At 45.7% G+C, this 121,896-nt stretch overlaps 1 long non-coding RNA gene across 1 annotated transcript; it reads left to right on the top strand.

Moving 5' to 3' along the window:
• The first annotated feature begins 487 nt into the window (after positions 1-487).
• On the top strand, positions 488-58,992 carry LOC142861851 (uncharacterized). The gene is made up of 3 exons (XR_012912961.1): positions 488-709; positions 50,905-51,137; positions 57,977-58,992. It is a non-coding gene; the product is annotated as an uncharacterized LOC142861851 (long non-coding RNA).
• The last annotated feature ends 62,904 nt before the right edge of the window (positions 58,993-121,896 follow it).

Genomic DNA, 121,896 nt, shown 5'->3' with positions numbered 1-121,896 from the left:
AAACATTATATTCTACTCAAAATCCAAACTTCCACCGCGGTGTCGGAGGTTTCTCTCGGGGCTGGGCGTGTCTGCCTCGCCTGCCCTCCCTCGCTGGGCTACTCCCCAGAGGGCGCCCAGTTTTTATGCAAAGTGGCATTGGGAAGGCGGCGGGCCCAGGCCCCCAGACTCACAGTGGCGGGCTGGCGCAGGCCCAGAAGGACACATCTTGAAAACAGAGGGCACTGACGGAGAGCCGGCTCTGAGCTAGGGGCCCTGCGGCTGAAGATCGAATCGGCCACAGGGCTTGCCCTCAGGGCTGCAGAAATCACTCACCGAATAGGTGGCAGGGGAGAAAGCGTAAGCCAGGGAGAGAGGTTCGGAGAGTGGGGCGGGGAGGAGAGCGGCCGCCTGCGCTCGCGGAGGCGCATTGAGCTGAGCCGGGAGCCGGGCGAGTGAGGGTGGAAGGTGCTGTGGGGAGAAGGAGCCAGGGCGCCCGCGCGGTCTCACGAGCAGTGCGGGCCAGGGCTTCGGACTGGCTGACGTGGCTCGAGGGGAACGGCTCGGGAAACTGTTGTGGAGGGAGAGTGAGACCCACATACAGGCATCCTTGGCCAGCAGCTGAGATGTCTGTACCTTATTTTGTGTGCAGCAAAATATGTCAAACTGAAACAATATGCTAATTGAGGCCGTTCAATCCATTGAGTAGAGGAGCGCGTTTCTGAATCAGGTAGGTTCACCTGGGGCGGGGTGTGTCAGAGGAACGGGAGGAGAGAGTTGGGCGGATCAGTGGCGGGAGAAGGTGTGGGTCATGGGCTGGTTCTGGGCAGAGAGAAGATGATGGGCGTGGAGAGAGAGTAGACGGACATGGGGAGTGAGGGAAAGGGAGGCTAAGAAGAGCCCAACATGACAGTTGGGCGGAGGAGTGTGACGCCCAAGAGCCAGAGGGAGCTTTCGGAGAAAACCCCTGTAGGGTGGGTGGGATAGAAACACTGGTTCTCATTTTAAAGGAGGGAGAATTTGGACAGAGAGCAGGTAAGTGTGTGTTTGTGCTTACACAGCACGTGGCAGAACTGACTCTCGAACCCAGATGTTTGGGTTTCAAAGCCTTTGCTCTTTTCCTTATACACAGCACTTACATATGTAGAGAGAGGATTATACAAAGAAGAATTAGCAAAAGGATGAGTAACAGACAGTTATGCTATTGATGAAGGAAACACACCCATCGAGTTCATGTTTGCAGTTATTCTTGGGGGAACCACTGGGCAAATGAAGTCTCCTAATTCAATGCAGGAAGGAATTTCCTGGGCATGTGGATCCATAATCCTATTTAACTTCTGCAAAAGGAGAGACTTAATTAGAGAGCAACTCCGTTAGAAGGCAAACTCAGAGGTAGCGGTTGTGGACAGAAGGGGGCATTCTCCCCAGGATCCCAGGCTGTCATATAGTAAAAGCCATAAAGTCCATAAGCCACGTGGAAATTGCTTTACTCAGAAGCTTCTGGAAGGTCCACATGTCCACGACTAGGACACCAGTACCAGACCTATTGCTCTTGGTATCTGAGGTGGTGAGCGGCTGCTTATGAAGCATCTCTGCATGAGAATTGGGGTGCTGTCATGGCCTACTTTCCACTGGGCAGTGAGGTGGTGGCGTGTTGTTTCTCTCTTCAGCCAGCGAGGAGGAGAGGTGGGAAACCGCAGGCTGCCAGCGTCCTATCTGTTTGTTGTTGCAACTGGCCTCATTAGGTCAGGCGAGCGCTGCCAACATTTATAACCTCGGCTTCCCTAATTAAAGTTCTACTGGGAAGGCTGCTCCCCCCTGCTCCTTCCTCACAGGAATGTGCTCTCGTAACAGAGGCATCTGCCCCCTGGACTAACCTTTCTTGAAGCCAGATAAACAAAGTAATACCAATAAAAATATCCATCTGTGCTCAAAGATAAATAGAGCATTAATATACCAAACTGAGCTCTGGATTCTTTTGGAACCGGCTTTAATGCTATTAGACATCTGTTCCGGCTTGCTTCCCACTCGTTTTCCATTTGCACATTCTTATAAGAACGTGTGACCACAGCCAGTCTTAGGAGAGTGGGGTGCGCCTGGCCCTTTCTCCACGGTCGCCCCAGTAGAGTGTGAGACACAGGTGAAGCCGGCGCCGTCCCTGACAGGTGGCACTCTGCTTGGCTTTCATCATGGATTTCAAGCACTTGGATCTTTTTTAATTTTAATTTTTTCAGTACCAGAATGCCAACTTATTCATTTACAATGGTAGGTAGGTGGAACTGTCATGTAGACCAAAGGTACAAATGTCAGCATGGTTGCTGTAGCCTTTCTCTTCCTGAAGTTAAGATGTATGCATATCCAAGAAATATCCAGAAGCTATTCGTGTACAGGAGAAATCACTATCTCAGGCCTGGAAACATGGGAGGTCCCCATCATGACTGTTTCTCTTAAAAGGAATTGTAGTTGACTGCTCTTTTGCCGTTCAAGAACATCTGAGTGTTCTTTTAAGATTTCAAACACTCTAGAACAATTGTAGGCGATGCACTACCGTGGGAAAATGTTCTCTTAAACACGGGTCTGCTGACCTGGGTTTGTTAGATTTGGTGCTGACTCCAAAGTGACTATGAGCAGGTCGATGGTCTTGGGGGCTGAGTTGGAAATGTGGGAGGGAGCATTTAAAATTGTTCCAAAGATGGGGGGTGCTACAGACTTTTGGTGCTGGAAGACCAACGATGCCCAAGGCCCAGCAGCGCGAGGGAAAGCTTACACAGCCAGCACCTGCCAGTGCCACATGCTGATTATGTGACGTTGAGAAGCAACAACTTTTTCAAATAGTGGAAACATTTCTTCAAACAAAAATCTCACCAGAACTGCAATATATAGAACACATTAATTTATAGAACACATAGGGCTATTATAAGGACTGAGTAGCTTACATTTTTTTTAAGCTATAATCTTATTCTTCTCAACATTTTATAGGAATGTTTTTAAATGTACAGAAGAGTTGAAAGCGTTGTGACCCCCCATATACCCACCCCCCGATTCTGCACTTCCCAGTGCTTTGCCGTTGTCTCACTGCATCTCTCCAGAGGCGCCAAGTCACTTACTTTTAGATTTATGGCAAAGTAAGCTGCAGACGCCGGTGCATCTCAGCCCGACCACTTCAGCAGGCATATACAGCATTACCTAGAGCTCAAGATCTGTTTATAGTTCTATTTTAGATGTCAAATTTATATACAGCGAAGTGACTAGATCTTGATGCGTTCTAAATGTGCAATCCTGTAGCCGAAACCCTTGTCAAGATAGAAAACATTCCCACCACCTGAGCCTTTCTGGCCCTCCCTGCCAGCCACACCCGCGCTCCACCCCTCATCCCCAGCGATCAGCGTGCTCACTTTCCCACCGCACGCGGGTTGTGCGTGTTCCGGAGCCGCGCACGGCAGGACCGCTGAGTGCGCGCGGGTGCCTCACGTCTCTCATGTGGCCGGGGCTTCTGAGACCCGTCCACACTGCTGCCTCTCCGGTACTTCCTGCCTTTCAGGCCGGCGGGAGGCGCCTGGCCCCAGCCTGAAGAGCACTTTGTCTTCGGTGATGCATAATCTGATACTTCCCGCCAGCCACTCTCGTTGTTTCTGGTCGTATTAGCTTTGTCTGAACACCGGCAAACCATCTGTTGGCGGAGTTGGTGCAGTCGCAGCCCAGACAGCCCGGCGCAGCGGCTGTGACCAGGCCGGCCGGGCTGGGCAGGGCGGGCCGGCGGCGAGGCTGCGGCTCCGGCCCAGCAAGAGCGCTGCGCGCTTCCGCTGCCCCAAGCAGAAGCCGGCTGGATCCTGGATTCCCTTCTATTCCTTTTTATTTTCTTTAATTTTGGTAAATAGATGTAACACAAAATTAACATTTCAAGCATTTTAAGTGTGCAGTTCAGCACTATTCAATGCATTCATAACGTCGTGCAGCCGTCACCACCATACATCTCCAGAACTCCTTCTCTTGCAAAACTGAAACTCTGTGCCCCGAAAACACTGACCCCCGTTCCGTCTTCCTCTAGCCCCGGCAACACGCTCGGCCTTCCCTCTGTACGGGTTACTGCTCCACTCTCTTGCAGAAGTGGACTCGCACAGTGCTTGTTCTTTCCTGACTGGCTTATTTTATCTAGTGTAATGTCCTAAGGGTTCATCTTTGTTCTGGTTTGTGCCAGAATCTCTTTCCTTGTGGAAGCGGGCAAATGTCCCACGTGTGGATATACGCGTCGTTCCATCCGCTCTTCCTTCCGTGGGCGTTTGGGTGCTCCCGCCTTCTGCCGTTACGAATGCTGCTATGAACGTGGTGGGCAAGCACCTGTTCGCGTGTCTGCTTCCTGTCCTTTTGGGCACATGCCCAGAAGTGAAATTTCCGGATTATATGGCAATTCTGTTGGTGGGTTTTCGAGGAACGGCTGTGCTGTTTCCCACAGCAGCCACCGTCTCACATCCCCACCAGCAGGCACGAGGGTCCCGATCGCTCCAGGTCCTCACCAACGCTTGTCATTTTCTGTTTTCCTTGGTAAGCACCACACTCGTGGGTGTGAGGTGACACCTTGATGTGGCTTTGACCTGCGTTTCCCCGATGATTGATGACATCGAATTTTTACTTTTTGCAGCCCATGTGGATTTCACGCGGCGAGGTGGGCGTGGCCGGGCGCAGCAGGAAGGCCAGCGCAGGCCATGGAGGGTGGCACGAGTGGCATGGAGCGGCTGAGGAGGTGGCCAGCCCGGCCATGCTGAACTTGCAGCCGGGCGAGCAGTGTGCCTTTGCCTTTGCACGAGGTGACGGCCCCGGGGGTTCTGAGCAGGGAGTAGCAGAATCTGACTTATGTTTTAAAAGGATTTCACTCTGGCTTTCTGACCACACAGTTTTGTGTGTTTTTTTTTTTTTTTATCTTCTTTTTCCCAATGGGGCATCATCTGAGACTAATTATCCACCGAACACACTTAGCAGCAATATTTATTGTCATCATAAAAGCACACAGTGTGGGAAAAGAGATTTACCGTTTACAAAGCGCCTCCACATATATCATCTCCCTCAGTTCTTGGGGCAGTTTCTGCGGCTTCCAGGCTCCTTGGCCGAGCGCCACTTTGGAGCCGTCCCCTCGTCCCGGCTCCTGCAGAGCTGAGAGGGTCTGGGTGTGCCCCTCGGGTGAGACGTTGGCAGAGAACACAGCTCTGGCTCGTTTTGGCATTTTCTTGAAATTAGCCCATCGTTTATCACTAAGCCATGGTTGTCTGTGCAGAAATCACCCAGGAGCACCCCCAGGTTTCTCTTTAAATGCCATTTGTTCCCTGCCCTTTGACACTGTCACTTTTTCTTAGTCATTGTCACTGTATCTTTCCTTATAGAAGACTCCTGAAGACTCTGCTTGCTCCAATGACCCTCAGGAATCTTCCACAGAGTTTTAACAGTTTCTCCTCTGGGAGAAGTGAAATTCATGCAAACCTGTGTGCATTTCCTTCGTTGTGTATTTATTGAGTGCCTGCTGTGTACAGTAAGTATGGTAAACACTGTGGACATAATGAAGAATAAATGGACGTGGTGTTTGGTGCTGTGGATCCAGGGAGGTTAGATGGACCAGGCGTAGGGAGTGTGGGCGTGGGTGGCGCACACCACCCCAGACTCTACACCCATGGGCAATGCGTGTGCTCGCGCGCGCGCACACACACACACACACACACACACACGGGAACATGAGGTGTGATCCCTGCACTCAGCACACACAACTACCTGGGAAGCCTTGGTTTCCTTCAAATGCCTGCTGTAGTCACCTAATCAACACTCCCAGTCCTGGACTGAAGAATGAGACCCTAGACCCTGTTAGCGGGAGTTCTTCTGGGCAAAGGACAGCCGCTTGGGACAAAGGTGCTTTTTTATCTGGCAGAAATAAATAAGCTAAGCTTGAGGTAGGAGTTCAGAGTTCTGATACTTACATTGACCCAAGAATTCGAAGACCTACTATGTTCTTATCGTATGTTCTAAATGCCCCTTCTGTTTGGGTCGCGCCGCAGGGCTGGGTGGCCGGGGCTGGTGGACCTGGCACCTCTGTGACTGGAGTGTGATATCCCAGGCTAGAGACAACTTTTCTTTCTCCCTCCTCTGCAGAGGCTTCAGATTCCTTTAGCAGGGCTGCCAGAGGCATGAGGAAGCTTTGTGGGCTTCCTTGAGCTGTAAGTTGGAGATTCCACTGAGAGTCGAAAGAGTGACTTAAAATCACGGCAGGCTGTAAATAGGGAGCTCATTCGTTCTCAGCGAACACTCCCATGTGCCAGGCACAGTTTGGGTGCGGGGGACGGACGGAGAACTGTGTCCTCTCATGGAGCTGACACCGCCCAGGTAGAGGAGACGGTCAATAACAAAAGAGTAAACAAATAAATAAACAGGTAAAAACCTTTAGAGATTATTAGGAGCCATGAAAAGGGCATGAGGGAGAGTGAGCGGCAGTGCAGATTGGCTCAGATGGGTGCGGGGGCCAGGCTCCGGGACAAGGGTTTGAGTGCAAGCGGCTCACTGGGGAGATCGCGCCAGAAGATGCCAGCGTGCGGGGTGAGACAGGGAGCTGTGCTGCCACACGAGCCACCTCAACTCAGGACCAGCGGGGACGCATGCATCACAGTTGCCCCGGCCGCGGCCAGCGTGCTGTGGGCGGGCTGACGGCCGCACCTGGGGCTGTCCGTTCACCGCGTGTTCAGCTTGACCTGGGTCTGGGCAGAGTGGGCTCCAGTGGTCAGAGAAAGCCTCAGGTGAGTGTTGGATGTTGCCGTCTGGAGTTGGGACATGAACGGATGTGCGTGGGGCATCAGTGGCATTTATTCCTCCAAGGCAACGTCACTGGGTGCAATTCTCCAGACCTGGGACTAATAGCGAGCAGGACGTAGCCATGGAGAGATCTAGGGAGAGCGCATTCTCGACAAAGGGAGCAGCACGTGCGAAGGCCCTTTAGGGACTTGAAAAGAACTTGGAGGCCAGCGCAGCCGGAGCGCTGACCCTGCAGTATCTGCTGGGCAAGTGGGCGAGGCGGGAGGCGGGCAGGGCACATGGTCTACAGCAGAAGCCAAGGTCATTCGAGTGCGATGGGAACAGGAGCCTGCAGAAGCTTCTCAAAGCGGGACCTGCTTTACTTTCTACAGGATCTCTCCCTCGGCTCAAGCTTTAAGTGTTACAGGAAGGGACCGGCAGCTTGGAGTAACGGGGTGGGGGCAGCCTCCCAGAGACAGCCCAGGGCATAGAGAGCAGAGCCCGAGACAATGACAACAGACCCTGCCCAGCGCAGAGCTGTGGGAAGGGCCTCTCTTTTGTAATGCATTCCGCTTTAAAATGAAAACAGCCCAGGCAGGGACCCTGGCCTATTCTGAGGATGGCCAAGCCTTGAAGAAGAAGAACAATTAGATAGTAAAAGGATTGGAAAACGGGGAGTTTCCAGCGGCCATTTCTTTGTGTCACCCGTGATGCGTTCTGACACAGTGTGAAGCCGGGAAAGAGCCGCGGATCGCAGGACCGCTCGGCTCTGCCGGCGGAGCGGCGGCCGCGGTCGCTTGCAGACAACGGGGCGGCTCCTCCAGTCGCAAATTTGGAACCGAAGCATGCAAAACGAGATTACAGCTTAGCATTCACTGCAAGCATTCGGTGAAAAATGAGACTGTCACGCAGGCTGGGGCTCAACCCACAAGGGAAGTGGGCAGAGGAGCCCTGGCAGCCGAGTGTGGGCGGCGGCGGGAAATGCCCGGCTGGAGGCTCAGGGCTTCAAAAGCTTTGGGTGAGAATTTCTTCTTTTCAGCTGTTAATTCCATCCTTCCTTGTGTCTCTGACCCCATGAGATTTCTTCTTCTTCTTCTTTCTTTAGTTTTTTCCTAGCTCACTCTCCATTAGAAATGTGTCACCTGGGTTTCAAAATCAGGCAGCTGAAATGAAGGCCCTTTCAATTCTGGAGTTGAGGGAAGGGGAAGGCATTAGAGAAACGCATTCAAACCATGGCAGTGCCTTAGAATTATGCAAATTTTTTGGAGCCTTTAAAAATCACCCGATCCAAAGCCCCCGCTTGAGAGACAGAAGGCGAAGGCCTGGAGGAGCCAAGTGGCTTCCTTGGGCTCCCACGGCCTGGCTGGCAGAGCCGAGGCGAGAGGCCCCGTCTCCTGCTTTCCTGCCAGCATCTCTGGGGGACACCACACTTACTTTGCTCCTGTATTTGTGGGCAGACTTGAGTTATTGGCAGAGCTCATTCAGAGCCACAGACGGTCGGGGCCTTGGTGGGCTGTGACTCGAGGTGCTTCCCACACGCCGGGCCGAGGAGGGCTCTGGCCGCGCCTTCCTGCGTGCTCGCACGCACGCCACACGCACGGGGTTGGGTCTGGCGCCCTGACGGGGACGTGGCCTCAGGACAGGAGACCGCGCTGAGCAGCGGGAGCGAGAAGAGCAGTGACTGGCGAGCTGGGGATGCGTTTGCAGGGCAGGGAAGTGTGGTGGTTAGGGCTGAGCTTCCAGAACCAGGCCGCCCGGACTTCAGTCCCAGCCCTGCCTGTCATTAGCTGCGAGAGCTAATGACAGTAGCTCTTCCCGTACAGTAGGTGTGAAAATACGCACACCTATGCTAGTTATCTATGCTGTGTAATGCTACTACTACACACACAGAGGCTTAAAACAGCACACGTTCCTCCTCTCGCAGTTTCCGTGGGTCAGCAGTCTGAGCTCAGCCGAGCAGGGGCCTCTGCTGGGCTGAAGTCAAAGTCTCGTCTGAGACTCAGCTGGGCCAGGGGCCACCTCTGAGCTCGCTCAGCTCAGTAGCAGAACGCACTCTCCTGGCCTGTAGGACTGGGGCCTCAGGCTCTGGTCGGCTGTCGGCTGGAGGCCACCCTCAGTTTCCTGCTGTGTGAGTCCCCAGTGTGGCTGCGCATTTTCTCTGCACTGGCCGGGGTGAGGGGAACTCCAGCAAGTCAAACACCGCAGCCTTATGTGATGCGATCACATAATAATACCTGTGTCATTAGGTCACCTTTGATGTATTCTATTGATTAAAAGCAAGTCATAGGTTCTGCTTACACTTGGGGGAGAGTGTGAAGTCACACACAGGTATGGGCACTGAGAGTTGGGATCGTGGGACCGCCTTGAAAGTCTGTCCACCGCCACTCCCCACAGGGCCGTCGTGAGGAACAGTGAGTTGCTACCCACAAAGCTCTGAGAAGGAGGGAGACTCTCGCATAGGAGGCAGGAGACTGTTGGCTGTAGTGGAGATGGTGTTGTCACCACCACCAGGAAAATGTGACCCAAACTTACACGTGCTCTTGAAAAGTTTTCTAACAGTCTTTAGAGTACCTGGGATGATAGAGAATGAATTTAAACAGATACCTGTAATAGCTAACAAATGCAATTAATCCCAGTAACATTCCTTATTCAATTTAATTTTCTTTGCTGGGGCTGCATGGTGAGTGATAAATATACAGGGCTGGAGTTTGAGGGGCTGCACATTTGTAGGTTGTTATAGGGTACACAGATGTTGGCTGTTTCTTTTCTCTTCTTCCGTGAGAATTTCCAAACTATTTTTGATTCAGTACCTCATTGTTTGAAATGTCTTAACAGGTACCTCCAATGTAAGCATCTTTATTTACATTATAAAACAATCAGGAACTAGAAATGACAAAGGTTGAGATAAATAAGAAATAAACAATACTTTCATGTCTTTCTAATCCTGAAGTCTTCAAACCATCACTAGCTCATATTTTAAGGTACTATGCATGAGGTTCATCATGGACAATAGTGGATGTACATTCATTTTTCAAATATGGAGCTTTGGACTTTTTGCCAAATCTGATTAGCCCCTTCTTTTTCTTCCTTTCCTAAAGTGGCTGACAGAGAGATCAAAAAGCAACAGGAGAATAGACAAATTGACTGTTGTTGTTTTGTGTCTATGGTAAGAGTACGGTTCTCAATCCTTGGTATCTTTGCAAGAATCCTTTAAGCCACAGATATATCTTGTAAAGGCTGGTTTAGGTTGAAATAGATTGTGTGGTGACTGCATTAATTTTACTGGTCCCATGTAAGGTGTGACTTGTCTCAGTCACCTTGGCGTAAACCGACGAGGGAGGGCCCCTCTTCCGTCTGCCCCCTCCGTGTGCCGTGGACCCACGTTTCACAAGAGACACGTGCCGTCCGCCACAAGGCTGGAGTGAGGGCGCTCGTGTCAATCTGTATATTGGAAATTAGGAGAGCTTCATTTCCTCTTTTCTTTTTAAAAACAAAAATAGAGATAAATAATTATAGCGTATTGTCCCTGTGCATCAATGCTTCATCTCATAGCCCCTTGGGAGATAAGCAGACAATTTTGAGCCTCCTTTTTTATATCACACTGCAAAAGTTTATTTTTTTCCAGATGGACTTTTGGCTTTGTATAGATGTTTCTGGAAACATCTTCTATCCCTTGTAGGTTGGCTGTGCTTTTTGCATGCTCACATCATGCCTGCAAAAAAACTGCCCCACAGAGCTGCCCGGCGGCCCTGAGCTCCCCCCCTGGAAGTGGTTGCCTTGTAGACAAGTTTGCAAAGTTGGCAACTGTGCCTGGGCCACGAGCTGTGAGGGACCGTCTTGCACAGGCTTCATGGGAGAGTAAAAGTGCTGACAGCATCAGAGCCTGCAGGAGCGCCTCTGTCATCCTTGTAAACGGGGTCGCACAGGCCTGCTTTATCTCTCTGTGCAAAATGCAGATTTAATAGGAAGTGCCCTCAGAATCATTGCTGCTAGGTCGAGGCTCCAAAGGAATTAGGGATAACAGTTTAATAACTGTAGAAAGAGCTTAGGCGCTTGGCTGTGTCGGGTATATCTGAGTTAGCTGCTGAAAAACGAACTTGGGACATTAAACCCTTTTATCACTCAGATAGAGCAATATGGGGAAAATCCGTGCCTTGGCAGGGGATGAGTTTACTGGCTTCTGAAGGGGCTGTGTGTTTGAATGTGATAGGGAAGGGAGCATTTGTCAGAGTGGAAGGTGGATCAAAAGACAAATGAATTCTTTGAGTTAAATAAGAGCTTTAAATTATCCCACTTTGAACTGCTTCAACCATCAGCAAAACGCACTGCACTGAACGGCAGCCTGTCTCTCCAAGGTCTGTGGATGGCACCGTGGTCTCTATCCGTTAATGCTGCATTTTAAAGGCACAGGCAGTGTTAGGGCAGGTGGCCAGGCCTGGGGAGGTAAGATAAATGTCTATTTAGTCGGGCAGCAGAGTCACTTTTGTTAACCTATTCACCCAGAAGCCTGCAGAAAATAAGAGATTTAGACATAGCTGGCTCCCCACATATTATTTAGGTGGGCTAGAAGCCATCCATCCAGCCTGCGGGTGGGTAAATCAGGTTAGCTTAGCCCAGTGCTTTCTAAATTCTGATCTATGGAGTCTCGTCAAGTTTATCTCCTGTAAAGATTGAAAAGTGCCACAGACTCTACCCATTCCTGTGTTCTTGACCTTGCAGTGTGCCCCATAAAGGGGTGGAGACGTTTCTCTACTCTTTGAATCTTCGTTGGGCACGTGACTTGCCTTGGCCAGTGGGACATAAGCAATCAGGAGAAAAGCAAAGGCTTGGAAAGCATTTGTGCACTGGGACTCGCTCCTGATGCTCTGGAAACGCCGCCTCCCCACCGTGAGAATGCCAGGCTCATCTTCAGAACGAGAGGCACGGGCCCAGGCGTCCCTGCGTCTCAGCCGGCCAAACCCTGCAAACAGGCGATGCTCCGACTGCAGGTGCAGGCATGACCCCCACCCCAAGATCTGCAGGAAAACTGGGTGATGTAGCCCAAACTGCCCACTCCTAGAATTAAAACTAAATGTATGGCTATTGTCTTAAGTCAATAGTTTGGGGTGCTGTGTTATGCAACAAAAACTAACTGATGTAACTTTAGGCAGAAAAGGAGAACTAAGGGCAATATTTAGAGCCTCCAAATTTGGTTTAACATAGAGCACCTCTGATTTGTTTACTCTTTCATTTAAGTTCGGGTGTTGGTGGTGGGAGGAAGCCTTTTTCTGGCTTAGTCCATAGCATTCCAGAATACTCCTGTTGCTGGTGAATGAGTCCTGAGCCATCAGTTCTGAAGCTGCTGCCTCTGGCTTTGGAAGTCTGGGAAGAGTTTCTAGTGATGACTGATTTGTCCCTCAGCCAATCCGTTCCTTTGTCATTCAGAGTGCTACACATCTAGACACCTCAGTTCAGCATCAGTTCCTACCAGGGAAAACAGGAGAGATTCCACTGTGGATTTTCTGTAAGCTATTTAAAAGAGTGGACATCCAGCTTTGCTTACTAAAAGGGAATTTTTTCCTTTACATTCCAGTAATTAATTAGCCTCACCATCATATCATGCTGTTGCTAATGCCATAAGACAGGATTTGCACTTAAGTGGAAAGTTGGAGTTAGACTTCTTTTTGGAAGAAGTGAACCAAAAGCAAGGTACAACCTAATGGGTCTGCAGACAATGGATACAGAATTCAGTCTTTGTACAGTTCTTGCTACACAGGCATGTCATCCTTCCATCAGCCTTTTAAGTTGTGACAAGTTACCTATGCATACTGGACAGCAGCACCTTTTTCCCAGCCCCCATCATCCCTCCTTTTCCTAATAGTGTCTTTTTTTCCCTTTGGGTCATTTTCCTTCCTTCTGTTGCAGACAGCGTTAGTGGGGCTGTTGTTCCAGGTGCCCATCCATCACTGGTCAAAGTTAGTGTACGGTCCAAGCTTGGCCAATTAGATATTCTTACCTAAGAATGTGAAAGTTACACAAATCACCCAAAAACAGAATGTGTCTGCGGCTGATCCAAGCTCTTGGGAGAGCTACGAAGAGCCTGTCAATCTGGTTCTTTATCTGTAGGCCCAGAGCTGACCTTGGTCCTGTTCTCTTCAAGGTAGATTTCCTTTAGTTCTGCTTTGTGCCCTCGCAATACATTCCTTTTCCATTTCAGTTAAGCAGAGCTGGGTTTTGCTGGCGGCTGCGGCTAACAGACATGGATTGATGTGCTTTTCTTAGCCAACACCAGCACCTGCAGTAGTGAGAAGAAATCTGGTTCTTTTCTCCACCTGGACAAATGGTCACATGACATTTTTCTGCCCTCTTTCAAGATTGGTGTGGCCATATGATTTTCTCCAGTCATGAAAATTGAGTGGAAGTGCAGCTTCCAGGTGGAATTGGTAAGAGCCGGTGCAAGAGAGGCCTCGCTCTCTTGCTCCTGCCACAGTGGTTATGGGCAGGTGTGACAAGCACAGCCTCCACCAGCCGTGGTCCCCGGGGGATGCTGACGAGCAAAACCCTCTGCTCCCCTCCCTTTACCACACTGGTCACACAGAGCGAGTGAGCAAAGAGCCTTTGGGCCATGAGCCCCTGGCGTTTTGGAAGTGTGTGCTACCACAGTATAGCCCGTCCTGTCAATCGTAACGCATTCTACTTGGGCAAGGCAGCATCCGTGTTAATAAATCATCTTGCAACCTGCCCTCGTATCTCTCTACCTCTTTAACCTGGTCTCCATTCTCTATCAGCCAAGAATGGACAGAGATGTATCTTTGTACTCCTCATTATAGGGCAAGGCAGCCACCGCCAGGAGTGTTTTAAACACAACGTCATTAATTCATTCCATAAACATGTATTGAGTGCCCAATATTGATTTTACTATTGCATTGGGTTCTATGAGAGATACCAAGGAGTAGAACATATAATCTCTTTTTTTTTTTTGAGACAAAATCTTGCTTTGTTGTCCAGGCTAGAGTGCAGTGGTGTCAGCATAGCTCACAGCAACCTCACACTCCTGGGCTCAAGTGATCCTCCTACCTCAGCCCCCCGAGTAGCTGGGACTACATATGCATACCACCACATCTGGCTAATTTTTCTATTTTTTAGTAGAGATGAGGTCTCACTCTTGCTCAGGCTGGCTCCTGACCTCAAGTGATCCTGTCTTGGCCTCCCACAGTGCTAGGAGTATAGGCCACCATCCCGAGCCTAGAACATAGAATCTGAGTGAGCTAATGATCCACTTAGAGAGGTAAAACTAATATGAATTAATGTCAAATAAATGCAACAATAATAGTAGTACTGGGGAGAATTTATAAATGCCTATTGAAGTCATATGGTCAAAAAGCTAAGATTCAAGATAGAAGAGATGATTTTACTGAAAAGAAGCCTTTTCAACAAGGCAGAGATTTGGCTGGGCCTGAAAGTTTGGATTGAAGTAGGCAAAAGGGCCTTCCACAGCACAGAGACACCAAGCAAAGTTACAAACTGAGCAAGAGAAATTGACCTGATTCGTGAGGAAGGAGTGGTAGGAGATCAAACTGGAAATTTACAGCTGCAGTGGAGAGAGCTTAGAGTTAGCTCATAAAATTCCTTGGATGATGTGGGATCAATGCGTTGTCCTGGAAAGTGTGTCGGAAGGGAGTGATAACGGGATAAATACGCGAGTTCAGGAAGTCTAATCTGGCAGGAAGTATCGGGGAGACTGGAGGGAAGGAAAACTAGCTGGGAGGGTATCGTGGTGAATTGGGGGGACACAGTGAGGGTGTAGAATCACCAGGCAGTAGAGAGGATGAGAAGAGAAGAAATGCATAATATAAAATACAGGAAAAAAGAGAGTTCAAGAAAATTTGGTAACTGACATGTTGCAAAAGGAGAACAAAAAGAGTCACCAGGATTCTGAAGTTTTAATTCCAGAGGGTGGGAAGAATGACATTCTCAGAAGAACTGAGGAAGACGACGTCGGGGCTCTGTGGGGCGAGGAGCTGGCGGACTCGGGGAAGTGCGTGCCGTGTTTCCTAACCAGACCATCCTGCCTGCACGAGCTGCTTCCATTTCGGTCCACGGTGGCACCTGTCGCGGGCGCCTGATGAGACCTGCACGCGACCTCCGCGTCGTTCCGCTTTCCTCTCCCTCCACGCCCCGCGGTCGCCATGGCAGCTAATTCTGCCACGGTGAGGAGTCTCCCTCCCTCCCTGCGTCCGTCCTCGGCCAGTACCCCATTTCTGGCCCTCCCCCGGCTGACCTCAGTGAAAACGTCGCCTCCGCAATGTCTCCTGCTCACTCCTCCAGGTGGCGGCTCCTGTGTCCGTGGTGCGGCCGGCGACCACACTGCCCAGGCGGCCTCCCCGCGTGGCGCCGGGGTTTTCCCCTGCGGGAATCGGACTCACTCCTACCTCACGCCTCCCTGGACCCTAAACTCAGAACCAGCTTTAGAGGTGACACACTCAGATGACTTCAGTGGTCAGACAAGTGACATGGGCTGATCCCTTCAGTTTTGTGGTGCGGGGATCAGTGGGGCCGGTGAAAGACTGGAGAAAGTGAGGTCCTGCCTTAAAGGCATTCAAATTCAACTTTGAAAAAGGAGCTGGGCCGGGCGGGGTGGCTCACGCCTGTAATCCTAGCACTCTGGGGGGCCGAGGCGGAGGATCGCTTGAGGTGAGGAGTTCAAGACCAGCCTGAGCAAGAGCAAGACCCCGTCTCTACAAAAAATGAAAAAATTAGGCAGGTGTGGTGCTGCCGCGTGCCTGTAGTCCCAGCTACTTGGGAGGCTGAGGCAGGAGGATCGCCTGAGCCCAGGAGTTTGAGGTTGTTGTGAGCTAGGCTGACACCACTGCACTCCAGCCCAGGTGACAGTGAGATCTTGTCTCAAAAATAAATAAATAAATAAATAAATAAATAAATAAATAAATAAATAAATAAATAAAACAAAACACAATAAAATAAAAAGGCACTGGGTGAAACAACTAATCTTCCTGCCTCTCCCTGTCTCCCACGGCCAGGTGCAAAGCACTAGTGAGCAGCCCCTCGTCTGCCTGGTGTTTCGTGACTGGGGCCTGCACGCTCAGGTAGGTTGTTCAGGCTATTTCTTTAGTTTGGAAGGTTTATCTTCCCTCTCTCTAATCTTTTTTATTTTCACTGGTAGGTTAGTTAGTTGTTTGCATCTTTGTCCTCTCTAGACATGCCTCAAGAAGATGGTAGACTCCCCAAAGCGAAGGAGCAGACACCAATATCTGGCAAAACGCCAGCACACAGTGACCCGGTGTGGAGGTGACTCTCACATGTTTACCTCCACTGACCTTTAGTCAGCTCTGTACCCATCACTTCTCCATTGACGGGTCCTTGACTTCACCCAGAACATCAGCCACACAGAAAACCTCCTGGTTCTTTTCATGTTGAACTCTGTAGCCAGCCACTTCAGGTTTCTTGTTTTCTGGCAGAGATTTCCCCTTTCCTCCCCTGCAGTTGCCCTGTCCACTCTCAGCCTGGACCACCTCCACCATTTGAGTTGCTTGTCCTATTTTCCCCTGTGGCAGAGCAGGAACAGGAGTGTCCGTATCCAGGGGCACCTGGTCCAGCTCCGTCTCCTCCCCAGCCTGGCCGTGACCTCCCTCAGGCAGGACCAGTGCTTCCATCATTAACTAATTTCCCCACGTTGTTTCTCCAAAGTAGTTCTTTCAGACTTCCTTTTTTATTTAAATCCTGCAATCTCTACCCCTTAGCTGATAACGAGTCTCTTGCTTTATAAAGACCAAGACCAGACTTCTTTGCCTCACCACATTTCTTCTTATTTATTTCTTCTTTTGTACATCTTTAAAATCTCAGATGAAAAGAAATCCCTCCTTAGCAGACAAAACAAATCCTGCAACTTCAAACCAACTCCTTGAAGCAGTTGTAAATGCTGAGTTCATTTCAAAGCTAATGACTAATCTCATAAAATGCTATCTTTCTCTGCCATCTAGCCTGTCGACAATACCCTTCTTTTGTTGCTGTCTCGGGCCCTGCCTGGGCTGCAGCTCCCAGTTACCTGGTTAACCTGGATGCTGGATAGATTCTAATCTTGACAAAAACAGAGCCTGTCTCATGTTTACATTTGAAACATTTGGGGTTTTATTTATTGAATGACTGCTCTAATACATGATCGATATCTACATCCTTAGTGAAAGGTTAGTAACTAATTTTCAGAGTTCGATGAACTGTTATTTCAACTTTATTGATTATGTTATTAAATTCCTCTATAATCTTGCCTATTTAATCTCTGTCATTGACTTGAGGTATATTAAATATTCTCAAAATGATCATCATTGTCACTTTCTACTTAGAGTCTTACGGCTTTGATGCTGTATGATGGCACATAGAGGGTTAAACATGTGTCCTCACTCGGAGTTACATTCTTTATCAACAAAACATGACTCTGCCTCACCTAATTGTTGACTTGAATTATACTTTTCCTGAGATTATTATATTCCCTTCTTCCTTTTTGTTTGTATGTTCTTAATGTACCGTTTTCTATACTTTTATTATGAACCTTTCTGGATTTCTTTTCCCTTAGGCTTAAATTTTATGCCCTTCCTTTCTGAGGCATAATTTACATGCAGTAAGAAAACCACCCTTGAGGTACATGGTCCTACAAATTTTGACAAATTCATTTAGTGGCACTACTACCACAATCACGGTATAGAATATTTTCTAAGCAAAGAGTGATATTACCTAATTATAAAGACTACTTCCTGATTAAGAATGATGATTATTCAAATAACAGAGGTTTTTTTATTTCCATGTAAGTTCACAACTAAATTGTCTGGTCTTCTCTCTGTCACATTATGCACCTTCTGTTTCATACACTGTCTTGCTTAGTTCTTTTGCTTTTTTTATCTGCCTCGACTAGCATTGAGGCATTTCCCCCATTTCCCATGTGGCTCACTCTCGTCCCTCCAAGTTATGGAATGTTCCATAGATCTTCTTTTCTGAGTTGGTAGATCATCGTGCCACTTCTCAGAAAGAGGAGGCATGCATTACCTGCAGTCACTTCATTCATTCTCTTCTTTTCTGCCCTAAGTGGAGTGGAGACACTATGGAGAATGAAGCTCCAGAGGTCCGGGGCTGGTAGTGCTGTCCTCTGACCAGCTAGTCCTCTGATGCTTCCAGCAGTTTCCTAGAGGTTAGGTTGGATTCTCTTTGTCATGCCACCATCTTTCTTGAAACTCCTCTATTTGCTTTAGGATGCCCTTAAATTTATAAAGTTTTCTGTGTTGAAATGCTTTTGGCTACCAGTATGAGAAATTCCCATCAACAGTGATGTAAGCAAGTAGGGCTTTGTGTTCTCGCGCAGCAGGAAGGCTGGAGGTATGTGGCTGCGGCGTTGGTTCAGCAGCTCGGTGAAGCCCGGCCCGGCACCTCTGCTCCCCCCCCATCACGAGGTAGTCACCTCAACTTCAGTTCTCACACCCCACATCCACAAGGTTGGTGGGAGGAAGGGCCGGGGAAAGAGGTTTGCCAGGCTCCTTTGTTCCCTCCCATTAGTGGGAAAAGTAAAAGCCTTTCCAGATGTCCTCGACAAGCTTCTTCCATCTCCTTGACCGGGCCGGGATCTCCTGGCCAGTCCTAGCTGCAGAGGGCACTGAACGGGAAGTGCAGCACTTGGCTCACCTCTAGGGCAGAGACGAGCCAGGGTGGAAGGGAAGGGACAGTGACCAGGAGCAGCAATGGACAAATGACAGTGTTTGTTGTTTTCCCTTCTCATGGCATCTCACAGGGATTGTTGCGGTTCTATTGTTTCACTGACATAGAGATATTACATGTATGGTTATAATAAAATACCAAATATGCACAGTGCTGAGACTATCCCAATATGTTAACTGCAATATAGACGATGTAATATTAGATACAGGGTTTGTACGGACCGCAATCATTAGCGAAGATTGCATGTAAACACGGGTTTTAAATTGAGCCACGGAAGGCTTTACAAGTGTACAGCATGATCCCAGCGCTCGTGGCCTTTGCTGTCCACAGGGAGGCAAATCTAACACAGGAGACAATAGTGAGCAGACAACTCACAGAGAAGCCCTACAATCAGAGGGTAAAGGTGAGGTGTTCTAGCAGTTAAGAGGGGAGAGAATTAAGGATTAAGTTGGGACTAGAATCTTCCGGGGAGGGTCCCTGGTAGAGGTGATTTTAGACAGAGGCCTAAGAATTGAGCAGCATTAAGACAAGGAGAAACGGTGGGTCTCTGGGCAGCCGTGTGTGCCGGAAGAAGTCTCAGTTTACACACTCAACTGTGCAGTAAACGCAACTTTATTTTTGTAGAACTCGACTTCGGAAATATGATGCTTATCATGTCAGGAAATTTTCTTGCCATTTCTTGGGGTTACAGTGAAGTTCTGAGGACGTTACAGCCTTGATGTCAGCTGGCTACACAGCATCTGCTGGGATTATTTCTTGTTTTCTCTCGAATGGCCCCTCTGGTCCCAACAGCCATTTTTACAACATCTGTGTCCCTCCCGGTGTATGTGACCCCGTGTACATCACCATTACTAAGGTGTGTCCAGGCAAACTGCAGGCCTGTATAAAACTCGTGTCCCCTGACTCACCGTGCTGTCTTCTCTTCTCTGGGGACTTGCTCCCTCCATGGGGCTCTTCCAGAAAGTGAGGCACAGAATGTGTCTACCTTTTTATCTGGTTTCATGGAGATTTTGCTTCTCCGGCATTTCCTGGAGTACATTTATTTTCCTACACAGTCTGGAATTCAGAATATGGTCAAACATTTGAACAATACAACCAAACAGAAATATTACATGTTTTATAATAAGATGTTTTAATATGATCTACTAAATATCAACTACACAGAGAAGTAGAGAGAACAGTAATGAATGTACTGTCACCCAGTATCTACTCTTAATAATATCCTTCCATTCTTAACAAATAGTTAAGTGTTTACCTTCAGAGGTAAACTGTCTTGAAGCAAAAACTTTTTTTCTTTCTTGTGAAATTTTAGTGAAATTTGGCTTATGTGTCTAGGCACAGAAATCAATTGAACTGGAATGATTTTTAAGAAGGTTAATTTTAGAGAGGTCTACTATTTCCTTTTTCTGGCATGAACCCACTGACTCAAGCTGAGCTTCCTGCTTGTCTACATAGAGGCCCTGTATAGACACAGCTATTCTGCCTCAGTGTCCTGCACTATGAAATGGTTGTAATGAGACTTGGCTCTGAGGCAGACCAGGTAGCATTCCCTGCACCAGGACTCCTCCGAGACCATTATATATAATCACAGAGTGTCACAGGCATGACATGAATGATTATGCAAAACTCTACGCCCAATTTCCAAGTGGCTCCACAATTTGACAAAATGATGTGGCCATTTGTGAAATGCAAGCAAATGGGAGGAAATGGAGGGTATAGAATTTCTGCAGAAGTGACATACTCATCCAACAGCAAGAGCTCTTCCATTTGACAAATCGCACAAAGCACAAATTTTTACCCGAATGAATCAGCCCTATAAAGTACGAGTTTACACCCAGCTGTCATTGGGGTGCATTTTGAATTAGTTTTAACCAGTTGTGGCACAGCCGATGTGGGCTCATTTGGGGTGGGATAAGATTTTGTGCCTATCCCCTACTCTCATGGAAGCAGTTCAAGGTGGGCTAAGGCTGCTCCTGAGCTTCCCAGCAACTGGCCACAAAGTGAACATACATGCCGGGTCACTGTTCATGCTGGGCAGCTGGTATTCCTTGGGCTTGATCCCAGTGGGAAGAGCGTATTTCGATTCCTAGACCCAGACTTACCAGTAATTCTAAGGGAAGAGTCCAGAAGGAAGAGAGAACGTTCAGATTCAGCAATCCTTTACTGGGTCCTCTGGTCTAAGCTGATTCCGTTCATAACACATTCTAAGAAGACGGGCACCCTGGGACGTGCAGGGCAAAGTCAGGAGAACGGTCTTCCCTGCGACAGCCACGCGTAGCAGGAAGGGGAGATCTGGTGGAGCCAAGTCCGGACTGGTAGCTGGGAGCCTGGCGATTAAGCATCTCTGTGACCATGTGATACATTATTGGTCTTCTCTGAGACTTATTCTTCTTATTCATGAAACAAGAACACCAGGTTGGCCAATATGGCCCACATCCTTCTGAGATTGAAACTTTTAGCATTCTGTGGTTCTAGACTATTTAGTGCATTCTCCCCTTTCTCGACACACTGGTGAGGAGTCGCTAGGCAGGATTATTGCTTCTGTATGTAGTGACCTAGATTTAAATTGAAAAAGTAGAGGCAAGAAGCAAAGCCACACAGGAAGGCTTTCTCCTGCCGTTCGCCTGTGGCCTCCTCCTCTTCTTGCATGCCCTGAGTTTGATCTCACAGCTAAAAGTGATACAGAAAATGGCCCCCCAAACTGGGGTCTGGTTGAAGGCCGGGTGTGTTCTTGGCTTCATGTGGGAACGAAATCAAGAGCAAACTGACAGAGAAAGGCAAAAGCAAGTTTTATTGAGATAGAAAGGGGAAAAAAAACAAAAAAAGAAAAGTCACTGCCCCATAGACAGGGCAGTGGCTATCTCTCAGAGCAACAGAAAATGAATGGCACCTTGTGAGTTTCTGGGGCCTCATTTTATACCTTTTATTTAATTTTATGTTAAGTGGAGGGAAGATTATTCATAAAATTCCTGAGAAAAGGCTGGGGAGTCCCCAGAACTGAGGTTTCCTCCTCTTTCTGAACCATGCAGGGTAACTTCCGGGAGTTGCCGTGGACTTGGTAAACCGCCATGGCGCTGTGGGAGTTTCCTTGCTGTGCTAATGCTTTATAACCAGCATAGCATGGGCAGTGAGGTAACCTGAGGTCAGTTTTCATGACCATCTGGGTTTCAGCTGGTTTGGGCTGGTTTCTCAGCTGTCTCCTGTTTTATCAGAGACGGTGGCTGGGGTCAAGGCCTGCTGGTCCCCACCTCAGAAGAGCCGCAGCTCTGAACTCTGCTGTCAGCTCGGTGGTGGCTCTCCAGGAGCAGAGGCTCGCAGAGGTTAAGTGACGTGTCAGAGTTACAGCTACCGAGGGAGGAACTGCAAATCGCAGCACATCTGTGGGAAGATTCCTTTGGGACTCAACCCAGAGCTGTCCCTTCTCTAAGCAAGAAGCAAACCCCTGGGCAATGACTGACAGAGAGCTTCGGGGCGCTAACACCCATCAGTCACCGTGCAGACACGGGCTGCTCCCCCACGGGCCCCTTCCCGTCCTCCACACTCGCCATCTCCATTTCCAGCCCTACCTTTTATAGCATCTGGGGTGACAGGGCCGGGAGAGGGATGAAAAGTCCCCTGCCTTCTGCTTTCTCAGGGTCCAGGGGGAGACTTGGCCACCTAATTAGCACACCCACCCACGGAGGAAACAGGGCTGGAGATCCTTTCCGAGTCCTCTAAACACTTGCGAAGCTCAACTACAGGGAACAACATGCGGTTCTTTTCCGTCGTGACTGGGAGGCTGGTCATTGTGCTCAGTGGTGTGTGGTTTTAATTAATCTTCAGCATTTGAACTTTAGCCAGCCTAACGGGGACTCCCCATCCCGAGTTGGTTATCTGCAGATGGTGGGCTGCTCTCGGACGCTCGCCATGTGCTGAGGGTTTCAGTTGTGTCTCTTTTGTCTTCTACAAATGCCACTCTCGGGGGTGGGGAAGGGTAGGGAAAGCAAGTGTCTTGATAACATCTTCAGAAACCGACTAACGAGCCATCAGAAGGACTAACAGCAAATAAATGCATTTTCCACCCAGTGTCTCTGCGGCAATCCCAAGGAGCACATGACTAGGAAAATGTAATGAAAGCAATTGTAACTCTTTCGGTAGAGAGGTAATTACAGTCTATGGCTGCCTGACTGATGAAAATTACACTGCTTATAATAAATTGCCACACAGCTAAGTCTTTTCTGAAGTCCTTAGTATGATTTGTGTTTGTGCACTTACTTAAAACATCAGGGAACAATTTATAAACATGAGCCTTTTTGGACACTGCCAGGATAGGCATTTACGATTAGAGAGCCTGTTTAAGGTTGCCTGATTTATAGAGGATAGATCATATTTTCCCGACACTCTCATGGTCAATTACAGACCTGCATGGTGCATTTGGTAACTTAAAAGCAAATTTAATCATTCTTCTTCTTCTTTTTTTTATTTGTGAGCACACCAAGTCAGGAAAACATTTTCTCTTAGATTAGGGAAAAAAGATGTTTCAAAGACAACAAACTATTGATGGGGTTGGGGAGGCATGCCGACCCCTGTGTGTCTTCTTCCAATATAAACATGAGGAACTTCCTTTGGAAACAAAGGGTGCTGGGCTGAGTACCTGAGTCGCCAAGCCCTTGTCATAGGAAAGTTCAAGAAAACCAAATGTCTTTAGTGCCGCTGCCTTTCAGACCACAAGAATCCATGAGGTGCATCGCAAAGAGCACTGGGCTAAAAGTCACAGGGCACAGGGCACAGGGCACAGAGCCTAAGCCTGTTTGTGCACTTAAGTAGCCCTGTGACTGTGGGCAAATCCCTAAGTTTTCTGGATTCTGGTTTTCTCATCTTTCAAATGAGGGTTGGACTATTTGGGGTCTCTGTCCCTTTGGGCAAAATGTTAACCATTCTGCCCCGGCTCAGAGGTTCTCAATCCCAGCTACAGACACAAACACCTATTAAACCCACTCAAGCCCCCTCACTCCAGGCGAATTAAATCAGAAGATCTGGGCTGGGTGTTGATGTTCATGTATTTAAAAAAACCCAACAACACTACTCAGGATTTTAATGAGCAGCTGGAGCTGAGAGGTCTGCTCTGTCCCTTTGCAGCTTCTGAAATGGGTGGCGAGCAGCAGGAGAGACAATGCCGCAAGAGCAGAGAGCTCGTCTTTCCTCAGACGTCCCGCCCTTCCTGAAACGAGACCTAGGCCCACTACTGTGTATTCCTGCACTTCTTTCCATGGAACGTTTCGGAAGATAAGCAGGTGGAATAAGTTTGTAGGAGAGGTGGCTGTAAAATTGAACCTGGTTTTCACCGAAGCCATTGGAAGAGCGGTCAGAATTCTACATCTCAGAGGTTCAAGACCCGCCATGCAAACCAGACCGGCCAGGAGCTGAGCCTGGTTGAACCTCCCTTGCTGGGAGCGCAGAGGGGAGGAGACTGGGCTGGTCTGCAGCCTGCTCCCGGGCTTGCAAGAGCCGACGGTGCACATCTTTTCCCAACAGTGTGCTTAGACACATCACCTGGTAGCTTGGACTTGGCCGTGGGAGGAGTATTTACACAACAGAAATTGGCACAGGCTACAAATCAGCCTCTGCCCCGGCCCCCACCTCCCAAGCCGGTTGTTAGACATCTGTCAGAATGACATTGAGTTGAAGCATTGCGATGATCCTCTCCTGCTTTGGCAGCGGCGACCTTCATACACACTACCGGAAGAGAAAGGTGCAGTGTGCATATTTGCGTGCTAGCTTCACCTGCGCTGGCAGGCTGCCGCACAGTGGGAGGCAGCAGCGCTCTGCCTCATGCACGTGGAGCTGTATGGAGTTGCCTGAGAGGGCGGGGTAGCCGGAAAAGAAATTGAAAACACGGTCTTTTCCACAAATGACTTGAGTCTTAATGAGAGCACTAACACTCACGCTGACACATAGAGCAGTGGTTGTCCAAGTGTGGCCCCGGGCCAGCGGCACTAGCATCCCTTGGGAATGTGTTAGAAATGCAAATTCTCAGGCCCCCAGGACCTGCCAAATCAGAAAGCCCAGGAGTGGGGCCCTGCAATCTATTTTAACAAGCTATCCGTGTGATTCTGATGCAAGCTGAAGTTTCTAGAACCTCTGTGCCAAAGAGGTACACAGGCAGCATAAAATGACGCACTGTAAACCTCTGTGGTGGCAGAGATGAGTAGCAGTGGCACAGCTCAGGTGGCCCGCAGGCTGCCGGCCATACCGGAAACCTCTGCAGACCCCTGCCGGGGCCACCAGGGAGAGCACGCACACCTACCAGTGTGCAGGGACGTTCTCCTGCAAGACTCATCGTGACTATGTCTTGAAGGAGTTGACATCACCTGCTGTCGCCTCTTCCTCACCTCCCACTCTTTCCTCAACTCTCTGACATTTTTTACCCCCAAACTCCTCTTCTCAGTGTTGTAAAAACCGTGCTATTGCTACATCTCGAATCCTCACCTCCCTTTCCTTTTCTGCACCGTTTGTCACCGTCGATCATAACCTGCATTTTGAAATACTCTTTTCTTTATTTTTTATTTTTTATTTCAGCATATTATGGGGGTACAAATGTCAAGGTTACGTATATTACCCACACCCCCCTCCCCCCTCCCCCCCTCCCGACACCCGATAAATGTTACTCCTACATGTCCACTTAGGTGTTGGTCCGTTAATACCGATTTGCTGGTGAGTACCTGTGGTGCTGGTTTTTCCATTCTTGAGATACTTCACTTAGCAGAACAGGCTCCAGCTGCATCCGGGAAAATACAAGAGGTGCCACATCACCATTGTTTCTTAGAGCTGAGTAGCACTCCATGGTATACATACACCACATTTATTCACGTCCTTGAGGCTTTCCTGGTTTTCCTGTCCTTTGCGGTCTCCTCTTTTACCGCCCAGGAAGAGGAACCGCAGAGGACTGGGCCTTGGGAGGAGGGCCTCTGGGGGAGGAAGCGGCCACAGTTTCGTGGGCTGCTCTGGCTGAAGGAGCACGAGAGTTAAAGCACATCCTGTCCTCAGGCTTTGATCCTCTGCCCTCTGCTCACATCATACACGTGTGTTGATTTCGCTTACGCCGAAGGCTTCTGTGACCATCTCCATGCAGGGTTGCAGGCCCGGGACCCCGCCTCTCCCGGGTGTCGTTAGCTGACATCCCCCAAGCACCCTGCGCTCAACACAGCCTCCCCCTGGAATCACTTTCTCCTTCAGCGCTCCCACTGCAGGGCGAGGCACCAACACCTGTCTACTCGCCCAAGTTAAAACACTAATCTGCCTTTGCAGGCTATCTTTCTACAACCACAACAGCTCAGTAACGTGTTTGGGGGACAAAATGAAAGCCACTTTCCTCTGAGTTGCTTTCCTTCTTTTGCTTGTAGCTTTTAAATCAGAATCACAAACTCAACACCTTCAATAATCAAGAAAAGAAAAGCATGCAATAGAGAGTAGTGGGGACTATGGTACAATGCAGTGTATATATCTGTCCTTCCACTGACTGACCAAAACATGTAAATTATTAAAAAAAAATTTTTTTTTGAGACAGGGTATTGCTCTGTCACCCCAGCTGTAGTGCAGTGGCCTGATCATAGCTCTGCACCCCAAACTCCTGGGCTCAAGTGATCCTTGTGCCTCAGCCTCTTGAGTAGCTACGATTACAGGTGCATGCCACTCTGCATGGGTTTAAATTTTAAATTTTGCTTCAGCCAAGTACAGTGTACCTGAACTTATCTCTTAGGTCCTGGTCTGTGACCCTCTTTTAAGTGGAGGTTTAAGGTCCCCCTCCATGTGAATTATAAAAAACTGAGCTCATACAATACCTGCTATTTTTGTTAACCATCTGTTAAGGTTATAGCCTTGTGAGTATTTGCCCATGCCATTAAAATCCTATAAAATGATTTAGAATGGGTGGTAGTAGGTATGTGTCATAATTTATTAAATAATTCCTCTCTGGATGGACATTTAGATTCTTGCTAGGTATGTTCCCCTCAAGCTCAGCATGTCTAAAGTGGAAGTCTCCTTACTGGTAAATGTGTCCAGGAGAAGAAGTCTTTGGAATTATTAATAGAAGGGTCAGAGGTTCTGTGTGTTCTTATGAGCCTGACACTTGCTGCTAAAGTGTCCTTAGAAAAGCAACACTGGTCTACATCCCTTCAGGCTACTATGAGAACACCCATTTCCTCTAGAAACACTGGGCATTATCATTTTAAAAAACGTTTTTTAAGTTTTTATTTATTTATTTATTTTTTTGAGACAGGATCTCACTCTGTCACCCGGGGTTGAGTGCTGTGGCATCATCATAGCTCACAGCAACCTCAAACTCCTGGTCTCAAACAATCCTTCTGCCTCAGTCTCCTGAGTAGCTGGGACTACAGGCACGCACCACCATGTCCAGCTAATTTTTCTTTTTTTTTTTTGTAGAGATGGAGGTTTTAAGTAATCCTCCCATCTCGGCCTCCCAGAGCGCTAGGATTATAGGTATGAGCCACCTCACCTGGCCAAAAAATAGATTTTTTAACTTGATAGGCACAGGGCATGTCATTGCTTCCCTTTGTGTCTGAATGCTGGGTACGCTGAACACGTGCCTCGCATTGGGTTGTGGGGAAACAGGCGGAAGACAGGCTGGCTGCGGAGTTTGCCGCCGGGAGTCTCGCCGACGCCACCTGGAAGGGTGAGCCCGCGGGCTGGGCAGCGCGGGCTGGGCTGGGAGCAGGGGTCACCTTCAGAGTTGTGCGGACTCGGCGTAAGGGGCCTACGCTTTGTCACCCTCCTTGGCCAGTCACTGCGTGCAGGCTCACCCACTGGAGGGACACACCTTGGGAGAGGCAACCAATTTGCCGGAGGAAATTTCTGGAGGGCGACTGGGGCGGAGACCCGGGCAGCCTCCGCTCCGGGCAGCCTCCGCTCCCGCACGCCGGGCGCTGGGCTGCCTGCAGCAGCTTTTCACGTTGACGGACACGAGGCCTGGCGTAGGGTTTGCATACATACTCATTGAATAAATAAAAAATTGCTATTTTTTCTTTTGTTCATGGCTTATACCCATTTTTTTGGTCAATGTTTTTTTTTCCTCTCATTTCTTTGCAGAGAGCTGCTTCCATTTTAATGACATTAACCCTTCATCATGCAGTAAAATATGTTCTCCTGTTTACCACCTGCCTTTTGATTTCATTGGTTTCATTTTTGTGATATATAGACCTTTATAATTTTTATATGGTCCAATCTATCCATCTTTTCCTTTTTGCTTGCATGTTCGGTAAATCTTTGCAATCCCTAGATCAGAGAATGCTTACGTGTGTGTGTGTGTGTGTGTGTGTGTGTGTGTGTGTGTGTATACATATAATATGTTCCTTTAGGTTTTATTTCTTATATTTAACTCTTCAACCCATCTGGAAATTATTTTGGCTTAAAGCATGAGGTAGAGATCTAATTTAATTTTCTTCTATGAAGATCCCTGTATATCACTCCCCGGGGTGTGGATTTTATTTGGAGGTTGGTGGGGTTTCCTGCAGACAGCTGAGCAGGGCAGTGAGAGGAGGCTGTCTGACGGGCTTGCAGCCACCAGGCGCCTGCGCGCGTGCACGGGGTTTGGGCCAGTGGACTTTCCTGTCCCTCCATCATACCGTGTAGCGCTCTTTCCGCCTCCCCGGAAGGCTGCTTCGCCTTTTCAATGATTAAAGCAGGATCCGCTGACCCTTCGGGAGCTCATCATAAGGGCCATCAGGAATCTCCTGCAATCCCGCACTCGCCGGGAGCCGGCCGCAGACTCGATGTGTGTAAGGGCTGCCGAGGGTTCGCCTTAAACATCCATGCATCCGCATGCTTTGAGCCCAGGCCTGGCGTTGAGTCAGCTCTGCAGAAAGCCATGTGCCTGGTCCGTATTATCTCAGTCCCCTTCAGAAACGCTTCCACTCTGTTAAGATTTAATGCCATTTCCCTAGCTTTTATCTAAGAGCCGAGGAAGAAATGTCCATTTCGAGAAGCTTTCTGTATCTTTCATTAAAACACATGGCAGCTGGGGCTTGATTTTTCTTTGTTTGAAGAAAATGTTTTACATGTGTTTTAAGATTAAAATTTATCTCAAATTCTTCTTGGGATTTATAACCAACAAACATGCAAATTAATGATTAAAGGGCCTCCGAGAGAACTTTAGAGAGGTGTTTTGAACCTTAGATGAACCCTGTCTCAGTCAGTTCAGGCTGCTATGACAGGATACCATAAATTGGGTGGCTGAAACAACAAACATTTATTTCTCACCATTCTGAAAGCTCAGAAGTTCAAGATCGAGGTGGATCCAAAGTCTAGTGAGGGTGCTCGTCCTGGTTTGTGCATAGCCGCTTTCCTTGTATCCTCACGTGGTGAGAGAAAAATCGCCTCTCCGGCATTTTCTTATAAGGGTATTGATCCCCTCAACGGGGGCTCCAGCCTCCGACCCAATCCGCTACCAAAGGACCGGCCTCGTGACACATCATGTCACAGCGAGGGCAGGGTCAACCTGGGGAAACACCAAAATTCAGCGTGCAACGTGTCCTTGGGCTCCTCCCTGTCCCGGAATTCACCCGCCGGCTCGAGGGCTTTGCCAAATGGGAGGGCAAAGGACCTCCCTCGCCCTTTTTGAAGGCTGATTCCATCTGGACTCTGGTGACATCCCGTGTGATTCCAGAGTCCCCTGAACTATGTGGGCACTTGACATAGTAACAAATTCCTTGTTCGTTCCTTAGAGTCCTTTCTGGGGCTCGAGCTCCCTGGGGGGGAGGCCTGTCCTGTCCCTCGTCTTATCCCCAGTGGCCGACGCCAGGCCTGGGTGTCCAATAAACGGTCGTGGGATTATCAACAGCAAACGGCCCAGGGATGAAGGCTGGGTATGGGGAGTCCAGGGAGGGAAGTTGAGACTGGAATTATAAAGAAAAATTATCAAAGACATGTTCAGGGTTCCTTGGGATCAAATTTGTTTCATAGGCATCTCTTTCTTTTATTCTTCATTCACCCTTTCATTTTATCATTTGGTCCTTCATTCCATCATTCATTTCCTCGTACCTTTTTTTTAAAAATTTATTTACAAAGTAAATACTTTGTGCCTGCCCACTCTGCTAGCTACAGAAGCAGCATACTGGAAATCTCAAGTAAGCAAACAAAGTCTCCTGGGCTGAACCCAGCCCACCACCTATTTTCAGACAGCCCACAAGCTAAGAATTGCTTTTTCCATTTTTAAATAAATGTTTTTTTTAAAAAATTGAAAGAACAATGTTTTGTGACATATGCAGTTTAGACGCAGTCCACATTTCGGTGTACCTGTGTCAAGTTTTGTTGGGACACAGCCATGCTCGTGTGTTTACATGTTGTCTAGCGCTGCGTTCACACTTGGAGGGCAGAATAGAGTTGTATGACGGAGACAGCACGGCCTGTAGGATATCCACTCTCTGGCCTTTATATGAAATCTTTGCTGACCATTGTTCTGTCACATAAAGTGCACACTCAAAACACACAGTGACGTGCACCTGTGGTCCCAGCTATGGAGGTTGAGGTAGGAGGATCGCTTGAGCCCAGGTGTTGGAGGCTGCAGTGAGCTATGATCAGGCCACTGCACTCTAACCTGGGAGACAGAGCGAGACTCCGTCTCTAAAACAAAACAAAACACATGGGGCACACGCCCCTGGTGTTCTGGCTTTGAATGGTGAGGGTGTAATGGTTGGAGCGACTGGCTAGGACCTGTGGCATCTCTAGGAAGGGGTGGGGGTTGGGGGGAGTTCTGTGAATATCAGCAGTCAGGTAATGGGCAGGAATAGGACGGTGGGTAGCTAAGGCGACTCAGGGAAGTAAAAGCTGAGATCTAAAGGGTAGCTGAAGGGTAAACTGCCGTGGAGGCCTAGAAGGGCCTAGGCAAGCACGTTTTCCACCAAGAGCCAGAGAATCAGCCTAATCCAGCGTAGCCAAGGAGGAGCCCCACCTCTTCCCTGCAGCAGAAGCAGTCGCGTTCTGACCCAGGGGTGCCCAACCTTTTTGGTACCAGGGACCAGTTTCATGGACGACAATTGCACGGACAAGGAGTCGTGGGGGTAGTTTGGGGATGATTCAAGTGCATTGCATTTATTGTGCACTTTATTTCTATTATTTTTACATTGGAACATATAATGAAATAATTATACAACTCACTAAATGCCACACTCATCTGACAGGTCGTGATATTGACTATGGGGAGTGGCTGTAAATGCAGACGAAGCTTTGCTGGCTCACCTGCCCGCCACTCCCCTCCCGCTGAGTGGCCTGGTGCCTAACAGGCCATGGACCCGTGCCCGCACCGCGGTCCTGACCCATTTCTCTGGGCAGGAGCAGGCAAGGCTTGCAGCGTGTTAGCAGCGGGAGGGGGAGTCCTAGTGCCAGCTCGTGCTTCAGGGAGGCTGGGCCAGAGTTGGGGGAGAGTGGGAGGATGGAGAACAGGCCTCCTGGCAAGTCCATTCACTGCCAAGATAGTGGGAGGAATTCTTGGAAAGACATGAAAGCTGAAATTTACAGCACAAGGAAATGTATTGGAGCTCTTAACAAGCGCCTCCATGGACTTCTGTCTTTCAATTGTTAAAGTACTTATCTCCTTGGCATCTGAATGCACTAATGCAAACATGAAATATATGTTTCTGGATGGAAAATAAATAATGAGGTGGCAACCGTTTCAACTCTTGATTTCATACAACATTGCTTTATACGGTGGCAACCTGCAATTTGTTAAGGGAAAGTCTTGCCATAAAGGGATCTGACATTCCTTTGAGACTTGAGAAAGTATAAAATCTCATCAATGCTTTTGGGTAGGATATTGATTTTTGTTCCATTTCTCCTTGGCAGATAAAGAAAACCGAGTAAGAGTGTTAATGGAGTAGAAGGCGGAATGTTAAATACAGGTGGCTCTGCACCATTAACCTGGAGGAACTGTCAAGACGCTTCGTTTTCTTATTGGTGGGGTTCGAATATTCTCTTAAATAAGAGGGAGCTGGGACCGACAGCCCTGCAATTTCATAAGGAAGGAAGACTGCTGTTGCATATTTTTATTTGTAAATGGTTTTATTGCTCTTACATAGTCAGAAAAAGGAAAGCATGGCTCCTTGTAGAATCGGGGTTCTGCCAGGGACTTCTTAAACGGCTAGGAATATAAAGGTGGTTGATGTATTTAAACAAATCAGTGCAAACTCTTTTATATAGAAAGCTATGTAAAAGAAGGGAATGGGGTAGAGACATTTTTATTCAAATGGAAAAAATAACCAAAATAACAAAGAAATATATTTAAAGTAGCTTAGTCTGTCTTTTTTCTCTTTCCTGTTGTGATCAAGGAAGGAAAAGGAAGAAGAAAATCCTACAAAAGAGGCCAGGACCTGTCTATTCCATCCCACCCTGCTTCATTCTCTCCACCATCAGAGAAAAAGAAAAAGCAAGACTTTGTGTTCCCCAGAGGATGTGCATTTCACAGTTACGAGTCCGTAAGCCGCAGCAAGCAGAATGTAGAGTTTGTTTCTGTTATTCTCATCTGTCTGCTCTGATCCACTACCCGCTGTCTACAAATGACTCAGTTCAGTCCGCTCTCAGCTTCCAATCCAGTGATTCCTAACGCAATCTGTTCAAAGATTTTCGTCCGACTTTCTTTCCCTCGTCCCTGCTGTTGCTGATTATTAAGCAACAACCTAGCCAGGTGTCCTGTTGGAAGGCCTCTTTTAAGTCTTCCTCCTGTGGGTTTCTCCCCACTTGCACAGGAGGGGCGCATGGGTGGCGCTGGGCGGCTCGCCCCACGGCCGTGTAGGGATTTGGTGTGGAGGCTCGCACGGAAGCGGCTCGCAGCCTCTCAGCAGACAGCCGGAGTGTCCCCGTGCTGTTGTTTCCTTTTACCAGGAGGCCTCTGGGGCCGGTCACAGCCACTCGGCTGCCTTCTGCTTCTCACTGCCTCTCGCGTTCCCAGGCCTACAGAAAAGTCTCGGTCCATTTAGGATCTCTCATACTGTAAGATACCATCTACTTTTTTTCATATATTTATGCTTTTCTTTGTCCCCAGGCTGCCACTTTCAAATGACGGCTGGGAGCCGGCATGGCGGCCTTCCCTCCCGCATGCAGAGTCCCCACACCTGGCGCGGGTCCCCATCCTCACCCGCCCGGACTTGCGCCAGCTCTGTCCTGCTCCCACTGTTCTCTCTTTGCTCTCCCAGCCTCTAAGATCGAAGTTCTCTTTTTTCTAAGGTTGGTGCTATTTGGTTCTCCTCTGTCTATTCTCTAAAGACTTTAGTCTTACAGTCAAGAATAGGTATTTTTTGACCTAGAAATTAGCTTTGACATCTTTGCCGTTGGCAAAGTTTGTTTGCCAGGCGGGTCAGGGGGAGCCAGCAGAGCGGTGGAGGGCAGGACGGGGACTGTCGATGGACACGTCCCACGTCCAGGGACTGCCCTGTGCTGCTGCAACACACTAAGTTTTATAGAAAAGGACAGTTGATGGGGCTGTGTGACATCTAGTTTCTCTCTGACATCCACTTAACAAGACACACGGTATTTCCGAGGGCGCCTACCAACGCAGTCCCGCGGTGGCTGTCCTGTCGCCCTGTGGGGCACACAGAGACCAACTTCCACCTTCCTCGCCACCACCCCATCTAACCCTTGTGTTCGTGTATGTTTCTCTGCCTCAGGATGAAATCCCAGAGAGTTCCCAGAGGTTTTCTGGCTACTTTCTTTGCATAACCATGGTAATATGACCCAGGCCAGCCTGATGTCAGAACTCTGGGCTTTCCTCAGTTCACAAGTTCTCGCCTCCCTGCCGGAGCCTGGCCCGGCGGCTGCTCCCGGTGTCCCCTCCGTCCTGCTCTGCCGTCACTGGCTGGGCCGCAGCGGCAGCTCCGAGCAGAGCGCAGTCTCCAGCAGGTGGTGCGCTTGCCCGGCACCGGCTCGCCGTGGCTGTGTCGCAGCGAGCATTTGGGGTCCTTCTCTTGTGGTAGGTATTATTTTCGGGTTTTATAGAGACCACCCTCCTCATCCCTGTCCCTGTGCTGAGCTCTGCTGCCCAGTTCCACTGACGAAGTGATACCTCATTTACCAGCCATGTGTGACCCCCCCTCTCCCCGAGTTTGCTGGTCCTCCCCTCCACTGGGGCGACTCCACTCCTCTAGGTTTCTTAGGGGGGTCCATGTCAAAATAACTCACGGCTCAGGCCCTTCCAGAAGGTGCTGGCACGGCTCGAGGCCACGCGTGTGCGTTGTTCCTCACGCTCTGCAGCTGCACACCGCTGCTGGCCGGCGCTCCTTGCTGTCCTGGCCTCGCCGCTAGTTCTTTCTCAGGTGTGAGTTAGGTACCCGTCCCCGCATCCCTAAATTCTACGGGGAAATGTCAAGTGTCAGAGTTATTCTCCTGCAAGATATGGATCAAGGGGCAGGAGGAACACTGCACTGCTTTTCCCCTTGGGTAAGAGACAAACCATTGTCTTTTCTAAAGAAATATTTATACTCTAATTTTTCTCCTCAACCAATCTCCGAGCCTCCCATTATTCACCTTGAGGAGGGTAGGGGGCAATTCGGGCACCCTGGCCATGGGGAGGGGCCACCGAGGGCGTGATGGAGGCCACAGCCATGGAGGAGACACATCGAACCGACATGTTAATTTGGGGCCATTGCTTGTGTCGATGGTCTGGCACCTCACTGTAAAATGGGGGGGGTGGAGCGCTCCTGGGGCCTGTGCTCCTTGCCTTGGGGTCTCTGCTAAAACTGAGATAACAGGGGAAATCCTCCCTACCTGTCGGACTGTTGTAAGAAGCCGTTTCTTACACAACCTCCTGTGAGACCTGCCCTTGGTTCCAAGTCTCACTCGACACAGCCAAGGGCCCTCAGGGACACACCCTCACGCAGGCTCTTCTTCTGCCCCGCCGCCCTCCGAGGTCCGCATCCCTGCTCCTGGTGTCGCGCTTCCTACCCTACTGAGGTAGGGGCCAGAGCCTTGCCTTGGGCCTGGCTTGCTGGCAGCTGGGCAAACGTGGCTAGAGAGGCGAACTCTGCTGGACACTGCGCGGAAAGGAAGCACGGCTCTTCTCAGACCTGCCCGCCTCTGCGAGTACCTGGGTGGCTCTCCACGGCCGGGAAGGGCCCCCGAGGAGGGAAGTGATCCCAGGGCCTCCGCGGCCTTCCGCTTCCCTCTGTGGTGTTTCCTCCGCGGGGTCACTGAGCCCCTCTTTGCTCATGATTTGGGTCGCAACAAGAAGCTGAGGAAATAAGGGCTTTTCTTGGAAAGAGCCAAGAGCCTGCATTTTCTCAGGGATGGGGTGTCCTTCCTCTAATGTCTCCCTGCAGCTCCCCGCACACTCGGGCTACCGAGTCCATCGGGCCACCAGAGCAAGCGCCGCGGGAGGCTCGCCGCTCGTGTCTTTTTCTCTTTGTCTTCCCAGGCCAGCGAGGTCAGCTGCGAGGTCAGTGCGCCTTCCTAAAACCGCCTCACTCTTTTCTCTATTCTGTTCTGTGGGTCACTCCCCAATCTCCGCAAAGCAGGAGTCGCAACGCCATAGGGAAGAAGCCTTCCGTGTCAAAGTTACCGACTTTCACACTGCAGCAGCCATGAAAGCGCACACACATCCCACCCCCCACGCACACGCATGCACACACATACACACACGCACATGCGTGCACACACACGCACATGCACGCACACGCGCACACACGCACACGCGCACACACGCACAAGCACACTTATCCACATTCTTGGGCAAATTTTCTCTTATTAAAAGTAGCTGAAACTCCCTGGGGAAATTAACTGTTGTTTTAAAGAAGACACATGTGATTGGCCTTGGCCTGGAGATGGACTCGGCCACAGGGGATGTGGTGTTGGGAGGAGCTTTGCCCTCGGGGAGCGGCGAGGCCCGGCCCTGGCACCCGCCTGGGCGCCGTCTCCCGCTGCCGCCGGGGCCTGCTCGGGGCCGTGCTCACGCTCGCCAGCCGACACGGTGTTTTGATTAAGTCCAAACAAGACGGCTGAATGATTATTGAGGAATTTGGGACTGTCTCCAGGACCACAGTGGGATACTGACCCCCACAGAGCTTCTCTCATCCCTCCATTCGCTCCAAGGCAGCATCTGGTTGGCCAGGAGTGCGCAGCTGGCAGTGCCCGGCCGGGGCAGGGCCTCGGCCGCGGGCGCGGGCAGCAGGGCATCTGCGTGTCGCCGGGCGCAGACGAGGAGAAACAGGCCGGGCGAAAGAGCCTCAGAGAAGCACCAGGCAGGCACGGGACTGGTGGGGAGAGACGCGGGTGTTCGCGCTCTGCCACTTGCTCGCGGAATGACTTCAAGGGCGCGGCCTCAGCCCCTCCGGGCCAGGGCTGTGGCCTGAGAGGCGAGCCCGCTGGGCGTGAGCGGACGCGCGCTCGGTGGCCAGCAGTGCGGGCGGCGCCCGGGCACCCAGGTGGGGTAGACGGGGTGCGTCCGGCAGTGGTGGGGGGTTCTGCACAGCCTGTCCCCGTGCCTCTGGGCGGCCCCGCAGCGCCCGCGGAGGGAGGGCAGCGGCACTGGCGGGAGCCTCTGCCCCGGGAGGGAGCGCGGCCCCAGCCGGATCAGGCGTTTCCACTTGCAAATTGGAATCCAGATTTTTATGTGAAACCTCTCCATTGTAAAAAGCTGGCTTAAATTACTCAAAAACAAACAGAAAATATTACTCAAAAAAAAAACACCAACAACTAAAACCTATCAGTACGTTATATATAATGTTTGGATCCCACTTTATGGATTCTGAACTAGGTTGATCTTTCAAAAGTATGTTTCTGCAGAACAAGATGCTAATCGATGAAATAGGCATAAATAAGTAAATAAAAATGGAAATGGGGCCTGTGTCAAATAAATTTTGGCCACATTGGGTTAAACAGTGCTAAAGAAATATCTTTACAGTGAGGCTTCTGAAAGCCTTCACTCTGCTAGCGCCGCACTCCAGCGTGGCCGGCCCTGGCTACGTGGCTGCGCAGCACCGGAGGGGCGGCTGGTGTGTGCTGAGGTGTGCTGAGTGTAAAGGTGTGAGCGCCATGGTCCACGTCGTGTTGACTGGGCCCAGGGTGCCAGGATATTTGGTTGAACATTATTTGGGGCATGTCTGAGACCATGTTTCTGGATCAGATTAGTGTTTGAATCGGTAGACTGAGCAAAGCAGATGGGTGGGCCTTGTCCAAGCCTCTGAAGGCCTGGATAGAACAAAAGGCTGAGTAAGAAATAGTTTCTTTTCTGTGCCCAAGTGCTGCCAACATGGGCACTGATCTTCGGCCTTGGGACGGGGACTGAGGCTGGGACTGCACCGTAGGCTGTCCCGGTCTCCAGCTTGCCGACTGCAGGTGTTGGGACTTCTCAGCCCCCTGGATCATGTGAGCCAATCCCTCTGTCTGTGTACACATATGTTGATATGTATACAATGCACACATACGTGTGTGTGTATCTCCTATTGATTCTATTCCTCTGAAGAACCCAGAATAATACAGTGGGTTTAGAAGTTTATAAGTAAAAACACTGGATTTTGAAGGTTTAACTTAAAAAAAATATAAAATATATAATCAATAACTTTAATGTTAAAATATGTTAGAATGTTAATATGCTAATATTTCTGATACATTGGGTTTAGTAAAATATTTTATTAAACTTAAAAATGTGGCTCCTCAAAAATTTTAAATTACTAATGGAACTCACATAATTTTGTTGGACAGTGCTAGTCTCATATATCTTGTGATCATACAAAAGGCAGATAGCATATGAACATTTCCAAAATTTATTTGATTTCAGATTCTTTTTGTTCAGGGAGAAACTCATGCAATTGGTGTTCTGTGGAATGTACTTCAGGAAAGTGACCCAACTGTAAGGCGGGACTTTATGATGCTATGAGACAGAGAGGGGCACCTGGCTGGATCTCGCCTTGGACTTTGATTCTCACCAGTGGTCCACACGGCCGACTCCCAGTGACACAGTGCTGGAGGTGCCTCAGTACAGTCCTTGACCAGAGTTCAGACCTTCTCACCTATTCCAAATTTCTTCACCTAATCTCCTTCTCTAATAAAAAAATTAATCACACTTACTGATGATTAATAGATATACTATAAAATGCACCCAATTTGATGAGCTTTGGCAAATGAATGCATCTGCATAACCATAATCCAGACATAGAATATTTACATTACCCTAAAAAGTTCTCTTGAGCCCCTTCCCAGCCAATCCCCACCCTTCAACACTCAGCTTGTGCAACCACCCATCTGCCCTCAGACCCTCTTTCTCAATAACTCTCCCTCCCTCTCTCCCCCCTACCCTGATCATTCCCATCATTTGGATCTAATACAGTCCTTCTATCTCTCTAGAACCCTCCCTTAGGTCTGTTGATCTCAATCTTGAATCTTTGTCTAGCCACTCTAAGTAATGAGCCCAGGAGCCCTGCTGCCTTAGTTTCCTGGAACCCTACCTAGTGTCTGTCTAAGTAGGTTTTCTTTTGAGTCAGGCCCAATTCCTTCCAAAGGGAATCACACAGGTATGGGAAAAACCAAGCAGGTGGTGTAAAACCAGGTAATACGCTTTATTGCATGTGAGCACATGGTGTTTCCAGAGCCTACAATCCTACCTGCTGTGTAGGATTGAACCCCAATTCAAACTGTAGCTCCATTTCCACTGGATAATTGGGATGGGCAAGCTAGGCTCTGCCATAGCGATTGAGGCAGATGAGAGGTGCTGGGGCCATGAAAAAGTGAGTAAAGGAGCCAGGACAGAGGGAAGTTGAGGGAATGGTACAGTGGCTTTTCATAGGCTGTGTGTTAGACTTTCCTTTGGAGCTTTGAAAAGTAGCAGATGATCAGACTGCACTTTAGAGTCTAGCTCACTGGCTTTACATTTTTAAATAATTTCCTGAACTGATTTTAATGTACAACCAATCTTAAGACCCACAAGGTTAGTGGAATTGACCCAACTCACTATCTTGGTGGTTGCCAAGTGAATGAGTCCAGAATTGTCCACAGGGATCTGCTTGGATTTAGAAATTGGGCCAGCACTGGGCGTGTAAGTCCTCAGGTTCCCTGTAGGGACAGCTGGCAGAATTGCAGCCATTGCAGGACAGGTTTGAGCAGTGAGTTCAGTCAGAAATCAGACCAGGACAGCGTCTATCCAACAGCACCTGAGCACCAGTAGTGCCCCCAAACTGCTCCGGGCAGAAACCATTCCATTTCCTCCCGTCTTGGCCACAGGACTAGTGATGAGAAGACCATTGTCTCAGATATTCCTAGGGTAGAGGGCAAGAATACCCCACACAACATTATTGATGCAACAAGAAGAGCAGGGTCAGGAGGAAAGTGCCGGCAGTTCAGAACAGTTCTAGCACACGGTGTGGAGGGGCAGCAGGTGGCCAGGCTAGACGGAGGAGCAGCTGAGGAAGGGTCTTGGTGCCATGCCAATGGCTCCCATTCTCCCCTGGAGAAGAGATAAGTCCTTTACAGACTTTGAACCTGTGACTTGCGGGTGTGCCCGGGCGGCGCGAGAGCCTCTCGACAGCTGTGTGGGAGGGGCGCGGGGAGGCAGGACCGGCATCGGGCCGGGAAGGAGGCCGTTGGCTAGTCTAGTCCTCCTTCTGGTCATTAGTATCCATTTCCTGCCCCGGAGTCTGCTGAGAATAGTCCTCACACCCTAGGATGGTGGGGGCCCAGTGAGAGGACAGGTGCGCTTTGAGCCAGTGAGGCAGCAAGCACACGGGGGCAGGGTCTCGGGTCTGTGGTGGCGACGTCTCGTGGTCGCGGTGCCAGTTGCGGCATGTCTCTGAGCAGGGAGTTCGTTTCAGGACTCTACAAAGCCCTTTAAAACAAAATGCCTGCACTTCTAGCGAGTCTTGTTTCCCACAGAATGGTCCTGTGAGCAGCTGTCCCCGCGCCCAACGGCTCTGCTGCGGCCACCAGCGCCTTTCTTCCTCCTGCCGCATTCATTCCAGGCCTAATTTGAGTCGCATGAGAAAATATGTGATTTTAAAAAGTTAGCTTTGATTTATCATATATCCTCATTATAGAAAAACTTCACCTTTTCGTGAACCCAATCACAGGGCCTGGGCATTGACCCGATTCACTTTCCTCGGCCTCAAGTGTCTGTTGCCTGTTTGTAAACCTCAAATTCCACTCCGGGATTAAGATCTGCCCAGGTTCTGGAGGGATTTACAAAGGGGCATGTTCAACACTTGCTTCTGTAGGTTATGGAACACTTGGCAAATATCCGTTCCTCGTTAGAGTCGCACGTCATGGAGCCGCCCTGGGGTCCAGGTCCGGCCTCGGAAAACTCTCAGTGGAAAGGAGTCGTTCGGGTGAGCGGCGGCCACGAGACAGACCTCTGGCTCTTCCTCCGGCTGGTTTTGTCTGTAAGACAGGCAGGCCCTGCACAGAGGTGTCCCTTCCTCTCGAAGATGACCTGCAATTGGCAATGGCACCTGCCACTTTCTCCATCTCTCTCCTGAGATGCAAGTCATCCCCTCATTTCCCTGAAGTCAGTCATTTGTTTCCTAGAAGAAGCACCTACTGCTTCTCCTCGCTGCTCCACTCCTCCAGGAGGCCTGCCAGCCCTCATTTATTATTCCGATTTATGTAAATGTGGAAGGGTTTTTGCGCCTGAGTCCACACTGATTGGTTCAATGGATGCGCAGGCTCCAGTGGTGGGCTGGGCACTTCCCCACAGGTTCAGAGTGCAGCCCCTGCCAGGGACGGGGAGAGACACCTGCCCGTCTCCTTTGCTTTACAAGGGAGGAGCAGAGGAGACACTGGCTCACCTGTTGCCCTTCATGCTGCCATTCTCAGCTCAGATGGGGCTTTGGCAAAATCCGGGCACAGCTGCTTGTAGGGCAACAACTTCTGCTACAGGGCAGAAGCTATTGGCCTTCAGAGGGACCCCACGACACCCTACCATAGTCTTTGCAGCTGTCTGCACCACTCCGTAGAGGCTCTGAACACCCTCCGAACTTTGTACTTGGCTAAAGCCCTTAGACCCTCGCCCTGGAGGGCCTCACATACCGACTCTCGGTGCCCTGCACTTAGGTTTGGCCACACTTGTGTGGACTCCTTGTCCCCAACTTCTGCTCACTTCCGTGTCTGTTTTGCTCGACTCCCCTAGAGATTCGGTGACTTCCCCGCGTGTCTTATCTCATCCTGAGCTGCGTCCCATGTTGGCTGCTTTAGAGCAATTATGATCAGACTTTTCCTTTGATCTGTGACACAATCCATATTTATAATAAAATGTCTGCAGATTCCCTCTCTGTGACCAGATACAGATATAAAAGCCTCCCAGACTTCGGGGTGCCACAGAATAAAAATGCCCTCAGATGCTCCTTGGAGTCACCTGTATGCTCCCCAGGTTCAGAATTAGGAGGCTCAAGAATCGGTCCAAGAATCTGCCTTTCAAGCAGACTCTGATGCAAGATTTAAGTATTTTATGAATTAAAAAAATATCCCAGTTGATCTAATTCAGCTGGTCCAAGCCCATGTTTTGAGAAATGCTGTCATATTATCTTGAAAGATTATAGTTTAAAAAAATACTCCTGTAGAGGATGGTTGGTTGAGGAACATTGATCTCTGTCCTAAAAGAACGTAGAATCTAATAAAAGATGTTGTGAGATAGAGAGATAGAAATAATCACTTTTTTATTGGGACCCTTATATAGCTAGAACTTTCTGTGTTTATTCCGCCTTTACTCTATTGCTTGGAATAGTTTTGCCTGGGGTTGAGAAGGCTCTGGGAGAGAAGTCACCGAGGACACGCGGAGTTAGTTGAGTACACAAGTTTGACCCAATTATTTTGAGATCTGCTGCACAGCATGGTGACTATAGTTAATAATGATGTAATGTGTATTTCACAGTTATTAAGACAGCAGATTTTAAATGCTCATACCACAAAATAAAAGATGATAAGTATGTGAAGTGATGGACATGTTAATTAGCTGGATTTAATTATTCCATAATATATACAAGTATCAAAACATCCCATGGTACCCCATTAATATATGCAATTATTATTTGTCAATTAAAAATAAAATTAAAACAATAAAATTAAAAAACAAAACAAAACAATAAAAATCAAGGGCTCACCAGGAGGGAAGATGCCATACCCCCAGTGTCTACCACAGTGCCTGACATGTAAAGGGCACTCAACAAATCTTTCTTTTGAATGGGTAAAAGAACAAAGAAGTTCATGAATGAATGAATGAATGAATGCCACAGGTTCCCCACTGGGACAACCTCTCAGCCTAACTTGGCTCTATGCTCCCTCTGTTGTAGGGAGAAGGTGGAATGCAAATAAAATCTGGAAGGTGTTTTCACTAAAACATCGTAAGACATTGCGGGCACAATGGTATTATTTAGCCATTAATGTAATAAATGGGGTGAGAAGCATTCTTCTTTCCTGGGCTGGGAATGCAGAGCAGCTTTGATGTCCAGAGGGTCTGTGTTTCTTTGAATCATAAAGGTGAGCCCACCTGTATGAGCAGGTGTGACGCTCAGAAAGGGATATGTAAGTGCATTGCTCAGTAGCAGGTGGCCTACAGTGGGCGAAGGGGCAAGGTGCCTTCATGACGCCAGCAGGCAGGGATAGACTTAGCCATCCTGAGAGGCAGCTTCACCGTGCACTGGTGTGCAACTTGTCTGAGTCTGGTGAGAAAGAACGTTCATGCACAGGTTGTATGAAGTGGTTTATCACCCACTGACAGGCAGCAGCAAAGAATAGCAGAAACCTGGGATCCATGATGAGCCAGTACCCCGAGGCTCAGGACAGCTGCCTGGGGAGGAGGAGTCTTGTCTGCTTGTGCCCATTTGCACCGCAGGAGGGACTGGAACAGAGCCGGGCTGCTCCGGCCAGCCCCTCCTTATGCCAGGATGTTGCATTCCCAGCACATTTTACAGTTATTCTGGACAGGGAGGAAATGGAGAGAGCAGGATCAGTCTGGGGCCACATGGAGAACTGTCCTGCAGGAACCACATGGTAGATGATACATATGTGAGCTATTTCTGGACATTCCCTGTAACAAATGAAGAGGTGTTGGTACAAAACTAAAGCCATGATTCTTAAACTTTAGCGTATACTGGAGATTCGGTAAAGTGAAGATTTTGAGGCACAGGTCTGGGGTGGGGACAGAGCTCCTGCATTTCTAAGAAGCTCTCAGGTGGTGCGAATGCTGCCAGCCCTTGAACCACCCTGAGAGGCCAGGATCTAGAGAAATTGTAACCAAGGTGATGGTAACAACCAATGAAGTAAAGGTTCTCACTGTTAATGAGGCTCCGTGACTGTGACCATGCTGGCATTGTTTTGGGGAAATCTAGATGATATTCATAAGTGAAAAGTAAATTCTGAGCCAGGAGAATTTATCAAAGCTGGTGTAAACACTCTATCAAAGGTCCCAAAGGGCAGAATTCGTTAGAGAGAGAAGTATCGCGGTGGGGGGATAGTTTTCCGAAGATTTTCGGAAAACCTCTGGGGCAGTGCTCCTCCCTAGAAGGTGGAAATTGTAAAAAGAATAAAGGTAATGCCATTTAGCTATATTTGTCATCCTCAGTCCTTTTATTTCTTAGAATAAGCAATGTTTGGATGAGAGGACGTGTGTTGGTAGTGGTAAGAGCTTAGAGCGGTGGGTATTTGGTACTAGAGAAAAAGGTAAGTGTGCATGTGACTGGTCAGATGACCTCCGAGGGTCTTGCCCATTTCAAACTCTACAATTCATTGATTTACAAAAGGATAAGTTTACAATTGGAACTCTAAATTGAAATTATTTGATGAAATATTTCATGTTGAAAGAGAAAGAGCTTTTTGGTTTAAAGAATAAATGAGTTAGATAATGCTTTGTAAATATTTACTGATTTAATGAAAGAAATATAAGTGATTCTACAATTAAGTGTTGCTATAACAGTAATAATACAAAATTATAGGCTAAATTTGTAAACATGAAATGGCATCATATTCCATGAAAAAAGGTGAGTACTGGAGGAAAGACCAGGGAAACATATATGATTTAAAAAACCCAAAAACACATATATATGTATGACATTTTACTTTCAAATTTTCACTAAGTGAAAGACAAATGTTAGGTATAGATCCTTCCTACCCAGTGGGATTTAGGAAAACTCCTCATCTTCTTCCCCTGAAACAGTGAGTTAGAGAATGTATCTGCCACATGATTATGTCATATTTCAACCAGTAGGTTTTATTAGTACTAAAAACTATTGGCAGCTACCTGATGAAAGCTATGGAAAATCAGTACGAGAGTTTGATACCCTGGGCTTATCATGCATGCCCTGAAGTTAAAGTAATTGTGACAAGACCAAGACCAGGGCCACAGAAGTTGCAAAGTTTTCCTATGAAATAAAAAGGGGAGCTAACCCCTTATTTATCAAAGAGAGTATATATATATATATATATATATATATATATATATATATATATTTATATATTTATATTTATCCACTGGCGTATCCAGTTTGGTATTGAAGATATATTAAAAGCATGGAGCATTTGAAGAATAGTAAAATGAGGCATGGCACTTGCATCTATGACACCTAAAAACTGGGATGGTGTGAGTGGTGTGTTAGAAATGGAAAGTGGCTTCTTCTAGAAACAGTTTTCATGGGTTTAGATGAAAGAAGGTCAAGAGGGCTTTATTAAGTGACAGAAATCAGGGATGCTAGACCTCATGAACACCCCTCACCTGGAGCTGGGATCAGGACACAAGGTGGGCAAACACCTCCCTTGGAATCTCTTATGTCTCTGCGGACTGAGCTCCTGGATGACTGTGTTGAAGATCGTGTCGGCTACCGAGCAGAAAGTGCGGGGCGGAGGAAGGGCAGACCTAAGGGTGCAGTGTGGGAGATCCAGGGCACAGCCACCAGCACGGTGCAAACGGCTCAGCGGTGGCAGCCGATGGCCCTTTGTTTCAAGTCAATGTCTTCTCTGAGGTTGTAAGGGTCACCCTGGAAATTAACCAGAGGAAATCAGAAGCAATTTTATCTGGAGGCCAGGGGTCAAGCTGCTGCCACAAGTTCTTAAGTGTGGTGACAATGGAGGGTCTTCTCACCACTGTGGCAGGACATCGTCCCAAAACAGTGACAAGGAAGCTGAGCTACACCAGGTCTGGCCCCCAGCACAGAGACTGCAGCAAAAAACAAGACACCACAGTGTCACTGCGAGGGAACTTGCCAGGGTGTTGGATTATTGAAGTGGCTCAAGACTGGAACTCAGATTCCAGATCCTGACATTAATAGCATCCAAGTAGACAATGTGGAGAACACCTTGTTTTGGAATATGTACTTCTTGGTGTGTCTCCCATCATTTAAGGGAAACTAAATGCAAACCGATATGGGGCCTATGAAGTGATGCTCTAAGATAAAGGAAACAAAGAGACAGAAGGAAATATTGTTTTAAAAATATTGCTGCAACAAACAGAAGACACTGTTCGCCAGAACGTGCCTGGTACTCTCAAAACTCAAGGAAGCACAGGCAAATGAGATGAAAGATGAATAAGAAGAAGTTTGAGCTGAGAAGGGAACAGATGGAGGTGAAGCAGAAATTAAAAAGAAATTAGATAAGGAAAGAATTTCAGGTAAGTAAGTATGCTCTGATGGAATTTAAGAATTCATTCAAAGTAGAATTTATTCTACAAAAATCAAATCAGGGACGTGGCAGACATATTTGAAAAGTACCCCTGAAAGAGAAGGCATGAGGCTAGATGTGGCTTTAGTTTTGAAATTGGCTGTTAGAAAAATATTTGTTCCAATGCTGTGACTTTAAAAATACATTGTATAGATTTTCTTCTTATTACATAAATGAATACATGTTCATGGTTGAAATTTGAAGAAGGAAATTTTCACTTTCTACTAACATTTTTTATATAACTAGTCTTTTTCCTATGCGTGTAACTAGTTTGACTACTGGATCTTTGCATAGAACACGTCTAGGCACGAGACGGATGGCATGTAATATGTAAGTATACATGCACACACACAGGTATATATGTACACATACATATCCATGTGTTTCTTTCTTTTATAAAGTTTGGATAATAACTAGTATAAAATAAAGCCAAGAAGGATAGTTTCTAAATAATTAAAGACAGTGAAAACCTGTTTCAAGTGGCAAAAAAACCATTTCTGTCTGTGGCCTGCTTATCCCAGCTTTCCCAGGTCGGGGGCAGTTCCGCCCCCGCTGCCTGTCAGGGAGAAGGAGCAGAGCGGTGTCTTCGCGCTCCCCCTCCTGTGTGTCGGCCCCAAGCAAGAGAAGGGGGTTCGTCCCAGCAAGAGCAACAGAGGCTTATTTCTTCTTCTTCTATAGCAGAGGCAGAAGAGGAGGCGCTGGAGTTGGGGCTGCTTGGGTGGAGGGTGCGCGGGAGCTAGCAGAGCTGAGCGTCTCCTGGGCCACGCCAGCTGTCACCCAGGACTGTCACCAGCAGGCAGCCCTGGGCCCACCAGTGTGCCTTCACTTTTACACCTGGCGCCTTCACAGCTGTGTGGTTCCCAACTCACCAGGCTGTCAGTGCTGACGGAACGTCCGCCTCCAGTCCCGAGTCAGCTCTCCCCCCAACTTACTGTGGCTCCTCAAAGCCTCCACTGTCTCATACCTCCGACCCTGCCGCTTCCACCTCATTCTCAGCAAAGCCCTGGCCACGTGCGTCACGGAGGGAACAGGAGCCATCAGGGTCCACGCCGTCCTCCCACCAAGTCTGCAAAGACTCGTCCAGCACTTTGTTGTGATCAGGGAAGGGGCGCCCCCTGTCCCTCTCGTACCCGAGTCCGGTTCCTGCCTCTGTGCTCTGCACTGCGTCTCCTGCCCGGGCCTTTGCCGCCGCTTCGTGACCTTATTTAAACATGCTAAAGGCCTTTGCATCTCTGCAGAAATTATTCTCTGTTGTCTGCCTTACTGTCTCCCAAAGATCTTTTTTGAGAGTTATCTGTAGTTGCTATCTTTCCTTTCTCACGTTTTCTTGTTCTCCTACTGCTGAAACCTGGCTTTATCTCCTATAACGCCACGAAATTGCTCCTGCAAGGGTCGTCCCCAGCCCACTCACAGCTGCTGTTAATGGACGCGTCTGAGCCCTTAGGCAAGGACTGCCCTCTGGGCAGCGCTGTCGGGGTTGACAAGGTTCCCCCTTTTGAAACACTCTATCTTTGCTCTGTGACACTCTGCTTTCCCGGCTTTTCTCCTACTTATCTGCTTGCTTCTTCTCAGTCTCCTTTGCTGTGTGCGCGTGAGTGCTCCTTTCCCGCCCTCAGATACTGGTGTTCTTAAGAGGCCTCCTTCTTTCTCACCCAACTCATTTCTCTCAGATGTTCTTTGACAGTAAGCCATTGGCTGACGACTCACATTCATTTGTTCAACAAATATTTATTGAAATGGGAACAAATAGCTGGAAGGATAAACTAATTCAAATGCTGGGTCACTGAAAAGACCAGCAATGTCTGTGGACTTCCTGTGAGCCTGGCTAGTAGAGATAGTGAGAGGAAAGAGATCTGAGATTAAAAATAAGAAAGGAGATATCATCACACATGCAGAAGAAATTGAAATGTTCATAGAAATTCTACACCCAGCTCCTATGACAGTGCATCTAAAATCCTACAAAAAAGGATGATTTCCTAATAAAATAGAATTCATCAAATTTCACTAAAGAAAGTAGGAAATTTGAATAGGTCAGTTTTTAATAAATGAGATTGAAAAAAGTGCTTGGAGGCATCATAGGAAAAGGCACTAAGAATAAGAGAAGGATGTGCTTTTTACTAATTTACTCTTTTGGCAGGGGAGGGAAGAGGATGAAGGCTAGGAGAAAGTGTAGTATGGTCAAGGAAGATGGCTGTTCAGCATGTGGACTTTCACTTAACCCACCCTAGACTAGGGGTCTATAAACTATGGTCCATTGGCCAAATCCAGCCCACCATTCACTTTTATAAATAAAGTTTTATTGGCACACAGCTACACTTATTTGTTTTAGTATTGTCTATGGCTACTTTTGTGCTACAATTTCAGAACTGAGTAGTTGTGATGGAGACCATATGACCTAAATGTTTGTTCTCTGGACTTGCTGACTCCCGCTCAGGCCTCATCTGTGCCCTCTTCTATGTCTGGTGACGCCAAGTCCAAAGGTTCTGTAGTATATTTTCATGAGAGAATCTGCTTTCCATTTCCTGAAGGGGAAAAGGAAGGACAGTTGCCTAAATCTGTGGAGAAGGGGTGGATATTTAGGAGTTTAATTACCTCTCGTACAAGCTTTTGTGCACATTTCATGGTGGTAGCACTCCCCAACCATCTTTAACTGGATGTGGTGCCCTTGGTTTGTTAGTTTGTCAAAGTCCTTCATAGTGGCGATGAGTGTGCTATTCTGTGAGGATCTTGGTTTGACTGCCCTTGGCTTTTCTGAGTCATTTTTCATTTCTTCATTCAGTCTTTGTCTTCATATATTGTGGTTGGGGTTTAGGGAAGTCTGTTTTACTCAGCTGGGGTTTGTGTTTCTGTTTCTTTTACTGTCTGTTGACTTAAGGTGATATGATTATCTTTAAGTTCAGAAGTATAAATTTCTGAGAAGAGCCAAAAAAAAAAGATAAACATCTCAGAGCACATTGTAAATCCACTATGATAAAAGCAAGTTGTTACTATCATGAACATATTGATCCATTGAAAATGGATCAAGGAAACAAAACAGTGAATACAGTAGAGTATCTCAATATATGAGATCATTTAATGTATGATTTTTGTCAAGACTTTTGGTTGCAGACAACAGCATTCATTCTAGAGAGTTCAGGTGAAAAGAATTTATTAAGAAGAGTTAGGTAGCTCTTAGAAACTGTTTAGGAAGATGAAAGAACAATAATTGGATGTTATGTAGCCAGAAAGAAGGTCCACTGATATGTGAGACTTTTCAAGCAAAAGAGCCATTGCTGCTACTCTTGTCTCTTGGCATTTATAATGTGAGAACTTGAGGAGACCCCTCACAGCAATCTCAGGAGAACAAACTACTTACTCCACTCTGCTTAAGAGTGAACATTCCTGTGAGCAGCCATGCCCCAAGTCACTCTCTGTGCTCTAAGCTTGCCTGACTGTGTCAGTTTGCTGGTCTGCACATCTCACTGTAACTACAGTACAACTGGCTCTGGCAGCCTAGGATGTTTAGCCTTTCAGACTCTATAAAAAGGCCAACTATAAGGGAGTGGCTGCTGAGTAAGCCGGATCACAGTATCATACACAAGGACGATGATAACGTGGCAGAACATCTGAAGGAAAATAGCACTAGACTTCCACACTATTAAAAAATCCAGACAAAATAGGGAGAAAGATGTGTTAAAATTTGAAAATCAATCTACCTGGACTGGAGACCGAAATGGAATAATTTCAACAAGATAATTCTTAGAAATAAATCTTAAGCCACCTTCTTAAGCAAGAGAGAAAGTCCAGAAACTATAGAGGGAAATATATTTGACTATGTAAAAGTGAAAAGTTTTTATTGGAAAAAATGATGACATAAGCCAGTCTGCAGTTTGTTACCAATCCATGTTTAGACAAGTACAGAAACTGAGAATAAGCAATTATAAACTTTTACAGAAATTTGACATTGCTATGATATCCAAGTGTGTGATTTTGTGTTGTATGAAATACTGATTTGCTATGGATTGGAAAATTTAAAGTACTAGGCCTTCACCGGGGAGAATTTGAGAAACACTTCCATAAATAAAGTACATGCACATGTGTGAATCCTGGAAAAACGTTATTTGCAATGCAGCTGACAAAGTATTAAAATCTATGGTATACAAGAATTATGTAAATTGACATGAAAAAATGAAAAATATGGACCAAAGAATAAGCTGATTCAGAGACATGAAATCCAAATGTTCAATAATATCATATGTCATTTGAGCTCATGAGCAGTCGGTGGCATGCTTCCTCTCTTCAGACTTATAACAATTGAAAAGAGCTACAACACATATTCCTAATGCGGATATAGGGAAATTCTTATACATTGCTAGTGGAGCTATGAATTGTTATAGCCCTTTTAGGAAGCAATCTGGCAGTATCCATTAAAATAAAAATAAATTGAACATACTCTTTGATTCAGCAATACTCTTCCTGGGAATCTATCCTATCAAAATAAAAACACCCATAAGTAAGCACAGCTCCTCAAAGATGTTTATTTCAGCCCCATTTGCAGTTGTAAAGAAACCAGAAACAAAGTGAATGCCTGTAATAGGGGAACAGCTGAGTGAATTGTGGTCCATCCACCCCAGGGAGCCTTATGTAGCCATTAAAAGGAATTAATTAGAATTATACCAATTACCTTGGCAGGATTTTTATGAGATATCCTTGACAGAGTAAAACAAGATGCAGAAAATGTTTAATATACTCTCATTTGTTATAAAACAAGAAATGTCAAAATCCTGTATGTGTATGTACTTCATATAAATTGAAATATAATTACAAAAAATAGAGAAAAATTTAAAAACTATATACCAGGTCACTAACAGGGGTTATTGTGAGTATGCTGGTGAGGATGTGGATGAACTTGAGGAGCTAAGAGAGGCAGTATAAAAACAAGTGAGTGTATTATAAATTATATCATACATGATATGGTTCAATTTATGTAAAAGTGTCTATTTTGTACATGTACATAAAACATTTTTAACACAATATTTAAAAAGATGAGTTAGCTTCATATCTATCAACTTGTAGAGATGGTTTCAGTAAAATGACAATAAAATAAAATGTCAATAAGGAAATCAATCAGAAAATCAATAAGGAAAAGGTTAATATAATATCTTGGTAGGCAAATGTTCAAAGGACATATATTGCAATTCAATAATAGATACATAAAAATCACCAATTTCCATATGAAAAATGTTCGACTTGTTTGACAATCAAAGAAATGCAAGTGAAAATGCTACGAGATGTTTTTGTCACATATCCGCTTTTGAGATATTATTAAAATTGGTAAGTGAAAGGCTGTGAATGGTACTTTCAAATATACTTTTAAGGAGAATAAAAATTAAAATAATAATTCTGGGGGAAATATCTGCAATATGCTTCAAACCATGTGCACGTCATTGACATTCATTTCCCTTCTAGAACTTTACCTTATCAATGTAAACGCATGAGTGGGACAAGACTTGTTTTGAAAGGATGGCTGTTAGTGGGGTCAACAAATGGGTGAAATAACAGAATCCCAGTATTGTGTACAGTGGTGAGACATTTGGAGCTACCTAAATGTCCAAGAGAAGGGGATTGGTTAAAGATTGTACCACCATACAACATACCAGTTGTGATGGTAACATGCTCACAGTATGTTGTGATTGAAAAATGAAGCTGAAGCCACAGTATGAATATTTTTTTGCTTTTTAAGTAAAATATTATACATTTTCTATGTAGAAAAATTGAAGAGACAAAAACAAAAATGTTAAAAATAATTTGGGGAGCATGGTGGGCTTATGGATGATATTAATATTTTTTTACCTTGTGTCTTTCTGTGGTTTCCAGGTTTTCTGCACTGAGCAATAGTTTTAATTAGAATGAAAGAGTACGTTATAAAAATGTTAAAAGGCTATAAAGATTACCATCTTCTGGAAGTGCAGCGGAAGGGAGTTAAGCAGGTGGGAGCTGTGTGCTCTGCTCAGGAGGGGAGCTGGCCACCAGGCTCTGTCTGTCCCTCAGCGCCAGCTTGGCACATGAACCCTGAAGTTTTGCTTTCAAAGCTGGAGATATAATCAAAGGTAGGTCATTAGTTAATTGCTACGAGGTTATTTCCGAAGTCCCGAGTGGGCTCTTGTAAATGATTAGTAATATCGTTATTACTTATACAATTGTGGCCAGGCTATTATTGCTCTCTAAGCACTGAATCAGGGTTTTCTCAGCAAATGGCTCTCAACTTGGGATTCCCTAACCTCAGGAGGTCCAGAAGGGTGTAAGGTCTCTGAACTACTTATATACATAAAAGTATCAGGAAATTATGCCTTTATTCTTATAGTGTTGAGACACACTGAGGAAGCCTTATTTTAATAGGTTTTTTTTTTTTTTTGGTGTGTGTGCTTTTAACGTTATATGCAATTCTCAATCGATACCTTGTGAAGAATTGGTAATTAGAATGTTTTTTGATAAACATATACACTGAGAAAGTTGATCTATTACCAAATTAATACAAATTTGGGTTTTAGAAAAGTCTTTCAAACATGGAATTTTTTCCCCTATCGCCAAGATTATTCTTGTATTTGATCTTCAGTCTCAACCACACTATTTAAAATTTCATTTTAACCCCACTTATGGACATGAACTTGTTATGATGTTTCTGAAGGAGAAGGGATAATGAGGAAGAGTCCTCCTAACTTAGCAACCGTTTTCCATTTTCCAAATGGGCAAACCGAGGCACAGAAAGACCAACACAGGTCCTGATTGTTGAGGGAAAGAGCTACTACCAGAATCTATAGTATTGGTTTCCTAGCTTTTCATTTCCCCCTTTGTTCTGGGGTTATTTCCAAGTAACTTATGCATGCAGAAGATGACAAACACTCATGCACATGCACAGAAAATTAGAAAGAGAGGGCAAGAGAAGAGAGAGAGAGATTTCTTTATGCATAGCATTATTGCCTATAATTCTTTCAACACTTCAGTGAGGTTGTTGCTGTAATTAGCCCTTTTTTTTTTAACAGAAGAAGGGCTGAGGTGTGGAGAAAGAAGTTAAGCAAGGTGCTTAATGTCAACTCCCTTAAAGATAGTCAGAGGCAGAGCAAGGATTTGAACTTGGGTAGTCTGAATCAAGGAACTGGTCTTAACCCCTCTGTAACTTTCCATTCCCATCCCTGAAAAAAGAAAAAGTCAACCGGAATCACTGTGAAAAGAGTTCTTTAATAAAAAGGCTAATTCTGGCAACCGGCCCAGAGACGAGATGGGAAATCCATTTAGTTTTACTTCCATGACTGATACATATCTTAAAATTAAGTTTCTTGCTGGAAGGTTTCTAAAATTTTAATTGTAAAGGCTGAGAAATTTAAAACAAAACTAGCAGAAAATTCTGGCCATTGCTGATCATCAAGGGATATCGTATTTTTAGAAAGGATTTTTAGCCAATTTAATACTCAGATTAAATTAATAATTTCTCAGTCCAGCCAGTAGGTGTTTTTAAAAAACATTGTCTGCTCTTGGTATGTTCTGTAAGTGGCTAGGACAAAAAAGAAAGGATGGATTGGAGGGGAAGGCATGCAGATGTGATCACACGCTGGGCCATCGATTGGCTCACATTTCCTAGGGGGCGGGTCCAAGAACATTAAATTAGGTCACATGCATCATGCAGTGGTCTCTCTCCTTTCCTGCTTCCATATATCTGAATTTCCATCGATCTGGGCATTGGACTCTTCTTCATCTCCAGCAATCCTGCCGCCCAGAGACGTGTGGGCTCAATGGCTGGTGCCCCTCAGAAGCTGGTGTTCGGCTTCCTCGTCTCCTCCTCTCAGGGCCCTGCATCTTGCATGCCATACCCTCATTCAGACAGATGATGGTGAGCTATCACTTTGGTCTTAAAGCAGAGGAGAAATCTTTATTCATCTGCTGGGACTACCATAACATAATCAAATACCACAGACCGAGGCACTTACATTGCAGAGATGTAGTTCTGGGTTCTAGAGGCTGGCTGTCCGAGATCAAGGTGTTGGCAGGGTCAGTCCCTCCGAGAGCCATAGCGAAGGGTGTGCTCCAGGCACCTCCCCTCCGCTTGCAGACGGCGTCCTCCCCCGTGTCTCCTTGCGCGTGCTTGTCAGTCAAGATAAATAACATTTTATTGCAGTATTTAAAAAATCAAATTAATTGCAAAAAATCTCTAATAATCAGCATATCAAACTTTAAAATTAAGACAGGATCCATGACACTCCTTCCATTATTTTTAGCGAGGTGTCATTACCTTCTGAGAGCCTCTTTTGGGGGGTTAAAATCTTGTTATCCTTTCAAATGTCTCTTACACAGCACAGTATGTAGGTCTCTCATTACCCTTCTATTCATTCTTTTGACAAATTATGTTTTTGTTGTGTGCCTCCTAAGTGCCATACAGAATAGGAATTAAATATTTGTCAAATTAATAAACAAACAAACATCTAGTTGCAGGTTTATTTTTTAAGACACCCATGGTGACTTTCTACTCTCTAGTACAAAGAAGAAACAATGTCAAACTGGTGGGTGTCAGAGGGCCTGGGCTTGTCTGGTAAAGGGCCCTTAAAATAGGATTTTTACTTATTAATTCAATAAATAATTATTTAGAATCTACTAGTGCAGGACACTACATATATCAGTTAAGCTTTTTAAAATGTTGATAGGCAAAATCATCTAGATACTCAAAGTGTAAATTGTCAGTGTTTTCAAGAGATTAATTTCATGGAGGAAGGCTTGCTGGGTGAATTACTCTAAGAGAAACTGCTTGCTGGATGCATTCCTCTGGCTAGACACTGGCAACAAGCGCAGGAGTAGGCAGAGAGCAGAGTAGGGCCTTTCTTCCTTATTAGCCATGACAAACAAGCGAAACAAACCAAATTGGCAAAAAGTGGTTACTAAGGGCAGTGATGAATATGTAGTGCAGGAAAGATATATTTGGATGCAAAAATTTTAATCCTGCCAAGCCCATATGAAAGCTACAATCTGCTATCAGCTAATCTCTGCTGCATGAAGTTTTAGGGAGGGAAGTAAGCAAATTGCATTCCTTGTTCATAAAACTGGATGACCCTCAAAGGGGAGTATGTAGCAGATGATGTTTTAAGTAATTTCCTGGAGGGTTATGGAGTAAATGGTGAAATAAGAGGTAGAGCTCCAAGCTCCATCTGTGTGGGAAGGGGTGATTCGAGAGAGAACAAAATTGCCCCCTCTCTAGGAATGAAGGATGAAAGAGATGGGATAAGGCAGACAAACAGGCTAAGCCAGACAACGGCAGGAGATTAGGTGCAGTGAAGGGTTCACAAGGAGACCACCCAGCGGGAGTGGACCCATCTCGCCGAAATGACAAATCCGCTAACCCTGATGGAACACCTGTGACAGGTAGGAAACCACCCCAGAATGCTCTGGGGGGATTCAAAAGTGGGAAGACATGGTCTCTGCCCCTGAGACGCTCATAGCAAATAGGGGAGAGAATGGCATTCACGGATCATTTTAGTACAAAACAAAACTCTAGAACACACTGATATAAATATATAGCATGCTATATATGTACTCCTATGACAACAAAATATATGTGTATGATATATATGAAATTTTTAAGTGTTATTAAATATCGGTCTGGGAGCCTTGCACTCATCCTCCTCCTAGCCTGGAAACGGAGCGATTGTCTAGAGCTGGCATCCAGCGCAGAAAGAAATAACGTGAAGAAGCAGATGACGTCCTCAAGAGGCAGTTGGTGTGACTCGCCCACTGTGAGTTTGCGGGCAGCACTGCGCCCAGGCCCATTGCTCACAGGGACACTGTGCAATAGTCACTGACGATGACAGAAATCAGTGAGAAGGCCCTGGGTTCTTGCACCACTGCAACCCCAAGACATCGATTTTGCTGGGCCACAGCCTCCCTGGTGGTCGGTCTTTATCTTTGAATGAACCTCAGAACAGCTGGCGGCCAGTGGCGCTCTGCAGAGACCAGCCCCAGCCTAGCAGCCCTGTCGCTCTGCACCTCTGGCTGCAGCCTGTCCTCAGTCGCCTCGCAGCGTGCGTGCCGGGAGCGCCTTCCCGTAATCACTGGTGGGGCGCGGCGTGCTGGCCTTGCAGCGAGCATCTTGCCTCTCGGCTGCTGCTCCCAAACATCTGTCTTCCACAGCGACACTGACAGGGGAAATGAACTTACCTCTGTGTCCTTAAACTCTCTCTTTGTCAAAACAACAAACACAGCTCAATACACCGGGGGCTTATCTTTTAACCTCTGCTGGCGTGTTGGGCTTTAGCGTTACTGACCTGCGGCTCTGGGCCCCAGGCAAGGGGACAGATCTATTTCTGAGACGCTGTTTGCCCTCCAGTGTCAATATTGGCAAGAGGACGGGATCAGTGGAAGTCTAGCAGGTCAGATTAGTCTTTGGAGGGAAGAGAATCAAAGACCATGTCAACACTAGTTTGACTGCTTTTTAACTTCATGGATGAGTTAATTCAGTTTAAAGGGCTGAACCCACTGGATGTGGCAACCCAGCCTCAGAGCACCTCACTGGCAGGAAACACACGACGTGGCCTTTGAGAGCCACCCATAGGCTTATGGAAGGCGTCATTTGTGCTGCAGTGCACATTGGCTGTCCTGCTTGCAAGTCCTTGTGTCCTGGACGGCCTTAGGTTACTTGTGTATTGTTCTGGGGAAACAGCAGAATTCCTAAGAATAGCCAATAAGGCCCAGCATGGTGCCAGATAGTTTCTATTTTCCCCATAGTTATTCCCCAATAAGTGCTAATTTGCATAAAGAAGTGATGGGGTCTTTGGGGTCTTTCTTGCTCTTTCTTTTAACTATTTCACAACACCTGATTCAAAAAGCATGTGGATTCAGGAACCAAGTTGGCCACTGTGCTTTACAATTGCAATACTTGTTGAAATTAATCATACTTGTACGATGTTCATAAAGCCCTCAGGGATGCGTGACTCCAGACAGCAATCCTCCCAGGGTTAAGAAAATAGATTGTGCAGACACAGGGAAAACCTCCCTTGCTTTTTACAGATGCTCGCCATAGTTTCTAAAAGTAATAGTAATAGTAACATCTTAGAGACTTAGGGGAGAGTTAGGATGATGAAGAGCCATTTGAACAACAACTTGGCAGCAACATGGATGGACCTAGGGCCATTACCCTCAGTGAAATAAGGCAGAACAGAAGCTCAAGCACTGCATGTTCTCAGCCCTAAGTGGGAGCTAGACAGTGGGTACAGATGGACATACGGAGTAGGATAACAGACTGCAAAGGTGGGCGGTGGAGGCGAGATGAGGGATGAAAATGACCTATTGACTTGGGTGATGGGTATGTCAAAAGTCCTGACTTCCCCATTATGCAGTATTTCCATGCAACAAAACTGTACGTATACGCCTGAACTCTACACAAATTTTTAAATAAAGAAAAACAACCAATTTAAGGAACAACAATTGGAGATATTAAAGACATGGCAGTATGCTCTAGATCAGGGGTCCTCAAACTTTTTAAACAGGGGGCCAGTTCACTGTCCCTCAGACTATTGGACTATAGTTTAAAAAAAACTATGAACAAATTCCTTTGCACACTGCACATATCTTATTTTGAAGTAAAAAACCAAATGGGCAAAAACACCCACATGTGGCCTGCGGGCCATAGTTTGAAGACGCCTGCTCTAGATGAACGATGATTATCTGGAGGAGGAGCTAAGAAGGTTCTTTGTTATTCCAATCAGTAAAACTAGGACCAATATTTGAAAGTTACCAGGAAACAGATTTTATTTAGCCTCTCGTAAAGAACTTTTCAGCAAACTCTACTGTTTGGGAAAAGATCATGCTCCCATAAAGAAAAGCAGAGGTCTCCCATCATTGGAAGCATTCATGCTAACGCAAGGCCAAAGGGCAAGAGAGGCCGCGTAGGGGAGAAGGCTGCGCTTCATGGCCCTGAATGCGCTCCCAGCACTTCCGATCCTTGGGTGCCGCGGGGAAAGGGGGAGCAAACACCCGCTGTCCTCCAGTGGCGTTCACGTCCCCCTGGGGCTGTCCAGGATCCATGGAAAGGCAACAAGTCAAATGTGGCTGTCTCCCAGGAATTTCTCTTATCCCAACAACTCTTTTAGACCAGGAGATGGACACTAATAAACTCATGCAGGGAATTAAAATTATCCTCTTTTAATGCTATTTGAAGTCAAACCTTTGGAGCCTTCTTTCTTCTCCACACTTCTCTCCCTTTCTTTGTTTAAAAGAATTGTGTCAGCAGCTGTCTCCCTCTGTAATTACCCCTGTCACTGCTGCTCAGGTTGGTTTTACTAACTGGCAAGCAAATCTCCCAGAGAAAATGGATGATGGGCAGTTCTAAAGGGGAGCGTGGAGACTTTTCATCTCGGAGCTACACACTCCTCAGACAGGGCTGACGTTGCCCGTAATGTTGCCTTGAGATGAGAGGCTACCCACTCAAAGGGAATCCTCTGAACGCGAGCTCCATGGCGCCCCGTATCGCTTCAAAGTGCTGATTTGCCTGATAGTGAGAAGTCCCTGCCAGATAAAGGCTCGGTTATTGTTAATTGATGACTTGAAGACGTACCAGTCGGTTTTGTTGGATCAACAGCCAGGTTGGTTACGGGACAGACTTTCGCAGGGCTTAATGGTGTGGCATTCTCAGCAGCCAAGGATGATGCCCCCTGCGGAGTGTGCAGTTCTTGTAGTGAGTTAATTTGAGAGGGGGGATGATTTTCATCATAATTAAATGAAGCAATGGGGAGTTCAAAAGACATTTCTGTGCCAGCCTACAAAGATGCACATTGAGGCGCTAAGTCAGATGTCATGCTTTTAGGAGACTGCGTCCTCATGGCATCAGATCTGAGTGAGAAGCAAAGAATCACATCATTCAACGCTCTTCAGCATGACTGATTTTTTCCTTTTATCCTTGTCACTGCAGGCATAGCTATGGAAATGGACTCAGGATCCTGCAATGAGGTGGTGGGAAACCCAGGACGACTTGATCCTTCACGCAAGCAGGAGAACTAAGTATTCTGAGCAACACTCTTCCCTTCGGGGTTATTGTGCATTTCAGTTCACTCAGTATCAGATTCTGCTCCATCATATATCGTCTTATAATACACCTCTTTGTATTTCTTCACGTAGTAGGCCTCAATAACTAAGGACCTTTTCTATGGGGCGGAAAAAGCCAATTATCTACTTATCTTCCACTTGTGTTCAGCAGGTTACCTGGAAATGACTATTGGCTACTGAACCCTGGAATGTACATGTAAATTGAATAGTGTATGTGGCTCATATTAATTTAGCATAACAAATCTGATGACATTGGAGGTTAGGTTAAAAACGAAGTCCAGAGCCTCCTCCCAACTCTGCAATGCAGGTGTGGTTGATGGCAGCAATGGTTCCATGTGCTTGGGGCCAGCTCTCCCCTTCACAGCCTTCCCTTACTTCTGGAATAGCTCAGTGTAGCTTTGAAGACATCATCATAGCTGCCTACCTAGTTGAATTTAACAAACATTGATCCAGTACCTATTATGTGCCAGACTCTGGCTAGGAAGATAAAGATAAGGAAAACATCTGGGGAAGCTATATGTATAACTACAGTGTGTGAGACATGCCATGTTACAAAGCATAAGCTATGATGGGTACACAGGAGAAAATATCGAATTAGGAACAGTGGGGGTCAGTGAAAGCAATTTAGAGGAAATAAACACTGGTGCATGTGGAAGAACCATTTCTTAGGATTAAAAAATCATGGAAAGGCAGGTGAAAGCTTATCTTTGGATTTCAGCTTCTCAATCTATAACATTATATGTATTATTTAGGATTCTTTTGGGGGCTAATGGCAGAAAACTAACTAAAATTGCTATAAGTTAGAAAAAAATGATTGACATTACAAAAAGTGCAAGATACAGATTTCAGACATGACTAGATCCATAGGCTAATTAATCAGCTTATTTTTTCCTTGCTATTGAGTTGTTTGATTTGCTTATATATTTTGAATATTAATCCCTTATCAGTACTTATCTACTTTTAATTAGTGTGGATAAAAGAAAATAAAAGAATAAAAAAAATTTTAAAGAAAATAAATAATTAAAAAAAATCCCTTATCAGATGTATGGTTTGCAAATATTTTCTCCCTTTCCATAGGTTGTCTCTACATTCTGTTGATTGTTTCTGTTGCTGTACAGAAGTTTTTTGGTTTGATGCAATCCCATTTGTCTATTTTTACTATTGTTGCCCGTGCTTTTGGGTCATATCCAAAAAAATCATTGCCCATACCAGTGTCACACAGCTTTCCCCTTATGTTTTCTTTTAGTAGTTTTACAGTCAATTCTTTCATATAAGTCTTTAATTTATTTTGAGTTTATTTTTATATTTGGTGTGAGATAAGGGTCTAATCTTGTTCCTCTGCATGGGTGTATCCAGTTTTCCTCTGTGGGCTCATTAGCCTTTTCACTTCTCAGCTGTGCTATTTTTCTTGTTGGCTTTATGCAGGAAGGCCCTTTAGATATGAGAGTAAGGAGACCACCAGTAGCTCCTGGTTTACAGCCTATCTTTTAGGGGAAGGGTACCTCTTCTTCTAAAATCAAGCTAAAGTGCTGGAATGGTACCTGGTTTGGCTGGTTTAAGTGTCCACCATGCCTACGTTGATTACTGTGCCCAGGGAGATAGACAGCTCTGCCCGGCAGGTCTTGGTCATGTGTCCACCCAAATGACACAGACCAAGAATGGGTAGTGGGGGTTTCCTAAAGAAAATCATAGTGGGATGGTTGGCAGGTAAAATCAACAGATATCCATAGTTCTTTTCCTTTCCTGATTCTGTGAGAAATTTCCTTCCATTCTGTCTGAGGCTCTTAGGATAGGGTCGTCCAATAGAGTAAATAAAAATACAAAGCATCCAGATAAATTTGAATTTCTGATAGAGTAATTTTTTAGTGTATGTCCTATAATTGTTATTTATCAGAAATTTAAATTTAATAAAGCATCTTATATTTTATCTAGAAATTTTATAGTACCTCTCAGAAGAAACCACTGACATACTAATAGAATCTGTTAATAGCTTAAAATATTTTCTCAATGTGTATTTTCTTGTAAACAGGGTTTAAAACTTTTATCGAAGCAGTCGTTATCAACGTTGTCTGTATATTAATCTCCCAAGGATCTTTAAAAATACCAATAACCAGGGCTCAGTCTGACTGCACTGAATCAGAATATCTGAGACTGGAGTTTAGACTGTTTCAAGGCTCCCTAGGAAATTCCAGTATTGAAACGGCCAGGATGAAAAAGCAGGGCACAAAAGTGTGAATTATTTGAAGATCATTTCTGCATTGAAAAACAAAGGAAAACACGTCTGGAAAGTCTTTCCTAGTTTTTCTAACATCAAATCAGCAGTCAGTCATCTACTTTGCCTTCTACAAGATGGTTTCTGGTCCACAGAACACACTAATAAATTTGGTAAAAAGAAGTCACTCCTGACATGATTCTTCAATGGAGGAGGCAAACATAGCCTGAGTGTAATTTCTACAAATAAATGCCAATAGAGAGTCTTTCCTGAAAGGGTGAAATGTGGAGTGATGGTTAAATTGTTATCTAGCCTGAATTTACTAAATTTTAGTTATATATTTTCTGCATGTGTTAGCTATGCAGTTCCAACACTTTCTGCTAAGCCTTTTAATCATGAGAGATTTGCAAGTTATCTATAGATGATGCTTAGAAGGGCCTTAGTAAATGACATCTTCAGTTGACATGAAAATAGAGTGGTCTTGAGATGGTCACTGTGTTAACTCTGTCTCTTTCCTTCTGCTCCTCTGCTTTCCTCATTTTCTTAGATCATGTTGGGTCTGTGACAATGGCTGCTGCTGCTTTGGCTTTAACTACATTTACATATATAGATTGTCTCCAATTTTACATATCAGGTCCTGAGTTATAATTCAGACATGAGCTGTATCAGAATCACCTGTAAAGCTTAATACACAGACATATAAAACAGCCACATGGACCCACAGACATACACACACACCCTAGTACCATCCTCAGTAATTCGAGTTACTTGATGCAGTCGGTTGGGTGTAAAGCCTGTATAGGTCATTGAAAATACCTCCCCAGGTCCTCCTCCTGCACATTTAGCTTTGAAGACAAGTAGGCTAATTTATAATGCTAATCAATCTACGTTGGGTAAGGTTAATGTTAATGAAAGTTACCATTGGTTGATCACATATGATGCATGAAGAAAACCTTTATAACATACATCATCTCCAATCCTCTGTGTTCCCAATGAGATTTTATTTCCATTTGACAAATGGAAAAACTGAGTAATTGATGTTAGCTTTAAAATCACACAGCTTATAAATTTGGAAAGGAGAGTTTTATTTCTTATAAAGGGTTATAGCCTGCAAGGTGATCACGCGGCGAAGCAGAGACATGAGGGCACTCAGTGCACAGCCTCCACAAACCAGCCAGAGCCAGTCCGTGGTCCATGGTCTCTTCTCAGGAGCTACTGATCTCAGTCTCCTGTCCAGTCACAGGTGCAGTTACAGCTTATGGAACAGGGGACAGTCAGCATCTGGCAGTAGATGAGCGGCAATTGTTTTAATATTGCTTATCTGGAGACTAGTGCTTGTTAAGCTACCAAAGAAGAAGAAAAACCTTGTGGCAGTTAGAACATAGGTTATTCTTTAAGTGTAGGATGTGTGACTCAACTCTAGGTCTTGTTTATAATTTGGTATCTTATTACAACAAAGAGTCCATTTTATCAGTCTTATGATCTCTATTTTAACATTAATGGTAGTCAGTTTTGTATCTAAATCACCTAATGGGAGGGGGTATAATGAGGTGTGTCTGACCTCCCATCCCATCGTGGCTTGGAACTCAGTTTTCTAAGGTTTCTCTGGGGTCTCCCTTGGCCAACAGGGGTTCCATTCAGTTGGTTGGGGGACTTAGGATTTTTAGTTTACACTGAGTACTGTCAAGATCGCCTAGCTTATACATGGTAAAGCTGGGATTCATATCCATATCTTGATATATGTCCAATGCCTGTGCTGCTATGCATGGCACTTAATTGTCCTTATGGCCACAAAGATAGCACAGGGGCCTAAGTGCAGTGGGTCACATATCTGAAACCTTTATTCCTGGTCACGATATTCAGCTCCTTTGTTTCTTAGGTTCTCTCATTTGATGTACACATCTTATCAGGCAGAACAGCCCATAAACCATGTGAAAGAATATTCAATGTCTTACTGTGACTCCCAGAACCAATCACAGTGACCTGTTTTCTGAAGATAGTGAAGAAATGTTCCCTAATAATGAAGTCAGGAGGACCTGATTTCTGAAGAGATAATGAAGATGGGAATCTTCCCTTCCCACCTTCCCTTGCATGGCTTTTTGAAGAGGTGAACTCTTCTGGGTAAAGACAGCACTTCTTATACTATCCATCTGATCCTCTCCAAAGGCTCATTTCCTTCTGAGACAGTGGACTTTCTTTCTTATCCACGACTATCTTAGTCCATTCAGGCTGCTATATAGCGCATGATGGAAAGGGCCAGTGAGCCCCTAGACTCCTTTATAAGAGCACTGATTCCATGATGGGGACCCTACCCTCATGACCTAATCCTCTCCCAGAGATCCCACCTCTTAATACCATCACTTAGAGGTTAAGATTTAAACACATGAATTGTAGAGGTGTGGGGGGTGCCAACAATCAGACTATAGAAATAATTTACCCAGAAGAGTAAGGCACAGTCACACAGGAAGAACAAATAGATAACATGATAAACAGGAGTATTTTGCAAAAAGAGAACTTTTGATCTGCTGACTTAGCATCCTGTGTCCTTCTATATAAACACCAGTCCCATGAGGGGCTTAACAACAAGATTGTGAGGTTGGGATATTTTCCTAATGAAAAAAAATTATTCTGAACTCTCCAAAGAGTTAATGATTTCTGTAACTGGAGTTTTCTGCACTATTGTGTGTACTATTAGCGAAGCTCTGTTTAAGTATTGTAATAGTTTCATAATGTACTTCCAGCTGCCTGCTACCCCACGTGGCTGGTTATTCAAAACAAATCTTTGGTAAATATGATATTTTTCTCACATTCCTCATCTCTTCCTGCTGGTCACTCATGCCTGTTTCCCCTTCTCCCTTTGCCATGCTAAACAAAGGATGAAAACATATTAATGTGCATGAAGGTGGTGGCCCACAGAGATGCCCTCAGCAGTTGAAAAGCAGAGGCAGTCCATGTGTTTGAGGTCCAGTGGCTCAGGGTCCACCGTCAGCCCCTCAGCTGTCAACACTGAAGTCAGTGTTCCCAATTCTGTCTCTGATGGCCGTAACCTAGAAGTCAGTCCCTCTCATCAGCAGTCAATGAGAATGATTTACTGGTGCGACTGCAGGTCCCCAGGGAGCAATTCTCATGGCTCAGCTGGCTGTCAAGATTTATCTTGCAGACATCATCTAGTTAGAGTCTCTGAGCTGAGTCAACCAGTGGAAACTCAACTAATTTTTCTGCCATTCAAATCACAAAATTGCAGCTTTGAGGGAGCTTATAGATCTTCTCATCCTGTGGTTTTTACCCTGGGCTTCAGGGATATGTTGGGTCAGCAGAAGTACTTCGGAGGGTAACGCAGAGTGAGGGGTCACAGAGCGGATCTGGATCCTGACAGCCTACTACCGCGTCCGACAGAGTGGCTGGGCTTTCTCATGTCTTTTATACTTAGGCTCCATATAAGATTTTGCTTAATTCAATAGGGGAAATTTATTCTGATTTTTGGTCTGGAAAGTGTGGGTTATCTTTTCCCAGTAGCAGCCTAATTTTCATTCAAGGAATTAGCTCTTGCCCTGCTATGTATTTTCTTGGTGGAACTATAAATCCAGGTGTCTACTCTGCAATGGAAGATAAAAGGGGTCTCTGGAGCTCCTCCTCCCAGATCTGCCAGCTGTCTGACCTGGTACAAGTAGTGAAAAGGTCACCTGTCCTAAGCTTGGCCAAACATATGCTGGAATTTGGAACAGTGAACAAACAAGGAACACAAAGGTAAAAGCCAGGTCGGGTTTCATCTCTCCCAGCATCATTGCCCAGGTTTGCTCTATGATGGGTCTCTCTGTAGCTGCTGCTGCCACGCTCCTTGCAGTGCCTGGCTGGACTCCTTAGTATTTCTTAAACTAGTTCCTTAGCTTTTAAGACAATTCTATGACATTTTGTATCCATATGAAATTAACTTCTTTTTTCTTACACACAAAACATTCCAATTTATAGAAACATCCATATTTTTATAGGGTAAGAAGTTGAATCTGCAACAGGGAGTATACCTGGCTCAGAAGTCCTCTTGCACTAAATCAGAACTAAGCCTAGAACTCAAATCCAGCTTCCTGGCTACATTCTTGCTCCATCACCAGGGAAATCCTCAAATGCCTGCAGTGGTTGACAGGCAGCAAAATGAGCCTCCAGCTCCCATTTTTTCTGAAATTATGTGGCCTTCTCAATTCTTTATTTTACTACTTTTGATTGGGGAAAGGCACAGAAAAATATTTCTTTACTATAAAAACATTAACGGTGCAAAGACAATAATAATGGGCAGTGATAACTCACCTCAGTGGCAGGCACACAGTGTGGGGCAGGGGAGACTGTCTCTATCTGAAAGCATCTGGCTCTGTTCAGCTCGGCTTGTCGTTGCCTTGAAACAGTTTGGTCCCAGTGTTGCCAGAAATATCTAATATCTATTGTTTTTTTAAAAATAAGCTGGACTTGTAACTTTTTATGTAAAATATTCTAATTTTGTTTCATGGTGGCTTAAATTGTTTAAAACTACTTTGAAGGCCAAGCAGCACATCTCTGCGTTGGATTCAGCCCACGGACCACTGGCTTGTATGACTACTTCTTTCTTACCTCATTCTGTCTTCCTTTTCCCCATAACTATACACTCCTACCTCCTATGTGACGCTGGATGTCTCATTCCCATCCTGGAAAACTTCTGAAATTATGTGTTGAGTCCTGAAATACTTTTCAACAACAAAAAAATGCAAGCTTGATTTATTTTCAATTTGGCTGTCCTTATATTCTCAGGGTGAAGGAAAAGGTTTAATTAGAAAAGTCATTAATTAGAGTGTTTAGTTTTCCTATAGGGACGAAATGGGTATCTGTGGAGCAATTCTGTCACACAGATCATTATCTAGAAAGGTCAGACATGAAGAAATATTGATTTCAGGTGTTTAGGATAATTACCCTGCGGCACTGTATGGAAAAACTCACTACAATGTGTGTTTTCAGATCTATGACCAAATGAAATAACATATTTGAAAGCAGTATATAATATAATATAGAATTGTGCAGCAAAAAAGTGGTTTGTTTATCATGAGCAAAAATGAGGATGGAAGATTTATTTTTAAAGAATATGAAACATGCTGCAGATATCTCCCACAATAAGAGTCTAGACCAGGAGGTGGCAAACTCCAGCCAGGCCAAATCCTGCACATTGCTGGCTTTTGTAAATAAAGTTTTATTGGAAACTTGACCATGACCATGACCATTTGTTTCCGTAATGTCTATGACTACTTTTGTGCTACAATGGCACAGTTGAGTAGTTGCAGAGAACACATGGTTTGCAAAGTCTTAGATCTTTGCTACTGGTCCTTTATGACAAAGTTTGCCAAACCTCGGTGCAGACCTACGAGAATGTTAGGTTTTGTTTTAGACATGAAGAACAAAGATATAGCTGGGTGCAGTGACTCACACCTGTAATCCCAGCTGAGGCTGAGGTGGGAAAGATCCCTGAGCCCAGGAGTTTGAGAGACCAGCCTGGGCAGCACAGGGAGAGCATGTCTCACCAAAACAAACAACAACAACAACAACGACAAAGAAAGGAAGGAAAAAAAAAAAGAATAAAGATGTGTCGAGAGTCTGAATAGCTTGGACAAAGGTGTAGGATAGAGAAGGGAGAAGTGTAGGATTCAGACTCTATTTTGAATGCTCCCACGAAAGAGATTGCTGGCGGGCTGCGAGAGGGTGTGAGGGGAAGAGAGGGCATGAGATAAAAAGAGGCAGGAGGAGTGAGGGAAGGGTCACAGCGTGGGGCAGAGCACCTCAACCTCTTGGACCCTGGAAGGATCCTTGACGTCCCCACGTTGAACTTCATCTAGGTGGCTACTGCACTGCTTTGAGATCAGAACTACATTTGAGTTGCTGTGTCCCCGGGGGTGGGAGAGATTAGTATTAAAGGATGGGGCTGGCTGTGGGTGAGTAGGGAGGCCTCATTTTACAGGGGAAAAATGCAAGAATTTAGTAGTTGAACACACGTCACCCCTCCACAGGCACGCAGTCCACAGCGGGACTTTGCTTTGAAGGTAGAGGTTCCCACGTGGTCCCACAGGGCACACTGTTTTTTCTTGGCCGAAGGCACTGCAGTTTCTGAAAGAGGTACAAACTGTTCTGAAAACATCTAGAAGAACTTTCATAGTATGTGTGACAAATACTGCTGATGGTACCATGTCCCTTATTTGTTTCTTCCTTTATTATTTTTACTGGGAACACAGGCGCCTGAGTCAAAGATCATATTTCCCGGCCTCCCTTGCAGTTCGATACGGCTGTGAGCACGATCAAGTTCTAGCCAATGGGATAGGGTGGAAATGGTGTTTGCAGTTTCTGGAGAGGGTCTCTCAAGGTTTGGTCTCTACTTCTCTTTCTAGCTTCCTCCTTCCTGCTGGATGGAAAGGATGTTTGCAGATTTGCTCCAGCAGCCATCTTGTGCCTTGAGGTAGGTAATCTTGAGAACAGAAGCCACAAATGGTGGAGCTGGGCAAATTAAGAAGCCGGTGACCCTGACATGCTAGAGCACCATGCCAGCTCTGGGCACACTGACACCGTAGTTTCACTGTCCTCAAACCAAGTTGCATTAGGTTTTTATATATCGCACAGCTGAGCTAATTTTACTTAATATAGTATATACTCTGAAAAGGGATTAATCCTGATATGTTGATCTAGTGCAGCAGTTGAGAGTTTAAGTGATTTTTCCCAAGTTACCTCACTTGGGGACCTGTGGCCCTTGGAAGATCCTTCTTTCATTCCTACTATTGGTAATGTGCCTATTCTCTCTCTCTCTCTCTCTGTCTCTCTGTCTCTCTCTCTCTTTTCTCTGCTTTCTAAGTCTTGCTAGAAGTACTGATCTTTTTAAAGAAACAGTTTTTAGTTTATTGATTTTCTCTATTTTTTTTCTGTTTTCAGTTCCTTCTTTTAGTGTACATTGTGCCTGTTTTGTTTTCTTTCCCCCTATTTCTTGAGGAAGCTTTGATGATAGATTACATTTAATTCTACAAATTTTCCTCTAAAGACTGCATTAGCTGTATGCTGTAAACTTTGTCCTTTTGTATTTTAATATCATTTGGTTCAAAATATTTTCTAATTTTCCTTGAAGTTTCCTCTATGATGCATTGATTATTTGGAAGTGTGTTGTTTAAGTTCCAAGTATTTGGAGATTTTCCTTTTACATTTCTGTTATTCATGTCCAGGGTAATTCCATTGTGATCATAGAAAATATTTGGTATGGTTCAATTCTGTTACATTTCTTAAGGTTTGTTTTATGAATCCAGGTGTGGTCTGTATTGGAGAATGTTCCAAGTGCACTTGAAAAAAATGTGTATTCAGCTGTTGTTGGGTGGAGTGCTTTATAAATGTCAGTTAAATACAGCTAGTTGATGGTGTTATTCAGTTCTTCTATAGCTCAGTGATATTTTTTATCTATCAATTTTATCAATTACTTAAGAGAGGAGTATTGCAATCCCAAGCTATATTGTGGAGTTGCCTGTTTCTCTCGATTCTATCAGTTTTTGCTTCATATATTTTGAATCTCTGCTGATACATGTAGTAATGTACATATTTATGATTGCGTGTCTTTTGGTTAATTGGCCCTTTTATCATTATATAATATAATTCTTCATTCCTAGTAATTTTCTTTGTTCTGAAGTATACATAGCCTGCTACTGCCACTACAACTTTGTTTTATTCAGTGTTTACATAGTATTCCTTTTTCTGCATTTGCTTGTATTATTGTATTTGGATTGAGCACCTTTAGACAGTATAAAGTTGGATCATATTTTTAGTCTCTTTTAATTGATGTATTTAATGCATTTATATTTAAAGAAAATACTGTCATATTTGGATCTTAGTCTGCCATTTAATTACATTTTCTGTTTGTTCTTTTTATTTTTATTCCTTTGTTCCACTTTTCTGCGCTATTTTGGGTTACTTGAATTTTTAGTATTCTATTTGAATTTATCTATTGCTATCCATATTTTTTTTACCATATCTCTTAGTATAATTTTTAATGGTGTCTATAGTGATTATAATATGCATATATATTTTTTTCTCAGTTTACTGAGAAATATATTTAGGTCTCATCATTCTTTCCTTTATATCTTGTAGAAGTCTTATGTATTAAATATAAATACATTGAAAACCTATCAGACAATGTTTTAATTTTTAGTTTACGTCATCAATTACATTTTAAAGAATTCAAGGGAAGGATAATCTATTGTATTTATACATATATTTGTCATTTCTGTTGCTCTTCCTTTATTTCTAATATTCTAAGTATCCTTCTGGTATCATTTCCTAAAAAGAGCAGATTTGCTGAAAATAAATTCTCTTAGTTTTCTTCATCTAAGAATACCTTAATTTTATTTATAGTACTAAAGGATATTTTCACTGAATGTAGAACTCTCGGTTGACGGTTCTTAGCCTTCAGAACTTTAAAAATATATTATTATGCTCTTCATTGTTTCTGATGAGAAATCTAGTTGGTCGAGTCATTGCTAACATACACGTTGCACTTTATTTCATTTGGCTCGGGCTGCTCTCAACGGCTTTCGCTTTGTGTTTAGTTTTCAGCGTTTTTAAGGTGATGTGTCTGGGCACGAACTTTTGGATTTATTCTGTTTGAGGCTTTTTTTTCCCCTTTACTTATTATTATTTTTTTATTTCGGCATGTTATGGGGGTATACATTTTAAGGTTTCAAGAAATGCCCTTCCCCCCTCCCCCCACAAGTCTGAGCTTCCAGCGTGACCATCCCCCAGATGGTGCACATCTCACTCATTATGTATGCATACGCCCGCCCCCTCCCCCTCCCACCTGCCCAATACCCCATCTATATCTGTGAAGAATGCTGATACCCTATTACTGTAGTTCCTATGTGTCCACTTAGGTGCTGCTCAGTTAATACCAGTTTGCAGGTAAGTATATGTGGTGCTTGTTTTTCCATTCTTGGGATACTTCACTTAGTAGTATGGGTTCCAGCTCTAACCAGGAAAATATAAGATGTGCTATATCACCGTTGTTTCTTAGAGCTGAATAGTACTCCATGGTATACATATACCACATTTTATTAATCCATTCTTGGATTGATGGGCACTTGGGCTGTTTCCACAGCCTTGCAATTATGAATTATGCTGCTATAAACATTCGAGTGCAGGTGTCTTTTATGTAGAGTGTCATTGGATCTTTTGGGTAGATGCCTAGCAATGGGATTGCTGGATCAAATGGTAGATCCACTTCTATTGCTTTAAGGAATCTCCATATTGCTTTCCACAGAGGTTGAACTGGTTTGCAGTCCCTCCAGCAGTGTAGGAGTGTTCCACTCTCTCTGCATCCACACCAGCATTTATTGTTTGGAGACTTTTTGATAAAAGCCATTCTCACTGGAGTTAAGTGATATCTCTTTGTGGTTTTGATTTGCATTTCCCTAATGATGTTGAGCATTTTTCATATGTTTGTTGGCCATTCTTCTTTCTTCTTTAGAAAAGTTTCTGTTCAAGTCCTTTGCCCACTTTTTAATAGGGTTATTTGATTTGTTCTTGCTGATTTTCGTGAGTTCTAAGTATATTCTAGTTATCAGCCCCTTATCAGATGTGTAGGATGCAAAAATTTTCTCCTATTCTGTAGGTTGTCTGTTTACTTTCATGACTATTTCTTTGGCTGTGCAGAAGCTTTTTAGTTTGATCATGTCCCATTGATTTATTTTTGTTGCTGCTGTGATTGCCTTTGGGGACTTCTTCATAAACTCTTTGCCTAGGCCGATGTCTAGGAGAGTGTTTCCAACATTTTCCTCTAGAATTTTAATAGTTTCATACCTTAGGTTTAAGTCTGTTATCCAGCATGAGTTGATTTTTCTGAGAGATGAAAGGTGTGGGTCCTGCTTTAGCCTTCTACAAGTGGCTATCCAGTTTTCCCAGTACCATTTATTGAAAAGGGATTCTTTTCCCCGGCGTATGTTTTTGTCCGCTTTGTCAAAGATTCGATGGCTATATGAGGATGGTTTTATATCAGGATTCTCAGATCTGTTCCACTGGTCAATATTCCTATTTTTGTGCCAATACCAGATTGATTTAATTACTACAGCTTTGTAGTATAGTTTGATATCTGGTATATTAATACCTCCCATTTTGTTTTTGTTGCCTAGAATCGCTTTTGATATTCGGGGTCTTCTTTGGTTCCATACGAAGCGTGAAATTATTTTTTCTATATCTGTGAAGAATGCTGATGGGATTTTAATAGGTATTGCATTGAATCTGTAGATCAGTTTGGGTAGTATAGACATTTTAATGATGTTGAGTCTGGCAATCCATGAGCATGGTATGGATTTCCATCTGTTTACATCCTCTGCTATTTCCTTCCTCAGTGTTTCATAGTTCGCCCTATAGAGGTCTTTTGAAAGTTTTTGAGCTTCTTGAATCTGTAGGATTATATCTTTTGCCAAATTTGAGAAGTGTTAACCATTATTTCTTTAAGTAACTTTTTCTGCAATGTATTCTTTCCGTTTTCTTCTTGGAATTCTGATGGCACAAAATGTGAGACCTTTTAGTACTATCCTACAGTTACATAATATCATTCAGTATTCATTTTTGAACTTCTTTTCCTTCTCTGCTGTTTAGATTGGACATTTTCTATTGATTTATCTTCAAGTTCACTGACTCTTACCACTGTCATTTCTACTCTGCTATCCCATTCAGTGAGTTTTAAAATTTTACTTATTGCATTTTTCAGTTTGAAACTTACATTTCGTTTTTCTGTGTATCTCCTATTGCTTTGCTAATACTTTCTATCTTTCCATTTATTCCAAGAGTGTTTATCCTTACTTTTTGGAGCCTTTTTGAAATGGCTGCTATATAGTCTTTGTGAGATAATTCCAATATCTGTGTTTCTCAGCATTTTCTTCTGTTGACTGTCATTTTCTTTCTGAACTGAGATTTTCCTGGTTTTTCATATGTGTTTTGTACTACATTTTGACTCTTTTGAATATTATCTGATGAAACTTTGGGTTTTATGTAAATCTTATGGAGAATGTTAATATATTTGTTTTAGCAAGCAATTGATCAGATGAGTTCAGGCTGAAGTTTTCATCAGCCTCGTATGGGTTGGGGTTTCAATGTTGGTTACATTTTCAATGTCTTGCAAGTGTTACTTGGATTTGGTCACACGTGGGCTCTAGCCTACAGCCAATTTGGGACTTGGATGCTAATGTGGCCACTATTCTTTGGTATGTATGCCGTGTAGGCTCAAACTCACATGTACAATTTGTGGGTGAGCTTGGAAATCCATAAACACTTGTATGAGGTACAGGTCCATTTTCCAAGTTCCTTATTCTCTGTCTGTGGTTACCCTTGTACTTTCAGCTGTCCTGAGGCTCTCTCTTTTTGATTCCATGTCCAGAAATATGGGGCTTCGTTCACCTTGCTCTGCCACATACTTTCTGTGACTGTGCCTGACAAGCCATGTGGTGGAAGAACAGAGAGAGGAAAACAGCAGTGAGAAATAGATCCGCCCTGCTGGAACCACATCTCTGATCAGAAAGGAAAGTTCAGAGTTCTAGTCTTCTGTGGGTTCCACAACTGTTGCCACCACTGCAGGCACTATAGGGTTGCCTGGGGTCTTGCAGGCAATGAGGAGAATTAAAAAGATAAGACATAAATGAAAATATAGTTTACAAAAGGATTTCCCCCACCCACTCTGTCTGAGTATTAGAATACTTCATTCCTGCTCCTTGATACAGAACACGAGGGCGTCCCCTGGAACTCTTTCTGCATGGGTGCCTATTGGTTTCAAGCTTCCTTGATTCTATATTGGGAGATACCAGGAGAGAAAAGATTGTAACCCATCCCCTCCCCAGTTCAGGGGCACTTCACATTCTAGTCTTTTCTTCCAGTTTGCCTGATACTATTTATTTTTCAGGGGCCCCAAACAGCTACTCAGTGCATTCTGCCCAAGAGTTACAGCTGCACGCAGCGGAAAGTCGGCGTGGATGTGCTTACTCTGCATTTCCTAAAGCTGAAGCCATCTCTGCATGGCAATCACTACCAAGTCTCTTCCCTCCACCAGGTGCAGTTTTAAGCCCGGCATAATTTGCAGCTCATTCTACCTGTTGCATACTATCACATGCCAAAATACGATAGCCTGGCCAAAGGCTGCGTTGTAGAGTAAAGGACAAATTTCAGAGGTCAGAAGACAGTTGACCCCATCTCATACTGAGGGGTTACAAACAGGGTGTAGGAAAACAGCGATTATTCCCCACATGCAAAGTAGCTTCTTTTTTTTTGTATTTCAGCATATTATGGGGTACAAACGTTAAAGTGACATACATTGCCCTCATCTCCCCTCCCCCCTCGAGTCAGCGCTTCCCGCGTGTCCATCTCCCCGACGTGCGCACCGCTCGCTGCGCAGGCACGTGCCCGCGCCCTCCTGCCCCTGCCATCTGCCCGCACCCCACAAGTGTTTTTTTTTTTTTCCTTAACATTTTGGTTACAGTTTATATCGTTGCCTCTCTCCCTAGCAAGGGTTAGAGGTATGCCCTTCCAGGGCTTAATTCATCCTGCCCTGGTGTTTGTACTCAGGATTTAGAAAAATTTTAACGTTCGTTTCGGCCATCATTTATGTCATAGTCTGGTCATGTATTTGAGGTCGGTGGGGATAGGCTGGGCTCTGCTGCGTTCCGGTCCATTTGGGGCTCGGCTCTTCTAGGGAGGACCCTGGTTTTTATTGTCCTTTTGCCCTTCCTTTCTGTTCTCTAATGTCACTAGCTCAGATGGCCAGGGCATCCATTCGCTTCCGCATTTCACGAACAGTAATACAAGGGCCAGAGGTTTCCTGAGTTCTCACAGAGAATTGTCACAAAGCCGGGTTCTGTCTCATTATTTATCACATTGCCTGGAGTGGAGCTGTGGCAGATGTTTAAAATCTTGGCAAGTATACAGTGTGAGGAAACAGATAATTAAAAACGCAGATCTCCAAGCACAAGAAGAGGCATTATGCAGAGTAAAAGCATAAATATAATTTCCTTAGCAAAACATACTGAGAGAATTTTCTTTCTTTTCTTTTTTTTTTTTTTTTATTTTTGAGACAGAGTCTCCCTCTGTTGCCCAGGCTAGAGTGCCATGGCGTCATGCTAGCTCACAGCAACCTCAAACTCCTGGGCTCAAGCGATCCTCCTGCCTCGGCCTCCCAAGTAGCTGGGACTACAGGCATGCGCCACCATGCCCAGCTAATTTTTTCTATTTTTAGTAGAGGTGGGGTCTTGCTCTTGCTTGGGCTGGTCTCGAACTTCTGAGCTCAAGCGATCCTCCCACCTCGGCCTCCCAGAGTGCTAGGACCACAGGCGTGATCCACTGCACCCGGCCAAGAGATAATTTTCTAGACTATTCTTTTTCTGCATTGTTATTTATGTCTCAGTCCACTGCAGTCTGGTATCTGTCCTCCTTACGCTGCTAAAATTGTTCTTATCAGGGCCACCAATGACCGGTTCTGACCAAGTTCCATGGATATTTCCTAGAGATTAACTGGTTGTGTGTGTGTGTGTGTGTGTGTGTGTGTGTGTGTGTTTAATAGTATTTAACACTATTGTTCTCTTCATGAAACTCTCTCCTCCCTTGGCTTCTGAAGTAGTACAAAATACTGGCTGTACTTCTACTTTTGGGCATTCCTTTCCGTGTTTCCGATAACAACTCAATCCTTGAACAGTCATGCTTCCGAGGATTCTGCCACCTGCCACCTCCCCTCTACCACTTTTAGTCTCTTTGCTGCCCTGACTTCAGAACAGCCTCATTTCCCCTGATGTCATTGACTGTCGCCACTATATTGGTGACTTCCCCAGCGACTATCTCCATCTCAGTCTTTCAACGGACATTCCATTTGGGTACCCGCCAAGCACCTCAGACACAGCACTTCTAAAACAAATAGTCATAGCCACTTACCTCCTGCCCCAGGCATTGCTCACTGCACAATATTAATTGTTTCAGTGAATGGTACCAACACCTGCCCAATTACTGAAGTGAGAAACAGGAGAGTTACTCTCTACAGGATTGAAATCATCTCCTAATATCTGCCTCTGTTTCAAACTCCTTTGGCCGTTTACATTCAGAGGGATGCAACGTGCACATGTGAGCAAACATTTTTTAGTTGCTCTTCATTTCCATTGAGATAACATTCCAAATTCTTCCTAACCATGTATTCATCCAAAGTTGGGATGGGTGGGAGAGGAGCTGGTGGAGCGAGTGTCCAAGCTACTAGACTGGTGCAGAGCTGACCCAGTGAACCCAAGGGCCAAGGATCTCCATTCGAGAGAGATTTAATTTAATTAGATTATATTAAATCAAAGTAGATAATGAGGCAAAAAACTGATCTCATTATTACTGGCGTTGTCTCTGGTTTATATGCACCCCCTGTGGTGGTGTGTGTACCCGCATGTGTGCGTGTGCCATAGACCCCTTTAAAACACGTTGTGTTGGGGCCAAGGGAAATTATCCTCTTTGCCCTCTGAAGGTTTGCTGAAAATACTGAAAAAAAGCAGATTAACAGGAGAAAAGGCATACAAATGTTGTTAACGTGTACACAGGAGCCTTTAAAATAAATACCCAAAGATACAGAAGAAATTGCCCATTTTTATGCTTAGGTTCAACAAAGTATGGACAGACATATAGAAATATGATTGAACGAAAAGGGTATGGCCTACTGCTCATAGACTGAGTGGGGAACCCAGTGAGGCCCGTCTGTCTAGATTCTCCGTGGTCTCTCTGAGTGATTCTCCTTGGTCTCTCTGAGTGGCATCCTTCCTTCTGGATGTGGGGCAGGACCCTCTCTGGAGGGGGGGGTCTCATGACCTGCAGTCAAATAAAGTGAGTAAGATAATTTCTTTATGGCCAGTTTCTACGCAGAAAGGCCAAGGGAAAGTTAGAGTAATATTTTTAGAGTTCATGGCTGGCTTTGGGGATCTGGTTTCTATGACCCACCTTAGGGAGAAGGGATTCTAATTTTTATGGCTAGCCTCAGGGGAGAATGGGACTGGGAGACAGCAGAGCAGGAGAAAGTCAGAGGAAAACTTCTGCTCTGAGGCTGCTTCTGAGGCCTTCATTTTGGGCACTGTTCTCCGAGTCCCAGCAGGTGCAGGAGGCCATTCTAAAGCCGCCCCCGGCCCCGTGTGCAAGCGGCCTCTCGCCACTGCCCGCCGCAGCTCCTCAGCCGGCAGCCGCTGTCCCACCACACTGAGCCATCTGACCTTCCCCACACGAGCCTGCGTCCCAGCTCTCTCCACAGCCCTTCGCGCATGCGGTTTCCTCGGCTAGAATGCGTCCCTGCCCTCCCCCACCGCGGTCAAGCCTGGACTCGGCCTGGCTGGCTCTTCACTCGAGCTTGCACTCTCTGGAAACCATCCGCTGGTGCCGCCACGCCTGCCTCCGCGAGGCCGCACCCTGCGCCTCTTCTCCCATCACCTGGGACTGCAGTTCTTGGGAACCTGATTGACTCCATTTGCACCTGGAACTACGTAACAGTCTCCCGGTCCCTCTTGTCAGAGATTATCTTTATCTGTTCCGCACAGAGAGACACAGCGTACACGATGAGGTGCTCCGACAGGAGAAACAGAAACTTCCAAAAAGAAGCCATCCACGTAGCAATTTCCAACAACAACAATATCTTACGGGAGTCCAGCATGATAAGCTTATCATTTTCTTCCTCTTACAGTTATTGCACTGAAACCTAACAATCGCCCCTGACAAAGGCATCAGTGCCATTTTACAGGTGGTGAAACGGGCAGTGGCGACGAGTCAGTGCGGGCAGGCGCGCCCGTCTGGGTTTGGACCGCGGCGCCCCTGTGTTTCCGAGGTGTCCGGGAGCGAGTGTGGTGGGGACAGAGAGAGCCTCGCCCCACACTCTGCCCGCCGGCCGCCCGCGGTGCAGAGGCCTCGCTAGCACCCTGCGCTCTGGCGCTGCTGCCTTGTTTCCGGCAAGTCCTCCTGGAACCCCTTCCTCGGTGAAAGTGGCGGAGGGAGTGAACCCTCCTGAAAGGAGTTAATTGCCTTTACTTCTAATTACCTTCTTTTTTCCAAGGGCAATGGGTTAATTACGAGACATGAACCACATGTCAGCTCCCTGGGTGAAAGGCACGCTCCCTCTAACACGATCACGCTGTGTTAATGACACGGACACTCCCAGAACGCTGCTCAGATAATGGCCCGTGAGCAGGTTGCTCTACAGAAACGTTCATGGAGCTTAGAGCATTACACCCCCCCCCCCCCATTGCATAGTGAAGACATTTTTTCAGACTGTAAAATTACTTAGCCAAAAAAATTGATAATTAAAAATCTATACTTAACCAGCTCAAAATTATACTTAAAATGCCCCAGAAGTAGCAATTTAAAGAGTTAGAAAATACCACCCAGCTCTATGTGTCTCCAGTACCAAATAAAACTGTTCGTGTTTACTCTGCAGGGTGGACTGCGGCTTTGTAAGGGCCGGTTTCTTAGCAGCAGTAAAGGGAGCTCCACTTTGGCTTCAGGTCAGTGGGCACAAGATTCCTGTCCAAAGATTCAGTTTGCCAGAAGCGGCCAATTCAGTGACTTAGGACACCAAATATATGAGGATCTGAGACCCCCACATTCAAAGTCTGGGGTAAAGACAGCAGGCCCTAAGCTCTGACTTCCAATCACGTGCTAAGCACTGATAATGAGAGGCGCATTCATTCAGGCACACTCACTTTCCCGGGACAGAGAAGGAGTGCCTCTCACACTGGAGCCTCCTCGGAGTCCCCTGGAGGGCTTATCAAGGCACAGATGGCCAGGCCCACCCTCGAGCTACAGAGGCAAAGGGTTGCGGTGGGGCCCAGCTATTTGCATTTCTAGCAGGTTCCAAGGTGTTGCTGGTGCTGCTGGTGTCAGAACAACATGCTGGAAACTACTGAGTTAAGTTTGATGAGGCCAGTTGATGCCAAAGACACAGTCGGGGCTGCTCACCCTAAAGAGGCCCCTCCTTCATCTGGAGGTCTCCTGTCTCCCCCCCCTCCTGTGCCCAGATTTCCATCTTTATTTCTTGCCCAATTTCAGCCTTCTTTTTTCACCACTGTGTATCATATTGTCCGTCTTCAATGTGGGCGTTTGGACTGTAGCAACAGAAAAGAGAACTTAAACTGGCTTAGGAAGTTATTAAATGGATTTGTGTTTAATAAACACAGTTTACTGGCTCATAAAGAGGACGTCCAGTGTAGGGCAGGCTGCAGTGACGCTTGATGATGTTACCGAGGACTCATGTGATTAACTTTTGTTTCTGTTTTGCAAGCCAGAGCTTTGGCTTCATGCTAAGACTGGTTCCTCTTGTGGTTTTAGGATGGCTGCCGATAGCAATCAAGTTTACAAGTTGTTTGCTCATATCCCCTGGGAGAGAAAGTAACTTCCTAGGGCTTCCTTCAGAATAAAAAGAAGTTTTCCAAAAGCCCCTGGCGAGCCTTTCATGGTGTCTCCTTGTCCAGAATTAGTCACGGGTTCAAGCCTGAAGCAGCCACAGACTAGGAGGATGGGTTACCTTCCGCCCTCAGGCCCGCACCTGGAGCCGAAGTGGCGGCACAGCCCCTGCAACCTGTGGCGGCACGATGCCTGAGTGGGATGGCACTCTCTCCGGAAGAGAGACGGGACAGCGGTGCTGGGTGGCAGCCGGACACGATGCCCGAGTGGGATGACACTCTCTCGGGAAGAGAGACGGGACAGCGGTGCTGGGTGGCAGCCGGACACGATGCCCGAGTGGGATGGCACTCTCTCGGGAAGAGAGACGGGACAGCGGTGCTGGGTGGCAGCCGAACACGATGCCCAAGTGGGAGGACACTCTCTCGGGAAGAGAGACAGGACAGCGGTGCTGGGTGGCAGCCGGACACGATGCCCGAGTGGGATGGCACTCTCTCAGGAAGAGAGACAGGACAGCGGTGCTGGGTGGCAGCCAGACACGATGCCCGAGTGGGATGGCACTCTCGGGAAGAGAGACGGGACAGCGGTGCTGGGTGGCAGCCAACAGTGTCCACTGCGCTTTCTAGGCAGTTATGAAAAACCACCTAGGCAGATGGTTTTAGAAAACTAGAAAGCCATGGGAAAATATTTTGGATATTTTTAAGATATGAAGTTTTCTCGGATAAGATTTTGCAGAGTTCATAGAATGACAGGAAAAGGTAAGGCGGTGTGGTAGGCCTGGATTTGAAACTCAGATCTTCACTGAGTGAAGCCTTAACCTCCCTCTCTGAGCTTCAGTTGCCTCAAAAAAAGTGAGGATAATACATAGATTCCAGGGCTGTCAGGAGTGGGAAGAATGAGTGCAGAGGAACTGCTTGAAATAGGGGCTCAATCCGTTGTAACCGTCACCATTTGTAATAATACGTGTGTGTGTGCATGCTTGTGTGTGTGTGTGTGTGCACGTGCCTGTGTGTGTGTGTGCATATGCGTGTGTGTGCGTGCATGCTTGTGTGTGTGTGTGCACGTGCCTGGGTGTGTGTGTGCATGCTTGTATATGTGTGTATGTGTGTGTGCACATGCCTGTGTATGTGCACGCCTGTGTGTGCGTGAGCACCTGTGTGTGTGTATGTGTGTGTGTGTGCATGCTTGTATATGTGTGTATGTGTGTGTGCACATGCCTGTGTGCTTGTGTGTGTGTGTGCACACACGTGCCTGGGTGTGTGTGCGTGCACGCATGTGTGTGTGTGCATGTGCCTATGTGTGTGCATGCTTGTGTGTGTCTGCACGTGCCTGTGTGTGCACGCGCCTGTGTGTGTGTGCATGCCTGTATATGTGTGTATGTGTGTGTGCACATGCCTGTGTGTGTGCACGTGCCTGTGTGTGCACGCCTGTGTGTGCGTGAGCACCTGTGTGTGTGTGTGTGTGTGTGTGTGTGTGCACGTGCTGAGAACTAGTACAGCATTTGGGAAAGTTTGGATGATCTGCATTTAGGGGAACAGCAAAGATCAGGGAAATTTTAACCTGTTAAGCTTGATATTGATTTCTGGCAATATTCTGTATTTAACTATGTAACATGTAGAAAATTAAAGAATTCAGTGATGAGCAGACAGCAATAAGCTTCCCCTAAGAAAGGGTCAAGCAAATGGACTTTGTTTCCTTTTGGATATAATTACCAACTTGGTCCGTGTGAAGGCCATGCCCCCCAGGGTATGGTGTGTTTACCATTGGTGGCACATGGGCTGCTCATTGATGTCACTCACTGGAAACTGCCAGACACTGTGTTCTCTATCAAGGCAATTTCCTCATCCCTGGATGGCGGTAGGCGCGCCCTCTGCCCATTCTTCTCTGCTGTTGGCCGTACACCTCTGGACCTTTGACCCTGCAGCTCACCACTGGGGCTCTCCACCTGCCAGTTCACCTCTGCCTTTAGCCTTCCTATTCTTTTCTGTTCTCTCTCTCTCTCTCTCTCTTTTTTTTTTAACAGACAGGGTCTTGCTGTGTTGCCCAGGCTGGAGTCAAATTCCTGGGCTCAAGTGATCCTCCTGCCTTGACCTCCCAGGTAGCTTGGACTACAGGTGTGCACCACTGTGCCAGCTCTCCTTCCTACTCTTCATGTTCCAAGTACCCCTCCTAGGCCCCTGTCTCTGCCATGGCCTTCCCCTCAGCTCTATTTTCCTTGAACTAGCGCCCTGCATAATCTCAGCTCCTAGGTCAGTTTCTTCTTCAACCTCTCCAATTGCTCAGTAACCCTCCTGCCCCAGCGTCCATCCTTCCCTCAGTGCCCAGGGCTTCGTTCTCAAAGCAGCTTCACCGATCTGTGTGATATTCTCAGGCTCCTCATCCCCAGATTACACAGCCAGCTGGCCTGCCCGCTTCCTCCCTTTTCTCCAGGCTGGCTGCCCTGTAGCCTGGCCCACCCTCTTCCCTGAGCTATTTCTCTAAATCCCTTGGGACCCTCAAACTCCCTCCTCTCTCCCTGTTCTGCAATTCTAGGATTTGTCCTCCAACCCAGCGTGAACGGACTATCTCCGTCCCTTCCTGCCTTTGGCACTTTTTTGCCTGTCTTATCCATTGGTTTCCTTTAAAAAATATCTCTATGCATGTAAAAAAAACTGAGGCAATTTAAAGAAAACTATTAGATGGCTAATAGTACAAGTGGTATGTGGCCTTGGCACAGAATGTGAAGTTGACCAAAGTTGGGAGCAGGGCTATAAATATAAAATTACAAAGTATCCAGAGAAGTTGTTTCAGAAGGATGATAAAGTAGTAGCTGGAGGACAAAACTGTTAGGTAAAGTCTCAGCCTGTTAAAGGCTCTGGGTCAGTCTCAAAGGAGGCACTTGGTGTTGTGTCTAAAAGACTCAGTTTTTAATCCCATTATCCATGGTATAAAATGTTTAATGACTGGCTCTCAAAAAAAAAAAAAAAAAAGCCCCGGTCTGCAGCATTTGCTAACGTCCTAGCGTGAACGCCCTCACATTGGTGGGAGCCAAGCGAAGACTCTCCCGCACTGTGTGGGCTGGGAGGAGAGTGTGCGGCCGCCTCTCACTGGCAGGCCAGTTAGGACACACCACTGCCTGTCCTGGTCACCACTGAACTTCTGAGGCCCTCGCTTTCCTCCTTTGAGGAAAGGCAATAATCATATTTATTTCATACACTTGTTAGAGGGCTTGAACCACATAACAGGAGCTCAGTCCTTGCTCAGCGTGGTTCGCCTCTCTTATTACAGAAATGCCCTGGGAGCCAATGGGTCATTTGCAGGCTGTGAAGACGCTTCGTAGGACCTGGCAAACATTAGACAAACTGTCCCTCTCGGTGAAAAGAGGTTGAGGAAAACGGCCCGCACCGAAGCGAGCTCTGCCGGTGCCGGGGGGAGCTCAGGGCTCTGGCTCCAAGCTCCCGTCCCACCGGGGTCAGGGCGAGGGCCTACAGTCACAGCACCAACCCTGTGCCTCTTCCCGGTGCCCTGTTTGCTCTGGGGTCACGGCCTTCTCTGTTTTTTGTTCTTTTTTCTTTAGCTTATCCATTAAAGTTTCCTTATAAAAACATCATGATATATGTATGTAAGAAATTGAGACAACGTAAAGAAAACTATTAAACAGTTAATAGCACAGGTGCTATGCCGGCTTGGCACATGCAAGTTATAAAGTCCCTAGTTCATAACTGCTGTTCTTCAGATGGCCGAAGTATCGGGAAGGCCAAAGAGAGGCGGTGGAGAAAAAACGAAGCAGACGGGGAGCTTGCTCGCTGTGAACCCAGGGCAGGGCTGCGCGCAGACCGGCGGGGAGGCAGGCCGCGGCCACCGCAGCCCCGCCAGAGCGGGATGGGACATGGAACTTGAAGGACACGTGAGCCTTCGTATGCTGTTAGGCAAGCGGGTGACAGAGGAGAAACAAGGCGGCCATTGTTTCTCAGCTCTGAAACGGGAGGGACGCGACTTCCGGGAACGTGGGGCTAGAGTTCTGCTCAGCCACACGAGGGGCGAGCAGAGCCTTCTCTTCCCTCCGATCAGCGGGAGAGCCGCGCCAGGCCCGAGGGTTCAGGGCGACCTTGCTTTGTCGTGGGAACCTCTACCTCCTGATCCCACGCAGGGACTTCGGCAGAAGAGATCACCGAGCCTCCACTATGCCCCGATCAACGCTCAGTGTCACTATGCTGGTGTTATCTTGTACGACCTGGTGAACATGAGACAAACTGTCCTGATTGAACCGGTTTGACAGCTCGGGAGTGGAAACTTTGCCCAGATGGGAGAGATAATGCTCAGAATCAAGTTTATAACTTATTAAACATCATAAATGAATCTGCAGAAGTCATTGTCTCCTGGGGTTTTTACTAAGATGAAATAAATCCTAAACCCAAAGATGTGACTGTTTATTCATATGCAAAATGTGGGCAACACTGTCTGTTTATACAGGGATACTGTGAAGACTGCGTAAGATAATAGATGTCCTCACCCTGAACATTATCCACATCGAGAGTAGAATCTGCTCCCCATCAGTTCTAGTTGTCACCCTCACAGTAAGAAACAGGCAAGAAACTGGAATGACGTGGGACGTCCCAGGGCCACAAGGCTGGTCATAATAAGACTGAAGATGGAGCTAAAATGTGAGGGCCCCTGAATGACAGGTGACAGATTTGGGCTATTTTTCATACTTCAGTCCTTTGGATAACACCTTCACAATTCTGTCAGTGCGGATTCCCTGTAATATCATCTATTTGACAATGTAAACAGAACAACCTTTTAAATGCTACACTATCAATATACAAACTTTCCAGTTGCTTCACATCTTCAACACTTGGTGTCATCTGTCTTTCTTTTGCAGGGGCCAAGGGAACACTTCTTCTTTGCCCTCTGAGGTTCAACGAAAATCAACGGACAGAAGGCAGATTGATAAGAGAAAAGGCATACGGAATTTATTAACATGCGCATGTGTGCATGGGGCTCACGCAAAACATAAAAGTCTCAAAGGAAAAGCCATATTGTTGAAGTTTATCCATCTTGAGATTACAGAAAGAACACAGGCTTGGAGCAGCGGCCAGGGGAAAGAGGGGAGGCCTGGCTGGCAAAGGCATCTAGTTATGCAGGTGAAACTTCGCAGGGAACAAGTTTCTCTCAGACCCCAAAGATGTCAGACTGTCCCTGTCCCAGGAGGCAGTCTTTCCCACACCCAGACGGAGGTGTAGGGACAGGCGGAGAAAGCCTGGCTGCTAATGTTGCCAATGCAGATTCCCTCTGCTGCAGATTTCCCATGCAAGTCTCCTCCATGAAGGTTGCCGGGCTGCTCTTGTCTGCGAGCCTCTGCAGAACGCTCTTGAAATATGCCAATACTGTACTCAGGGGTGAAATACTTTTGGTTTCTCTTTTTTTTTTTTTTTTTTTTTTGAGACAGAGTCTCGCTTTCTTGCCTAGGCTAGAGTGAGTGCCGTGGCGTCAGCCTAGCTCACAGCAACCTCAGACTCCTGGGCTCAAGCAATCCTCCTGCCTCAGCCTCCCGAGTAGCTGGGACTACAGGCACGAGCCACCATGCCCGGCTGATTTTTATATTATATATATTAGTTGGCCAATTAAAGTCTTTCTATTTTTATGGTAGAGACGGGGTCTCGCTCAGGCTGGTTTTGAACTCCTGACCTTGAGCAATCCGCCCGCCTCGGCCTCCCAGAGTGCTAGGATTACAGGCGTGAGCCACCGCGCCCGGCCAGGTTTCTCTTTTTATTTCCTTCCTACTTTTGGTTTCTCTTTTTATTTCCTTTTTATTTCCTTCTTTTATTTCCTCTTTTATTTCCTTCTTTCTTTCCCTCTCTTCCTCTCTTTCTTTATTTTCTCTCTCTCTCCACCTAAAAGGAAGAGGCTGAGATGCAAAATATAATTTAAAGTGTTTACTTGAACCAGAATGAGGACAGCTGGTAGGAAGACTTGGACCCAGGTAACCTTGGCTCTGAGCTCCACCCAGCCTTTGCTATTAGCAAGTTTTTGCAGGCAAAGGGGAAGAGGGAGTGGGCGTATAGAGTGGTTTGTCAGGAATCCTCACTGGTTTACAGACAAAACATTGATTAGTGACTGGCTATCCACTGCTGAGCTGTGGGCCGTGGGTCTTCGTGTGCGGTGCTGCACTGTTAGGTTAATCTATAGCTGCCTGTGGCAACAGCAAGCAGTTTCAAGAGATGAATACACGGCTCAAAGGGTGGGGGGGTAGGGTGCGGCTGTTGTCTCATTTTAATGTCTCTCTGGGCCTCAAGACAGGACTCATATTCCTCAGATAAAAGTTCTTTTCTCACTTTCTTTCTTTGACAAATAAAAATTATATATATTTATCATGTTTAATATGTTGTTTTGAAATACATATACATTGTGGAATGGCTAAATTGAGCTAATTAGCATATGCATTACCTCCTATACTTGTTTTTTGATGGTGAAAACAATTATTAAAATCTACTCTTTTAGCAATTTTTATGAATATAATACATTGTTGTTAACTATAGTCACCTTGTTGTATAATAGATCTCTTGAACTTATTTCTCCTTTATATCCTTCTAACATCTCCCCAAACTCCTTTTTTTTTTAGTAAAGAAATTTTAGTAAGGAAAAAACTGTCCTTTTTTAGTAAAAAAAAAATCTTTAATAGTTTTATTAAGACATAATTCACATACCATACAAGTCACCTATGTAAAGTATATTATTCAATTTTTTTAGGATATTCACAGAATTATGCAACCATCTAATTTAAAATCTAATTTTAGAATGATTTCATCACCACAGAAAGAAACTTTTTATCCCTTAGCAGTCGTTACCTGTTTCCCACCAATCTCCCATACCTAGGCAAGCACTAATCTGTTTTCTGTCTCTATAAATTTTTCTATTCTGGACCGTTCATGTAAATAGAATTATACAATATACAGTATTTTGTAACCAGTTTCCTTCAATTAACATACTGTTTTTAGGTTTGTCTATGTTGTGCCATTCCTTTTTATTGATAAATCAAAAATTCTACCGTATGGATATACCAAATTTATTTATCAGTTGATGGGCATTTGAATTATTTCCACTTACTGATTATTATGTATGATGTTGCTATAAATATTTCTGTGGACATATGTTTCCATTTCTCTTCGGTGTGTACTCAGGAGAAGAATTGCTGAATCATATCTTAAACCTATATTTAACTTTTTGAGACACTGCCAATTTTTTCTCCAAAGCACCTGCACCTTTTCATAATTTTAGCAGGGGTGGATGAAGTTTCCAATATGTTCACATCCTTGTCAGCACAAGGATGTCCTTATTATTGTTTGTCTTTTTTATTTCAGCCTTCAGAGTGGGTGTGAAGTGGCATCTTATTATGATTTTCCTTTGTGTTTCCCTAGTGACTAAAGACGTTGAGCAAGTTTTTCTTTTGCTTATTGGACATTTCTCTGGAGAAATTTCTTTGGAGAAATTTCTATTCAAAGCTTTTGCCTATTTTTTAATTGAGTTGTCTTTTGATTATTGAATTGTGTTTTTTATATATTCTAGTTACAAGTCCCTTATCAGATATATGATTTGCAAATATTATCTCTTATTTGGTAAGCTTTTTCCTTTCTTGCTAGTGCCATTTGCAGCACAAAAGTGTTAGATTTCGATGTAGCCCAATGTATCTAGTTTTTCTCTTGTCATTTGTACTGTTGCTGTTGTATCTAAGAGTGAAGAAATTAATTTACAAAGAAAACTTTGAAAACAATCTAACTACTACAATCACGGTAAATAAAAAGTAACGATAAAGATAAATGCAACACAAGTATTTATGAAAATATGTAGCTAGCTATTAGTTCAGTTGTTTTACGGTGTAACTCTCGAGGCATGGGAGACAATCCTGGAGAAAGAGTGGATCCACTGCAATGCATGAAGCAGCCCAGGCCACCTGTACACCCCTAGGGACAGTCAGGAGCCGCCCCAGCCAACCTGTGGCGAGAGCATGGCCATTTGAGCACTTCCCTCTCCTGACGCCCAACCTGATCACAAAAGTCCTCGTAGCTGCTCACGGGGACGCATTCTTTTCCCGAGAGAGGGTCCTATGGTGTCTTGGAATTCCTGAATCGGCCATGCCGTCGTGATCAAAGCGTACAGCTTTTGAGTAGCCCTCTCTGTTCCTTTGCTTTTCTCCTCACCGTCGATAGCAACATCATATTTCGGCCCAACATTTCTCAAGGACAAAAGCATATCCCAGATAAAAGTGTATTTATTAGCTCACATTCTCTCCCTAAGATGGACAGCATATGTCTTTGATTCCTTTTGTTCATTTGAAATATGAAAATTATTCAACAGAATCCTGAATTAGTTTCGACGTTCTGGGGCAGATGAGCAAAAGGGAGACATACGACATGAACACGCTGTTTTCTGATAAGAGGTAACAGACGGGGTCACATGCAAAGACGAGCACCAGCTTGAGATGGGAGCAAGACTGATTTGTCTGCAGGGTCCTGAACAGGAGGTTTTCCTCCACCAACCTGCTCTTCCACCAGGCGGTCCTGTTTCAGTTCCAGATGTCTCCGCCCTTCCCATTGCCCGGTAAAAGTCTTGGAGTCACCCGTGTCTCCTTTCTCTCTCTCATATCCCATGTCCAATCCATCAAGAAATGCTGCTGGGTTTCTCTTCTTAGTCTCCCCAGAATCTGACCTCACCCGCTCTCCTCCGCGGTGACGCCAGGCGGCATCGTCTTTCTCCCCGGCGGCGGCGCCGGGACTTCCCACTTCTCCTGCGCGTCCGCCTTCGCAGAGGAGTCAGAACTCTCGCCTCTTCCCCACCTCCTCCAGTGGCTTCCCATCTCACAGTAAAGACACTCCTAATGCAGGTGGCATGCCCGCCCCCCGCGCCGCCCGTCACACCCTGGCAACACCTCTCCCTGTCGCTTGCTCCGCTCCTGCTGCTCTTACCCTCTTGGTGTTTTTTGAACAATTCAGAAGTGTTCCCATTTCAGGGCCATTGCCTGTGCTGCCTCCTCTGCCTGGAATACTCTTCGCTGCACTTACCCCTTCCTCCTACTCACACGCCACCTCAAATCAGAGAGGTCGTCCCCGACCGCCCTATACAGAAATAACACCCCCCACTCCATTACCATACACACCACTTTTTCTTCCTATCACTCATTGCCACCAGGCCTTTGTCTGTTTACTTCATGCCTGTTCCCCTCATCAGAGAATAAGCTCCCCGAGGCAAGCACGTCTGTGCATTCACTGCTGCACCTCTCGGGTCTGTAGCATGACCTGGCGCTCAGTAAATATTTGTTGAATGAATGAACAAATTATAGTAGTGGATAGAGAACGCTGACGCTGCAGCCAGGCCACCCTGGCTTGAATCTTAGTTTAGCGCTATAAGCTGGTGAATTTCAGCAAGTTGCTTATCTGTTTTGTGCCTCAACAGTCTCTCCGGTGTAATGGGCTTAAGAATTGAGCCTATATCATACGATTGTTGTGAGCATTAAAAGAGACAATATAGGCAAAGTGTTTAGAGACAATATAGGCAATAGTGACAAGTGGATAGCAAGTCTCAATAAAGATTAGTTATTGCTATTATTGAATAATAGTAATAAAGTCCATAATTATATGCCAACCCCTCTGTGAAGTAGAAGTAGAACTAGAGATGCAGATAACGTAAGCAACTTTTAAAGAATCCATCACCTAGTAAATAGGGGTAAGAAACAAGGGAGAAAGTCCAGGATTCAAAGCCAGCTCGTGTGGCTTCACTGTGCCATGAACAGGGCTACATTTGGGGCTTTGGATTTGTGAAGACACAAACATATTGTAAAGCAGGGTGTTGTCCTTGCTGATGTCATTACCGCAAGAGGTCAAGGCTACGTGGGGCTGGAACCTGGAACCTGAAGCATGTGAGCTAGCATTTCCCAAAGTCTCTTCCGCAGAACACGAAGCCCAATAGCGTGCTCCAAGTACAACATGGTCAAGGAGGCTTTGAGGGTGCAGAGCGCTCCGTCCCTCCGTGTGTATCCTCAGTGCGTGTCATCGCAGTAAAGGCTTTGTGAAACCCTGCCATGAAGAATTCTGGATAACTCTCTCACATCTTCTCCTCAAAACATATTTATCTATAGAACACTTGGTATACCTATGTCTGCAGACAAACAGGTTCTGCAGAATGTCTGGAAAAACACCAATATGACTAAACCTGTCCAGACCACATGCTGCTCCCGGTGCGGTTGGTCAGGCTGTGAAAGCCGATACCTGGAGGAGGAAACAATCACCCCATTGGCACAGCCGATTGGAGACCAACCCGAGAGCGGCAGGCCAGGGGCTATGCAGTCCTGAATGGTCTAGAACGTGTTGGCTGGAGGCCCGGGCAGGTGGCAGCACGTAGCAGACAGCGTCCAGGAGCGACCAGAGGCAGCGCGTGAGTGTTGCCCGCAGAGCTCAGCAACTGGGAATCTGGCAGGAAGCCATGTGCCAAAGTTCAAGGAGGGGATGAGAATCTCAGGGGCCTAGTACCCGGCAAGGGAACTTCAAATTTAAGCTTGTGGTTCAAGGACAGAAGCATTAAAGCAAACAGTGACTTCATCTCCAAGGGCTGAGAATACCATTCAGAAGTTCAGAAAGATGCAAAAATTTATAATGTAGAAGAAAATAAAAATGTAAAGACTGTCCCCAACTCCTTATGCTAAAAGGAAGATAAAGGCCTCAGGCACCTGTGAAGGACTGGCCCCGCAAGTCAGTCATGAAAGGAATTCCTTGCTGGCTTCCCATAAGCAAGGACATGCACACTGTAACTTTAGGTCTGCTGGCTAGGTCTAGCTCCTAAACTAAAGTCTGTTCAATTCCACAGCAACAATGAATTACAAGTTTATCTTCCCAGGTGCAGAACAGAGACAAGACAGGATCAGACATTCTTCCAACTACCCAGGGACACCTACATAATTGATGCTTCCTTCACTCCCTTTTCCTTTTCTAACATTTGCCTTATCTTATGTAAAATGTAGAATTTCCCAAGTCTCACAGGAATGTAACCATTTAGTCTGACTACCCAGCCCTGGCCTTTTTTTTCTCCATAGTCCCCTTAAATGCCCAAACTTCCAAATTCTCCTTCAGAGAAACAGTCACAGATTTGTCTGCAGTTTGTGACTTTCCCAGGCACATGTATCCTCAACTTGGGCTTGATAAACCTCCATTTATGAGAAATCTTTGCTTCAGTCCCTTATTGGGTTGTCAAGATCAGGCTAGCAGAAGTAGGAGGTGTCAGAGGCTTGGTGTCCAAAAGCAAAGCCAGTGTAGTCATGCCATGAAGGGGAGAGGATCAAATATGATTCACTAAGTCCTCTCTGCCTTGGACGTCATGGTCACCGATATCACGCTGAGCCCACAGGTGAGGGCTGAGGGGCCCTGGCCTGGGGACATAGGGCCCAGGAGGCAGGGCAGTCATTGCAGAGTGGAAAGTGAACACATCCATTAGACACATCCAGAGAGCAGGTGGCTAAAGCCCCACAGTTATTGCTCCTTATTGCGTCCTAGGGCTTCTGATCCCCAGCGAGAGCTGTCTGTGCCACGCCAGATTGCATCTTACGCTGGCTGCCGTCCCAGGATGCACTTTGCAGCCTCGGGGCTGGATTTTCAGGCTCCCACCCTCTGGAGGGGTAATCAACCTCCCATTTGGGCTGTTCCGCACCATTTCCTAACGACAGACTCCCCCCTCCACCCCCAGAGCACTGAGGAATTCTGGCAGTGTAAGAGTGCTACCATATAGATTTGGTTGATGTCCAAGTTAAGGTTTTAAGTAAGAGAACTTGTCATAAAATTAGCTTGGATGACTGTTAGGACTCCAAAGCCCACAAAAATTACTCTGCCTAGTAAAGTTTTAAGGATGATGTTTGCCAACCTCTGGGCATATTTATGATTTTCTCCTCTCAATTCATGACTAGTAAGCCAAAACTTTTTTCTCTCCTCAGTCTCTGCTGGGCCTAGATAGAGCTGTGTCATCCTGACATGCTCTAAGATATCTAGTTAGGGGATGTGGCGGGTATTTTTTAAAGCTTTATATTCCATACACTTATCTAGGATGCAGAGCAGAGCACAGCACAAGGCAGAGGCCCGGAAAATTGCTGTGGCAGCAGAGAAAGGAGAGAACAACTCCACTCACAGTGCTCCTCGCGGAGGTCTCTGCAGAGGAGGAGATGTTTGAACTCCGGCCTTGGAAAGATAAAGAAGAGCATGTTGTTGATTTACTTGTTGACTTGTTGACCTGGGGAATCTTGGAGTTAAAAAGGGGTTTTTCTTGCTTTCAGCTTTAATATTTTGACACCAAGTTGGTGATCACTTACACAAGAATGAGAGCTATTGAGAAATCGATTGCTATTTGATCCCTCACCTGACCTCCCCCTGGTCTCATTAAGGGGGAGGGAAAGAAAGTAGTTAATAGTTCCCTTTCTCTTCTTAGTTTTGAGCTTCCTTGACCAAAGGCAATCACAGGTGTTGTGTTTTGTTTTTGTTTGTTATGTGGGGGAAGAGCAGGAAGCCTCTGGGTGGGTTTATAAATGTTGATGGACATTGGCAGAATCGAGCCTGATTGGGGGAAGAGTCCGGAGGCTGGGACATTGAAGAGGAAGAATTACCTGCCCAGAGGAGTAGTAGAGACTGGGATCCCACTTGAGAACGGCAGCCCACGGGTAGCAGGACCTCGCGTGTGGATGGCCCAGGGGCGCACTGGGCGCCCGGGGGAGGGCAGAAGCCAGGGCAGCCGACTGGGAGGCGCAGGGACGCTAGGTAGTGAGGGAGCGCTGGCCCTCGGGCACCAGAGACCAGGACACCCTGAGGACGGGATTGTTGATCATTCATGGACCTATGCACGCCCAGCAGAGGGGCGGGCGAAGAGAAACCTCAGTTGTTACTGATAGTGAACTCCAAGTTGGTGTGTGAGGGCTTTGAGCCAGATTTTCATTTGATTTATACAAATTAAGAAATATGACTTTTTTAACCTTGAGTGTCATGGAAGAAATCATGACTATCATATTTCAAAACCTGCAGCAGTACATTAGAATGCTATATCTAACTTTCAAGCTATTCGCTGGAAGCAGCTTCAGTTTTTATATCCTTCTTGTAGTCATTAAGAGTAGTGTCTTTTGAATCACCAAGGCCCGAGTTTGATGGATGCTTGCATTTCTTATAAGGTGTATAAACAAAATTCCCTTAACGGTTTGAGTCTTGGGTACCTTGTTTGGCATAGGGCTATGGTGAGGTTAATTGGATAGTACAATTCTATAAAGCACTGAGCTCATTATCTGGCACTTAGCATGCGCTCACCGCGTGGCAAATCTTATGATGATGATTTTTGTGGTGCTGAGGCTGGCACTGCGAGTGTGGTCACCCGGCTCTGCCAGCGCCGAGGTGGGAATTAGGGGAAATCCCCTCTTGTCGGAGTGGCCCCTCATCCCGACTTTTCTACACATTACCCGTTCAAATGACAAATGCCTGGGCCCCGTGCTCAGGACGGAAGGGGAGGTCTTGTTTATGCGTATAATTGGCTGTAAAAGGAAGCAATGAAGTAAGAATTCTCTTTTATTGGTAAGTTTGTGAAAATTACACATAACATATTATGTATAATCTCCTCAGTTCTCCTCTGACTGAGGATATTAGACAAAAATATGAAATATTTGGAGCTAGAATAGTGATGGGGGGGAGTTCTGAAAAACTATTTTAGAGCCAATGAGTACAACTTTTGAGAAGAGGGAAAAGGGGGAAGGAAATTCCATGGAGAAATAGAGAAAACCGAGTTCCCAAATTGAACAAGAAGGTCAGAAGTCGGGAGAGAGAATGCAGGTGTCTAGCAATCATTTCATACGTCTACGACTGAGTGGGAGAATGGAGCAAGACACTCAGATGGGGCAGCTGCATGGGCCGTTTCCGCTTCAGAGTTCTTTGAGGGGGCGCCTCGCCTCTGCTTCTCTCTCTCTAAACCCAGAAAGCCGCGGCCCCGACCTGTCACTGGGGGCAGAGCTGGGGGGCTCGCAGAGGAGCGATGCTGCTGCCATCAGTGGAGGAGAGATGCAGAGCCTTGGTCTCAGGTCAAAGGTAGTTCCTTTTCTGATAGGATTTATTCCCTGCTCCGGGAGGACGATGAATTCAGGACTGGACTCTGTTCTAGGTAGCCCTTTTGCAAACGTTCAGAGAGTATCCATAAAGCACTGCTTCTCAAACTTTAATGTGCATTTGAATCTTCTGGTGTTTGAAAACGCAGTGTACTAATAGAAAATATGAGGTATAGAAAGGCCAACAGGCTAGGAGACAGCAGTCACTGGAAAGAGTTTATAAGTCACAGTTCCCAGGAGGAGGGGGCATGCTAGGCTGTGGGGGCCACCAGGGACGCACTGGGGCCAGTGGCGGGCAAAGGGGGAAGGGCAGTGGTGGGCAAAGCTTTCATTGTGGTTTTTGCAGAAAGGAACTGGCGCGGCAGGTACGCAGGCTCGGGATGGGCTGCTGTGAATGATTTCCGTGGGCTCTGGGGCGGAGGGGCTCTGATACCTGGCCCTGGGGTGGTCAGGGCAGGGGTATCGGCCCCGAGGGTGAGAGCCCCACCCATAAAGGAGGACTGGGTGGTTTGTTTTCACAAAATGCACTCTGGGCGAGATGTTTACTATCTCTAGCAACTGGCTAAGCCTGGCAAGGGCAATTCCTTCAGCAAGACTCTGGCTGTCAAAGTATCAGAACACGGAAAATAAAATTTGTGGTCAACACACCTGGGATCTTATTAAAACAGACTCCCGGGCCCTGCCACCATTCGCCTCATCAGGCCTGAGACAAAGCTCATGCTGCGCATTGCTCACCGGCTCGGGGACAGCTGCTGCCGGGTTGGGGGCCACGCGTTAGGTGGTGCCACTCCAAGGAAGGAGATGAGCCAGGAAGAGCAGCGCTGGAAACCCGGAAAATGCGCTCGGCGAGGAAGTCTGTTCCCAAACAGCCCCGGCACAGCCCAGGAGGGCGGGGACGCAGGCCCGCCAGCCGCCCGTGCTCACATCTCAGTTCAGTGCTGTAGTGGTTGTCCCATGCCAAGCCAAACTGTATCCAGCTTTGTTAAAGACACTTTTCATAAGTAATCATAGTATTTCAGGCAGGGTACGGGCAAACAATCCGTAACAACTTTCAAACTCCCCTTTTCAGTGGTCCACCAAAACCAGAGCACCATCATAAACCGCGACGAAGTCTGGTGCTCGGCACAGAGAAAGTTTAGGGTGAGGGCTGACATTTCACATTTAGCGTCTTGTTTGGTAACTTTTCGAAAGTCAACCCTGATTTTCAGAAAACGAAATGAAATGAAAATGGCAGAATTTATCTGAAACAGAACCACTGCTCTTTTGAAGGATGGCTCTTTTTGGAAAGTCCAGATTCCTTGACATCACCAGTTACTGGGGGTCGGGTCCCAGGAGGTGCGTGGGTTTAGGGGGGCTAAGACGATGCTGAAGGCAGAGAGGAGACTGGGACATGAAAGCAAGTTCGTCTTTCCCTACCACAAGGCATCTATGCCGCGTGGCCAGGTGCCGGCGTCAGGGGCTCCCTGCTCCGGACAGCCAAGCGCAAGCCTGTCAGAACTAGAAGGGAAAGGCGTTTTCCTCACGTCAGTCTGGCTTCGGAGACATCCTATTGTGACACATGCCCCTTCCCGCAAAACCGCAATGAAGTGTTCTGTGCGCCAACAACGTGGCTTAAAAGAAAGTAAAACAAAATTCTGCCTTTTGGTAAAACTTGATAAAAATAATATTTCAAGCCGTGCACAATTATGAAAACGCACGCGCCTCCCGAGGAGTCCCCAGCGCCTTCCGCTCCCGCGCCTGGTGGCTTCGGCAGCACTTCCTGCAGGGCCACCGCCCCTGTTCCCTTCGTTCTCGGCAGGGCCCTTTTCAGATTTGGGCTCTGCCACAGAAGGAGCAGGCTGAGCGGACGACCTCGTGATCTTCTCTGCGGCTCCTCCGCGCTGTGGCCCTCAGCCTTTGTCTGGGGACGGTGCCACAGAGGCGGCGGGCGCCGGGCGCAGCGGGGCTTTGCTGGTCGCCGTTGTTCTGGCCTCTTCTTCCCACTGCGCCAGTTCCAGTGCTTTAGACACAGGAAAGGGTGCCCGACGGTCTTGATATAACTTAAAGCCATCGAGCCTGCCCGCACAAGTACGCAGGCACCTAAAGGGAAGTGTTAATAGAGTTCCGTCAGTTTATTGACCCACAACTACTGAAGAGAACTTCACCGATGTGAAGGCGTAGGCGAGGTGGCCTGGAGATTTTGCTTTTTATTTTATCCAAGTGTAGCACAAACATGACAGTCTTCCAAACGCGGACGCGCGTCTCACAACCAGAGCGAGACAATTTCCTAACAATTTCCATCACCACAGCTTAGCTTTGCCTGGTTTTAACTTCATGTAAATTCAATCTTTTGTCTTTTAGGTCTGTCTTCTTTCACTCCCCATTGTGAGACGGGTCCACATTGTTCTGTAGAACAATGGTTCGTTGTCATTGCTCTGTAGAATTCCACTGTGTAAATAAACTGCAACTTATCCCACTGGGGAAGGGCATTTGAGTTGTTTCCAGTTTGGCGCGCTGTTGTGAACATTCTCATACATGTTCTATATCTCCCGTTGGGTGTTTGCCTGGGAGTAGGATTTGTGGGTCCCGAGAACTTATCTGAGAGCAGATCTCCAAAGTGGTTGTGACAATTTACATCCACACCAGCAATGAATGGCTTTTTCAGCTTAACCATTCCGGTTGGTGTTAGTGGTATCACATCTTGATTTTAACACGTATGGATGGAGAACACGGGCAAGGAGAATAGCGTAAACAGGAGTCTGGAAGTGGGAAAGTATAAGATATATTTAGGACAGCTTAACTAGGTTAAAAATGCATCTGTAGATGAGAAATGGAACTGGACATTTCAACAGTAATTAGAATACGACAGGCCACACATGCTGTCCCCCAGGCACGGACAAGGCACATGCGACATTTTAAGTAGGAGGCAGCCAATTGGAGAGCTAGGAACAATGTGAGGGTGGATTAGACATTCAGAAGCTGTAAAGAATCTATGTATTCATTAGAGATACAATTACCGAGCTTTTCCTGTGTGCCAGAAACTGTGTTCCCTAGGCACCGTGGGTATAAAGACGAGTAAATCACATTCTCCCCTCCTGTGGAGACCACACATATTGGGGAGAGATGGGTCAGATGTATAATGAGGCATGGTGACAAATACTGCAGCAGAGGCTCACACAAACTGTGCCTTTGCTGTGATCGAGGAGATGGTATTCTTCAATGTGGTCTGGTAGGGCTGGAGAGTCTCCATTAGGAGGTGGCACTGCACCCAAGTCTTGATAAATTAGTGGTGGTTCATTAAGAAGGTAATGAAGAGAGAAGCATGAGCAATGGTTTGAAGTTGCAGAAGACTACCGTGTGGTTGGAGACGGTCCCGTGGTTTGTGTTTGTGCACGGGAGTGGGCCAGCGCAGGCTGAGGTGGTGTTTTGAAGGCAGATTGCAAAAGGTCCGGTGACCGCTGCTGGGCGTGAACTTTCTGCTATGGGCAGCGAGCAGCCACTGAAGGTCTTCAAAGAGGAGGTTGCCGCAATCCCTTGGAAGGGTATCACTGCAACCCAGGCATTGTGATGTAAGGTAGCCTGCAGAAGAAATGAAAAGAAAGCGACAGATGTGACTTCAAATAAAATATGGCTCACTTCTCCTCTTGCAGGGCAAGAATCCTCATTTATTTGGAAGGAATTGGAAAAGTACTTAAGGTGGGGATTTTGTTCCGCTAGGGTGGCCCAGCCTGAAGGTAATTTTTCAAAAGCAGCTGCTCTAAGTGTTAGTTAAATGGCGCCAGGGGATTCACTGGACACAGGTGTCATGTTCAATTTTATTCATCTATCAATAAAGCCAGACTCCCAGCGCCGGTTGGATGGCAGCACGACACCTCTGAGACAGGAATTCTATTAACAGATGCATCTCACTGCTTCATTTTGGGGCTGTGACTTCAGAGTGTTCGAAGATGCTCTGAAGTCCTTGGCGTCTAACTTTGCTTCTGCATCAGCTAGCTGTGGCTCCTGCCTGGATAACTCGAATACGTATGTCACATACATTCCTCCTGTTGCTCTTAGGTTACATGCAAATACTATGCCCTTTTATATAAAGGACTTTAGCATTCCTGGATTTTGGTACCCTGGGGAGTAGAGTGTTCTGGAACCAAGGATACAAGGATACCAAGGGATACCAAGGATACCAAGGGATGACTTTGTGTCACTTTAAAGATGTTCTATATAATTGCCACAATTACAAGCACATGCCTGTTTTTTCTTTTTTTAAAGCACAAATGGTAGCACATTATATATCTTGTGCTCTACCTTATATACATGGGATATAGTTTCATACCAATCTCTATTTCAAAGGTGCATGGTAGTCCGTTGTGTGAATATGCCTTCATTTATTTAGTCAGCCTCCTATTGATGGATGTTTAAACAATTCCCAACTTTTTGCTATTATAAGCAATGCTTCAGTGAGTATCCTTACTTTTATTTAGACGTGTTTATAATACATTTCTAGAAATAGAACTGCTAGGTCACAAGGTATGAATGTTTATAAGTTGGAGAGATTTTACCAAATTATCCTCCATAGAGTTATGTATTAAACACCAGTGCACTGTAGAGGAAGCTGACTGACCCCCCAGTTCCTTTGTGCCGCCTCTGCCTAATTGACTCCTCACCTTGGGCCATCACTGATGGGTTTCCCATCTCTACTTTCCCTTTCAGGATTCCTTTGGACCTACAGATTCCCTTCCACTTTGTCTTTTCGTGAATGTCATATAAATGGAACCAATCAGTTCATAGCCTTTGATTCTGACTTCTTTAATTAGCAACACACATTTAAGATTACTCTATGTTGTCAAGTGGATCAATAACGTATCCTTTTTTAAAACTAATGTATCTTTTGATTTATGATTGACATGGAGTAAACTGCATGTATTTACTGTCCAATTTGATACGTTTTGACACAAATATACACCCACAAAACATTTACCACAAGCAAGATGATAAACGTATCCATCACTGCCAGAAGTTTCTTTGTCCACCTTTGTAATTACTGCCATGCCATTTTCCACTTTGCTCACCCCTAAGCAACTACTTATTTGCTTTCTGTCACTATGTATAAAGTTACATTTGCTAGAGTTTTATATGAATGGATATATACTTTGTTTTTTGGTCTAGCTTTTTTCACTCTGCAAAATTATTTTGAGATTCATCCATGATGTAGTGAGCACCACTAGTTAATTGCTTTTTGTTCCAAAGTAATATTCCATCATATGGATATAACTCTGTCCATTCACTTGCTGATGGACATTTGGATTATTTCCAGTTTTCGGCTATTATAAACAAGGTGACTATGATCATTTGTACACTATTTTTTCTTTTTTTGCATGCTTTCCTTTCTATTGGGCAAATGCCTAGAAGTAGAATGGTTGGATCATGTGCTTGGTATATGCTGACCATTTTATAAATAACTGCCAGATTCTTGCTATGGTTGCACTTTTTAGGTTCCAATCAGCAATGCATGAGAGTTCTAGTGTCTTCGTATCGTTGCCATCACTTGGTATGGTCAGTATTTTAAAATTTTAGACATTCTAATGGGTATGCGGTAGTATTTTATCGTGTGAAATTTGCATTTCCTTAATGACTAATGATGGTGAGCATCCTTTCATGAGTTTATTTGCCCATTGGAATCTTTATTTCTTTTTAAATTTTTCTTCTTATTAAATTTTGAGATGTGTAATATATTTCAAATATGTCTGTTATCAGATATATGACTCGCAATATTTTCTCCTAGTTTGTGGCTTGTCGTTTTATTTTCTTAACAATATCTTTTGAAAAGCAGAAGTTTTAAATTGTGATAAAATCCAATTTGTCCATTTCTTTTTTTTTTTTTTTTATCAATCATGCTTTTGGTATTGTTTAGAAGAAATCTTTGCCTAACTCAAGACCACAAAGGTTTTCTCCTATGTTTTCTTCTGAATGTTTTGTAGTTTTAGGTTTTACATTGAGGTCTTTGAGTTAATTTTTTTTTTTTTTAGTGTATAAAATATTTATTGTTTATTTTATTTTATTTTTTTATTATGGCATATTATGGGGGTACAGATTTTAAGGTTTCAATAAATGCCCATTTCCCCCCTCCCCCACAAGTCTGAGTCTCCAGCATGACCATCCCCCAGATGGTGCACATCTCACTCATTATATATGTATATACCCGCCCCCCTCCCCCCTGCCCAATATCCTATTACTGCAGTACCTATGTGACCACTTAGGTACTATTCAGTTAATACCAATTTGCTGGTGAGTATATGTGGTACTTGTTTTTCCATTCTTGGGAAACTTCACTTAATAGTATGGGTTCCAGCTCTAACCAGGAAAATATAAGATGTGCTATATCACCATTGTTTCTTAGAGCTGAATAGTACTCCATGGTATACATATACCACATTTTATAACTCCATTCTTGGATTGATGGGCACTTGGGCTGTTTCCACAGCCTTGCAATTATGAATTGTGCTGCTATAAACATTCAAGTGCAGGTGTCTTTTTTGTAGAGTGTCATTGGATCTTTTGGGTAAATGCCCAGCAATGGGATTGCTGGATCAAATGGTAGATTCACTTGTATTGCTTTAAGGTATCTCCATATTGCTTTCCACAGAGGTTGAACTAATTTGCAGTCCCACCAGCAGTGTAGGAGTATAGAATATTTTTATTTCCATCTTGATTTCTTCATTTATGAAGTAATCATTTAGTAAGAGGTTGTTTAATTTCCACGTTTTTGTGTAGAAATGTGAGTTTCTGTTAGGGTTGATTTCTACTTTTATTCCACTGTGATCTGAGAAGGTACATGGAATGATTTCTATTTTTTTAAATTTATTGAGATTTACTTTGTGTCCTAGGATATGGTCAATCTTAGAGAATGTCCCGTGAGCTGATGAGAAGAACGTATATTCAGTGGATTTTGGGTAGAATGTCCTGTAGATGTCAGTCAGACCCAGTTGTTCCAGAGTTTTGTTTAAGTCCATTATTTCTTTATTAATTTTCTGTTTGGAGGATCTGTCTTGTGCCGTCAGTGGGGTGTTGAAATCTCCGGTGATTATGGAGTTGCTATTAATCCATTTGCTTAGATCCAATAAGGTTTGCTTTATGAATCTGGGTGCACCTAAGTTGGGTGCATATATATTTAAAATTGTTATCTCTACTTGTTGAAATTTGCCCTTCACCATTATGTAATGACCCTCTTTGTCTTTCACTACTTTTGTTGGTTTAAAAACTAAATTGTCTGAAATTAGAACTGCCACGCCAACCTTCTTTTGGCTTCCACTTGCCTGGAATACTGATCTCTACCCTTTTACTTTTAGTCTATATGCATCCTTGCAGGTTAGATGTGTTTTCTGAAGACAGCATATACTTGGCCTGTATTTTCTTATCCATTCAGCCAGCCTATGTCTCTTGAGTGGAGAGTTTAAGCCATTCACATTTATTGAGAGAACTGATAGGTAAGGTAGATTACTGTTCATTCTGTTGAGTTGGATGTGGTTGCTTTGATTTCTCTCTTGAGCCATTGTATTATCTGGCCTTTAATCTTTGGGTTTTGGTTGTTTTTATATTCGTGAGTTTTTATTATGGTGTTCCGTGCATAACACTGTTTTGAGTACTTCTTGTAGGGCTGGTCTTGTCTTGGTGAATTCTCTGAGACTTTGTTTGTCTGAGAATGTCTTTATTTCTCCTCCATATATGAAGCTTAGTTTTGCAGGGAATAAGATTCTAGGGTGGGCATTGTTTTGTTTCAGTAGAGTGAGAATGGGGCCCCAGTCTCTCCTTGCTTGTAAAGTCTCATTAGAGAAGTCTGGTGTTATTCGAATTGGCTTTCCCTTGTATGTCACTTGCTTCTTTCATCTTACAGCTCTTAGAAGGGCCTCTTTAGTTGATATTTTGGTCAGTCTGATGACTGCATGTCGTGACGTCTTCCTGTTTGCATTGAATCTCCCAGGGGTCCTCTGAGCTTCTTGAACTTGTATATCGAGATTTTGAGCAAGGCCTGGGAAATTTTCCTCTATTATATCTTCAAATAGCTTGTCCAACCCTTGGGTGTTGTCCTCTTCCCCTTCTGGTAACCCTATGACCCTCACATTAGTTTTCTTCACATAATCCCACATCTCTTGTAGGCTTTGCTCTTTTCTCTTGTTTCTCTGCTCTATCTCTGTGATGGTTTTATTTAGTTGGAGGGTGTTATCTTCAAGCTCTGAGATTCTTTCTTCTGTTTAATCTACCCTGTTCTTGAGACTTTCCACTGTGTTTTGTAGTTCCCTGAATTGATTCTTCATTTCCAGGAGTTCGGTTAAACTTTTCTTCATTGTGTCTATTTCTTTAGTGAACTTTTGTTCTAGGTCCTGGAGGCTTTTTGTGGTTTCTTTGTGTTGGTTATTGAGTTGTTGTTGCAGCTCGGTGAGTGTTCTTATGATCCACATACAAAATTCCTCTTCTGTCATTTTGGTTGCCTGATTTTGGTTGGTGTCCGTTTCTAGGGGGCTGGTGCTCCTCTTTGGGGGGGTGTTTTCCATTTGGTTCTTCATATTTCCTGAGTTCCTTCGCTGATTTCTTCCCATGTCGATCAGTTGTTGTTTCTTTCCTTTAGGTTTTTGTTTGGGTATTCACACGCCTTGTTTAGTTTCTGAGCCGTTAGGTGGTGTCTGTGGGTGAGATTCGACCACTCCCTGTATAATGAGTCAGTGGGTGCCGTGAAAAGGCTGTGCAAGATGCTGTCCCTGTCAGTAGGTGGCACTTGCTTGGAGGAACAGGCTATGCTGTTGTTTTTGTGTCCTGTTATCAGCTCTTGTTCTGGGCAGAGCTGGGTTGGGTAAGCCTGCCCTCAGGCACCACCAATGCTGTTAGCAGGGGTCAAAGTTCTGTTCTCTGCTTCCAGGAAAAGCATTGAGGGTGGGGCTGGAATGGTCCCGCTCAGCCAGAAAGTCTGTGTGTGGCGGTGGGGCTGTCTGAGACCCGCAGTCTGGAGCGGGCCTCTCTTCTTTCCACCCTCCCCAAGTCCGCAGCTACTCCTGGGCCTCTGCCAGCAGGTCAGACCACACGTCACCAGGCCTCCCCGGATTGTGATGCCGGCGGGGAGGTTCCCTGCGCAGAAACGCTGCCTGGGCTGGGCGCAAGGCCTCCCTTTGGTGGGAGGTTTGCCGTCTAGGATGCTGATCTGCCCCTGGAGGCACACACACCTCAGCAGGCTGTTCACAAATATCCCTTCTGTGCCCCGGGCAATGCTAGACCTCGGTGCATGGGATCTGTTCTGCAGGTCCGATCTCTGGATCCCAGAGTTCAAACTGTATCCCCACCAGGGAGAGGAGTTCTGGTCCCAATTCACCCACAGGGAGCCCAAGCTGGGTCTGTGTCTCCAGCCTCTGAGTCAGCACCGTTCTCCTGGGAACACCGTGCCAGCAGCACCTGGGTGGGCTGGCGGGTAGGGAGCTCACAGTCTGAGTTCCCCTCAGTCAGCTGTAGGGTCCCAAAAAGGAAAGTCCCTTTCCCTGGAGGTGCCTCCAGCTGGTGGCTGTATTGTCTCTCTGGGCAGCCAGGGGTAGGGTCGGCGGAGGGGAGGAGGAGGCAATATGGCGCCTGCCGCACGGCTCGGGTCTGTGCACACGGAGGTGCCCGGAGGAAGTTGGGAACCCGGTGCCGCGTCCACTACAGGCTCACCGCTGGCTGGCGGCAGCTGTCTCTGGGCTGGTGTCCAAAGGTCTCTCCACCCGCTGGGGAGCCCACCAGCAGTCCCAAATGCAGGGGAGGGGAAAGGTGATTTATCCACCTACCCTTGCCACTGGTCTCCGGGCTGCTCCGGCGGTCTCAGCTTCCAGTTCTCCTCCGCAGCCTCCTCCCGTGGAGTCTCCCGGGGTCTCAGGTACCCCTCCTTCCGGCCCTCGTCTGCTGTATGCTCGCCTTCTTGCTTCTTTTTTCTAATTTCTGCTAGAATCTGTCTTTTCTGCAGAGACACTCTTTCTGGCGGTGTTTCTTGTCCACCATCTTGATCCTCCCTGAGTTAATTTTTGAAATAATTTTGAGTTAATATTTTTGTGGTGCAAGATATGGATTGAAGTCAATTTTTTTTGCTGAAAAGACTATCTTTCTCCACTGAATTGAATTTGCAGTTTTGTCAAAAATCAGTTATCCATCCATGTGGGTTTACTTCTGGATTTTCTATGTGTTAAACTGGCATACTTGTTTATCTTTATACCAATAGCACACTATCTTACTGTGGTTTTATAATCATTCTTGAAACCAAGCAGCGTTAGTTCTCCATGGTTGTTCTTTTGCAAAATGGCTTTGCCTATTCTAGATCTTTTGCATTTCCTTATGAACTTTAGAATCAGTTTATCAATCAATATCTACAAAAATACCTTTTCATTGGGATTTCTTTGGATCTGGGCAGAATTCGCATGGTAACAATGTTGATTCTTCAACCAATGAAGGAACATGTGCATCTCCCATTCATTTAGTATTTTTTTATATTCTTCCAGAAAAATTTTCTAGTTTTTATTAGTCTTTCAAGTCTTTGTTAGATTAATCTCTAAGTATTTCATGTTTTGATGCTGTTATAAGTTATATTTTTGGTTAAAATTTCTATTTCTGATTGTTTGCTGCTGGTATATAAAAATACAACAATGGATTTTATTTTACATTGGTCTTATACCCTGTACCCTTATTAAATTGACTTATTGTTCTAATAGGTATTTTGTGATTCCATCAAATTATCTACATTGACAATCGTGTCATCTGGAAACAGAGGCAGCTTTATGACTTCTTTTCCAAACTGGATGCCTTTAAGTTCATGTACTTGCCTTATTGCCCTGTTCAGAGTCTTCAGTACGATGTTGAATAGAAATGGTACGAATGCACATCACTGTTCCTGATTTCAAATGGTTAACCATTTAGTTTTCTACCAGTAAGTACATTAGCTGTAGGTTTTTGGTTATTTTAAGTATCTTTTATAAGGTTGAGAAAGTTTCCTTCTATTTCTAGTTTGCTGAGAGTTTTTATTTTTTTTAAATCAGGAGATTTTGTCACATGCTTTTTCTATGTCTATTGAGATTATCCTTTTTAGTTTATTAATATGCAAGTGCGAAGACAAATAAGCAAAAAATGTCAACTTAAAATTCTACACCCAGCAAAAATATATTTGAAAACTGATGATAAAATAAAAATGATTTCAGGCATAAAAATGTTGGAATAATTCATTTTCAGCAGATCTGCATTGTAAGAAAAATGAGCATTAGTCCTTCAAGCAGAAGAAAAATGATACCAGATGGATGCATGGACATACACAAAGGAATGAAGAGCACAGGAAACAGTGACTAGCCTGGTGAATATGTGAGGCATTTTCTTACAATTTGAGTCTGTTTAAAAGATAATTATTTAAATAAAAATAATAACCCCGTAGCATGGGGTTAATAACATACATAAAAGTGAATTGTATGAAACCAATAGCACAAAGGTTGGAGGCAGGAGACGGAAGTATATTATGGGAAGGTTCTTATGCTATACATAAAGTGGTGCAATGTAGCACCCTTTTTTACAGCTAGACTCTGGTGAAGTAAAATAGTATAATATAACTTTAAAGAAGTCATTAAAATTAACACAAGAAAGAGTTAGAGCCAACAAGCCACCAAAGTTGTTAAAATGGATTCATAAAATGACATTTAACAGGTTATTATTAAAAAGACAAAAATAACAGATGTTGGCAAGGAAGCACAGAAAAGGGATTCTTTCACACTGTCAGTGGAGTGGCAACTAGTAGAGTCAATATGGAAAAGAGTATAGAGATTTCTCAAAAAACAAAAAATAAAATTGACATTCAATCTAGTAATATCACTACTGGGTATCTACCCAAAGGAAAAAAAGTCAATATATCAAAGAGATACTTGTTTATTGCAGCACTATTCATAATAGCAAAGACATGAAATCAATCTAAGTGGGTGAGTGGATGAGCAAGTGTGGTATACATACACAATGGAATACTATTTGATCATAAAAAGAATGAAATCATGTCACTTATAGCAGCGGTATCCAACCTTTTTGGCACCAAGGACTGGTTTCATGGAAGATAATTTCTGCATAGACTGGATATGGGAGGGAGACAGAGCTTAGGCAGTGATGCGAGTGATGGGGAGAGGCTGTAAATACAGATGAAGCTTCACCCACTGCTCACCTCTTGCTGTGTGGCCTGGTTCCTAACTCACTATGGACCAGTGTTGGTCCATGGACCGGTGTTGGTCCATGGCCCGGGAGTTGGGGGCCGCAGTCTTACAGCAACATGGATGGAACTGGAGGTCATTATCTTAGGGGAAATAAGCCAGGCACAAAAAGCCATATACTACGTGTTCTCACTTGTAGGTGGGACCTATGAAATTTAATCACAGGGAGCTAGAGACGGGGAATGGTGAGTAGGGGGAGGAGGATGAAGAGAAGTGGGTTAAGGGGTACAAGCATGCAGGAAGATTAAAGGAATAAATCCAGTGTTTGATAGAAGAGTAGGATGACTTTACTTAACAAAAGTCGTTGTGGTAGACACCCTGAATACCCTGACTTGATCTCTGCATTATATACATGTAACAAAGCTTCTCATATACCCTATAAATCTGCACAAATTAGAAAAAAATAGACATTCAACTAATCCAAAACAAGGTAGGAAAAGAGTTTTTCTGCAGGAAGAGAAAATATTGACAAATAGAAATAAATAGCAAGATGGCAGATTCAACCCTAACTATCAATAGCATATTAAATGCAAAGGTCTTGCATGAGCGCCAGCCACTGTTCCTTCTAGCCCTTCCAGACGGTTCTTTCCCTAGCCTCAGGCCATTTCTTCACAGGTACTTACTGATCGGTGCTCACCTGAGCACTACCGAGCATGCCTTCCATCTCTGTCTCTTTGTAGCTCTCTTTTCTACTCTACTCTGTCTTGGGAAATCAAGCTGTCTTGGTTTTCCTGAGTTCTCTGCCCTGTCTCTTCACCTGAGGGAGTCTGCTGGACTCCCCCGAGTTTATTCTCCTTGTGCTGTGGCCAGGAAACGCTCTCAAGGAACAAAGTTGAGATAATCACAGGGGTCACCTCCTTTGTGTCCTGGCTTTTAGGGATCAGTGTTCTTCATTACTTGGTGTCCTTTGAGTTACAAACTGTTTTTTAAATATATTTTGTCATTTTTGTTTGTTTGTCTCAGCTGGGAGGGCAAATCCAGTCAATGTTACTCCACTTTGGCCAGAAGTGGAAATCAGGTTATTCCTTTTTACTGCTGGGAGTGTTGCATTGTGTGGATGAACCACAGTTTGCTCTAGGATGGTTCCAGTTTGGGGCAATTATGAATAAAGCTTCTATAAACATTCGTGTGTAGCTTTTTGTGGGAACGTTAGTTTTCAATACCTACAAGTGGTATTATTTGGTCATCTGTTAAGGGTATATTTAATTTAAAAAAAACTGCCAAAATGTTTACAAGGGTGGTTGTACCGTTTGGCAATCCCACCAGAAATCCTGAAGGTTCCAGGTGCTCTGCATTCTTTCCAGCTATTGGTGCTGTAAGTCATTTGCTTGTTTACTTACTTATTTATTTTTAGTCATTCTAATAGATGGATAGTGGTGTCTTATTGTGCTTTAATACGAACTTCCCTAATGACTAATGACGTTGAACATCTTTTAGTACGTTTATTTGTCACCTGTGTGTCTTCCTTAGTGAAATGTCTATTCAGAACTTTTGCCCATTTAAAAAAAAATTAGATTGTTTTCTTATTCTTGAGTTTGTACTGTTCTTTGTATATGATGAATACAAGTCCTTCATCAGATTTCCTTTGCAATATTCCCTCCTGGTTTATTTCTTATGTTTCATTCTTAAAATTATTTTTAAAGAAGGATTGGATTTGTTCAAAACACTGAGTTATTTATAACTTTATCAATGTCCAAGACAATTTATTGACTAAGAAAAAATTTAAATACAATAATTTTTACCCCAATTTAAAGTCATTTGTATTTGTGTTACTGAGTAAAAATTTTAGAGTGAATTTGTTGTAGAAACAAGCATTTATGTTCTTGTTCTGGGTTGGCCACTAGTTACGAAACCTTAAATATAGCGTTAATGTCACCAGGCTCAATTTCCTCAGCAGCAAATATTCAACTGTGAATATAAACTTGTCAAAGTTACTATACAGAATGCAATAATATTTTCTGTTAATAACTTTGCTCATAAGTTGTAGTTTTGTCTTCTTTTGTTTTTATCCTTTATAACATAATAGTTCCTGTTGTTCACAGTAATATTCATATTTTTTATCATATTATCCAAATAGTTTTAGGTCTTGAAGATGCACATACAAATAAAAAAGGAAGAGGATGCAAAGAGGAAGAGATTTTACATTTTATCAATAATAAATAACACAATTTATTTTCAAAACTTCCACTTAAAACATATTAATTGATAGACATAATAGTGAATTACTTCAAAGATAGCCCACACAATATTTTGGGGACCCTGGAGTTATAGTAATCAGTTATCTAAACTAATCATTATATTAAGTAGGCGTATAGAGTTAAAATATGTTTTGATGCAAAATTCAGTGCTACTATCTTTTATCCCATCATTTTATTATGAAAAAGTTCCAGTGTACACAATTTTGCAAGAATTATATAACGAATACCAATGTGCCTTCTACCCAGATTCTACTATTAATATTCTACTAGATTTTCTTTATTATTTATCCACTCCATCTATCCATCCTGTTACCTATCCATCAATCCACTTTATTCTCTGATGCATTTCAAAGGTAGTAAATTTTTAAAATTTAGTTTTCATCATGAAGAAATCTATGAATTGTATGGCAAGATAACCATTTCTGACATATATTGGCCCATTCAAAAAAAAAAAAAAATCAGCCTGCTAAATTCTGCTAATTCCCAAACTTGGGACACTCTCCAAACTAACAGCAAGATTCACTGGCCGCACCTCTGGGTGCGTGGAATCTGTTCTGGGGTACGGCCCTCACATCTGAATCTCCTGACAACCCTCCCCCAGGCTGAGCGGCCAGCCCCGCGTCAGCTCAGATGCCGCCGAGGGCGTCGGGCAGAAGCAGCAGGCGTGGAGCAAAGGTTTGCAACATGCCGCTGCTCCAGAAGGTCGAGAAGGTCGAGCAAGAACAACATTCTGAAAGCACAGAAGCTGGTGAGGGCGAGGGGTGCTGGGACGGCTGACGCTGCCTGGTGCTCGGAAGCAGCCCTTTGCAAGCCTAGTGTCTGAAAGAATCACTGGAAAGCACTTAGAAAACGATGCGTGGGTCCTGACAGAGAGATTCTGTTTGCAAGCACTGGGTGAGGGGCTGGCACCTGCGTTTTTAATAATGTAGGTACTTCGGATGCCACTGGTTTAAACCCAGTATTTATGACTTTCTCCAGAAACAACGAAGAGTGAGGGTACAAAAGAGCTAGCTGAGACATGATGGCTTTGAGTACAAGATCAGTAATTCTGGTGTTTGTGGGGCAGAGGGTGGGACCCCCAGCTGCAGCCTCAGCTGTGTCTACCGGTGGGAGGTGCACACGTCTGGGTGACTGGTGGGACGGGCCGACAGAAGTTGATTGGCACAGAGTGCCACGTAGACAGGCGTGGCCCAGTGCCGAGCCCTGTGCAGGGGGGAGACGGAGTCTGAGTTCCAGGCGGTGGCGCGTGTTCAGACTTCTGTCCTGATCCTGGATGCCACCTTGGATCCCGCAAGGAAGAAGTGTTTGAACAAAAACTGAATTATTTGGCCCAAAACTGTAAGATCTTGAAACACAAGAAGCACTTCTTTGCTGTTCTTAAGACCGAGCAGGAGCAAAGGAGGGGAGAATTTTGCAGGGAGCCTTGGCGCCGAGGACCTGGCAGGACCGAAGTCCCGGCGTTCTGCACCAGCGGCACCACGCAGAGGGAGGTGGCGTCCCGGCAGAAGCCTGTGGCAGGGCTCAGAAGGGAGGGGGCCTTGATGCCTCAGGGTGTCATTGGCACCAAAGTAGCAGAGAAGTTAAAGGAGACGAGCATCTGGTGGCACAGCCAGAGTTGTTGTTATTCTCCGTGGGAGCACGCAGAAACCGTCGATGGTTGCGTGTGACTTTTCAGGGGCTGAGTGTCTCCAGTCACCGGCAAAGTGTGGGCAAGAGCGAGCAAGCTGTGATTCCCACAGGTGCTGACTGTGACTATCAGTCGCTGGCGGGGCAGCTCAGCTCCCGTAAATGCCCCCCAGGAAAGGAAAGCAGAGGCACACTGAGGGCGGGAAGAGCGGATGAGTTGTAAGGTCATCTTTGTCCTAATAGATGTGGCTTGGTCTGTCTTCGCCAATTGAAGCTCACCTTACTGGCTTAAGGCAATTGGCAGTCGGCCTTTGGGCTGCAGGCGGGCTGCCTCGCTGCCCGCCCCCCTTTCTCCGCCCGTGCTTTCCTGATTCCTTCTGGGGGGCCGTTCCCAGGTCCTTCTGCTCGGATACCTCACACACACGGACGTCTTTATTTTTCTCTCACACAACAGAAGTGACTTGTCTGAAGTGGGGTTTCAGGGTTGGATGGAGCTTTACCGTGGGTGTCTGTCCTTCCACGGAGCCACCTCCCAGTCTCATGCTTGAAAGCCGTCCATGTCGGCGGCTGCCGGCCTGCCTGGGTTGGGAGCTGGCACGGTGACACCGAGCATAGCATTGTCCTTCCCATAAAGGCCGCCCCCCCCTCACTGCAGACGTAATGATGGCTTCGGAAAAGTGTCTGACGTGCTTCCGTTTCCCCAGGGGTGCGGAGCCTTGGTACTGGAGTACGGACGAGCAGACTAACTCTAGAATGCCGGGCACCAAGACACTCCGATTTGGAACCTGGTACAATGGGAACTTGGTTAAGAAACATTTGCTCTCTCATGTGTGTGCTTAGGAAGAGATTTGCAACCTCACCATATTTTAGTCCAACAGGTGATCTCTCTGAGAAGCTACGCAGTCATGATATAAAGGTGGGGGGTGAGGAAAACAGCACTAAGATGTTTGAGGCCCAACTGAAAGCTTAATGTAGGGAGAGTTCTCGCAACATCAGAATGTAAATAATTTACTTTACTCGTTCGTTCAGCAGGGGGAGAGACGGGAAGATTAATGGGCAGTTTAGAAGAAAGTCCAGTTAAAACCTTTGCCTCCCTAATGTCATGGATGCAAGAGCCAGTTTAATCCAAACAAAAGGGGCAACTCGCTCATTTGGCCAGGACAGGCAGACCACACAGTGGCTGAGAATTGCCTATCAGCCGGGTCCTGCTCTTTATAGACCATTTGTTTCCATTTGTAGTGAAAAAGAAGATGCTCTTGTAGAGGTTAAGTCACCCAGTTATTTGTTATAAACTTTCAGAAAGGAATGGGTTTGAAACAAGTCTTAAGTGTTCCAGTGACAAATATTTAACGTCGCCACTGAGATTTATGGCTCTTCTGTTCACCCTTTGAAAGCTTTTAGTTCAGTGGCAAAGGTTACGGGGGCTTGCCCAGCAGAGAGGAGGTTCTTTCTGCTGTTGTTTTATCATTTTAGTGCTGGCCAGAGAGTATGCCAAAGTTTCAGTAATGAATAATCACCCTTTCTGCTCACATCATCATTCGTCCTACAGCTGTGATTGTCCTTGGAGACCCATGCACGGCGTGTACGTGCTCCTGGCATCTGGCCTCTCAGCGGCACGGCTCTGCAGCTGCGAGGCAGGGCAGCAGGGCCCACCCCAGCCCCGCCGGCCAGCACACAGCGCGGGGCCAGGAGCCGAGAACCTGCCGGCACTGGCAGCCTGTCCGGAGCACCTGTCGGGTTGGGATGCCTGTGCTAGCATAGCCCAACCGGTGAGGACTCATCACTTTGGGGCTGAGGGAAGATTCATTTCCTTTTAATATTTAAATTTAGCAGACTCCCCTGGCTTGCTTACAGGATAACAGGCCTTCTGAAAGTGTGCCCTACCTGTTTCTGGCAGGTGTGCCCTACCTGTTTCTGGGTACCTCACCATGCTGCCACCTCTGTAGGGCTACTGTGAAGTGAGGTCATAGCTCCTGGCTGCTAGTGACCATGCTGCTACCACCTGGCCCTGGGGCCGTGGGGTGGGGCAGGGTGCAGGCAGGGTGAGAAGCCTTCCCTCCTAATGGTACAGACAGGATCATAGCTCTGAGAGAGGCTTTACCAAAAGACTGCGATTTGTAATACATCTCTTGATGACCAGGCTCTCTTCTTGCCCCATGTAGTAAAAGCAACAGCTAACGTTTATTGTGTGCCAGGCACTATTCTAAGATTTGGTGTGTAGTAATCCATGAATCTTTACAAAAACTCTGAGATGCGTGCTATTATGATCCCCGTTTCACAGATGAAGACACTAAAGCACTGAGAGGTTGAGTGACCTGCCCGAGGGCAACACAGCTCACAAGCAGAGTGACATCCAAACCCAGCTGCCAGACTCCAGGGTCTCTGAACCCCTGCACTCCACTCTTTCCCTCCCCAATGGGAAATTCTGTGTAATTCTCTGCCTTTGAGTTCAGGCCTAGCTGCTGGAAGGGCCCAAAGGGACAAGGAACTTTCCCTTTAAGCCAGTCTGAGGTCTATCCACCAAGGCTTCCTTTCCTATCCCAGGACTGATTTCTGTTATCAGATGACCAGTAGCCATTTCCTTTGGGAGAAACTCCACTCCTAGCTACAGAGTGGTGGCCTTGGCTTTTACTCTCCCCAAAATATCACTCCCACAAAGAATGCCGTGGAATAACAGAAGTGCATTTCCCAAGATCTGGGCTATTCAGCCACGGTGCAACACAGCCATTCCTGTCTCTTTCCCAAGTGTCCTTTTTAAAAAGGGACAAAGGGCTGGGGCTGCAAATCGCTGCGCTGCTGCTTCTGGCCGCCTCGGAGCCACTAGTGAACCAGAGCACACAGCACTCTGCCAGAACTAGCCGTCACGGCAAGTGCAGGGGAGTCTGAATCCTACAGAAGAAGGCTCTTTCCTCCAAATCGGTGGCTCCGGACGCTGGAAATAAAAACACTGCTAGAAAGAACATGTGCCAAGGACCCCACATCATTAAAAAAGACATGTCTATAGGTAATTCCAGTACACAATCCAGCTTGCAAACCACTGACCCAAGGAAATGGGTAGCAAAGATATAGACCTGCTAAAAGATATGCTCAATCTTACCAAACAGAACATCTAATTATAGACGGGAGCATATGCAGTCTGGTGAGTTCATAGCGCTTGGGTCTTACACAACAATGACACGTATGTGCCTGTGTGTGTGTGTGTGTGTGTGTGTGTGTTTGGGATGGATGTGGCTAATGAACACACAGTATGTCAGTGGTTTGAGAAGTTCCATTCTGGAACTTTTTTAAGTTTTAATCTTGAAAATGAGCCATATGGGCGACCTGAGACCAAGGTGGATAATGATGAGCTGAAAGCTGTAGTGGAAGCGAATCCATCTCAACCTACACGTGAATTAGCGGCAAGCTTTGACGTTACTATTCCAACAATATTGGACCATTGGAAACAAATCAGCAAGATAAAAAAGCTGGATAGTTGAGTTTCGCATGAATTAAATGAGTGTCAGAAGAGAAATTGTCTCAAAGCTTGCCTTTCTTGGCTGTCACGACATAAAGGTGAACCATTTCTACACTGTAACATGTGATGAAAATGGATTCTCTTTGACAATCACAAGCGTTCGGCACAATGGTTGGATAAAAATGAAATAAAGACATCTGCAGTAGAATGTTTATAGCAGCACAATTCACAATTGCAAAGATGTGGAAACAACCCAAGTGTCCATCAGTACATGAGTGGATTAATAAAATGTGGTATATGTGTACCATGGAATTCTACTCAGCCACAAAAAACAATGGTGACTAGCACCTCTTGTATTATCCTGGATAGAAATTGAGCCCATTCTACTAAGTGAAGTATCATAAGAATGGAAAAACAAGCACCATAAGTACTCACCATCAAATTGATATTAAGTGACTTAACTGACCAACACTTAAGTGCACATATAGTAGTTACATTTATCAGGTGTTGGGCAGGTGGAGGGAGGATGGGGTGATGAGTATATTCACACCTAAGGGTGCGATGTGCACTGTCTGGGGGATGGACACACTTGAAGCTTTGACTCGGGTGGGGCAAGGGAAATATATGTAACCTAAATATTTGTGCCCTCATAATATGCTGAAATAAAAAAATTAAAATAAATAAAATACACACAAAAAAGATGCAATGCTGAAACATAGTACCAAATCAAATATTCATCAAAAAAACCTAATGGTATATCTTTCGTGGTCCAGTGCTGATATTATCTGCTACGGCTTCATGAAACCTGGTCAATCGTTTGTCTACTGCAACCAATTGGAGGAAATGATGAGGATGCTTGTGATTAAGCAGCCGAGATCGGTCAATAGAGACAGGCCAGTCCTGTTGCAAGGCAACGCTCGACTACATGTTGCTCAAACAATGCTGCTCAAACTACAGTGGCTGGACTTGGAAACTCTGTGTCATCCACTGTATTCACCAGACCTTGCACCACTGACCATCACTTCTTCCAGACTTTGGACCACTTCTTGCAAGGAAAAATATTCAATTCTCAACAAGCTGTGGAAAATGTCTTTTGCAATTTCATGGCCACTGGCTCTTGAGGCTTCTTCTCTGCTGGCAAAAACAAGCTACCGTGAAGATGGCAACACTGTGTCGATAGTTCAGGCACATACTTCGATTAATTGTTCAGCTTCTTGTTTGAGATATAATAAAATACATATTTAATTTCAAATCAGACATTTCATATTTAATGACCTAATACTTGCTTTAACTTCTTTGTCTTTTCCATTCATTGAGAATCCCTCAAGTCTTTCCTCCTTGCTGTTAATTTAATATTTAACATTATCTATTATATTTATTGTTCTTTCTAACATGTCATTAGACCCCAAATAGTATTGTTATGGTCTTCAGGGGTTTTTGTTTGTTTGTTTGTTTTTATCCTTTTTTTATCTTATTCTTTGGTTTTATTATTCTAGCTTTCAATTGCACAGTTTTATTGAATTTGCAATTTATAGGTGAAAGCACTTGGGTTCGTTGGGTTATATTTTTCTACAGACTGATTTCCTTGCCTGCTTTTGGGTGCGATTTTTATTGTTGTGGATCATTTATTCATCCCATCTCTTTTATTTAATCTCCTGTTTGAAGTTCTGTACAGAATTAACATGCCATTTCCTTTTATTTTATTCATGTTTAACTGGGTTATGTGTATTTTCCTCCTTTTCTCCCTTTGAACTACATTTTGAGGTCTATGCTTATTTTCACTCATTTTCTTGTGGTCTGCTTGTTTGAGTGTGGGAGAAAGAGAGAAGCCACTGGGGAGAAGTTTCACCCTCGCTGGGGAACTTGGGCCCATCTCCGTTTCCTGAAATCTTTTATTCATCTGTACCAGAGCGCTTTCCACCCAGTGGGTTTAGACTCTTCACTCCGTCTCAGACAGTGCTCTGCAAGACGGCGGCCTTCCTGGCTCTTCTTGGTCCTGTGGGGTTTGCTATTTACAAATGTATAGTATGTCAGGTGCTGTGATAAATACATTAGACAAGTTTTCATTCAATCTTCATGACAGCCCATTCAAGTAGGTACTATTATTATTCCATTTTTTAGATGAGAAAACTGAGGCTTACATGAGGTCTAGCCAGCTATTCTGCTCTATTGATCTATGCCTGCTACCCTGCCATACATACTGCTTAAGTTGTTATAGCTTATATAAATAAACATATTATTAAGACTATGTTATATTTTATATAAAATTTAATGTAACATATTAACACATTATAATATAATATTATACATAACATTGTATAATATACACTAATGTATTATAAATGTATAAATTGCTATATGTAGGGCAATCTTCTCCTTCCCGTTAGTTATGTTTTATGTCTATTTTTGTGTTTTGGGAATGAACTTTAGTATCATTGATCTGTCAAATCTTTTGCTATTTTTACTATAATTACATTAACTTGGGGAAAAATTTGACAGTCCACACTGAGCATTATAATCAAGGGCGTGACATGCCTCCCCATTTGCTCGATTAACTTTGTAGGTGTTATGTACTAATCTTGAAATTCCCAAGTATTTTACATTTGTTGCTCTGGTGAATATTATTAACATGTTACTCTTTCCTGCCTTGCTTTCTAATTGTTTTATTGCGAGCCCGTGGGAACATCAGCACAGCCACGCTGCACACAACGACATTTCGGTCGCCAACAGGCTGCAGGCACAGCGGGCCTCGTAAGATCATACTGGAGCTGAAAACTCCCCCGCCCAGCGGCGGCCAACACGGCGCCTCAGCGCTCGCGCCTGTGGCGGTGCCCGGCGTGGAAAAGCAGAGCGCGTGCAGCTATGTCCACCCACGGTGCCTGACGCTGTTGCCGGTTCATGTATTCACTGTGCCACACATTTTGCCAGTGTTGGGAGCACGCCGCTGCTTTGAGAGCAGTTGGCTGTGAGCCAGCGTGCCGTGTCACGCCAGCAGCGCACGTCTGTTCACCGCGTCTCTTGCTGCGTCACTTCCTCTTGTGCTTGTTTAAGTATCATCACTAAACAAAGTTTTAAAAGTTTATGGCGTTAAAATGTTACAGCAAACTAAGATTAATTTACTAGGTAAGAAAGCTATTGTTTTAGTAAATGTGACGTAGCTAGGCGTGCCGAGTCTACAAGTGTGCAGTGGCGGGCAGCAAAGTGCTCGCCTTCACGCGCACTCACCACCCGCTCCTGACCCACCCGGAGCAACTGCCGGCCCTGCAGGGACGTTCCCTTCATGGCAAGGGCCCTATTCGGGTGTGCCATTTTCATATCTTTTATGTCATGATTTTATTTATTGCACCTCTTCTATGTTTAGATAGATCTGGATGCACAAACCGTACCACTGTGCTGCGGCTGCCCGGCGAATTCAGTGCAGTAACGCGCTGTCCGGGCGGCGCCTCGGAGCAGCCGCTGTGCCATGTGCCAGGTGCGAGGCGGGCTGCACCATCTGGGTGTGCGCAAGAACGTGCCATGGTGTTCCCACATCAGTGAAATCTCCTGTATGCATTCCCCAAATGTAGCCCCATCAGTAAGCGGTGAATGATTGCATATATTTTTAATGAATAATAATTAATTGTTATTGTAATAATTATTCATTTGCCTCTTTTGAGTTTTTCAGGGGGATAATCCTATTATTTCTAATAATTTTGTCTCCTCCTTTTCAGTATGTACGATTTTTACTCCATTTTGGGGAGTCTGTCTGCGCTGAGTAGCTCTTCCAGAACAAGGTGAAGCTGGCCCGTGAGTCAGCATCCCCAGACTCAGCGACTTGCCGCAGGCCTCACCCAGCCACCCTCGTCACACTCGGGGCTGCCACAGGGCCAGCCAGGGGCCGACGGCCTACGCTGGGCTTCCCTGGCTCGGCTCCGGCTGCGGGTTGGATCCACCCAGGTGCTGACTTTAATTCACTCTTGACTTACTTTGTGTTTATCTTCGTAAGTGTCTTCTTGGCTTTCCGTTGTAAGTACTAATGGTTAAGCCGATTGAGTCCCTGTTATTTGGAAGTGTCTGGGCTGACGTTTGCCAAGGGACCACTAAACTTCTGTGAGCACCGCCCAGACGTCCCGCGTGGCCTCCAGCACACTCTGGCTGCCCTGCCCCAGGCTCGCTCCCGTCCTCTGCCGTGAGTAGTCACTGCCGCCTTCCCCTCCTCCGCGGCTGTGACCTCCAGCCCCGCGCCTCCCACGCTGCCACGTGCGCTGCGGCCACCAGGAATCTCGCCCACGTGCAGCTTCTTGGCCAGCAAGCCTGCGATTTTGCATTTTTCACACGCTCTCAGGTGATATTGACCCACAGACCCCACTTTGAGTAGCAAGGCTTAGACCACAGCGAAAGTACAATTTTTACTCTACTTTTGATAAATCATTAGGCATTTTTAATGGTGGTGTACAGGACACTCAAGGGAGAACCAGAACAGTACTGGGCGAGGCCCATATTTCGTTTCTGTCTCTGCTATTTACTGGTTCTGTGCTTTCAGCTTTAGTTTTCATGAACTGGGAAGCTGGGAAAATCAAATGTCAGAATGCATGTGGACCTACTTTGCATAAAGCATCTGAGTGAAAGGTGTCATTCCTCTCTGATTGTCATCAAAGCAGCAGCATCAGTAAGTAGCTTGAAAATTAGGATTAAAAGAGATAATTGATGTAAAATGCCTGCCACTATGCCTGGGTATGCATAGCAGTAGATGTTAGCTATTCTTATTTTTGTTCAGTTTGGTAAGATTCGGTAAGGAGAAAGCTGTGCTTTCCAGATGGGTCGTCTGGAGAGCTCGCCGCTTCATCCTCCTGTGTAGCCCCATTTGGTGTTGGGTATTGTGCAAATGTTGTTTAATGATGAAGCTATGATGAAAATTGGTAAAAAAAAAAAAAAAAAAAAAAGGAATAAAAAGTCTGATCACCAACCTAAAAACGTCCCTGTTTGCATCAATGCACTTTAAGTCGCAGGGAACAAAACCTTCAAATTCGATTTGCTTTAAGCAATGGGGAAATCTGCTAGGTCATTTAGCAAGAAGATCTGAGACAGGGCAGCTCTAAGGTTGGCTGATTCAACAGCTGGGCAGGTTTTTCATTTCTCCTGTTTTCCATTTTCGTTGCATGGGTGTGCTAACTCCCTCGTGAGCTGGAGGGCGTCAGCAGCTGCAAGCCTGGCATCCAGGCAAGACAATGCGGAGAGGGAGAGGCTTTTCCCGCACGTCCCTATTTCCAGCAGAGGAATTTGTTCCCAAAAGACTTGCCCTCTTATCTCACAGGCCAGGACTGGTTCACATGCCCCTTCCTAAGCTACCCCCACTGGCAAGGAGGATGGGGTTGCCGTGCTCACATGGGCTCTCCGTTCAGGAATAGTCCCGCTCTCGCTCGGGGAAGGATAGAGACCAGACAGTCTCTGCCAGGGCTCTGGAGCACTCAACAGTACAGGAGTTCTCAATATGAAGGTTGCTGGTGACTCTTTACAGTGGCAAAAGCCTTGGAGTTTTCCACCTAGGGGAGGGTTTCCTTTCTGTTGTAGCCATCTCAAATAGTTTTCCATCTTCTGTTTAAATTTTCAGTGATGGGGCTCGATTTTTTTGAGGACCTTTGATTTCTCCTCCTCCTCATTGACCCTTCCCGGCACCCATAGCAGGCAGTGGAAGGAGGAGACTCCAGCATCTGGAGTAGGAAGCCTCGTAAAGAGAGTCCCCTGGCACCTGCGGCGGGGCTCACCCCAGGCTCGTGCCAGGAGTTGCTGGGCGTGAGCACACTCGCTGTGAGTCGGCTGTGCCCGCCCTCCTCTGTCTCCTTGTCCAGCTCCTGTGACCCAAACCATTGCATGTGCTGGCCTCCCTTCCACCCTGCTTCCCCTGATGTTTTTCCACCTCTCCCCTAGTAGCTATCACACCAACATTTCACCTTAACGTTATTGAAAATGTGACACTTTAAAAGATTAGGCTCACCTTGCTTGTCAGTCCTGCCGGCAAATACCCCACCCTCCACAACCGCCAAAGGCCACTGTCCTCAGCTCTTTTAAATGAATGGAAAAACTTTAAGGTCTTTCAAGACCAGATTTAGGAGCCACTAAAAATATGACCCATTTACTCTGAACTCTGGGCGAATCAATTGACCCTCCGTAGGTTCTATGTCTACAGAGATTTACGCCCCGACCTTCCACCTGCTTCTAGAGAAGTTCACGTTTGTTCAGCAGCATTGGAAAATGCACACGACATTTATTTCCTGCTCTAACAGCCTTCTTGGAAGTTTCAGAAATAGTCTATTATCCATCCAAGGTGGAGGAGAAATAACAGTGGCATTAACCTTGCTGCAGTGTAAGCTAACCTTTTTAAATGGACGTCATTCAAAAAGGCAGCACTAAAAGCTGAGCCTCCTCCTGAAGGTAGATTTTTTCCATAGTTATCACCATCATTTAAGAAAATGTTGCAAAAAAGTTTTGTCATTTTAGGAAACCCCTGTTAAAGATGTTGTTTGTTTCTGTGCTTTTGAACCTTCCTTTCTTGTTTTTTTGCATCACTGGTTCTCCACAGAGAACCGGGGCCTTGAAGAGCAAGGAGGACGGGGCCTCGCGGTGCTCTGCACGGTGCCCTTGGCCGGCTGGGGTTGCGGACGCGAGAGAGCACTGCGGACGCAGGCAGCCGGCGTGGCCGAGAGCTCACGGGCAGTCTGTGACGTGCGGGGGAGCCAGGGCTCCTCAGGGAATCGGTGGCAGGTCCCCACTGAGGCTCCGCAGAGAAGCTGGAGGTGCCCGTCTTCCCCGACAGTGTGAGCTGCCTTTCAGGCCCCCACAGTGCTGCCTTCTCCTCTAGGCAGGAGCTCCTCACCCCACTTCCTGACACGGAGAGCAGAAGCCGGGTGAAATGGCTTATTGGGGAGGGGCAGTTTGTCTTTCCAACAGACACTAAATCAGACCCTACGCTGAAACCTGAGTGCACACCCACATTCCCCGGGAGCTTGCTGAACGTGGAGACCTCAGAAGCTCGTCTCTAGACACTTTGATCTGGTAGGTTTGCACAGAGCTCTAAATCTGCATTTTCAATTTAAAGCACCACAGGTGAATCTTAGGCTCCTGCTTAGAAGAACCCATTTTGGACAAAACCACCCTAAGTCATAGACCTGAGAACCGGGGTCGGGATGAGAGCTCCTGCATGTAGGGTCTGTTGCACACACGAGCGCCAGTCCTCCGCAGCCTCGCAAGGTGAGGGGCCTGGTTTACAGACGAGGAGAGTGAGGTGCCCAGAGGTTAGGTCGTTTGCTCAAGTGGCTCCTTGCTGGCAGTGGCCTGCTTCCGGCTGTGAGCTCAAGGCTACCTGAGTCCACAGCCCTTGGGTCTGGGCCACGCCATCTCCCCAGCGATGCCTAGTGAGGCCCGAACTAGCTCTGAGCATACCGAGATGAATGAGATGGTCTTCCTTTTTAGGGCTCATTCTAGTGAGTTTTGAGGGCTGGTTTCTCTCCCTCTGCTTCCAGATGTAGAAGAGCAGTTTTCCCAGAGACAGGCAGGGGCAGGCCTAGGCAATAAGACCTCCTGGAGCCGTTTCTTCTGTCCCATGATGGCAAACGTAGTGTACGGGACAGGTTGGCTCACGAGCTGCTTTGTTAGCTGTGCGGGACCTCCGGGAACAGTGACGTCCAAAGAGGTTAGTTCATGAGAAATTTGGATGCTGCTCTACTCTGTCCCAAACTATGTGTCTAGGTTTTGAGGATGCTGAAAGTTCTCAGGGCATTCCTAACGCATGGTGTTGCGTGCGGGATTAAATACGATGGTTGACATGGAAGCTCTTTGAAATAGAAACACTGTACAAAGGAGTCGTGGTTGGTATATTATGCAAGCTCCTGCCAGATCTGCCTTATTAAAGCAGTGCTTTCAACCTCACAAGGACCACAATAGTGCTGAGTGTTCCTCAGGCCAGGACGCTGCGGACGCCGCCCACGTGTGTTTGCAACGGTCCTCACTGCCGCACCAAGGAGGGACAGGACACGCGTGCACAGTGATGGCGGGCGGCGGGCCCAAATCCTGCACCTCTGCATTTAAGCACCGTGTACTGTGCTTCCTTTTGCTCGTCCCTTGTAATACATTCATTCCTGCTACAGGTGGGATGCATTTGCAGAGATGCTGTAGTTCAGCCTCATCCCATCGTAGACACGGGCCCTGCACCATGCCCTGCACACAGCGACTGCCCCTCCTCGACACCCCTTCTGCTCCGACTGGGACAGTCTCCCTCCCGCGGCACAGTCCTGGGGAGGCTGCCACAACAAGGTCAGCTTGTCCCACGACCGAACCGCTCTAACCATTAGATATTTCCTAAGAGTTCCGAGCCTAACATTTCGCATTAAGTTCCTGGCATGGAACAGAGAAGTTGAAAGAGGTTAGTTCATGAGAAATTTAGATGCTGTTCTACTCCATTCCAAACCGTGTGTTTAGACACAGACTACACCCATTGCCACTTTCACCTGGAACATCCTAGTGTGCTTGAAGAACACAACCCTGTCCTCTCCCCCTGCTCGGTGCCTGTCCCTTCTCCTTCCACCCCCACCACCCCCATTTCTAATCTCAACTCTCCTCATATAATGAGGTTTTTGAGACTTGGGCTGCACTTGGCAATGAGCTACACGGAGCAGGAGCATTGCTCTGTCCTCATTGAGCTTCCATTGTATTCGGCAAATGTTGACTCAAACGGTTATTTAATGTTAACTGTGATGAAAGGCAAGAAAGAAAGGGCCGCACAGGTTGGTGTGGGAGGCCGCGAGGCCGCGGAGGAGAGCCGAGTGCAGGGTGAGAACTCACTGGCTGAAGAGGAGCAGCAGTTTTGCGGGAAGAGGAGGTGGCACGCAGGAAGGAAGAAAGCGCGAGTGTTTGAAGACGTGAGGAAAAGGCTCTGGGGTTTGGGGATGAGGCCCAGGAGAGGGAGGATTTTATTGAGGCTGGTGAGAGGCCAGTTGGCCACGCTTAAAACTGTGGCTTTGATTTTTAGGGAATGTGTGAAAAAGATTTAAGTAGGGAAGCAACGTGATCAGATTGCGCTTTATAGAGATGATCTTAGCTGCAGAGGTGAGGTGGAAGACCGTGTGAGCAATAATGAAGTGAGAGGCCTCTTCAACGGGGATTCCAGAATGCACCCATGTGGGAAATAAAAGCACCTTTGACTAGGGTGATGATGGTGACGTGTTCAGAAATGGGTGGATTTGAAATGTGTTTTAAGGTGTAAAATAGAAGAGGATGATTTATTAGAAGTAGAGGATGAGGGCAATACTACTGGCCCCAGTTTTGCACGAAGTTGCCCCTACTCTGGGCCTTATCGTTTAGACCAGTGTTTGGCAAACTCCAGCCCATGGGCCAAATTCAGCTCCTGTCCTGATATTTCTTTAAATAAAGTTTTATTGCAACACAGCTTTGCACATTCATTCTGTGGCTACTTTTTTGTTGCAATGGCAGAATTGAGAAGTTGTGACAGAGTCTGTGTGGTCCACAAAGCCTAAGATATTTACTATCTGGCCTTTTAGAGAAAAAGTTTGCCAATTCTTGTTTTAGGAGACCCCTCATACCACAAACGCTTACAATAAATGAAGTTATTAATGAAAAAATGGGTCTTTCTGAGCCCAGGAAAATTGCTTGACCACAATCCTAAACACCCACTTTCACTTTCCAGACTGAGGCTGCCCGGGCCGCAGGAACCTGCTTCCCTCCACCCCTTCGTTCAGTTCCTATAAATGAAAGCGTGGAAACGCTCTGGAGACTTTTGGCTTTTGCCGTTGCCTGCACTGCTGCTTTCCAATGCAGAGAGGATCTGAGCAGAGAAAATGCCTCAGTAAAAGAAAAGATAAATTAATCGACTGTCAAAATCCCTGTCAAGTCTATAGCATGAACGAAATGAATTCTTCATTACAAAGTACAATCTCTCATACTCCGCATCCACCTTGTTTGCTTTGCTTTGCTCCAAGATCCACGTACGTTAGTGTTGTTTTGTGGTAGTTGTGCATGTGGCTGACTATACTCTATGACTCATATTACTCTGGTCTCATTCATTCATATTACGTGAGTGAAGTATGATACTGATTGTTTACACAAACATAAAAATCATGCATATGTATACGCAAGAGCTCCATTTATACTCTCACTCTGAGCCCTGAAGACTTTAGGGTGAACTTGGACCAGGGAAGGATGGAGGCTGTCTCTTGGGTTTCTGGTAAGATCACTTAAGCAGTGGAGGTGACAGTAGTAGTTTGGAACACATTGTTTTGCAGAGCTTTTGAGAACGCAGCTAGGAGATGCAGAGGAGGCATTTGGAAACACCTGCTCAGAGGGCAGGTCTGGGTGGGCTGAGGACACAGAGCCAGCAGTCACCGGCAGTTGAGCTTACAGACGTGGTCGAGAGCAACTGGAAAGAAAGATCGGGAAGAAAGGAGGACGTGAGGCCACTGTTGAGTGCAGGGAGGACCAGCCTGCTGTAAAGGCAGGGCAGAGATCTAGCTGGCACGGGAGGCCTAGAGGATGAGGAATCCTAAAAGCTGAAGCAGAGGGTCTGTAGAAGGAAGATTTGGTAA

This window comes from Microcebus murinus, chromosome 18, assembly GCF_040939455.1.
Source record: "Microcebus murinus isolate Inina chromosome 18, M.murinus_Inina_mat1.0, whole genome shotgun sequence".
Classification (NCBI taxonomy): domain Eukaryota; kingdom Metazoa; phylum Chordata; class Mammalia; order Primates; family Cheirogaleidae; genus Microcebus; species Microcebus murinus.
This window is presented reverse-complemented; position numbering and strand designations above follow the sequence as displayed.